The 126,233-nt window shown below is 42.7% G+C and overlaps 1 long non-coding RNA gene across 1 annotated transcript; it reads right to left on the bottom strand.

The window, feature by feature from the left end:
* Positions 1-18,964: 18,964 nt before the first annotated feature.
* Positions 18,965-100,354, bottom strand: LOC134349060 (uncharacterized). Its single transcript, XR_010018575.1, has 3 exons — positions 100,197-100,354; positions 39,886-39,983; positions 18,965-18,977 (listed from the first exon to the last, which is right to left on the bottom strand). It is a non-coding gene; the product is annotated as an uncharacterized LOC134349060 (long non-coding RNA).
* Positions 100,355-126,233: the final 25,879 nt, after the last annotated feature.

Here is a 126,233-nt window from a genome sequence, read left to right as displayed (position 1 = left end):
GGTATAGAGGACCCAGAGGAAACAGGGCAAAGGGAAAAAAGCACATTCCTAAAAGAGCAGCAAGTTATGCAAAAGTTGGCCAAAGGACGGTAAAAGTCATTAATTGACACACCCAATGCTGGAGGAGCTCAGCAGGCCAGACAGCATCTACGGAGAGGAATAAAGAGCCAACATTGTGGGCTGAGACTCTTCATCAGGACTCACAAAGGGACTCAGCCCAAAACGTCAGCTCTTTATTGAGGCTATTTCACTTGGCCAGAATTGGAAGAATGCAGGGGAATTAAAGGTTATGGGGAAAAGGAAGGTAGGTGGAGATGAGTCCATTGCCAGATCGGCCAGGATCTTTTTGAATGGCAGAGCAGGCTCACCGGGCCAGATGGCCGACTCCTGCTCCTATTTCTTACGTTCTTATGAGTTCCTTCAGCATTTTTGTGTATGTGCTACTCTGGATTTCTAGCATCTGCAGAATCTCCTGTGTTTAGAACATTAATCAAGTTGAGAAACATTTATAAGGGATTCAAATGTAACAAAGTTTATGTAAAACCAGAGGTAGGCAATGCTACCAAAGTGGAAGTCCCTCTGTTTTTTCTAAGCTGATGACAACAGTATGGATGTAATTGATTACGTGAAATAGATAGCCTTCGGATAAGGAAGACCCCAAGTAGAGATCCTAAGTGGCATTAGACTCAAAAACCTAGTTACGCCAAGAAAAGTCTTGCCGCAGTTATTTTGTCTGGAACCGAATGGATGAGAATACAATCAAACCAGTGCAGTCCCACCAAGTGGGCAGATATGGTGGAGATGTGGTGGAGGGAAATGATATGATTGCCTTGAAAAGCCATGGACTGCCTGGCCAAGGACCCAGTACTGAAACGTAGTATTAGGTTGCCCTTCCTCATAAATTTTCTCTGAAATTCCATGATTCTTCGTTGCAGGACATGTGGGAATGGATCTGATAGAGATAACATTATTCCACACTCTGCAGGGGAAAGAAAATTGGAAATCAGAAGTAATTAGCAAGCTCTGATTTTACAAAAAAAAGCCTTATAATTATTTGATTTTACCAAGATATTGTTATCCTGACCTATGTTAACAAACATACCTATAGTAACAAATCCTGTTCTATGATAGTGATAAGTGAAAACAGCATCTTCCATTTTCCTACTGCAGTACAAATTTGCTTGAAAAAAGCCTCCAGTGACCTGAATAACTTTATTCTCAACAAAACCAAAACAGAGAGTATTACTTTCATGCTGAAACCTCAATAGACATGTTTACTAACCCAATCAGTAAATTATAAGTTTGTTAAGTTATATTACAACATCTTGCATTTATATGTTTTTATTAGAGAAAATGTCCTAAAATAGTTCAGGGGAGTACTTCTAAAAACAAAATTTGGTGCTGGGCTCCGTAAGATGTTGGGGTAGATGATCAAATATTTATTCCATGGTGGCTGGTTTGAAAGGACATTTGAGGGAGAAGAGCCAAGTGGGAAGACTTAAGGAAGGAATTCCAGTGCTTTGAGCAACATGTTGCTCTGTGGAGGGAAGTGAGGTTGGTGAAGTGACCAGAATTGAAAGAATGCAGACTATCAATGGCTTTAAAATTTTAAAGGCACATTACAACTCCACACTTGATATGAGCTTCACAAACCACACCAAGTTGTTGACTTTATGAAACAACCCAAATTACAGTGTATCACCTTATGGCGACTTTTCCAGCGGACTGCTCGCTACATTTAGGGAAAGTGCCATCTCTCTGCGGCGTGAAGCAAGGAATAAAACTTGCTCCTTGTTCCTCAGCACCTCATGCAATGATCTCACCCGCTGTCACCACTTCCATCACATCAGCATGCAGAACTCCTTGACACTGCAAGCCATCCCGGACAATTCTCTCCTGAAATAGTTTGCTCACCTATCCCCTCCCATCTTGACCTCAATATACCACTGCTTTGCCACTAAATACAATGACATGGGCCCTGATTTTGGAGTGGTCAGGGAGATATTAACGTTCAACAGAAGGGTGAAAGACCACCATGACTTCCTGGTACTGAAGGCCCATTTTCAACCAGAATTCTTTGTCTGTGGAAACAAGCAGAAACTAAAGATGTCCTTACTTTATTAAAAATTGAATTGTTAGAAACATACATATCTAACAGTATATTACTGTCCTCAGCGTAGGTCAGCGGTCCCCAACCTTTTTTATGCCATTGACCTCTACCGTTAACTGAGAGGTCCATGGACTGCAGGTTGTAAACATGTTCTTTATCCACAAGTCAGTCATTAGAAATGTGGCGAAGTGTCAATAGATGACCCCACTATTAGTTCTTCTACACCAATGTGGTCTGAGATGTGAATGCTTTCCTAAAACAACACACACAAAATGCTGGATGAACTCAGCAAGCTGGGCAGCATCTGTGGAGAGAAATAAAGAGTCAATGTTTTGGGCTAAGACCTTTCATCAGAGCTGGAATGGTAGGGGGCAGAAGCAGAATAAGAAAGTGGGGAGAGGGAATGGGAGGGGAAGGAGTTCAAGCTTCCCCCTCACTTACCACCTGCCAGCTTGTACTCCTTCTTATAATGCCTTTCCAGACCAGATTAAAGTCTCGGCCCAAGCTATCAAGTGTTTACCCCCCCCCCCACCACAGATGCTGCCTGAATTCCTGAGTTCCTCCAGCATTGTCTATGTGTGTCGCTCAAGATTTCCAGCATCTGCAGAATCACTTGCATCGCTTTTTAAAACAAAGTCTTTTCTATCATCACACACAAAAAAATGCTGGTGGAACGCAGCACACCAGGCAGCATCTATAGGAAGAAGTACAGTCGATGTTTCGGAAGGGTCCTGGCCCGAAACGTCGACTGCACCTCTTCCTATAGATGCTGCCTGGCCTGCTGCATTTACCAGCACTTTTTGTGTGTGTGTTGCTTGAATTTCCAGCATCTGCAGATTTCCTCGTCTCTGCGTCTTTTCTATCTTGTTCATACATATGAAAGTCAGTGAACAGTAAGAAGAAATTGAATCTGCAGAGGTGACCCTGAGCTTCAAGTTTCCTGACACTTTAATTCTACTGCCTACAGTATTTCCATTCTGACTTACCTGTCCTCAGCCACTTGCACAGTTCCAGTGAACTCTAAAGCAAGCTTAAGGGCAGCTGCTCCTTTTCTGCCGCAGTTTTTCTCCCAGCTGTTAGGCTGCTGAGTAATTCTGCGCTTTCTGTTATTATTGGGGAAATTACAAGCGGACCTGTCAGAAATTGAATGCGCTAAGACGGACAAGATGAATTTCTTATCACTTGTGTGAAGCAAAGCATTAAAGGCAGACCGTCAGGTAGACATTTCCCTTAGACATACATGCATAATCAATCAATCAATCTCTCTCTCTCTCTCACACACACACACAAAATCAGCTTAAAGCAAATGACCGAGGTTCCTTCAATTTCAAATATCAAGATCCACTGATGAAATAAATTTATCAAAATTACCCTCAGCTTCGATTTTAGTTAAACTGAGCACATTGCACAAGCACTAGCAAGGCCTATATTTCTCCCACATAAAGGTTGAATCCGCAGAATAATTGACTGAGCGGCATGTCAGAATTATATTTAATTAGCATAGTTAGCGATAACTGGCTCTCGTGGTAATGAAAAATTCTATTCCGCCAGGACGCGTAGATGTTATATCATTCAGCCAACGAGCCCGCAGTCTGGTGTTCGGCTCGGAACTGGGTTAAAACAAGGCGATGCAGCGGGAAAGGGCGCCGCGCTCTGGAGACAAGAAGAAACTATCTCAGTATTCTGCACCGACCTTGGGTAAACATTGTGTTATGTGGATGGAACAGTAGGGTTGAGAGATGCGATTGGAAAAACCCAGGAATAGACATTTTGCAGTGCATTTTACAGGTGGCACACACTGGAGCCATATTGGGAAGTGAGTAAATGTTTATGGTGCTAGGTGTGGTGCTATGGAATGATAGCTAGTAGGTTAAAAGGTTGATCACACTTTCTATACAGATCCACCAGAATTACCAAAGGGCTTGTGCTTAAAAGAAAAACAAAGAGGCAATGCTAATAGAGACAAAAGAGACTGCCAGTGCCGGCACTAGGAATAAAAACAAACTGTTGGAGGAACACAGCAGCATTCATGGAGGGAAACAGACCATGTTTAGAGTTGAAACCCTCCATGTAGACTGGGTTTCATTTTTTCATCCAGTCCAGATGACCAGAAGACATAACAGCAGAATTCTGGCCTCTTCCTCCTTCCTTTCCAGTCCTGAGGAAGGCTCTCATCCCAAAACAAAGACTATTTGTTCATTTCCAGGGATGCTGACTGACCTGCTGAATTCCTCCAGCATTTTGTGTGTGTTGCATAGGAGCAGAATTAGGCCATTTTGACGCATTACATCTGCCCCACCATTCCATCATGGTTGATTTTATTTATCCCTCACAACTCCATTCTTCTACCTTCTCCCTGTAAGCACTGATACCTTTACTAATCAAGAACTAATCGGCCTCTGCTTTAAGTATACCCAATGAATGGGCCTCCACAGCCATCAGTGTCAATGAATTTCACAGTCTCACTGCCACCTGGTTAAAGAAATTCTCTTCATCTCTGTTCTAAAGGGTCACTCTTGTATTCTGAGGCTATGCCATCTAGTCTTAGACTCTGCCACTAGAGGAAGCATCCTCTCCACATCCACACCCTTTCAGATAAAGGGTCCTAACTCACAATGTCAACTGTCCATTTTTCTCCACAGATGCTGCCTGAGTTCTGTCAGCCATAAACAAGAAAAAATCTGCAGATGTTAGAAATCTGAGCAACACGTACAAAATGCTGGAGGAACTCAGCAGGCCAGGCAACATCTATGGAAAAGAGTACAGTTGACATTTCGGGCCAAAACTCTTCGTCAGGACTCGAAAGCATTTTGTGCGTGTTGCTCTGAGTTCTTTCAGCAGTTTGTTTCTTCGGCATGTTATTGTTATGCAGATCATTGTTTAGACCGCAATTAGAATAGTAAAGTTGATTTAACAATATTACCATACCACAGAGAGGTCCTTGTTGAGATTGGGGAATGGGAAGATCTCAAGTTACTGGAGAAAAATATCTTCCAAGAAGATAATCAGAGGTGGGAAGCTGTGGCCTTGTGCAGAGACACTAGCAACCAAAGGCAGGTTAAGAGCTGGATAAGATCCTCAGCATGTTGAAGAGCTGGTAGAGTTTTGTTCCTATAGATCAATTGCTTGGTAACTATTGTTTCTTAAATTCATCGGGATAAAGAAAGAGGCCAATCGACCCATCAATTCTGTGCTTGCTCCTGGAGACTATTGGGGGTACTAAAGAGGAACTAGATGAATTCTTAAAAGATGAGGGAATCAGGATCTGTGGTACAGAAGAAATAAGACCTGGGGAAGATCAGACCTGATCATATTGAATGGCAGAGCAGGGTTGAGGGGCCAAATGGCCTATCCCTGCACCTATTTTCTTGAGTTCAATGGCATCAATCTCATCCTCCTTACATCACTTTAGACTATCCTTTCTCAAATCTCCATCAACATCCTCTGTCTCCACCTCTCAGCTACATTACTAACAGTTTATGGTAACCAATTAACTTTCAAACCAGCATATCTTTGGGATATTGGAGAAAATTGGAGCACCCTGAAGAAAGCCTCATGTTCACAGGGAGAATTTAGCCAGCTCTACACAGACAGCACAAAAAGTCAGGAAAGAACCTGGGTCACTGTGTCGCTCTGCTACCCTGTGGACATGTTTTAGATAATAAAACACTGCAGACAAAAATCTTAAAAACTGAAAATGCTCGGTCAATAGACTTTTATCAGACTTTTAATGTGAAGGTCCAAGGTTCAAGACCCCGGTGAGGTGTTTCAATCCCAAGGTTTAAAGTTGCATTTAGTTTGCTCGCGACAATTTAGCTGACTTCATTATAGTTTACTTAATGCATAGAATTTTTAGGGAATTGAACTCTGCTGAAGTCACATTGTGATCAATACCGTATGTGGACAGGTAAGTGACCAAGAAAGGTATCTATTATGTGAATTCAGAATCAGAATCAGGTTTAATATCATTGGCATATGTCATGAAATTTGTTATTTTTGCAGCAGCAGTACAATGCAATGCATGGTAAGTCAATTACAGTAAATATATATATATTAAATAGTTAATTTAAAAATAGAACAAAATCAGAAATAATATAAAAAAGTGAGGTAGTGTCCAAGGGTTCGATGTCCATTTAGGAATCCGATGGCAGAGGGGAAGAAGCTGTTCCTGAATCGCTGAGTGTGTGCCTTCAGGCTTCTGTACCTCCTATCTGATGGTTACAGTGAGAAGAGGTAATCATTCATACTAGAATCGGAATCAGAATCAGGGTTATTATCACTGGCATATGTCATGAAATTTGTTGTTTTGCAGCAGCAGTACAATGCAATACATAAAATTTTAAACTATAAGTTACAATATGAAGTATAATAAGTGTGCAAAAAGAGAGGAAAGGAAATAATGAGGTAATGTTCATGGGTTCATCATCCATTCTGAAATCTGATGGCAGAGGGGAAGAAACTATTCCTGAAACATTGAGTGTGTGTCTTCAGGCTCCTGTACCTCCTGCTTTTTGAGACATTGTCTTTTTAAGGTGTCCTCTGTGCTGGGGAGGTTAGGTCCATAATGGATCTGGTTGAGTTTACAACTTTTGGCTGCTTTTTCCAATCCTGTGCAGTAGCCACTCCGTACCAGATGTTAGAATGCTCTCCTCAGTACATCTGTAGAAATTTGCGAATGTGTTTAGTGACATACTAATTCTTCTCACAATCCAAAAGAAATATAGCCACTGTAGTGCCTTCATTGTAATTGCATCAATATGTTGGGCCCAGGATGGATATTCAGAGATGTTTACAACCAGGAAAATGAAACTGCTCACTCTTTCCACTGCTGGTCCCTCGATGAGGACTGGTGTGTGTTCCCTCGACTTCCCCTTCCCGAACTCCACAATCAGTTCCTTGGTCTTACTGACGTTGAGTGCATGATGGTTGTTGTCACACCTCTCAACCAGCTGGTCTACCTCGCCCTTGTACGCCTCCTCAATGCCATATGAAATTCCGCCAACAATAGTTGCATTGTCAGCCAATCTATAGATGGTGTTTGAGTCGTGCCTAGCCACACGGTCATGGATGTAGAGAGAGTAGATCAGTGGCCTAAGCATACATCCTGGAGGTGTGCCAGTGTTGACTGTCAGCTAGGAAGAGATGTTATTTCTGATCGAATCCAGTTGCAGAGGGAGGTACAGAAGCACAGGTTTTGGAGCTTGTTGATTAAAACTGAGGGTATGATTGTGTTGAATACTGAGTCTTAATCAATAAACAGCACCTCGACGTAGGTATTACTGTTGTCCAAGTAATCCAAGGCCAAGTGGAGAACCAGTGAGTTTGCATCTGCTGTAGACTGATAGGCAAATTGCAGCGAGTCCTTGCTTGGGTAGGAGTTAACCCTAGCCATGACTAACCACTCAAAGCACTTCCACCACAGTTTACGTGAGTGTTACTGGACAATAGTTGTTGAGGCAGCTCATCCTACTTTTCCTGGGCACTAGTATGATTGCCGCCCTTTTGAAGTGGGTTGGACTTGACTGCAGCAGTAAGAGATTCAAGATGTTCTTGAATGCTCCTGCCAGTTGGTTGGCACAGGTTTTCAGAGACCCACCAGGTACACCTTCAGGCCTGGCACCCTGCAAGGGTTCACCCTCTTGAAAGAAGCTCTGATGTCACCCCCAAGACAGATCACAGGGTCACCTGATGCTACAGAGATTCACACAAGGGTTGTTTTATTCTCCCTTTCAAAGTGTGTATAAAAGGCATTCAGCTCATCCAGGAGTGAAGTATCATAGCCATTCATGATCACAAATAAGAGAAAAGGGTCTTGGCCCGAAACATTGACTGTACTATTTTCCATAGATGCTTCTTGACCTGCTGAGTTCCTCTAGCATTTTATGTGTGTTGCAGCCATTCACGATGTTAGGTTTCACTTTGTAGGAATAATGGCCTGCAAACCCTGCCAGAGCTAACGTGCATTCGTTCCATCTCTAACCCCAAATGGAGTTGTTTGTTTGCTCTTAAGATAGCCTTCCTTAGATCGTACCTGGTTTTCTTGTATAGATCTGGATCACTACTCTTGAATGCCATAGATCTAGCCCTCAGCAGACCAAATCTCTTGGTTTATCCAAGGCTTTTGGTTTGGGTACATTCAGTATGTTTTCGAAGGCACACATTCATCACACAGGTCTTGATGAAGTAGGTGACTATTGTAGTGTATTCATTCAGATTTGAAGATGAATCCCTGAATATTATCCAGTGCACCAACTCAAAGCAATCCTGTAAGTGGTCCTCTGCCTCCCTTGACCATACATGCTTGGTTCTCTCCACTGGTACTGCGGTCTTTAATCACTGCCTATACGCTGGGATTGGAAGGACAACCAGGTGATCAGACTTTCCAAAGTGTGGGCGTGGGATAGCATGGTAAGCATTCTTGATGGTGGTGTAACAGTGTATTGGTTCCTCTGGTTCTACAAGTGGTACGTTGGTCATTGTTGTTCAGAGACTCCCTCAAGCTAGCCTGGTTGGAATCTCCCACAATGATCGGGGAGGCATCAGGGTGCGCAGTTTCATGCCTGCTGATTACATTGCTCAGTTCCTCCAGTGTCTGCCTGATGTTGGCCTGAGGTGGATGGTATATCACTACCAGGAGGATGGCAAAACACTCCTTCGGCAGATTAAAAACTCCCTTGGATGAAATTTGACCGCTAGATGTTCTAGGTCAGGTGAGCAGGACTGAGGCAGAACCTCCATATTCATGCATCACGATGAATTAATCATAAAGCATACTCCACCTCTTCTGCCTTTAAAAGATTGAACTGCCCTGTCTTTGCAGAGAATGGTGAAACCATCCAACTGCTGCACTGTGTACAAAATTGCAGGTGTGAGCTATGTTTCCATAAAGCAGAGTACACAGCAGTTCCTGATATCCCCCTAGTACAGCAATCATGCTCAGAAGTCTTTAATTTTATTTTCCAGAGACTGAACATTTGCTAGTAGGATTGTCGGAGTGGAAGTCTAAGGCTTTTGCATTTTAATCATACCTGTAGACCACTGCAGGATCCTAATTTCTACTTTCTTAAAAGGAAACTGCACTTGCGACCTGAATCTGCTATCTCGACTATGAGAAGGCCACAAGATTTCACATCAAGTGCTGATGTACACTGATCTCAACAGTAGCCAGTCGTATGCAGGACAGGCAAGTGTGCTAACACTAACACTAATGCCAGCACTAACACTGTAAAGTTGTATACATCACCCTAAATTAAGTTTGAGCTAATTTGGCAGGGTGATGGGAACCGGAGTGATAGTGCTGAGGATGAGGTGGCTGGTTTACAAACAAAGGTAATGTGTAGTGAGGTTCCTAGCAAGGAGAGGCTGATGATAGGGCAAAATTACAGTCAACAGATGAGGTACAATATAAAAGGCGGACAAAATTGAGAAGATTCAATACAGGACTGAAGGTGCTATATTTGAATGTGTGCTGTATAAGATACTGTAGATGTACTTGTGGCACAGTTATAGAGTGGCAGGTACAGCATGATGTTGTAGGTCTCACTGATTCATGGCTGAAAGAAGATTATAGCTGTGAGCATAACGTCCAAGGATTCACTCTGTATCAAAAGGACAGGCAGGTAGGCAGAGTGGATGGCGTGACTCTGTTGGTAAAAAGTGAAATCAAATCGTTAGAAGAAGATGACATAGGGTCTGAAGGTGTTGAATCATTGTGGGCAGAGCTAAGGAACTGCAAAGGTACAAAGACCCTGATGGGAGTTATACACAGACCCCCAAGCGATAGTAAGGATGTGGTCTACAAATTACAACGAGAGATAGAAAACACATGCCAAAAAGGCAATGCTACAGTAGTCATAGGGGATTTCAATATGCACCTAGGTAGGGAAAATCTGCTTAGTGCTCGGTCCCAAGAGGGGGAATTTCTAGAATTTCTATGAGATGGATTTTTAGAGCAGCTCATGGTTGAGCCCACCAGAGGATCAGTTATTCTGGATTGGGTGTTGTGCGATGAACCAGAATTGATTAGAGAGCTTAAGGTAAAAGAACCCTAAGGGGAAAGTGATCATAATATGATCGAATTCACCCTGAAATTTGGGAAGGAGGAGCTAAAGTCAGATGTATCCATATTATAGTTGAGTAAAGGGAATTACAGAGGCATGAGAGAGGAACTGGCAAGAATTGATTGGAAAAGAACACTGGCAGGGATGATGGCAGAGTGGCAGTGGCTGGAATTTCTGAAGACAATTCAGAAGGCAAAGGATATAGACTTCCCAAAGAGGAAGAAGTATTCTAAAGGCAAGATGGTGCAGCCCGACACTGTGTTCCATCTGCCCATACTCCAAATCTGTTCATGTCCTTCTGTAGCCTCTCCACTTCCCCAGAACTACCTGCCCCACTTGCAGCGAAACTTTGTAGCGAAGCCATCCATTCTGTCATCCAAATCATCAACGTATAACGTACGAAGAATTGGTCCCGACCACAGACCCCTGTGGAAACCATTTGTTACCAGCAACCATTCAGAAAAGGCTCTCTTTATTTCTGCAACACTATCGTTCCTATTTCATCCATCTCCCTCTCCTCTTTAAACTGGTACAGGGTTTCGACCTGAAACATTAACACCAAGTAGACATGTCTCAGACAACAAAATTTCCTTCTCCTAGTTGCTGGTGAACGCAGCAGGTCAGGCAGCATCCCTAGAAAGAGGTACAGTCGACGTTTCGGGCCGAGACCCTTCGTCAGGACTAACTGAAGGAAGAGTGAGTAAGAGATTTGAAAGTTGGAGGGGGAGATCCAAAATGATAGGAGAAGACAGGAGGGGGAGGGATGGAGCCAAGAGCTGGACAGGTGATAGGCAAAAGGGATACGAGAGGATCATGGGACAGGAGGTCCGGGAAGAAGGAAAAGGGGGAGGGGAGGAAACCCAGAGGATGGGCAAGGGGTATAGTCAGAGGGACAGAGGGAGAAAAAGGAGAGAGAGAGAAAGAATGTGTGTATATAAATAAATAACGGATGGGGTACGAGGAGGAGGTGGGGCATGAGCGGAAATTAGAGGTCAATCATGCCATCAGGTTGGAGGCTACCCAGGTGGAATATAAGGTGTTGTTCCTCCAACCTGAGTGTGGCTTCATCTTTACGGTAGAGGAGGCCGTGGATAGACATGTCAGAATGGGAATGGGATGTGGAATTAAAATGTGTGGCCACTGGGAGATCCTGCTTTCTTTGGCGGACAGAGTGTAGGTGTTCAGCAAAGCGATTTAGAGAAAGCAGGATCTCCCAGTGCCTTCCAGAATTGCAGCAAAATAACTCAAATCATTGCAAGAATGCAGCTGGCTGAGCAGCATCATTAGGAGAAGGAAATTTTGTTGTCTGAGACATGTCTACTTGGTGTTAATGTTTCAGGTCGAAACCCTGTACCAGTTTAAAGAGGAGAGGGAGATGGATGAAATAGGAACAATAGATACGAAGTAGACTGAGGAGGGGTGAAGGACTATGGACAGAAGGAGCTAGATGCGGGAAGAGGAGGTGTGCGTTTGGGAGACAAGTAAGCAGAAGCCAAGTAGAATGGGGCAAACATTTCAGAGGGAAGTACAGGGGGGCATCAGTAACCTCAGCAATAGGTTTGAGCCACAGATTCAGCAGCTCCCTCGTGGACCCAACCCTCTCCACCATCGAGGACATCTTCAAAAGACAATGCCTCAAGATGGTAGTATCCATCATCAAGGATCCTCACAATCCAGGGCATGGCCATTTCTCCTTACTACCACCTGTGAAGAGGGAAATAAATGTCTGTTGAACAGTCATTGACTTGAAACATCAAGTCTTTCTTTCTCCATAGATGCCGCCTGACCTGCTGGGTATTCCAGAGTTCAGGGAGGTGGCAGGCCGACACTCAGAGTTTTAAGAACAGCTTCTTCCCCTCATCCATCAGATTTTTGAATGGTCCATGAACATTGCCTTGCTATTCCTCATTTGCACAATTTATTTACTTGTTTTTGTACCCGATAGTATGTTTTCATGTCTTGCACTGCACTGCTGTCACAAAACAAGAAATTTAATGACATATGTCAGTGGTAATAAACCCAATTCTGATTTTTTTAGAGGAACAGTTTGCACACAGCAGATCCACACTGGCACCTGTCAGACTTCCAAGGAGAGATATTCAGCAGTTCACATTTGATCTGTGGAGAGGGCAATGTGTATTGAAATGTTATTGACCTGAAACACCAAATCTTTCTTTCTGAACAGATGCCACCTGACCTGCTGGGTATTCTAGTCATTAGGAAAGGGGTGGGGGAGGGGGGTTGAGCTTTTGTTGGGTGGAAGGTTAACTACACTAATGAAAGTTGAAATAATGGTTACCTAAAATCGGTTCAACAGGTTTGTGAAGATGTACTCCCCCATTTTTTAAGAAACAGCCTGCAATCTCTGCACAAGGCCCTGGTGTGAAGACTCATCAATTTCTGTCATGTTAATCTCAGGCTTTTTGACATAACTTTTGTCTTTGGGGGAAGGGAATGATCAACAGCTGAATGTTCAAAACAGGATGTGTGGGTATTAATTGTGGCAAAGGAGAGCCACTGTGGGAGTGTGGAAGTTAACTCCCCAGCTTAGACACCATGACCTAGGACCTACTTTGATATGAACCTCTAACCTATGATGATGCTCGAGCTCACACACACCAACTCATCTGCAAGTCACACAGGCAAGGACAACGGTCAATGTATTGTCCACTGTTAGTCATCAGCCTAATAATGGGAGCCTCTTTGCATTAGGATGTAAGGCTTATGAAGGACCCTGAAAAAAAATTGCAAAATCTGAAAAAAAACAACTCTCTGACCTTACAAAACAAAAAATTCTTAATTTAAAAAAAAACGAGAAAATCTGCAGATGCTGGAAATCCAAGCAGCACACATAAAATGCTAGAGGAACTCAGCAGGTCAGGTAGCATCTATGGAAAAGTGTAATCAACTTTTCAGGCTGAGACTGGAGAAAGAAGATGAGGAGTAGATTTAAAACATGAGGGGGACGGGAGGAAGAAACGCAAGGTGATAGGTGAAACTGAGAGCGGGAGGGGCAAATTAAAGAGCTGGGAAGTTAATTGGTGAAAGAGATACAGAGCTGGAGAATGGGGAATCTAATAAAAGTTGCATTGTACTGCACTATATGAATTTCCAGCCAATATTAATGGGCAACCACTGAAAGTGTTGCAAGTTTAGATTGCCAGCCCAGTCATTGTTAACGATTCATTCAGTAAAAACTATGGTGCTTGATCCAGAAGAAAGAAAGATTAAAGTAGGAAATATGTGTCTGTATCTTTGAGTTGTGATTCACAGAGAAGATGCAGTGCTTATGTCAAAAAAAAAATCCCTCGTGGAATGGGTTTCATGAAGGTGCTCTGGTTTCCTCCCACGTTCCAAAGACATATGGATTAGTATGGGTCACGGGTGTGAATGGACGGTGCAGGCTCCTTTTGACCGGAAGGGCCTGTTACCAGTTATGATTCATACGCTTCTCTCCCATCCTTCTGATTGAACACTTTCATACTATCCTTTACTTTGTCTCAACCAATTCTTCCTGCTGTATATTTCATTGCTTCCCCTCCCCTAACTCCTTGGAAATGACGGATGTCAGAAAGCAGAATGATTATTGCCATCATGGATGACCGAGGGTTCCATAGTTGTGGAAATTAATAGGAATTAATTAATTATGCTTGGGGGTAGAGTGGCTCACTGTTGATACAACTTCACATTTCTTCAACCACGTATTTTTGAAAGCCTTTGAAATATGGGTTATTTGCTAGGTGTCAAGATGGATCAATTCCTATTACTGTTTCCCATTGCAAAGGAGTTGCAATGCTTGTCTGATTTCATTACCGGGTTGGGTTTATTGCACTCTATTCATATTAGTGTGTATTAATCCTTACTTCAAGGTCTTGGATCTGGCATTTTATGTTGTACCTTACTTCAGGGAGATTCAGTTACAGAGGTGAAGGATGTGAAAGGGATCATTAAGAAATAATATAGGTACATATATTTGTTACCTATCTTCTTAGATTGATTCTATATAAAATAACATTTTTGATTTGCATTCTCAGATGTCAACTGCGATACACAACCAAGGAACCAATTTGGACTGGTAACATTCTAAAACTGTATTCTTGGAGTAGGGATCTTTTAATGATATAAAGGGAGGCATGATTTATGTCTTTAATTAACCTACTTATATTTTCTCAGTTATTATGTTATCGCACTGTTACCTTTGATGGAAACATTCAAACTGAATTATTATCACTGCTCTACTGAAATCCATGGCAATTGTTATGTTGCTATCATAACAACCACCACAATGCATAGTTAATATCCCCATGTAAAAAAAATATAAAAACACAAGAGATTCTGCAGGTGCTGGAAACCCAGAGTAAAATGCACAAAATCCTGGAGGAACTCAGCAGGTCAGGCAGCATCTATAGAGAGGAATAAAGAGTTGATATTTCAGGACAAGGCCCTTCATTAGGACTGGATAGGAAAAGGGCAGACTATTCCCCTCCATAGATGCTGCCTGAAATGCTGAGTTTTATATATATATATAAAACACCTGTGTGTATATATTTTCCCCATTCTTCTTTACAAAACTGCTCAAGCACTGGCAAATTGCGAGGAGATTATGAGTGAACAACCCCTTTCAAGTCCAGCCACAAATTCTCAATTGGATTGAGGGTTGGACTCTGCCTCTCCAGGACATTGACTTGGTTGTTTTTAAACCATTCCTGTGTAGCTTTGGCTTTATGCTTGGAATCATTGTCTTGATGGAATACAAATCTTCTCCCAAGTCCCAGTTCTCCTGCAGACTGCATCAGGTTTTCCTCCAGGATTTTCCTGTATTTTGCTGCATTCATTTTACCCTCTACCTTCACAAGCCTTCCAGGACCTGCTGAAGTGAAGTATTCCCACAGCATGATGCAGCCACCAACATGCTTAACGGTGGGGATGGTGTGTTTTTGATGATGCACAGTGTTTAGTCTGATGGCCAAAAAGCTCAAGTTTGGTTTCATCAGACCATAGAACCTTCCTCCAACTGACTTCGGAGTCTCCCATATGCCTTCTGTCAAACTCTAGCCGAGATTTCATGTCACATTTTTTCCAACAGTGGCTTTCTCTTTGCCACTCGCCCATAAAGCTGCAACTGTTGAAGCACCTGAGCTACATTTGTTGTATGTGTGGTCTCTCCCATCTCAGCCAGTGAAGCTCGTAACTCCTCCAGATTTGTCATAGGTCCCTGGGTGGCCTCCCTCACTAGTCCCCTTCTTGCACGGTCACTCAGTTTTTGAGAACGGCCTGCTCTAGGCAGATTTACAGCTGTGCCATATTCTTTCCTTTTCTTGTTGATTGACTTGACTGTTCTCCAAGGGATATCAATGACTTGGAAATTTTCTTGTATCCATCTCCTGACCTGTGCATTTCAATAACTTTATCGCAGAGTTGTTTGGAGTGTTATTTTATCTTCATGGTGTAGTTTTTTCCAGGATACTGACTCACCAGCAATTGAACCTTCCAGATAGAGGTGTATTTTTACTACAATCAATTGAAACACCTTGACTGCACGCAGGTGATCTTCGGTTAACTAATTATGTGACTTCTAAAACCAATTGGGTGCACCAGTGATTGATTTGGTACGTCACATTAAGCCGGGGGTGGGGTGGGGTGAATAGGTTTTATATATATATATATATATATATATATATAATATGTGTGTATGTGTATATATACATATGTGTGTGTCTGTGTATGTATCTGTATATATACATACGTGTGTGTCTGTGTATGTATGTATGTGTGTGTATGTATGTGTATGTGTATATATAAAAATATGTGTGTGTGTGTTTTCTGTAAAAAATGCTTTAAGTTGTTTTGTGCGTGGGAGAGAAGAAAATAAAATATAACATGAACACTTAGAGCATGTTATTGTCCTGGTGTGATTCTTCCAAGTGGGATAATAGCAGTTGCTCCTGATCAATGCCTTTAACATTATTGTAAACTGCTTAATTTATAAGCAACACACATAAAAAGTGCTGGTGAATGCAGCAGGCCAGGCAGCATCTATAGGAAGAGGTACAGTCAACGTTTCGGGCCGAGACCCTTTGTCAGGACTCAATTTATAAGTCTAGCTATTAATCATATGTGAGAGAGAATAGGCACCATGCAGGAAAGATACATGACTGAAATGGTTAATGTGATTTGGAGTAGCTCAAGTTTGTAAAACTGTTAACTTGGTACATTTCCAGAATGGTAATTTCATTCCTATACCTTGTTAACGCTCCAGGGGCTCCAATACTGTTTCTCTGTTAAAATTCACAACTTGATGTATAATTTTAAGAGCACAGCTAATTAGAAAATGTGTTACAGTCTCTGAAAGCTTCCTCTCCCTAATAAGCTTTTATTTTTATTCAATTTGGGTACTCTTACAAAAATAAGTTATGCTAAAATAATTGTTTCCTATCCTTTTCATTACCGTTTATCAGGCTGGGAGCTACTAATACTATACAGGAACAGCAGAAGTGGTGGATGTGGGTTCGACTGCAACTTATGAGAAAAGTTTGGATAAATACATGGATAGGTGGGAAATGGTGGGCGATGCTCCAGGGGCAGATCGATGGAACTGGTCAGATTAACCATTCAGCAGTAGCTAGATGGGCCGAAGGGCCTGTTTCTGTGCTGTAGTGCTCTATAACTCTATGACTCTAAGAAACAGAAACAGGAACAGGCCCCATGTATTTGCCCCAGATCTCTTGCACCAGCAACACTTTTCTCGATTAACGCCCATATCCCTTGGTCCCCTTATTCTCTATAAATATACTGATAACAAAAATCAGAAAGTAATATGCTGAAACAAGATTCTGTTCTTTATTTATTGAAATCATCATCCTTTAGAGCAAATTTCATACTACAATCAAGGCATTTGTAAACGGGAGTGAATAAGTAAAAGAAAATTGTTATCACTGCTAGCATTCTATATACAGTATTTTGATTTTAAAGTGGTGCATGTCAAAAATTAGGGCATCTCTAATGCTAATTAGTTTGCAATAAGGAGTAGGGTAATTGTGTACTATTCATATATGTCTGTGACATGTTATTCTGTCAGAACTACGGTTACCAGAAGTTGTTTATTTTCTACATAATGCAGCCTTTCATGTGTACATCTAAATACAACAGAAGCCAAGGATTGGATTCACTAACATAAAGCCAGAAATGTTCAGGAAGTAGGAAATTCTTGGAAAGTATTAAATTCATTTGATCCAAGAGTTACATTCTACTTTTTAATTAGTCCCATTTTTGCATATATATATATGTTCCGTTCTTAAGTCAAGCTATATATGATCCTCAACAGCAAAATTTTGCAATTGTATGGTACATTTGATATAATAGGCTGGAAATCCATTGTTTCTGAAGGAAAATAGTTTCATGATTGACCAATGATCATTTGTGCACCACCGCAAACTTCAGTAATCCGAAGCCCAAAGCATCATAAGCTAGTGGAGTGGCCATCGCACACATTGCTTAACATGGACAGGCACGCCCTGGATAAGTACAGGAAGGGAGACGAGTATGGAAGTCACAGAGGAGGAGGGACTGGCCTTCAGTCAGGTTTCAGGAGCTAGGGAGGTGGTGCCAAATTGGAGGATGGCATTTGCTAAGTTGTGAAGTTGCAGATAATGTTCATTGGTGATTTGGGTTGGCGTTGATCAAGTAGCCAGGATTGGCTACATGGTTGTCAGCAGGGAGAGGGATTGAAGGTTAGCAGAAGTAAGTAACCTCCAAGAGGACCGCAACCTTGTCGCGGTTTGGAGGCTTGTGTGCCTCCTTGACCCAGAGAGCTATGTTTGCTGGAGTCAGGGCTTTATGCTTTGGTTCTTGGTAGGGTCACCCATGCCAAATAGGTCAAAGGGCAGAGGCCAGACTAGGAGTCGTCCACCAGTCCTCCAGGTTTGGGGGTTCAGCTCAGGCCTAACAACCCCAGCTGGTAAAATAAAATTGTTATGGAAACAGCAAAGAAGAATCCTTCTATATCTGAGTGTGGCAGTATTCCTCTACCTGGGACTTGCGAGACTGACAGTAGTGAAAGCCTGAGAGGAAGCTACTGACATGATGAAGGAAGCCCTGAACACCACCAAAGATGGAGGACCTTCACTGCTGCCCTAGGTGCCAGTGGCGTAATGGGCAGTAAGTGAGAAGTTAGGTAACCTCTTAGAGTGGGATTCCCTTCCCTGGCCAAAACCCATCAGGGGAAAGGTTGGGGAGTTGTTGCAAAACCTTTCTATTTTGAAAGGGATAAACATTTCAGTTTACAGGATCTAATTTCCAGGGAGGCAGAAGGAATACTATGTGGGGAAAGAAATAATTTTGTACACATCTGGCACAGAAAATGCAAATAAACTTTATCATCTGCATATTTCAAAAAAACACAAGGAAGTAGGATGCTATATTGGCACCAGAATGTGTGGCAATACTTGCAGGCTGCCCCAGCACATTCCTCGATGTGTTGGTTATTAACACAAACAATGCATTTCACTGTTTGTTTTGATGTACATGTGATAAATAAGTGAATCTGATCAGGAGTTAGGGAGCACAGCCCCTCAAGTCTGCCCTGCCATTCAATATGATCCTTCTGAGGCCCCGACAGCTACGAAGTAAAAAAGATACCCTGTTTTGGAGCACAAAATGGGCGCTGCTCTTGACTTTGGTTGGCTGGTGGCACAATGGGATCAGTGCCGGACTCCGGAGCGAAGGCTTCCGAGTTCGAATCCAAGTCAGGCCACCCTCGAGCACGCTTTCCATCCATGCCGGGTTGAGCATCGAGCTAGCCACTCAGCCTCGTAAAAAAAAAGAAGGGTTGAGTCAGGAATGTTCATATCGTGATCCGGTTAATCTGAAAGGAGACCAATCCTGACACCACGCGCCAGACAAGAATGGCTGACTGTCTGGTGCGACACGCTAAAAAAAACTCTCGACTTTAATGCCAACTCAACAGTAGAAAGGAACTTGCAATATCAGGACACCTTTGTTTAAAGGACCCTTTATTGCAATTTCCTCCTTTTAAGTGATGTCAAATCTGGTTCATCCTTGGGAGCAATTTCCAAATGCCTGAAGGTACCACGTTCATCTGTACAAACAGTAGTACGCAAGTATAAACACCATGGGACCACGCAGCCGTCATACCGCTCAGGAAGGAGATGCATTCTGTCTCCTAGAGATGAACGTACTTTGGCACGAAAAGTGCAAATCAATCCCAGAACAACAGCAAAGGATGCTGGAGGAAACAGGTAGACAAGTATCTATTTCCACAGTAAAACGAGTCCTATATCAACATAACCTGAAAGGCTGCTCAGTTAGGAAGAAGCCACTGCAAAAAAGCCAGATTACAGTTTGCAAGTGCACATGGGGACAAAGATCCTACTTTTTTGGGAAATGTTATAGAACCATAGAACATCACAGCACAGAAACAGGCCTTTTGGCCCTTCTTAGCTGTGCCGAACCATTTTTCTGCCTAGTCCCACTGACCTGCACCTGGACCATATCCCTCCATACACCTCTCATCCATGTACCTGTCCAAGTTTTTCTTAAATGTTAAAAGTGAGCCCGCATTTACCACTTCATCTGGCAGCTCATTCCACACTCCCACCACTCTCCGTGTGAAGAAGCCCCGCTAATGTTCCCTTTAAACTTTTCCCCCTTCACCTTTAACCCATGTCCTCTGGTTTTTTTCTCCCCTTGCCTCAGTGGAAAAAGCCTGCTTGCATTCACTCCATCTATACCCATCATAATTTTATATACCTCTATCAAATCTCCCCTCATTCTTCTACGCTCCAGGGAATAAAGTCCTAACCTATTCAACCTTTCTCTGTAACTGAGTTTCTCAAGTCCCGGCAACATCCTTGTAAACCTTCTCTGCACTCTTTCAACCTTATTAATATCCTTCCTGTAATTTGGTGACTAAAACCGTACACTATAGTCCAGATTCGGCCTCACCAATGCCTTATACAACCTCACCATAACATTCCAACTCTTATACTCAATACTTTGATTTATAAAGGCCAATGTACCAAAAGCTCTCTTTACAACCCTATCTACCTGTGACGCCACTTTTAGAGAATTTCGTATCTGTATTCCCAGAACCCTCTGTTCTACTGCACTCCTCAGTGCCCTACCATTTACCTTGTATGTTCTACCTTGGTTTGTCCTTCCAAAGTGCAATAACTCACACTTGTCTGTATTAAACTCCATCTGCCATTTTTCAGCCCATTTTTCCAGCTGGTCCAAATCCCTCTGCAAGCTTTGAAAACCTTCCTCACTGTCCATTACACCTCCAATCTTTGTATCATCAGAAAATTTGCTGATCCAATTTACCACATTATCATCCAGATCATTGATCTAGATGACAAATAACAATGGACCCAGCACTGATCCCTGTGGCACACCACTAGTCACAGGCCTCCACTTAGAGAAGCAATCCTCCACTACCACTCTCTGGGTTCTTCCATTGAGCCAATGTCTAATCCAATTTACTACCTCTCCATGTATACCTAGCGACTGAATCTTCCTAACTAACTTGTCAAAGGCCTTACTAAAGTCCATGTAGACAACATCCACTGCCTTCCCTTCATCCACTTTCCTGGTAACCTCCTCGAAAAACTCTAATAGATTGGTTAAACATGACCTACCATGCACAAAGCCATGTTGACTATCCCTAATAAGTCCCTGTCTATCCAAACACTTGTAGATCCTATCTCTCAGTACTCCTTCCAATAATTTACCTACTACCAACATCAAACTTACCAGCCTATAGTTTCCCGGATTACTTTTAGAGCCTTCTTAAAATAACAGATCAACATGAGCTATCTTCCAATCCTCCGGCACCTCACCTGTAGATATCAATATTCTAAATATATCTGCCAGGGCCCCTGCAATTTCAACACCAGTCTCCATCAAGGTCCAAAGGAATGCCCTGTCAGGTCCTGGGGATTTGTCTAATCTGATTTGCCTCAAGATAGCAAGCAGCTCCTCCTCCTCAATCTGTATAGGTTCCATGACCTCACTACTTGTTTGCCTTATTTCCATTGACTCCATGCCAGTTTCCTTAGTAAATACAAACGCAAAAAACCCATTTAATATCTCCCCCATTTCTTTTGGTCCTCTGGTCTGATGAAACAAAAATTGAACTGTTTGGCCATAATGACCATCGTTATGTTTGGAGGAAAAAGGGTGAGGCTTGCAAGCCGAAGAACACCATCCCAACCGTGAAGCATGGGGGTGGCAGCATCATGTTGTGGGGGTGCTTTGCTGCACTTCACAAAATAGATGGCATCATGTGGAAGGAAAATTATGTGGATATATTGAAGCAAAATCTCAAGACATCAGCCAGGAAGTTAAAACTCAGTTGCAAATGGGTCTTCCAAATGGACAATGACCCCAAGCATACCTCCAAAGCTGTGGCAAAATTGCTTAAGGACAACAAAGTCAAGGAATTGGAGTGGCCATCACAAAGCCCCAACCTCAATCTGATAGAAAATTTGTGGGCAGAACTGAAAAAGTATGTGCGAGCAAGGAGGCCTACAAACCTGACTCAGTTACACCAGTTCTGTCTGGAGAAATGGAACAAAATTCCAGCAACTTACTGTGAGAAGCTTGTGGAAGGCTACCCAAGTTAAACAATTTAAAGGCAATGCTACCAAATACTAACAAAGTGTATGTAAACTTCTGACCCACTGGGAAATAAAAGCTGAAATAAATCATTATCTCTACTGTTATTCTGACATTTCACTTTCTTAAAATAAAGTAGTGATCCTAACTGACCTACTACAGGGAATGGTTTCTAGGATTAAATGTCAGGAATTGTGAAAAACTGAGTTTAGATGTATTTGGCTAAGGTGCATGTAAACTTCTGACTTCAACTGTATATGTACTTTGATAATAAATTTACTTTGAACATTGAATGAAACAGCAGATTCTATTCCAATGTTATAAGTCTACTGAATGGATCCCAGTGCAATAAGATGGATCTTGACCTCTCAATGTACCTTATTGTGACCTTGCAGCTTAGTGTCTAACTGCAGTACCCTTTCTCCATATCTTTAAAACTTTATTCTGCACTCTGTTATTGTTTTACTTGTGTACTACCATAGTGCTGTAATGAATTGATCTGTCTGGATTGTATACAAGACAAGTTTTTCGCTTGGTGCATGTGACAATAATAATAATATATATCTACATGTATATAGATAAAGATATTGTTAGAGACGCACCCAATCGCTCCAGTTTCCGGGTTTTAGACGCTCCAACTCTCAGGAGTATGGATTGCTGGTGCACCCCTTTAAGGGTTCAGGACCATCTCACTAATAGGAAATCATGTTTTGGACGCCAAGAATTGAGTATTTAAAGAGCAGCTAAACGGAGCCTCAATGCTCAGTCGTAAGCTCAACTAGCATTTATCGCCTAGCATTTTGCTTTGTGCTCAGTTCTTGTTCCAGTTTCATACCGTGTCTCGATCCTTGCCTCGGATACTCCGGCGCTTGGGTCCTAACCGTCCTTCATCAAGGTCTCTTGTCACAATACGATTGAGCCAAAACACGGATTGAGCAGGGTATCGGAGTCTCTCGGCCGGTCACAGCGAGAGGATTTCCAGACAGAACCTCCAGGCACCGTGTACCAGCAGTCGCAAGGAGGAAGCCAGAGTTGCTCAGGTGGGGCTGTCGGTCGTTCTGTGGAGCCAGTACATCTTGCGACCCCAGAGAGATTCACAGGACACCCGGGTTCTTGCTGCAGCTCCCTCAATCAATGCTCACTGGTGTTCAAACTCCAGCCATCCTAGTTCCCTTTGGAGTGCAGAAAGGTGGCCTTCTTGATCTCTCTCTTGAACAGAAAAGTCCTCGCCTGAGCCACCGCACTTTGGAAACGAAGGTCAGAGATCTGGGTGGATGCTGAAGAATTCATGGCCTCAATGAGAAAGGTATTTTATCATCTCATCGGTGCAAACAGAGTCTCGGACAATCTGATGAAGCTACATCAGGGAGGTCTGTCAGCGGCCGATGACGCTATCGAGTTCCAGATTTTGGCCCAAGAGAGTGGTTGGTGTGTGGAAGCCTTGACCTCTCCAACCACTACAAACTCCTGGATGAACTAATGGATGCGATCGCTTTGGGAGAGCCAGCAAGGGGCTTAGAGGTCCTCATCGATCTGTCCATCCACCTTGACAATCGTCCACCAGATTGTAAGAGGGACTACATCACGAGGCCGAAGAGGGCTAGACAGACTGGCCTCAACCCATTGCGGTTCCACCCCCACCCGCCTCCCAATCTCAGACCACGATCAGCTTGTCCCCTGCTCAGGACTCAGCTGACCCCGTGCAGATCGATTACACTAGGCTGTCTGCTGATGAGAGGTTCCGACGTGCAGGTATTGCAGGTAAACAGGTCACCTGCAGGCTAGGTGTCCAAAGCTGCAGCCTCCTAGGGAACTGCTAAGATTGTTTAGTATCAGGACTATGACTGAAGCAGCCACCATTCCCAACCCAATGTTCTCGAGCATCACGCTGAAGGCAGAAATCTCCTGGGGTAATAACAGAAGACAGGTGAAGGCTTTGGTGGACTCTGGGGCACCTGGACTTGGGGACTTCCCGTTGACTCAACATATCACTGCAAGAGTTGAGCCAGCCCATGTCCGCAACTGTCTTGGACAGCCAACCACATGGTGTTCAGCACTCAGAGTCTTTCAAGACCAACGACCACAAGAGGACAGACTTCAGTGTGAGGTTACCCGAAGACTAAAGGATCCAGCCACCAGGTCCCGACTACAGGAAAGACTCCTAAATTGACCCTTGGAGCCTGTCTCCAGTAGTGTAAGGACCATCAGTAACACATTATTGCTGTTGCCTGAAAATATGAAGGAATCTAGAGATTCCTTCATATCCTCAGACATCGAGCTAGAGATACAGAGGGACACAACATGGAAACAGGGCCCTCTGTTTACTGAGTCCATGCCAGCCAGTGACCACCTACTAATATTAATCCTACAATTAGTCCTTTTACTTCCATTCTTCCCACATTCTCATCATTGCCTCTTAAATTCTCCCATTCGCTTACGTATTATTTTGGTATTGTGAGCAGTTTTGTGTCTCTTATCTAAGAAGGGATGCACTGGTATTGGGTCCAGAGGAGGTTCACAAGAATGATCCCAGGAATGTAAGGGTTAATGTATGAGGAGCATTTGATGGCTCTGGGCCTGTACTTACTGGAATTTTGTAGAATGGGGAGGGGTTCTCATTGAAACTTATTGAATATTGAAAGGCCTTGATGGCATAGGAGAAGGGTGTTTCCTGTGGGGGGGGGGGGAAGTCTAGGACCAAAGAGCACAATCTCTGAATACAAGGACATCCCTTTAGAAAAGAGATGAGGAGGAGGAGGAGGAGGTTCTATAGCCAGAGAGTTGTGAGCCTGTGGAATTTATTGCCATAGATAACTGTGGAGGCCAAGTCTTTCAGTATACAAATCAGAGATTAATAGGTTCTTCATTAACAAGAGTGTCAAAGGCAGGAGACTGGGATTGACAGGGATAATCAGTTGGCCTATAGGGATAGGAGAAGGCCTTGATAGGCTGAATGGCCTAATTATGTCTTATGGACTTATACTAGTGGCAATTTGCTGTGGCAAATTATCTACCAAACACAGTCCTTGGGTGTGTGAAGAAACTAGAGCACGTGGGGGATAAAACCTACACTGTCTCAGGGAGAACGTGCAAGCTTCCCAAAGACAGTGCCCAAGGTCAGAATTGAACCCAGGCCCCTGGTGCTGTGACACCTTTGTGCTGCACTTAGTGAAATGAGATCACTGTGAGAATAAAAGGATCTTTTAACACCTTATTAAATTCTTAATGCAACCTCACTCCATCTTCACTGAAATCATAGATTCATAGAGTTGTAGAGCACAGAAAGGGGCCCTCCATCCCACCCTGTTCATGCTGAACTTTTTGCCGCCTACCCTTTTCCCCATTCTACATTAGGTCTGTGTGCTTTAGTACCTTGGCTATTCAAATTTTTATCTAAATGTCTCTAACACGGTGATTGTACTGAGTTCCAGATATCAACTACTCTGTTTTCCCAGTCAAAAACTCTCACCTTAAGGTCACTAAGCATGAAAACTGATCCTGTTGTCCATACCAACCAAGATGCCCATCTAAGCTGGTCCTATTTGTCCGTGCAGCACACAAAATGTTGGAAGAACCTAGCTCAGGCAGCTTCAATGAAGGGAAGTAGATAGCCAGAGTTTCAGCCCGATACTCTTAATCAGGACTCTATGTTGACAAATTTTGACTACTCTGACACTTCAACTGCCAATTCCCTCCATAGATGTTGCCTGACCTGTTGAGTTCCTCCAGTTTTTTTTAGTGTATTGCTCCAGATTGCCAGCATCAGCATTTGTTCTTGTGTCCCCATTTGCTAGCGTCTGGCTCATAACTTTCTAACCCTTTCCTAATTTGTTGCAATCCAACTGTCCTTTACAAGTTGTTATTGCACTTGCTTCAACCTCTTCCTCTGGCAGTTCATACCAACACATACTACCTCTTGTTAAAAAGATTGCCCCTCTTGATTCCCAACCCTTGGCAAGATATGGCAAAAAGAATGCATACTGCATATTCACCCTAACTATGCCCCTCATGATTTTATGCACAAGATCCGTCCCTTATTTTTGATACCCTTACCATGAGAAAATCGACTCTGACTCTTAATAATTTTATATACCTCTTTCAGGTCACCACTCATCTCCAGGGAAAATAAGCCCAGACTGTCCAATATCTTCTCCTAACTAAAGTCCCCCAGTTCAGGAAACATCCTGATAAATCTCCTTTGCACTCTGTCCAATATAACCAAGTTCTCCAGTAGTGAGATGACCAGAAATGCATACAATACTTGATCTAACCAGTGTTTTCTAAAGTTGCAACATAACACCTCAGCTTTTATATTCTGTGCCCTGACCTATCATGATTACCATTTGTCTTATTCACCCCCCAATTAAACTGTATTGTCACTTTAAGGGGAAAATGGACTTGAATTCCAAGATCCTCAATATTCCTGGACACCTATCACTTAGTCAATATGTCCTACTCACAAAATGCATCATCTGCCATCAGATGTTGCCTCAGACAGATTCAGAGGAGACTTCAAATGGAGAAATCTGGCACGACACAGAAGATACTGGGAGAACTCAGTAAGTCAGGCAATGTCTAGGAAGGAAAGTGGAGTGTAAGTGTTTTGGGATATGTCCCTTCATCTGAACTGAAAGAGAGTTAGTGTAAAAAGGTGAAGGGAAAGGACAGAGCAGATGCATCCAAGCGATATGCGGATCCCGCTGAGGAAGGTGGGTGGCAGATGGAGGAGAGTAGAAATAGTGAAAGAAATTGGGAGGTGACAGAGCTGAAGATGCCAGAGTCTGATAGGAGAGCATATTGGAGCATGGAATCAAAAAGGGGAGGTGAGGAGGGCAGATGGGGACATTGGGGAGGGGAAGCAGTGGAAGGGATGTGTGGCAGAAGGGCAGAGGAGGAGAAAGGAGAGAAAGGGCTGGTGTGAATGTAGGAAGAGCTGGGTAGATATGGAGTAAAGAGGAAAGGGACAGAGATTTGAGAACCTGAAACTAGAGAATTCAATGTTTCCTTCAAATTGGTATTGGTTTATTATTGTCAGATGTACTAAGGGGGGAGGGAACATCGACTCAGACCATGAGAGGCCTACATTGGGCATTTTCATGCCTTACAAGGCGCAAATTGGAAGTCTGTGTGGGTCGCCACTCCTCGCAAAGACTAGAGCAATGTGTGATTAAGTGCCTTGCTCAAGGGAACAAACACGCTGCCTCAGCTGAGGCTCGAACTAGCAACCTTCAGATAACTAGACGAACTCCTTAATCACTTGGCCTCGTGTCTAACAGATGTACTAAGATACAGTGAAAAGCTCGTCGTGCACAAATCATTCCACATGAATTCTGCTAGAATAATGTATAACAATAAAGAATAAAGTGGAAAAGCTACCAAAAAAAGTGCAGGGTAGGTAAATTGTAAAGTGCAGGATCATAACGATGTGGATTGTAAGGCCAAGAGTGCACCTTACTGTACAAGAGTTCCATGAAACGGTCTGATAACAATGGGACAGAAGGTGTCCTTGAGCTTACTGACACATGCTTTCAGGTATCCTGCCCAATGGGAGAGAGGAGAAGAGAGAATATTTAGGTTGTGTGGGGTCTTTGACTATGCTGGCTGCTTTAATGAGGCAGCAAGAAGTATAGACAGAGTCCATGGAGGGGAGGCTGGTTCCTGTGATGTGCTGAGCTGTGTCCACAGCTCTCTGCAGTTTCTTGCCGTCACTTGCAGAATAGCCTGGCAATGCATTATCCAGAGCAAACCTGAGAATTATCTGGATAACAGAAGGTTGATGGCATGCTTGGCCAAACGTCTTGATTTATTTGGAGGGCAGGGAAAGCTTTATGTGTAGTGGCTGCAGGCAAACTGTGGATGCTTGTGAAGGCACATAACACAGAATATTCTTTAACGTAGGGAGTAGACTCTTAAACCAAAAAGCCAGTACACCAGAGACTCAGTAATCATACCACATGCTACACTCAGTTTTTAAAATATGCAACAGTTTTATATTTTTGTATTTTAATCCATTTCCAGGATACCTTTGTAGGTTTTCACGAATAAAATAAAATGAGGTGCTTTATGTTTCATGAAACCCATAACACATTTTATTTAACTCCAAAACCTGAAGTGCACTAAAAATCCTTATGTAAAAACCACAAAAGTGTGCTAGAAGTCCTTACCTAACAACGTCATCACATCAGACCAGCTCTTAAAGTGAAACCCCAACTCAATGTCAGGGGTAGGGGGGGGTGTGCATTATGCACATTTCTCCCAATTACGTTACCCTACACAGCCCCTCCCCACCCTAGAATTCACTAAAACCAGCATTGTGAGCCTGCCTGGGGCTTTGACGAGCTGTCTGGTTCGGGGTCCTGTGTTCCATGGGTGGAGGAACTGCATCATAGTCATGGCATGACGGGAGGGGCATGGCCGTGGAATACTCCAAATCTTGGTGGGCCAGTTTAAAGTGATCTACCAAAATGTGTTCAGGTTTATCCCTCTTATCTATAATTTAAGTCTTTTCTCCCTATTCCAAACTTGGAAATGGCCATCGTAAAGGGGCCTAAGGGAACGCTGCTGAGCATCGTTGCGGACCAAAACAAACAAGGAATGTAGGTCAACAGGAGCCTAAGAGTGCTGTACAGTGATGGGAGGTAGGAATGGTGAAAAGGAATTGAATTTACTGAGGATGGTGGAACTCTGTTGAGGGGCCAAACAAGCAGTCGTGGCTTCAGGAATGAAATCACCTGGCACTCGTTACGGCTGCCTGTATATCAATTCACAGACCTCTGATGTCCCGATGTGCTGGCACTGTCAAAGCTGCAAGGCAGTTGGCACTTCCTAGCCTTTGTACCAAAGCCAGCATCGTAAGAACACAGGCCTGGCGTCGTCCGTTTTTCAGCCGCAGGCATCCTTCTGTTGGGGGTCTTGCTGACCGCACTTATTGAGGTAGAGAAAGGAGGAGGTGTGATGCACCACCACCTGGTTGAGTGTAGACTATGACCCATTTTAGCAAGCTCCCTAAAGTCCATCACGGGTGCATTAGCAAGGGCTGTGAGAACTTCATGAGGCATTTGCTGCATGAAGAGTTCTTTAAAAATTAAGCAAGGATGGTGATTTCCCAGGAGAGACAGTATGTGGTCCATTAGCTCCAAAGGCTTTAGCATCGCCGAGACCAGGTAAAGAGAGCAGCTGTATGGGGCGCTCGGACTCCAATCGTCCAAAAGTCTGTAAAAGATGAGTATTCATCAAAAGGTATTTATCGTGTTCAAGCAGACTCACCACTCTCACAGCTGTGGAACTGCTGAGCAATGCTACCACATAGTAGAATCTGGTGTCGTCAGTGGTGATTTCTCGCAGAGCGAACTGAGCCTCGGCTTTACAAACCAAGCATTTTCCTCCCAAAACTCCAGCAGTTTTGAAGCGACTGCATTGGCCGACGTGGTCAAAAACTCCGAATTGTCCTAGAACATTGGCATCACCAATGCAGGTTTTTGCAAATAGCACAAAGTGAAATGTTACATGTTTGATGAAACCCATAACACATTTTATTGAATTCCAAAACCTAAACACAAAAGTGCACTAAAAATCCTTATGTAATAACGTCATCACGTCAGACCAGCCTCTTAAAGTGAAACCCCCAACTCAATGTCGGTGGTTGTGAATTATGTACATTTTTCCCAATTACCTCACTCTACACCTTGACCTTTATTGGCATGCTTTGGAGTTTTTTCCACTTGCACTTGAACCATTCTACTGCGTGTCACTGAGGTTTTCTCACAATATTAGTCTTTGGAACAGTTTGTACAACTCTGAGCACAGTTAAAATGTGGGATAGAAGTTACAAAAAGACCAAACTATATCAGGATGGTAAGTTTCCTTCTCTGTCAGCCTGTTAGATTTCTGTGCCTGTCAATCAGCTTCATGTTCCCTTTCCCTCTTTATATTTCCAGATTAATTTAAAAACTATTAATTCTGCAAATTAATGTGCTAATTGACTTTGAAAGAATTTATGTCAGAGGCAGGGGCATTAGGCTGGACTTTCAACACTGGAGTGAGCATGAGCTTAAACTTCTGGGCAATATATTTTCTGATCCCTCACAGAGCTTGCTTGCTGGGATATAACATATGTATTCCATCAAAATGCCATTCAATATTTTGGTACCAGTGTGTTAAGATGAGGTAAGTATCTCTCTCCTCTCCTATTCTTCAACCCTTTATGCTGTATATCAATGATTTGGATGATAGAATAGATGGCTTTGTTACCAAGTTTGCAGGTGATACAAAGACTGGTGGAGGGGCAGGTAGTGTTGAGGAAACAGGTAGGCTGCAGAAGGGCCTAGACAGATTAGGAGAATGGGCAAGAGAGTGGCAAATGAAATACAGTGTTGGAAAATGTATGATCATGTACTTGGTTGTAGAAATAAATGTGCAGACAATTTTCTGAACAGGGAGAAAGTTCAAAAATCTGAGACGCAAAGAGACTTGGGAGTCCTTGTGCAGAAAACCCTAAAGGTTAACTAGCAGGTAGAGTCGGTGGTGAGGAAGGCAAATGCCATGTTAGCATTCATTTCAAGAGGTCTAGAATACAAAAACCAGGGATGTGATGCTGACAACACACATAAAAGTTGAAGGGTCTCGGTCTGAAACGTCGACTGCACCTCTTCCTAGAGATGCTGCCTGGCCTGCTGCGTTCACCAGCAACTTTGATGTGTGTTGCTTGAATTTCCAGCATCTGCAGAATTCCTGTTGATGTGATGCTGAGGCTTTTTAAGGCACTGGTGAGGCCTCACCTTGAGTATTGTGAACAGTTTTGGTCTCCTCATCTAAGAAAAGATATGCTGACATTGGAGAGGGTTCAGAGGAGGTTCACAAGGATGATTCCAGGAATGAAAGGGTTATCATACGAGGAACATTTGATAGCTCTGGATCTGTCCTCATTGGAATTTAGAAAGACAAGGGGGAATTTCATTGAAACCTTTCAAATGTTGAAAGACCTATTTGTAGTAGATCTGGAAAGGATGTTTCCCATGGTGGGAGAGTCTAGGACAAGAGGGTAGAGCCTCAGAAGAGAGGAACATCCATTTAAAACAGAGATGTGGAGAAATTACTTTAGCCAGAGGGTGGTGAATTTGTGGAATTTAATCCCACAGGAGGCTGAGGAGGCCAGGTAGTTGAGTGTATTTAAGGCAGAGATTGATGGGTTCTTGATTGGACATGTCAAGTTGCTTTTATTGTCATTTCAACCATAACTGCTGGTACAGTACACAGTAAAAATGAAACAACATTCCTCCAGGACCATGGTGCTACATAAAACAACACAAAACTACACTAGACTATGTGAAACAACACAAAACTACACTAGACTTCAGGCCTACGCAGGACTACATAAAGTGCACAAAACAGGCAAGACAGTATAATAATTAATAAACAAGAGAATAGACACAGTAAAGGACAAATTACAATATAATAATAAATGATGTAGATGTAAACAATGTTTTAGCAGGAATTGATAAAGGCATAGCATCGAAGGTTATGGGGAGAAGGCCTGAGAGTGGGTCTGAGGAGGGGAAGAAAGGATCAGCCATGATTGAATCCCAAAGCAGACTCAATAGGCCAAATGGCCTAATTTTGCTCTCATGTCTTATGGTCTTATGGTCTTTACCTTTTCCACCAATCAACTCCCAGCATCTCACTTCATCTCCCCCTCCCCTACCCACCCACCTTCTCCCTTGCATAGCCAGCTCCAGGACTTCCTTCCCCAGTGGCCACGACAGATGAGCCCAAGGCATGAGGGCCCAGTCTATGCAGCAACCAAGGCCACACAGATCCCCCAGTGTTGGTCTCTGCAATGAACCAGTAAATTAGACTCGCAGTGTTCTACGTTACCAATGTCCAACAGGGCCCTGCGATCACAACAAAACTGTACAAAGGTAAGACCCTGTAGGACCACATACCGCCTCCTACACTTTTCTCCTTGGGTGGGTGAAGCAGGCTGCAACACAGTTCTCATATATACTGTAATGAAGTGCTTTGAGAGGTAGGTTATGGTTATAATTAACTCCTGTCTGAGCAAGGTCCAGGACCCCATGCAATTTGCCTACCACCACAACAGGTTAACAGCTTTGGAGCACCTACCAAACATACATCATGCTGCCGCTTGTCAATTACGGTTCAGTGTTCAATACTATCATTCTCTCTTCTAAACCTGAGCCACTGTACCTCCTCTGCAACTGGATCCTCTTCTGCATTGGGAGACAAATCAGTGTGGATTGGTGATAACATCTCCTGCTGGCTGACAAACAACTTGTTAGGGTGTGTGCCTAGCCCACTGCACTACTCTCTCTACTCTCGTGACGGTGTGGCTAAGAATGGCTCAAACACCATCTATTAATTTGAAGATGACACCACTATTGTTGGTAAGATCTCAGATGGAGTGAGATAGATTGGCTGATCAGGTGGTATTGCCGCAACTACTCAATGTCAGCAAGTCTCAAGAATTGAGGGTTCGGGCAGTTGCTCTCGGAGATGTTATGGAAATTCTGAGATTTATGAATTGGACTGTAGTTCAAACTAACTGAAGTTCATATTGGTCTCCTTCAGTTCAATGGTTTTTGTCATGTTCCTGCCCATTCTTTCTTGTTGCCGATTGGCAGGCTGGGATTTTGGAGGTTTGATGGTCTTGTTGCTGTTTCTCCATGAGGATGATTTGTTTTTGTGTGAGGGAGGTGTTGGCAGAATTGAAGTTTGTGAGTCTCTGTTTCTTTTTTCTTTTCGTATGGTGGGGGGATTGATGTCTTTTCTTTCAACTACTTCTATGGTTTTTCTGTATTTATGGCTATCTGGAGAAGACAAATCTCAGTTGTATCCTGCATTATAAAACTGATAATAAAATGAACCTTTGAACCTTTGATTGGATGTGGACTTCAAGAGGGGGAAGTTGGGGAACATGCAGCGGTCCTCATTGAGAGGGCAACAGTGGAAAGGGTGGTGAATAGCTTCAAATTCCTGGGCATCAGCATCTTGGAGAAATTGTCTGGAGCATAATACGGTGATGCAATCAAAAAGAAAGCGCGCCAGAAGTCCTGCTTCCTGAGGTGTTTGAGGAGATTTGTTATGCCAACAAAGGCTCTTGCAAATTTCTATAGGTGTACAGCAGAGACCATTCTGACTGGCTACATCATAGCTTTGTATGGAGGCTCCAGTGCACAGGATCACAAGTGGCTGCAGATCCACAACTTCTTCCCCTCTACCTTCAGATTTCCGAACGGTCTATGAAAACTACCTTACTATTCCTTTATTTTTTGCAATATTTATTTAATTTGTAACTTATAGTAATTGTATGCCTTTGCACTGGATTGCTGCTACAAAACAGCAAATTTCATGTCATATAACACAGCGATAATAAGCCTGATTCTGTAAGGATGCCTTACAACAAATATTGATGTAACATTGTTTTGGGGTTTTGGAATACTGCATGAACTCCAAAACCCAAGTAAGTAAGTAATCCGCCATTCTTTGAACAGTTCTTCTGAGACTTGGGCCTATTGATCTAATCTCATCAGTTCCTTATAATCAGATGTAGATCTGTACAGCACAGAACAGACCCTTCATTTCACAATGTCTGTACTGATCATGATGCCAAATGAAACTATTCCATCCAGCTGCTCAACTTGTTCATGTGCTTGTTTAAATGTCACTATCATACCTGTTTCCACCACCAGTCCTCACAGTGCATTTCATGCTTGTACAAATACAGTTGCCTCGCACATCTCCCTTAAATTTTCCCCCTTTCATCTTCAAGCTACCTGACATTTCTATGCTGGGAAAGGGACTCTATCTACTCCATCAACGCCTCTCATAATTTTATAAGTCAAACTAAGTTTACCCGTACATTTCAGAAATCAAAGGCCATGGGGACTTTGCAGTTATTACATCAGTCATAAGGATGTAAATTTTGCTTTGAGTCTGCAGATCTTAAATCTCCACACTGTCCAGATGTTACTATTTTAGCTCAGTTGCATCAATGTGATGAGATTCTAAAATGGAACAACGAGAAATAATAGCAGGTGTTCAGCACGTAACCTGCTGTAACAAAATGGTAATGATCTCCCTCAAGGATGTTACTCTTCTGCCAGCAAATACACGAGCAAACTGAGTCAGAAGTGTTGCATCAATTACATGCCTTTTATGACTGAATGGAACTTCTATTATTATACATTATATTCGTCGTTCTGTTGATGTCTCCAATCACTGTCCTCGTAGGTCACAGATAAAGAACACAGATTTCCCTTTATAGCTTTAGGAGTGAGGCACACATGAATATTGAAATAGGAGCCGGTCCTCTCACTTACTCCACAACTTAATTTTATCATAACCCATTGGTGTCCCTCAGCTCCATTTATTCACTGTCATTTTATACTTTATTCTAACAAAAACCTTTTAAACTCAGTCTTGAAAATTTCTGTTGATCCAGTATTCACAGGTCAGAATACATTGACTACTATTCCAAGTGTTTGAAATGTTCATAATATGTTAAAGTATAGACCCACTTTATCAACTCGGAGTCGTTGGGTGGTGGTGGTATGAATTCGGGATTCAGAGAGGAATGCTGTGTTTTCTGCTTCACTGGTGGTGAGAATCGGTGGAGGAAGCCTTTACCCCATCTGGCATGTAACTGAGTTATTTAGGTAATGAAGTGCTAAGTTCGATTCTTATAATTGTGTCACTATCAAACAAAGGAACATGGAACAGTGACCAAGGGGACCTAATGTTTGGATCTTACAGGTGAATTGCTTTCAGGTAAATGAAGACAAAATCTAATTATGGAAATGTATTCTGTCAAAGTCTGTTTATTTGTCTTGTGGGCTTCTCGTATCATTTGGGAGTCTCCCTTCAAACCAATGTCTTGTTTGAGAAATTTTCCTCAGAACTGGGAACAGGGTGAAAATATGGGAGAGGGTCCAGAAAAAGTTTACAAGAATGATCCCAGAATGAAAAGATTAACATATGAAGTGTATTTAATGTGTCTGAGCCTGTACTCACTAGTGTTTAGAAGAATGATGGGCGTCGCATTCAAACCTACTGTCAAAACTTCCTAGAGATGCTGCCTGACCTGCTGCGTTCACCAGCAACTTTGATGTGTGTTGCTTGAATTTCCAGCATCTGCAGAATTCCTGTTGTTGTCAAAACTTTCCATTGGATTTGCAATAGGGAGACCCTAACTGCAAGTCCTCACCAATCATTTTGGAACCGGTTAGTGAAGACAGTTTCATCAGAGGATCTGCTGAAATTAGGGGCGATGAGCATAGCTTTGTCATTTTGATGAAGTTCTATCCACAGGAGGGGTTGAATAGTCATCTTCTGTGCTTTCAATTCTATGATTTCAATCACAGACGTGGTTGGGAGACACCTTTATAATTGTGGACTCAGAAATACGGAGTGAACTGGCTGTATTGAATGTTAAACATATTTGCAATTTTTATAGACCTCATTTACATTTCATGTTTATAAATTGAACTACAAAAGCAAGAAATTTGATGAATAATTAATCTAAAAGCAAGAGGAAGGGAAACAACAATAACAACCCCTCACTCTGTAGTAAAATGCGAAATATTTTTAGCTTTTGCTTCATTGTTCAAGTAATCTTGAGCAAAGATTGAAATATTCCCCGTGTTACATTAAATGGCATAAAGTCTAGTTCATAAATATGATTTTGTCATAATCTTCCATGCTATAGCTGACAGGAAAATATGGATTCATGGCTTTTTTCCTCTACTCTATTCTGCCCCCTGCTGACAACAACAAGCTACAAGTAAGCTACAACCTACTGTTCTCTTTCGGTGAATGGAGTGATTAAGTAAAGCCAATCATGTCGCTTCCTCAGAAAGTATAGATTTTTTTTTCGCAGAGATTTACCCTGATGTAGGGTAGACATTTGTAGAATTGATTCCCTCAGGCCAGTGAGCTTAGAAACCCTAGTATTCAGACAAAGGCCTCAACCCACTGTGGTAGCCCTTGTTCTTTCATCACCCAATACAATTAGTCCTATTTGCAGGAGGGTGAATTAATTGTGGTATCACTTCCATTGAGCCAAGTTAAGTAAAGACCATTAGAACCAGAATCAGGTTTATTATCACTGATATGCAGGATGTCATGAGATTTGCTGTTTTGCAGCAGCAGTAGAGTGCAATACATTAAAAATTACGATGTTACAATAGGAAATAAAAAAATAGATAAGCAGTGCATAAAGAAAGTGAGGTAATATTCACGGTCTGTTCAGAAATTTGATGGTGAAAGGGAAGAAGATGTTCCTTAGACGTTGAGTGTGTGTCTTCAGTCTTCTGTGCACACTCAGCTCAATTCAATGTTGCGTCAGGTTCTATTAGCAGAAGCCTTAAAACTCCATTCCCTTCCCCTCCCCTCTCCAACCAGCTAAGCTAGCTAGTAATAAGGCAGCAGTCACTGCTATTGCATGGAGTTTAGTCACATGAATTCATCAAAGCCTCATGGAATTGAGGAAAATCATTCTTCGCCAGATCAGTAATCAATTGTATTTTGAAACGTACACGGTCACTCATTTCCAGAAAACCTAAGCATGACTTTCATTGCAAACTCAACATATTTTAAATTTGATTCAACCATCATAGAATTTGATTAGATCAAAAGTTGTTGCTTTCATATCCAACATAATTTTACTGTATTTTCTAATGTAGTCTTAAATCTGAAATATTAATTCTACTTGCACTGATGCAATGCATCCACTGAGTCCATTGTTTTTATTTCAGATTTCCAGCACCTGCACTTTTCTCATTTTGACTTTTGATGTAGCTGATTTAAGGGGATGTAAAAAGGTCAGACAGGTTCCTATACAGCAGCTCAAATTAAAACAGTCACCAATGACATGTTCTTCTGCTACTGTAGAGTAAGAGGCCAGGTTGGGTGAGGTTTATTTTTAGATAATAAGAAAAGAACACCATTGAGAGACTCACTGAAGCTTGGTGCAAAGGTGTAATACCATGGTATAGGGTTCTTCTGCTGCTGGACAGGGAGGTGTCAGCATGGACGAGGAATCCCCTCAATCATTGTGGTAGTATACCATCCCAGGTAGCTACATGAGTAGCAACAATGATCATTTCGGATCTCCCCCTCCCCCTCCCACTTTCAAATCCCTTACTAGCTTTTCTTTCAGTTAGTCCTGACGAAGGGTCTCAGCCCGAAATGTTGACTGTACTTCTTCCTAGAGATGCTGCCTGGCCTGCTGCGTTCACCAGCAACTTTTATGTGTGTTGCTAGCAACAGTGCTATTGGTTCCAAGAAATGTAATTGAATACTACTTAACACATCGTCTGTGAATTTAAGAATTGCATGATTAATTCTTGAAAATTAATTTTTTACTATGAATAAAGCTTATTTTGGTTAAAAAAAAATCACCAGTAACATTATGCACAAGTAACAATGCTAAATAGGATCATTATAGCACAGAAGAAGGACACTCATCCCTACAACCCAGTGTTGGCATTTTGTGTGAACAACCCATTTGATCCCCTTCAATGCATATTTTCCCATAGCTGTACACTTTTTATTCTCCTCATGTCCTTGTCCATTTCCCTTCAGAAAACCATAATTCAATCCCCTGCCATCTTTCTTTCAGGCAGTGAGTCCCAGATCATAATTCTTTCATGACCAAAAATGTTTTTCCTCATGTTGACTTTACTATTTTTCCCTGATGCTTCTCTTTTTTGTTGACCCTGTTACCTCTTTAGGTTATCAACTGGCCAGTTGAACAAAACAATTCCCAAACTAAGGTTGAGTACATGTTAACTTTATTTGTGCTCCAATTACTTAAACATGTCAGCATTCCAATTATTTTAATTGATCTGTTATTCTAACATGTCACTCATAACATTAAACCACAAGATCCATGGTCTGGAATTAAAAACTACCAATGCGAGATGAAGTGGCCAGGCTCATTCCGATGGAGCTAGTCTTCCTTGAGTTTTGAACTCAGGGTCTTCCTTTTGTAATGAGTCTTTCCAAGGATGTTCACTTCCAGTCTCCTTGGTGCCCGTCATTCATGCAGTTTGTTCTAGTCTTCCAGAAGGTTTTCTGATGCACTCCTGCCTGGGATGCTCATGGTCTCATTCACTCCATAGTCAGGCAGGCAGAATACATCTGTTCTATTGTACCCTTTTAAATCCTTAACTTTAGCAACGTGAGTCCTCATTGAGATTGAGCAGCCCTTACAATTGGCTGCGGTTGTCATGTCCCACTCTTTGTACCAGGCTAAAGAGTTCATGTAAAGCTGACTTCTATTTTCAGAGCCCATATGAAGTTGACTTTTTTCCCCCATCATGCTCAGAAAAGGTTTATTTATTAGCCATGCCACTACATTTTAAATTTCTTTTGAAATATGAATTAACAGCAAAAGGTGCTGGAAGGAGAAACAAGATTAAAATTTCAGGATGAAAATCAGTGCTGATGAACTATTCCTTCCCTTCTACAGAGGCTGCTCGGCCCACTGTGTTCCTTCAGCAGATTGTTTGTTGCTCCAGTTTCCACACAGTCTCTTGTTAATAGTATTTCAGGTCAGGCTTTTCATTAGAATTTCAAGGACATCTTAAGTGTATGTCTATTATTTCTCAGTTCTTATGCCAGTGGAACAGATTTTGTTTATTCACTTTGACTAGCCTGCTGCTTTTAACAAATCACCCCTCAGCTTTCTCTGCTCGAAGGAATACTTCTCCTTTTGTCTTACTGAAGGTCCTTGTTATGTTCTGTAACTCCAAATCCAAAACATAAAACTGATTGGGAAAAAAAAAATACATGGAGCCAGGAGATGTGTGACCTAGTTTCAATTTTACTTTTAGTGAGGTGCACAGTTATGATGTGGTGGCATGATGCGTATGCTATTTACATGCTTTTGCATATAACCAACAATGCATTATGTAAACAATAAAGAACGCTTAATCAAATATATTTGCATTATTATTCAAATATTACTGAAATATTAAATACACAATAGTTCTTATCCCTGGAACCATTCCAGTAAGTGTTTCTGTAGCTTCCCTAAAGATTTCACATACTGCCCATAAATGCTCAGAAATGGGGACAGAATTCCACTTGTGGCCACAGCAAAAGCTTATTGAGAGCTTCAGCATAACGTATTGGATTCTACACTGATTAATGCAGAACCTGCAACCACCTGTGCTTCACACTGACCATTTGGTCAGTGTACACGACTGGGAATGTACAGTATAGTGCAGCTCTGTCTCAATCCCAAAGTGACTCCATTGCAGTGAGTTCAGGGAGGGGAGGGGAGTCTTTTTAGTCAGACAGGAAGTGGGGAGCAGGGTAGGCGCTGCATACAGAGGAGTAAAATATTGCTGGCTAGGCTAAGCTGGCTGTCAAAGCTGCTCAAAACTTTAAATAATTCATTCAAAATCATTCAGAAACATTCAGAATTTGTTAATTAAAAGATAAGGCAGAAAAGCCTAGGAAGAACTGTTCTCCAATGTTTCTAAAGTATCTAAATTGACCAACGTTAATTCAATCCCTTGCTGCCATTCTTTTTCACACTGTCAATAGAGAAGTAGTCCCTGTGTCAATACTGGTATTTGTATGGATTCCCCAATAAAAATGAAAGTGATAAAAACAGAAAAGTCAGGACATACTCAGCAGGTCAGGCTGCATCTTTAGAAGGAGTAAGTTTCAGGTCAAAGGTCCTTCCTGAGAACTGAGTGAGGGAGAAATTATAGAGAGTGAGGGGAGGGATGAATAGGACAAAAGTAACATACAGTATCTAATGGGTTAACGTCAAAGTCACTTCGGTGACAAACTCAGGATGTCATTATCTAATTGGCAGGTCAATATGAGCAGTTGAGGTGGTAAGAGTGTGTTCAAAGGAATGCAAGAGTTGGTGGCTTCAGAGGGAGAAAACAAACTAAAGAATGTAAAAGCTGCAAAAAGGAGAGCTGGTGAAAATGCTTAAGAGGCCAGACCATACTAGAGGAGAGAGGAAAACCTGAACAAATATTATAACTGTGTGATTTACAGCAGAACTGACCAGTGTTGATACAAATGAGAAGTGACTTACACCATTTGTAGTTAAAGTTGTAGAATTTGGTATGGAGTCCAGTAAGTTGCAACATACCCACAAGGAAAATGAGGTGTTGTTTGTTAAGCTTGCATTGAACCTGGTTATAACAAAGCAAGAAGTAGTTAGGTCAGGGTGGGAATGTGGTGGGGAATTAAAGTGGCAGGAAACAAAAAAGTTAGATGTAATCCTGTGGGCTGAACACATGAGCTCTTCAAAGCTGTCCCCCAATTTGCACTTAGTTTCTCTCTTGCCCAGTTCTAATGAAGGGTTTTTTGTTCTGATAAATTTCCCGTGTGTCTCCTTCAATAATTGCCAACTGACTTGCTGGCTATTTCTGTTGTGTATTTAATATTTCAGTAATGTTGCAAGCATATTGTTTCATTAAGCATTCTAGTTCCTGTAAATAATTCATTGAGGGTTACACTCTATGTAAAAGTACGGAAATGGCATACGTCATCCTGCCGCTGCCTGTACATTCTTCCTGCGGCTGCATGGGTTTCCTCCAGTGCTCAAGTTTCCTCTCCCAGTCTAAAGGTGGGTAGGTTAAGTGATCATTGTAAATTGTCCTGTGATTAGGCTAAGGTTAAATCGGGGGTTGAAGGGGGACACAGTTTGAAGGATCAGAAGGGCCCATTCCACACTATATCTCAATAAATGAGTCACGCCACCATGTCATAGCATGCACCTCACTTAAAGTAAAAAAAATACAAAGTTAGACTCAAATTCCTGGCTCTCTTGTTTTGCTTTCAATTAGTTTTTATGTTTTGGAGTTATAAAATATAGCAGTTTACAGCACTTTTATTTCAACCAGTATCTGCAGTTTTGACAAGGAGCAGAGAATTGCAGCCATGTCTGAAGGAGATGTCCAGTGCAGAGCATGACTGGAAGGACAGCTGTATTGACAACTGAAAACAGCTGATCTCAACATCAGCACTTCCTCTAACCCATTGAGGAATTTACAGTTTACACCATATTACCATTTGCATTCTTCCAGCAGTTACTAATGGTTACACCACTACTGCATTCAGCTGAAATCATCTATAAAATTGTTCTTGTTTCCATGGGCTGGGGCCATTCCGGACAAATGTCATCACAAAGAAGGTATGACAGCACCTCTACTTTCTTAGAAGTTTGCATAGATTTGGCATGTCACCAGAATTTTGACAAACCTCTATCAAGGCAGAGTGGAGCGTAACCTAACTGGTTGCATCACAGCCTGGTATGGAAGCACCAATGCCCAAAAACAGTAGAGGCTCCAGAAAGTGGTGGACACAGCCTAGTTCATCACAGGCAATGCTCCCCCTCCAACCCCACCTTTGATTACATTACAAGGAAGCTGCATCCATTATCAAGTACCCCTGCCATCCAGGCCAAGCTCTCTCCTAATTTCTATTACCATTCAGCAGGTGGTACAGAAGCCTTAAGACCCACTCGCTAAGTTCAGGAACCATTATTACCCTACAACCATCAGGCTCCTGAACTGGTGTGGATAATTTTTTTCACCACCAGTCTGAACTGATTCTATGACCTACGGACTCCTTTACACAGACTCATTGTGGCTCATGTTCTCAGTATTATTTTCATTTGCACAGTTTTCCTCCTTTTGCAACATTTAGTGTCTGTCAATCTTTGTTTATATGCAGCTTATTGTAAAATTCCACTGCATTTCTAATTTTCCTGTAAATGCCTGCAAGAAATTTGTTGTGTATGTGGCCAGGTTACACAACAAAGCTATAAATAAAAACACTGGAGACGGGAGCTACGTTAACAGGGTTCTTTACTGACTGAAACCAAACTGAACACACACATACAGATCAATACGTGCCTAATAGCAGTCCCATAATATACAGTAGGCTATATAGTACACTCCTCCCCTTTTATTTTAATAGTGTATCAACTTTTTTTTCTGGGGCACTACGCTAAACAAATATGTGTACCCTTAACATAGAAATGCCTACCAATTGTTTACTTAGCAACTTAATAATATCAAATTATGACAAAGTAACATAATAATAATTATTATTTTAGTAATTATAACTCAAGTCTCTGGGGAGGTCTTCTCTCCAGGTAACGTCTGCCCTGAAACGTTTGTTTTGGGGAAATAGTCTCCACAGGTACATCAGGTGGGTCCTCAGCACTGATGACGGGCTTATCTGTGGATGAGGCTGATGGGGTCACATCAGGAGTGTTTGCTTCTATATCCGGGGAATTCAGGGTAAGGTGTTGTTGTGCTTTCCACCTGAGCATTCAGGATTTGATTCATGGCGTGCTTCATCACTGATCACAAAACTTGGAATTCTTCGGAGACAAATTGTTGTCCATTGTCTGTGCAGATTGTTCTGGTATGCCATCCCTGGCGAACATGGTCCTCAGAACCGTAATGGTCTTTTCCGATGTGGTTGTTTTCATTTTGATGACCTCTGGCCATTTGGAATGTACATCAACAGCAATTAAAAAGATAGAGTCCGTGAATGATCCAGCAAAGTCAATGTGCACTCGTTGCCATGGGGATGAGGGTCACTCCCATGGATGGAGAGGGGCTTGTGATGGTGTGTTCTGAATCTTTTGACATCCAGAGCAGTTCTTGGTCAAGTCCTCAATCTGTTTATCGATGCCTGGCCACCACACATAGGCACAGGCAAGACTTTTCATCTTCACGGTACCCAGGTGCCCCTCGTACAGTTCCTTCAGCACTCTGGTACGTAGCTTGGGAGGAATCACAACTCATGAGCCACACATTACTGTTCCCTGACACACTGACAACTGCTCCTTCCTCGCTGAGAAGGCTGGAAACAGTGCGTTACCACACGCTGGCCATCCCTTTACCGTGATGTCATACGCTTTTGACAACGTAAGATCATTGTGTGTTTCCCTTTCAATGAGGCTGTTTATTTTACTGGTAATTGTTCAGCTATTGTTGTGTGAAAGACCTCTGCTGAATCCATTTGCGTAGTTACCTCAGAAGTGGGCAGTGGTAAACGTGACAAACCATCTGCGTTGCCGTGTTGCTTGGTCCCCTTGTGTTCAATGTCGTACCTGTGACCTCCTAAGAAAAGGGACCATCGCTGCAGCCTTTGTGCTGTCATCACTGGAACGCCTTTTCTTAGATTGATGATTGACACAAGAGGCTGATGGTCAGTCAACAGGGTAAACTTTTGGCCATACAGGTAGTGACTGAATTTCTTGACTCCCCACACGAGGCTTAGGGCCTCTCTGTCAATCTGTGCATAGTTGCGTTCAGCTGAAGTTAGTGTTCTTGAGGCAAAGACTATTGGTCTTTCGGAGCCATCTGGAAACTTGTGTGATAACACAGCTCCTATCCCATGGGGCGAGGCATGACAAACTAGTCGGATAGGTAAGGAGGGGTCAAAGTGCGCGAGCACCCCTTCTGAAGTTAGGAGTCTTTTTGGTTTCTTGAAATGCTTTCTCGCAGCTCTCAGTCCACTTCCATTGTGTCCCTGTCTGTAATAGTGCATTTAGTGGGTGTAGGACTGTGGATAGGTTAGGCAAGAACTTGTGATAGTAGTTCACTAGACCAAGATATGTTCTCACTGAGACACATTTTCAGGTGGTGGTGCCTTAAGCACCGCTTCTATACATCACAACCTGGTATGGAAGTTGTCCTGTCCAAGTCCGGAAGAAGCTGCAGAAGATCGTGAACACGGCGCAGCACATCACACAAACCAATCTTCCGTTCTTGAACTCACTTTACACCGCATGCTGTCGGAGCAGTGCTGCCAGGATAATCAAGGACACGACCCACCCAGTCACACTTTTCGTCCCTCTTCCCTCTGGGAGAAGGTTCAGGAGCTTGAAGACTCGTACGGCCAGATTTGGGAACAGCTTCTTTCCAACTGTGATAAGACTGCTGAACGGATCCTGACCCGGATCTGGGCCTTACCCTCCAAATACCCGGATCTGTATCTCAGTTTTTTTGCACTGTCTTACTTTCCATTTTTCTATTTTCTATTTATGATTTAAAATTTAAATTTTTAATATTTACTATCGATTTGTAATCCAGGGAGCGGGAAGCGCAGAATCAAATATCGCTATGATGACTGTACGTTCTAGTATCAATTGTTTGGCGACAATAAAGTATAAAGTATCTTGTCTTGAGTAATGTGTAAGCCATCCTTGTTGATCACACGCCCACAGTATGAGATTTCCTTTTTGAAAAACTCAATTTCTGTCGATTAGCTCTGAGCCTATATTCTCGTAACCTGGTGAGCACTTGTTTTAGGTTAGAAAGATGTTTGTCGTCATCTTTGCCGGTGATAATGATGTCATCCAGGTAACACTGAGTCCCTGGAATCCCCTGCAGGACCTGGTCCATCGCCCTTTGCCAGATTGCAGGAGCTGATGCTAACCCAAACACCAACCTGTTGCACTGGTAAAGTCCTTTGTGTGTATTTATTGTAAGGTATCTCTTGGATGGCTGGCTGGTGGCGTAGTGGCATCAGCACCGGCCTTCGGAGCGAAGGCTCCCGAGTTCGAATCCAGCCGGCTCCCTGGCACGCTTTCCATCTGTGCTGGGTTGAGCGTCGAGCTAGCAACTCGACCTCATAAAAAAATTGCCTGCTACAGAAACATCAACAGCAAAAAAAAGTTGATGGCCTATGCTGTCTCGTGAGATTAAAAGGCAATTTCCTTTTTTTATTTCTTGGATGCTTCATCGATTTCCATTTGGAAGTAAGCCTGGGTCAAATCGATTTTTGTGAAATGTTCCCCTCCTGACAGGGAAGTAAAAGTGTCCTCAATGTGGGGTAGGGGATACTGTACTGTGCGGAGAACTGGGTTAACAGTCACATTAAAGTCACCACATATGCACAACTTGTTTGGTTTTCCTGGATTTGAGCTGGAGGTTTTCTTCATCACTGGAACAATAGGCGTGGCCCATTCACTCCAATCCACCTTTGACAGGACCCCAAACTGCTCCAGATTTTTCAGCTCTGCCTCTACCGTGGGATGGATTGCATATGGCACTGGTCTGGCTTCGTGAAATTTTGGACATGCATTTTCCTTAATCTCAATCTTTGCCTTCATGCCCTGAAGTGTTCCTATTCCTTTCATGAACACTTCCTCAGGGTCAGCAAGTATTTGTGACAGTCTCTCAGATGTAGCCTTGCTGCCCTCCTTTGCTGACACATCTAGTACCTTGATGGTTTGCCAATCCAACTGGATTTTCCTGAGCCATTCACGTCCCAGCAATGGTGGTCCTCCATTTTTCAGTAAATAGAGGTTCAGCTGCTGTGTTTTGTCTCCGTAGGTCACTGTCACTTTAATTTTACCTTTGGGACACACTTTCTGTCCTGTGTAAGTCTTTAGCAGTAGTTTAGTTTGTTTCAGAGGTATGTGAGAAAATAGTCGTTTGTAGTTGTGTACAGAGATCAGGTATGTTATGTCGGACAAGATGTTAATATCCCTTATTCGCACTGCTGAGACAGGCTGCCTAGACTCTGTGGGGTGGCCAAGTGAGCAATGGCATCTTCTGGGTTATCAAGTGGGCGCCCTCTTTCCTCAGGGTTTCGCTGATAGGCCCACGACACCTCCGGAGGGTTCAGCGGTGAATCCCAGCGTCCCGGGCTTACCCCCTAGATGCCTTTCACTCACTTGGGGGCCCAGATGGAATCCTTTCTCTTCATCCAGAGCCACTGACTACCCTCTTCAGCAGCTCTGGAGAGGGCTTTGACTGCTTGTCGGTGTGTCTTCCCTCGCACTCCCAACTCCCAGAGAATCCTTGATGTTGATGTGGCTACAAATCCTCTGCAGCCTACTTCGACCGGTCGGACTCTTGCTCTCCAGCCACGTTGTTGCTCATCGGCTGCAAACTCAGCGTACCTCAGCTTCTTGCGCTCGTAGGCCTCCTCCACTGCATCCTCCCAGGGCACTATAAGCTCAGTGATGTAAACAAGATGGAGTGAGGTCGACCATAGCACCAGGTCTGGTCTGAGGTTGGTTTCTGCGATTTCAGTTGGGAAGCAGAGCCTTGCCCAACTCCTTTTTCAGTCTCTCACCTGCCACTTGTGGAGTGATCCATATTACTTTTCAATCATCTGTCTGAGGAGGGAGGAGAAGATGGTGACGCGACGCAGCGCGCACGGCCGTTCCGAATGATATCGATTATATGTAACGAGGGGCCGTGCACAATCCGGATTTGATGGAGACAGCCGTGAGAAGCACGGAGGAACACCTGGAGTAACTTCTGAAATGCCTGCTTCACTGCCGCTGCTACTGCACGATCGAGAATCTCTGGAGATGAAGGCCCCAAATCCTCGGCTTTGCCTATAGCCTGTTGCTGGGGCTGGGGTCGGAACGCTCGGCAGAGATGGTGCTCGGTGCTCGGTGTCGGAGAGGTGGTCGGAGGCTCGGAGTTTTCGAACAGACTCGGAGTCGGACTGTGGTCGGATGCTTCCAGTATGCTGCATTGGCAAGTTGGCAGCGCCAACTTGGAGGTTTACCGTCTGCGTGAGATGATGGAACTTTCGGAGAGACCTTGAGACTATTATCATGCCATGGTCTGTTCTTATCAAATTACGGTATTGTTTGCACTGTTGTAACTATATGTTATAATTATGTGGTTTTTGTTAGTTTTTAAGTCGGTTTGTCGTGTGTTTCCGTGATATCATTCTGGAAAAACATTGTATCGTTTCTTAATGCATGCTTTACTAAATGACAATAAAAGGGGACTGTGTGTCCTCATAATTTAATCTAATCTTTCACACTGTGAAGTTGCAGACAAGACAATTCACTTTCGTCTGAGTCGTTTTCATCAAAATTGTTTTCCTCCATTTTGTGCACATTGTTGTATTTTCCTTTCTGGGGTTTCTTGTTTCTCTGTATTTTGTCCTTTTTCTGCTGTTTACTAGCTTTGCAGACTCTGCCAATGTGGCCCTGTTTGCCACAGTTTCTGCATTCTTTGTCTTTAAACCAACAGTCATCAGGGTCACATGACATGTTCCCACAAAGGTAACATTTCTTTCCTTCATTTCTGTTCAGTGACATTTTATTTATGGCATATTCCAGAGATTTTTGTAGCATCTCAGAAGCACCTCGTGCGGCTGTTTCTAATGATACTGAGATGTTTAGCGCTTTCTCGAATGTAAAGTCTTTTTCACACAGGAGCTTCTTCTGTGTGGTTTCACAGTGCATGCCACACACTAACCTGTCCCTCAATGCATCCGATAGACCAGCTCCAAACTGACAATGTTCTGATAATTTGCGCAATTCAGCACCATATTCAGAAATGCTTTCATTTTGCTCTGATTCTGTTTGTGAAATTTAAATCTTTCAGCAATCACCATTTGTTTGGGGTTTAAGTGCTGTTGGAGGGTGTCCACTATTTGCTTGAACGTTTTGTCAGCTGGCTTTTCAGGGGTTAACAAGCTCTGTAGCAGCCCGTATGTTTTTGCTCCCATAATACTGAGTAAGACGCTGGCTTTCTTTTCATCGTTAACACCATTAGCCTCACAATATAACTCCACTCTTTCAATGTAAGTTGCCCAGTTTTCAATGCCACTATCAAATGCTGTAATAGTTCCAATCATCGCCATCTTTGTTATGTTAATTAAGCCCCGTTCTCCCCTTATTTTCCTTTTTGACTCACGTGTCCTTTTTGCTAGCACCACGAGTCCACTCCATCTGGACGTGTGTGTCGCTCCTTTTTATCTCCCTTTTGGGGCAGGCAGACCCTCAGCCCCTGGGACCAGTGCTGGCTGTGGTCTCGGCTGGATGTGCTGCGGCTCCGACTGTGTCTCTTGGTCTCCCGACGTTCCCGACCTGCAGCTGTGCTTCTGTTTCCTTTCGGACTCGCGGCCTCGCTCTGCCTTGACTCATACCTTGCGCTCTTCTTCCAAGTGTTGTTATCAATTAAAACACGGCGTTCCGATACGATGTAGGTTCATTAACCTCATCGCCAATTTGTTGTGTATGTGGCCTGGTTACACAACAATGTTATAAATAAAAACGCTGGTGACGGGAGCTAAGTTAACAGGGTTCTTTACTGACTGAAACCGAACTGAAAACATGTCCAGATCAATACCTGCCTAATAGCACATGCAGCGATGTGTTGCTACAACATAAAGAAGTCCCATAATATACAGTAGGCTATATGGTACAAAAATGAAACTTGAGGCAGTATAGGGTAATATATACATACTTTGATAATAAATTTACTTCGAACTTTGAGCATACAAATTGAGACCAGACCAAAGCAAGGTCCAACCAACATACAACAAAGTTGCTGGTGAACGCAGCAGGCCAAGCAGCATCTATAGGAAGAGGCGCAGTCGACGTTTCAGGCCGAGACCCTTCGTCAGGACTAACTGAAGGAAGAGTGAGTAAGGGATTTGAAAGTGGGAGGGAGAGGGGGAGATCCAAAATCATAGGAGAAGACAGGAGGGGGAGGGATAGAGCCGAGAGCTGGACAGGTGATAGGCAAAAGGGGATACGAGAGGATCATGGGACAGGAGGTCCGGGAAGAAAGACGGGGGGGGGAACCCAGAGGATGGGCAAGAGGTATATTCAGAGGGACAGAGGGAGAAAAAGGAGAGTGAGAGAAAGAATGTGTGCATAAAAATGAGTAACAGATGGGGTATGAGGGGGAGGTGGGGCCTTAGCGGAAGTTAGAGAAGTCGATGTTCATGCCATCAGGTTGGAGGCTACCCAGACGGAATATAAGGTGTTGTTCCTCCAACCTGAGTGTGGCTTCATCTTTACAGTAGAGGAGGCCGTGGATAGACATGTCAGAATGGGAATGGGATGTGGAATTAAAATGTGTGGCCACTGGGAGATCCTGCTTTCTTTGGCGGACAGAGTGTAGATGTTCAGCAAAGCGGTCTCCCAGTCTGCGTCGGGTCTCACCAATATATAAAAGGCCACATCGGGAGCACCGGACGCAGTATATCACCCCAGTCGACTCACAGGTGAAGTGATGCCTCACCTGGAAGGACTGTTTGGGGCCCTGAATGGTGGTAAGGGAGGAAGTGTAAGGGCATGTGTAGCACTTGTTCCGCTTACACGGATAAGTGCCAGGAGGGAGATCAGTGGGGAGGGATGGGGGGGACGAATGGACAAGGGAGTTGTGTAGGGAGCGATCCCTGCGGAATGCAGAGGGGGGGGGAGGGAAAGATGTGCTTAGTGGTGGGATCCCGTTGGAGGTGGCGGAAGTTACGGAGAATAATATGTTGGACCCGGAGGCTGGTGGGGTGGTAGGTGAGGACCAGGGGAACCCTATTCCTAGTGGGGTGGTGGGAGGATGGAGTGAGAGCAGATGTACGTGAAATGGGGAGATGCGTTTAAGAGCAGAATTGATAGTGGAGGAAGGGAAGCCCCTTTCTTTAAAAAATGAAGACATCTCCCTCATCCTAGAATGAAAAGCCTCATCCTGAGAGCAGATGCGGCGGAGACGGAGGAATTGCGAGAAGGGGATGGCGTTTTTGCAAGAGACAGGGTGAGAAGAGGAATAGTCCAGATAGCCGTGAGAGTCAGTAGGCTTATAGTAGACATCAGTGGATAAACTGTCTCCAGAGACAGAGACAGAAAGATCTAGAAAGGGGAGGGAGGTGTCGGAAATGGACCAGGCAAACTTGAGGGCAGGGTGAAAGTTGGAGGCAAAGTTAATAAAGGTCCAGTTCACTGACACAGCCTCTAACAGTTCTCCCCATCTCGTTGGCGTAATAAATTAATTTTGTTATTTAATACTTGGTAATGACCAAGCAGGATAGAGTAATTGTCTTTAACTTGAGACTATCTCCTCACACAAACACAAGATGGCAGTGTTTTCATTTTACAACGTGGCCTAGTTAAACACAGCTGCCAGTAAAGATTATTTTGTCAATTTGACAGGCTTGCTTGCAAATAGTTAAATTCAACTACTTTGCAAGATGTAGCCCAATACAGAATTCGCTGAAGAATTTGACGGCTAAAAATATTACCACTAAAAGACTTGACTGTGCTACTCCTGCTCTTTTGAATGCTTCTGTGTTACCAGGGCCACAATCCTAAACACATTGAGAACTACCTCCCCAAATGCTGCCCCACAAAGCATTTGGTGATATGATTGTTCATGTAGCAGCTATTGTTTTCCATCCCGTTACAATGGTGAATCGAAACAGGAAAGGTAGCCATTTTCCCCATCAGAAAGAACCTGCATTTAAACAAGCGCTTTGACCTAAGGACAGCCCACAGCTCTTTATACCCAAAGAAGTAATTTGTAAATTACAGAATCTGCAACAGTGAGCAAAATTCAGGGGCCAATCAGAGTCAAAAACCAACAATCTGCCAATGACCAGGTCACCGTTTTTTAATGCTGTTTGAATGGGGCATAAATAGTGATCAAAGCTCCAGAGAGAGCTTAATGCTCGGAGAAATAGAGGCATGGAATCTTTGCATCTGCCTGACAGGACTCTTAACATTGTCATACTCCCTCACTATGGTACAACAAATGCCAAACTCGCTCAATGCCCAGGAGTGGGCCAGGGCTTCCACCTTAAAATGCCAGGAATACAATTAAAGATAGCTGTTGATTTATTGTATCAACTGGCCCTATAACTTTACACTCAGTGGCCATTTTATTAGGTACCTCCTGCACACCACTGTAGTAACGTGTGGTTATTTGAGTTACTGTCACCTTCCCGTCAGTTTGAACCATTCTCCTCTGACCTCTCTCATTAACAAAGCATTTTTGCCCATCCCACTTAAAGGGTGTTTTTTGTTTCTCATACCATTCTCTGTAAACTCTAGAGCAGGGGTTCCCAACCTTTTTATGCCACGGAGCCTTATCATTAACGAAGAGGTCCATGGACCCCAGGTTAGGAACCCCTGCTCTAGAGATTGATCTGCATGAAAATCCCAGGAGACCAGACCATCCCATCTGGCACCAATAATCATTTGATGGTCAAAGTCACCTAGAACACATTTTAGACCATAAGACATTTCTTTCCCATTCTGATGTTTGGTCTGATCAACAACTGAACCTCTTGACCATGTCTGCATGCTTTTATGCATTGAGTTACTGCTACATGATTGGTTGATTAGATATTTACATTAACAAGCAGGTGTATGGGTGTACCTAATAAAGTGGCCACTGAATGCACTTTTGTAACAGGAGCAAGTATCCTGCAACAGGACAACCACGGATCAAAGTCCAGGGATACAGACAACAGCCACACATGAATGGGAAGACCCCAAAATCCAGGCCTGTGTTACGTTAAACATGATACGTGATCAGAAAATATGTGTCATATTTTTGGAATTAACACCTGTTGTGTATTACTCTCTGGGTGAGTCAGCATATGTTGCTAATTCTGTTTGAAAGGGATTGTCAGAAATACATCTATGATGAAATTCCTCAGAGCTTCACCCATTCCCAAGTGCATTACTTTGGAAAGAAAAGCATTGGTATTTTTTTCTTTTTGGACTTAATCTGGCGCCTGCCAGCTTTCCAGTGAAATAAGGTTGGTGCAGTGAACGTTGAAGGAGCTTTTCCAACCTAACAAATCAGCTCCAGTCAGTTGCAATTTAACTGATGTGTTTTTTAATGGAATATTTTAGAGAAGTGGTTTTTCCAAACCATATCTGTGTCCTGCCCCCACCAACAGCCCCTGAGTCAGGTGAAGCTAGCAGAAGCCATGCTGGTTTTGACATTGACTCTGCTCCACATTTCATCATGGCTGATCCATTTTTCCTCCCAGCCCCAATGTCCGGCCTTCCCCCCATATCTCTTCATACCCTGACCAATCAAGAAACTTTCAACCTCTGCCTTAAATATACATAAAGAATTGGCCTCCACAGCTGTCTGTGAAAGAATTCTATAGATTCACCACTCTCTGGCTAGTGAAATTTCTCCTCATTTCCATCCCAAAAGGATGCCCCTATATTCTGAGGTTGTGTTCTCTGGTCTTAGACTCTCCCACCATGAGAAACACCTTCTCTACGTGCACTCTATCAAGGCCTTTCACCATTCGATAGATTTCACTGAGGTTCTGAATTCCTTCTTCTGACTTCCAGTGAATACAGAGCCAGAGCCATCAAATGCTCTTCATATGACAAGCCATTCAATCCCAGAATCATTTTTGTGAACCTCCTTTGAATCTTCTCCAGTTTCATCACATCATTTCTAAGATAAGGGGCCCAATACTGCACACAACACTCCAAGTGAAGCCTCTGCAGTGCTTTATATTACATCCGTGTTTTTATATTCTGGTCTTCTTGAAATGAATGCGAACATTGCATTTGCCTTCCTCACCATGGACTCAATCTGCAAATTAACCTTTAGGGAACCCTGCGCAAGGACTCCCAGATCCCTTTGCACCTCAGATTTTTGCATTTTCTCTCCACTTAGAAAATAGTTAACCCTTTCATTTCTTCTACCAAAGTGCATGACCATACACTTCCCGAGACTGTATTCCATCTGCCACTTCCTTGCCGATTCTTCTAATCTAAGTCCTTCCGTAGCCTCTCTACTTCCTCAAAACTACCTCCCTCTTCACCTGTCTTCATATCATCTGCAAACTTCATAATAAACCCATCAATCCCATCATCCAAATCACTGACATATAATGTAAAAAGAATCGGTCCCAACACAGAGCCCTGTGGAACACCACTAGTCACTGGAAGCCAACCAGAAAAGGCTCTCCTTATTCCCACGCTTTGCCTCCTGCCAATCAACCACTGCTTTATCCATGCTAGAATCTTTCCTGTAATTCCATGGGCTTGTAACTTGTTAAGCAGCCACGTGTGTGTCACCTTGTCAAAGGCCTTCTGAAAATCCAAGTACACAACATCAACCAATTCTCCTTTGTCTATCCTGCTTGTTATTTTTTCAAAGAATTCTAACACTGTGTCCATCAGACCTGGAGAGTGCTATTGAACATATCTCTAGAGACCTATAACACAGATCCATTTTCAATAGTCTTCTGGCAGCTATCACCTCGCAAGGTGGGTGACCTGTAGGATTGGAGATTCAAACCTGGGTCTCCCTTCTTCCTTCCACCCCAACCTCCAAAGCCCGTTATCCAACCAGGAGGGGAGGAGATGGGAGGTGGGCACTGGGTCCCTGATGAAGGAACTCAACTCGGAATGATGGCCCTTTATTCCTCTCCATCTATGCTGCCTGACCTGCTGTGTTCTGCCAGCATTTTGTGTGTGAAAAGCTAGCAAGCAAATATTATTGCGTTCGAATAACCAAGGACAAAAAAATGGTTGAATACATTTTGAAATCAAAATCAGAAAATCACCAGGTCATATTACTAACAACATATTTAGTACACTGTTTAAAATATTACATTCTGTACCATTACAAACTCTGAAGGTAGAGAAAAGTGAATATTTGCCTTCACTGGCCAAGATATAGCATACAACTTCAGGGGTGGGGATGGGGTCATGCCAAAACTGCATAAAGTTAGGCCATGATGAGTGTATTGTATACAGCTCTGGTCTATGCACTACAGGAGTGAGACAAAAGACATGCCGTCCTGACCACACCCAGTGTGGTCTTCTGCTGCTTCAAGGTTCAATATGTGTTCAGAGATGTTCTTCTGCACACCACTGCTGCCACGTATGGTTACTTCAGTTACCGTCACCTTCCTGTCAGCTTGAACCAGTCTGGCCATTCTCCTCTGACTTCTCTCAATAATAAGGCACTTTTGCCCACAGAACTGTCATTTTATTTTGTTCTTCACAGCATTTTCTGTAAATCCTAGTGGCTTCTGTGCGTGAAAATCCCAGGAGATCAGCCATTTCTGAGATACTCAGACCACCCAGTTTGGCAACAAGAATCACTCCATGGTCAAAGTCACATTTCTTCCCCATTCTGATGTTTGATCTGAACCTCTTGACCATGTCTGTGTGCTTTTATGCATTGAGTGCTGCCACAGGGTTAGCTGATTAGATACTTGTATTAACAAGCAAGTGTACCTAATAAAGTGGCCACTGCATGTATATGGCTGGAAAATTCTAGTGATAAGAGCAAAGAATAGTGGCTAAAGTGTACCCAACATTGCACTTACCCTGAGGACCACATCTGTGTGTAGCTGCATCAGGCTGTGTGTGAAACCAGAGTAAATAGGCACAACGTGTCACTGCATGCTGAGGTTCTACTGACCTTGGCAACTTTGATTTAGGCAAGATTGTAGTGCCAGATACTGATGCGAGTAGTGATAACCAGTATCTGTCAGGAAGAGAGATCATGCAAACATAAGAGATTGCCTCTAATTACAGTTAGATCAGGGGGAAAAATAAAAAAAGGTTTTTCATCTGAACACACATTGGATTCATGAAACAACAGGTGAATTAATTGTACAATAGAAAAGAGGCTCTCCATTGGTTGAGGTCTACCATGGTTGTTGCATTGTAGTTGTTATAGCCAATACACAAACCTGGGCAGTGCGATATAGAGAGCCAGCTGTTGCCCGTGCAGCAGACTCTCCCTCTCTGTACAGCTGATGAATCCAAAGGGAAGGCAGAGACGGATACAGTTTAGCACCAGGAATTGCAGGTCAGTGTTCAACTCAAAGTAGAACTGCCTTAGAGACTCCAGCTCTCCAGCTCTGTAGCTTTCCTCGGGGTTTGCTCCTGAAGCCTTCCCCATGAGTGGGTAGAACCGCAAGGCAGCGGAGGTTTGAGATCAGAGTTTTCCTTTTCCTAGATGAGCTGCCAATCACAGCTGACGAGCCCCATCTGCCCAAACTGACAGTGTTTAAGGCACCAAATAATCTGCCTTTCCCCCTTCTCCGGTCAGTAGAAATGGTTCCACCAGGCTTACTAGCTAAACCACATGTGAAGGCCAGGAGCTGTACTTGGTTGTCAGAGGCTATCGTGGCGCATGCTATTGGGAGCATTTAATAGGTAGAGGGATTTTATCCCCACTACCACCCCCACCACAGTTCCCCACTCTGCTATGACTATCTTAAGGAATCCAAATAGAAATAAATTCGTATAATCCATAAGCATTACAAAGTGATGTTTGCAAAGTGACCATGGTTGGGAATTAAATATTTCAGAATAGATATCTTTTTTAGCGGAATCAAAGGTTATGGGGATAAGGCAGGAACTGGATACTGATTGTGGATGATCAGCCATGATCACAGTGAATGGTGGTGCTGGCTCGAAGGGCCGAATGGCCCACTCCTTCACCTATTGTCTATTGTCTAAAAGGTGAGGCAGCCCTGCTGTTGAAGTATTAAACATAGTCATTTTATGCCTTTTTCCTACATGACTATGAAAGATTAGGGAACTGCACTGAAAATTATCACAGTAATGAGCAACATCTAACACTTAAGAATTAGTACGTAGTTTACAACAAATATATACACACACTATTGGGGCAGTAAAACCTGTAGGTAAATGGTCTGCAAGAAAAGTTAAGGATAGTGTTAGATCATAGGGAAGGCGTAATTTTATCAAAGGAGAAGAATGTAAGCATAATGATTGGGAAGATTTCGGAATCAGCGGAAGACTATTAAAATTGAAACAAAATGTAGAATTCTAGAATGGGCGAGCAAACACATGAAAATGATGTGTAAAAGCTTCTATCAAAAATAAAAGATTAACATATTCAGCTTTCAGACAGACAAGAGATGTTATAGTGGGGGGATAAGGAAAGACAGAGCAACTTGAATGCTTTGTGTTATATCCCCACAGAAGAAAAGACAAAATTCCTCCAGAGAGCAGCTCTAGAATGAATGACAGCCTCCAGTTGAGGCCTAACCAATGGTTAATGATACCTCTCTGGTGTTATATTCTTTCCCCCAGCTAATAATGTCTAATACCCTGTGCACTTTCTTCACTATCTGTGGGATGCTGGAGAATACGGGAGCCCTCAGGGGAAATCAGGAGACACACTCAGCACTAGAGGTCAGAATTGAACCTAGGTCACAGAAGCTGTGAGAAAACTGTACTCCCTGTAATGCATTCCACCACCCTTTGTGGCAAGAACATATGTATTTTATGTCCTTTTGTCTGCCATGTCTTAGCAATTTCCTTGATAAGGAAAAAATCACATCTGATTACTATTGTGCTTCAATACAATACAGTAACCTAGCAGTTAGCAGCACTATTACAGTACCAGCGACACGGCTTCCATTTTCCACCTCTGTCTGTAAGAGGTTTTTATGTTCTCCCTGTACATTGTGTGGGTTTCCTCCAGGTGCTCTGGTTTCCTCCCACACTTCAAAGACATACGGCTCTGGGCCTGTAGTCACTAGAATTCAGAAGAATGAGGGGTGACCTCATTGAAACATGTCGAATAGTGGAAGGCCTTGAGAGAGCAGATGTGGAGGGAATGTTTCCCATGGTGAGAGTGCCTAAGACCAGAGGACTCCACCTCAGAATAGAGAGGTGTCCTTTTAGAATGGAGCTGAGGAAGAATTTCTTTAGCCAGAGAGTGGTGAGTCTGTGGAATTTGTTGCCACGGGAAGCTGTGGAGGCCAAGTCTTTATGTATATTTAAGGCAGAGATTGATAGTCTTGATTGGTCAGGGTATGAAGGGATACACAGGGGAAGGCAGGAGATTAAGGCTGAGAGGAAAAATGGATCAGCCATGATGAAATGGCGGAGCAGACTTAATGGGCTAAATGGCCTAATTCTGCTCCTGTATCTAATGGATTAGTAGGTTAATTTGTCACATGGGTGTAATTGGCTCATTGGGTCAGGAGGAAATGTTACGGTGCTGTTTCTCTAATTAGAATTTTAAATAAATACGGGATCTGAAGCACTTGGAGACATTTTCCTCTTTATCACTGACAAGGTGAGAGGCAGGGTGTGTGCTGTTACACTCCACAGTGATTGACTATAAAATGAAACTATCACAATCCTGCTGAGTGAGAGTAGATAAAAGAAATCAGATGCTGTAATATTAGTGGGTCAGCGTTGAATCCCCACTTCAAGAGTAAGCAATGTGATACCACTTCAAATACTACGCACAGTTCTGGTCACAGAGCACAGCAACTTCACAGCTACGGAGGATAATAAGACTCAGATTTACTCAGTCGACTGATGTGTGGGCCACATGGCCAACACCAGACAGGCATTCCACACTCCAACGCCACGAGAGATTTCCAGAACAGAGCAAGTCTTCTCATGGTCTCTCTGAAGATATTGGTGACACAGACAGCTCGATGGCACAGCCATTAGAGTGCAGGTTCAATCCTGACCTCGGGTGCCATCTGTGTGGAGTCTGCATAGGCTTCTGGTCACCTGGAGTAACACACACAAAATGCTGGCGGAACTCAGCAGGTCTGGCAGTATCTATGGAGAGGAATAAAGAGTCGACATTTTGGGCTGAGACCCTCCGCCAGTCCTAAGAAAGGGCCTCAGATGGGTGTATAAAATTACTCAGGTGTACCATGTCATAAGGAAATAAATGGAAATGTAACCATTTTATCAACTCACAGGAATCCTTGGCCGGTGCCTGATCAAAATTGAAAGGTAGACCTGCAAAGCCACAGAGAACTTTCATGCTCTTTGGTGGTTCCATGCAGAAGCCATAGCCATGCCTGTGTCTCCATCTCAGAAGACCAATTTACCACTGACACGTTCCACAAACCCACTGCTACCTCAACTACTCCTCCTCCCACCTGCCTCCTTCTCCATGCCCACTGCATGTGTTCCCATATGAGGACTTCTGTTCTATGCTTCTGAAGTGTCTCTCTTATTATGGAAACAGCTTCCTCTCTGCCGTCATTAATGAAACTCACATACATTTCCTCCTGACATCTGTTCTCCACCCACCCCCCTTCTCCCCAGACAGAACAGCAATAGAGTTCCTTTGGGCCTCATCTTTCACTTAACTGTCCTCCATTTACAACATGTTATTCTTCGATATTTCCACTAGCTCCCACATGATCTCACATCTCTCCACATTTTCCCTTCTCCCCAATTTTCTGGCTTCTATAAAGACCATTCTCCTCATGACTCCCTTGTCCACTCATCCTTCCCTGCTCTGTGGCACCTTGTCCTGCAAGGGTCAGAGGAGCAACTTCCTCCCTCACCACCAGCCAGGTACCTAAAAAGTCCTTCCAGGTGACTTAGAACACACCTGCACCTCTTCCAACCTGGTTGATTCAGTGCTCGCAATGTTGCCTTCTCTACAATGGAGAATACAAGCACATATTAAGTGAGAAATTTGCGGAGCACCAGGATCCTGTCTGAAATGAACACGTCAGGCCTCCAATAGCATACAAGTTTAACTCACCTTCTCACTCCCACACTTGTCTGTCTGTCCTTAGCCTTCTCCATTGATATGGTGAGGCCAAATGCAAATTGAAAGTAGTAAATCTTGCATTCCACTTTACAGAAACTAATAATAACTAAATTCTGTTTTATTGCATGGTATCATTGAGAATGACATCACAATATCCAGACACCACAGCATACTCCCCTTAATGTTGCTCAGATTACCTTTAAATTATGCCGGCTAGTTCTAAACCATGCTGTCTAGATTTATGTAGTGAAGGTTTACAATGGCTTTATGATTTAAGAAGTGGAAGTTTATGATGGCTTTATGATCATATGAGCAGAATTAGGCCATTCAGCCCATTGAGTCTGCTTGGCTGTTTGGCTGATCTATTTCCTCCTCAACCCATTATCCTGCATTCTCCCTGTAACCTTTCACAACCTGACTAATCAAGAATCTATCAACCTCTGCCTTAAATACATGCAATATCCTGGCCTCCACAGCTGCCTGTGGCAAGGAATCCCAAAGGTTCACCATGTAGACTAACTTTAAGCAGTGCAACTGGCTCTAAACAATTCCGGCTGGTTTTAAGCCATGTTTCCTGGTTTAAAGTCATGCCGGCTTGTGTTAAGCTGTGCGGATTGGTGTTAAGCTGTGCAGACTGGCATTAAGCCATGTCATCTACTTTCAAACCACACTGCCTGGCTTTAATCGTTCTAGCACGTTTGCGCATCTTACTGCTGAGTGGAGCCAATCCGTCAGCACGCAGAGACATGTGCATGACAGTCACCAGGAAGATACAACATGGCCAAGATCACGTCAAATGGACAGAGTATAATTATGCCTTATGCCTTTATTTCTAACTTTTACTCCTGTAAAGTCATAGGAAGATGACAGCAGGAAAACATAGAAAGTAATTAAAGGACACAATGAGTAATGGATAAGTACACTCAGTGAACGCTATTAGTTACCTCTTGTACATAATAAAGCGGCCACTGAGTGTATGTTCGTGGTCTTCTGCAGCCATAGCCCAGCCACTTCAAGGTTTGATCTGTTATGCATTCAGAAATGCCCTTCTGCACGCCACTGTTGTAAGGCATGACTGCCTGAGTAACTGTTGCCTTCCTGCTTGAACCAGTCTGGGCCTTCTCCTCTGACCTCTCTTATTAACAAGGCTCACTGAATGCTTTCTTTTTGTTTTTTTGCACCATTCTCAGTTACCTCTAGAGATGTTTGTGCATGAAAATCCTAGGAGATCAGCAGCTTCTGAGATACTCACACCACCCCGTCTGGCACAGACAATCATTCCATGGTCAAGGTCACTTAGATCACACTTCTTCCACCATTCTGATGTTTGGTCTGATCAACAACTGAACCTCTTGACCTACATCACAAACAAGAGAAATCTGCAGATGCTGGAAATCCAAGCAACACACACAAAATGCTGGAGGAACTCAGCAGGCCAGGCAGCATCTATGGAAAAGAGTACAGTTGACGTTTTGGGTGACCTGCCAAAGGGTTTCAGCCCTAAACTTCAAATGTACTCTTTTCCATAGATCCTGCCTAGCATGCTGAGCTCCTCCAGCATTTGCTGAGTGTTGCTCTTGACCGATGTAATTTTATACATTGAGTTGCTGCCACATGATTGGCTGATTAGATGTTTGCATTAACGAGCAGGTGGGCAGGTGTACCTAATAAAATGGCCACTGAGTGTACAACAGATTAAGTAAAAAGGAGAAGAAAAAATTAGAAGGCAAAGTGGCATAAATATGGAGACATCATTGCTTAGCTGGGAAAGGGAACATAAAGGACAGTGTCACCTTCAGCATTCTCTAAAATATTCACTGTCAGGAGCTCACCATCACATCATAGCCAGGAATATGTCTGACCATAGCTTCAGAGAGAGAGAGGTGAGTACACAGCGCTTGTATCTGTGCTGATGGCTAAACAAAATCCTTGAGAGATAATTGCCGTATCTTAAGTAACAAACTAGTGCCAGCTCAACCCAGGTCAGGCATGGAACATAGCATTTCACTCTACTCACTACCCATTAGTGAAACCACAGGAGGCCCAGTATTTACCTTCATCCTTTACTGCATCATATGACCAGAGCTGGTGGTTTCTAAGTGCCTGGTATATTATTTTTCGCGGAGATAAGAGCTAAAGGTAGGATTCTTTTAACAGATGGGAAGATCTCCTGCACTCATTATTTATGAGCCTCTCCCAGTGATGAAACGGTAATAACAGCACAGGATCTCTGCTCTATCATTACCATTCAAGTGGGAAAGTAAAAAAGCATACAATTTTTACAGTAACAGGACAAATCTAATGCAGACCCCTGCTGACAGGAATTTTTTTCTGTATGTATTTGGCTATCACTCAGGATTAAAAGGAATGGGTGTAGACAGTTATCTTTTCAGATTGCTACTCACCATTAATTTTACTACAGGAAAATGATTCATAGAAATGTTCACTTGAAAGCATCAGATTTATCTTTCATTCTAACTCTGAAGCTTTTTTTCAAGGGGGTAACAGATGGCAACATGTTTTAGCCTCTCCCACTATGTCTGAATTTTCCCCACTCTCCTCAGTGGGAAGTCTTATCCACATGTGAAAATTGCAGCCATCTACTCAAATGGATGGATTAAAAAAAACCCAGAATGCTGGCAGAACTCAACGAGTCAAGCAGCATCTGAGGGGACCCTGAATCACGAAGAGTCAGCATGGCAGCGTAACAGTTACCATAGCACTTTACGGAGCACTGCAATGGTGGTTCATTTCACACTGCTGTCTGAAAGGAGATAATACATTGTCCCCACGGTCACATGGGTTTCCTCCAGGTACTCCAGTTTCTTCCCATATTATATATATGTATGGGTTAGTAAGTTGTGGCATGCTATGTTGACGTTGGAAGCATAGCAAAACTTGGAGCTGCCCCCAGTACAGCTTTGGTTATTGATTCAGATGACTCATTTCATTGTATGCTTTGACTTTTTGATGTACATTGTGACAAATACAGTTAATTTTTATACAGTTAATCTTTATAAAGTTAATCTTTAAGAGGAAAGATTTCTGGTATTCAGCAGTGTGAGGGACGCATGAAGCAGAGGCTCGGAGGTGATAGGTGGATCAAAATGAAGTGGAGAGATGGGAATTGATGAGCAAGTGGATAGTGAGATAGTGAAGGAAGGTGGGAGGGGATGGGAATGTGAACAAAGGTGGAAGAAACCTAGAAGGGCAGGTGAGTGTGAGTGTGAGAGAGAGAAAGAGAAAAAAGAGAGGGATTATGTGTGTGTGAGATAGAGAGAGTAAGGGATTGTGTGTTCTGAATGATGGAGGCGCGGATTATCTGAAATTCAAAAACTCAGTGTTCGCACCATTGGGTTGTTAGTTCTCCCGCGTAAGTAGAAGTGTGGTGCATTTTCTTGGCAGTTGTGTCTATGTGGTTGGACCAGGTTAGCTACTGGTAATATTTTTGAAGCTCTCAACCATCTCGACCTCAGCACCATTGATGTAAACAGAGTGTGTGTGCTTCACCCCATTTCTTGAAATCAATGACTAGCTCTTTTGTTTTGCTGTCATTGATGGAAGGTTTGTAGTCACAACACATGTCACTAGACTCTCTGTCCCTTTCCTGTACTCCAGCTCAATGTTATTCAACAATGGTGCCTGACCGTGAAAGACACCAATCTCCTAGGTTTTCAGATCCCAGAGATCTTGGAGGAAGAGATGGGGAGGAGGCTTCACAAGTCAGGAGCTAAAATGTGCTGCTTACAGATCAGATAACCTAATGCCTGCCATTGAAAAGATTCTAGAATCAATTGAAAAATGCATAATCTGATCAAGCAAAGTCAGTGTAGCTTCACAAAGAGGAAATCATGTCTGATAACTGTATCAGAGCTCTTTGAGAAAGGATCAGTCAGAGTAGATGGAAGGAACACAACAGATGCAATTTAGATACATACAAACAGGAACTTTTGGCACAATTGGTCCATAATACCCATCAAGGCGAATCCCAGTTCACTGCATTTTATCCATATCCTTCTAAACCTTTCCTGTTCATGTACCTGTTCAAATACTGTTACTGTACCTGCGTCAGCCACTTCCTCTAGTAGCTCCAACACTACCCTCAGGTCCCTTTTAAATCTTTATCCTTAAACCACTACCTTCTAATTTTTGATTCCTTGTTCCTGAAAGACTGTGTGCATTCACCATATCTATGTCCCTTGACAAGATCACCCCGATGCTATTTAATTATATTGGAAAACATGTTCAGATTTTCAAAAAGGAATTTGGCAAGTTGCCACAGAAACGGTCACTTTGGAAATTGAGAGCTCATGGCATTAAAGTTGATAGATCAGCAGGGACAGAGGAAGTAAGAACAGTAGTAGAGCTGGTAGTAGCAGTAGTAATAGAAATAATGGTAGTAGTGGTGATGGTGGTAGTAGTAGTATTAGTACCAGAGGTGATTGATAAGTTTGTGGCCTAAAGTAGAAAGAGTCAATTTTAGAAAACCTAGCACATTTATTTTCCAACATAGTCCTCTCCTACATTGACACACTTAGTCCAGCGGTCATGGACCATGTGGATCTTGGACCTCCAGAACGTGCCCACAGCAGGGGTGATTGATAAGTTTGTGGCCTAAGGTAGAAGGAGATGAGTTATACAGGAAACTGTTGAGGCCAGTTCATTGGCTATGTGTAAGAGGGAGTTAGATATGGCCCTTGTGGCTACAGGGGTCATGGGGTATGGAGGGAAGGCTGGGGCGGGGTTCTGAGTTGGATGATCAGCCATGATCATAATAAATGGCGGTGCAGGCTCGAAGGGCCGAATGGCCTACTCCTGCACCTATTTTCTATGTTTCTATACAGCTCTCGTTACATGCATGTGCAGTTCAACTCTTTGAGTGATTATGCAGAAAGTTTGAGGTTAATACCTCATCAGTTAATAACTCATCAGGGTTGATTGATAAGTTTGTAGCCTAAGGTAGGAGGAGGTGAGTTATCACCTTCAAACTTTCTGCATAATCACTCAAAGAGTTGACCTGCATGTGCATGTAACGAGAGCTGTATAACTCATCTCCTTCTACCTTAGGCCATGAACTTATCAATCAACCCTGCTGTGGACACTTTCTGGAGGTCCCAGATCTGTATGCTCCACGACCGCTGGACTAAGTGTGTAAATGTAGGAGGGGACTATGTTGAAAAATAAATGTGCTAGGTTTTCTAAAATTGACTCCTTCTACCTTAGACCACAAACTTATCAATCACCCCTCGTAGTAGTGTAGTGGTAGTAACAGTGATAATAGTAGTGATAGTGGTGGTGCAATCGGTCAAGTCAAATATGACGATCTCAGGTTGTCTATTCATTAGTCTTCAGATGGCTGTAGAGGCCAGTCTAGGATCCACATATTCTGGCGCAGATTCCCTTAATGGAGAATGCCTGGGTGTGATTTTGTTTAATGTTGGAGACGGATGCCATCACATGGTCCTTGAAAGATCAGGGGTGCAGTGATATCCAAGATGACTGGGTCGCTTCACTGCTGCAGGCTTCCTCTGCCTTCACTGCGAATGAAATGAGTCATCACCTTCCGCCAGCCACACCTTTCAGGTCTTGGTTCGATCACTCTTTGTCTGGAAGCTCCCCCTCAGGCTTCCCACCATGGGTGATCACACCAGGAGATAAGCACCATATGGTTAAACCCCAGACAGCATCGCTCTCGGGAACTTAGGAACTCACAAGCCTTTCCAGCAGGACAAGGTGACAATCCTTGGAAAAGATAGAGGAAGTTATGAATAGAGACAAGGGGTTAGTTTTCAGGCTAACAACATGCAGTTGGGTCAGTGCTACAAGGTTCAGTGCTTGGACCTTAGCTTTTTATTTTCATTCATGATCCAGGAGAGGGCCACAAATGTGCTCTGACCAGATTTACAGATGATACAGAACTGAGAGAGGAAGCAAGCTACACAGGAAATGCTGATAGTTTACAGAGAGATATTGGCAGGTTCAGTGAGTGGGAGAGGAATAAGCAAAGGAAGTACTGTGTGGTAAAATGAGAAGTTGTTCACTTTGGAAGAGAAAAAGTAAAACAGATTATTATTTAAACAGGTTACGACTGCAGAAAGCTGCAGCACAAGGGATTTGGTGGGGAAGGGTTCCTCGTCCATGAAACCCAGCAAACAGGTGCAGCAAGTAATTAAGACAGCTGAAACACGATAGCATAGCAGTCACTGTAACTATTACAGCGTGGAGCATCGGAATTTCGCAGTTCAATTCCGATGCCGTCTGTACATCCTCTCTGTGGAATGCATGCGTTTCCTCTGGGTGCTCTGGCTTCCGCCCACAGTCCAAAGAAGTACCGGTTAGTGGATTAATTGGTCACTGTGAATGATCCTGTGATTAGAAGGCCCAATTCTGTGCTGTATCTCAATAAATAAGCAAGTTAGTTAGTTAATTGCTGGCCGGTGTGGCTGATTGGGCCGGAGGGCCTGTTCCACGCTGTATCTCTAAATACAACAAAATAAAACAATGTTGATTCTTATATCAATGGGTTAGAGTATAAAAATAGGAAAGTCTGGCACCAACTATACACAACACCAATGAGGCCACACCTAAAATCAACAGACACAAAATGCTAGAGGAACTCAGCAGGTCAGGCAGCATCTGTGGAGAGAAATGAACAGTTAATGTTTATGGCTGAGACTCTTCATCAGGACTTGAAAGGAAGGGGGAAGAAGCCGAAATAAGAAGGTGAGAAGAGGGGAAGGAGGGGAAGCAGGTGATAAGTGAAACCAGGTGAGGGGGGAGGTGGGTGGGGGAGGGATATGAAGTGAGAGGCTGTGAGGTGTTTGGTAGAAGAGGCAAGGCTAAGGTAAAGCAAGCTGATAGGAGAGGTTAGAGGCTACCCTGTTGGAATAGGAGGTGTTGACCCTCCAGCCTGAGGGTGACCTCTGTAGAGGCGGCCATGGACCCACATGTCAGAATGGGAATGGGACTTGGAATTGAAACGGGTGGGCACCGAGACATTCTGCCTTCTGTGCTCAACAAATCTACACCAACTCTCCCCAATGTAGAGGAGGCCACTCCAGAAGCAAAGGATACAGTAGGTGATCTTAACAGGTGAGCAGGTGAAATGCTTATGATGAAGTTACAAAACTACAGGCCATTTGTTAAGCCTACTGTATATTCCACCAATATATTTTATCGAACATCTGTATTGTTATTTCTGCAGACAATTTGCTTTGTATTTTTTTTACATCATGTATTTAAATTGAAACTATTTCTGCAATATATCTATTGTGCTTCAACGCAATTACTTGAGCAGACCTGTTTGAAAGGGACCCTCTCTCTCAGCTACTTCACTACTGTATTTATTCACTTCCTCTCAGTTTATACCGAATATTACTAAAGTGCCACAGCTCAGCTTGTATTTCATCAGGTATTGGGTCCTAATCACTTTTCCCTTGACTTGCTGTTGTAGCTTCCCATTTAGCTCTACATTAGCTCTCCAATATAACTCTGACAACTTCTCTAACTTTGTAAGACGCTACCTTGCCAGAAATAATGCTACCATACTACCATGCCATCCTGATCCTGATTAGATTGGGCTTTTGAATAGATTTGGGCTTTATTTTTTCCCTCTTTTCAATGAGTTTGCCTGATTTTGATTAGCCCTTTGGATGTGAGTGACTCTGGCGAAGGCCTAGCTGCCTTGATACAAATATCTTATTTAGCCACTTCAGAGAGTGTGGCACTCTCATGCAGTGTGGCATCTGTCACAAGCTACAGGCTGTAAAGGGGTGGCAGACCAGTACCCTGTCCTGAAGGACCTAGTCAGGTGTTTGGAATAATCCAGCAATTCCTTGATCCTTTCTGACTGCAGCACAAGAGTGGTGAAATTAATTGAATTTAATTTCCAAATTGCTATGATGGGATTAGAATTCATACCAGAACCATCCCTCAACCGGACGCAGCACAGTGTCACTGTGGTTTTCAGAATGTTATCCAGGTTTGAATGAAGAGGAAGTAAGTTTTTAGATTGGTAACCATGTTTTTATTGCTGGCTATCCTCTGAGAATTCACTTCAGAGGATCAGACAGTTTTTATGCTTTTGAATTTTGGTGTTTCATAATACTCTAACAGTATTTTCTCACACCCACCTCCAGGCTTGTGTAAGTATCGTAACACATCAGGATAACAAACAGAGCATTGTTTTATCATTGATGACTCAATTACCTCTTCTAAGTTTCTTGATTTAAAAAGAGGTACCACACCCAGAGATGGGTGTTCAACTTCAACTCCTTGTCAAACTCATTGACCAGAACAATCTATTATTAGAAACATAAGCAAGTATAATGAACAAGTATAATGATTTTTGTATTATTTTATTTCATTGGGTTCTCTTTATCTAGTTTTAGGACTTGCATGAAGATCTGATCACATTTTAGATCATATAGAAACATAGAAGAAACATAGAAAACCTACAGCACAATACAGGCCCTTCGGCCCACAAAGTTGTGCCAAACATGTCCCTACCTTAGAAATTACTAGGGTTACCCATAGCCCTCTATTTTTCTAAGCTCCATGTACCTACCCAAAAGTTTCTTAAAGGACCCTATCATATCCGCCTCCACCACCGTTACCAGCAGCCCATTCCACGCACTCACCACTCTGTGTAAAAAACTTACCCCTGACATCTCCTCTGTACCTACTCCCCAGCACCTTAAACCTGTGTCCTCTTGTAGCAACCATTTCAGCCCTGGGAAAAGGCCTCTGACTATCCACACGATCAATGCCTCTCATCATCTTATACACCTCTATCAGGTCACCTTTCATCCTCTGTCACTCCAAGGAGAAAAGGCCGAGTTCACTCAACCTAGTCTCATAAGGCATGCTCCCCAATCCAGGCAACATCCTTGTAAATCTCCTCTGCACCTTTTCCATGGTTTCCACATCCTTCCTGTAGTGAGGCGACCAGAACTGAGCACAGTACTCCAAATGGGGTCTGACCAGGGTCCTATATACCTGCAACATTACCTCTTGGCTCCTAAATTCAATTCCACGATTGATGAAGGACAATACACTGTATGCCTTCTTAACCACAGAGTCAACCTGCACAGCTGCTTTGAGCGTCCTATGGACTCGGACCCCAAGATCCCTCTGATCCTCCACACTGCCAAGAGTCTTACCATTAATACTATATTCTGCCATCATATTTGACCTACCAAAATATTTATGCAGAAATAGAGAAAATTCTACAGGGTTCACAAACTTTCTAGCATCACTGTATGTTAATTCTTCACATTGTGGAAAATAGTAACTATTTACAACTAATTTTAAAATAACGTAGCTTAACATCGTTTTCTTTTCTTTTGCACTCAACTCCAGAAGTTGTCTGGCTTATTTTTACAACTAATTTTAAAATAACGTAGCTTAACATCGTTTTCTTTTCTTTTGCACTCAACTCCAGAAGTTGTCTGGCTTTGAGGCTCCAAACGTCACATAATGTTTCAAAAATATCTGTGAATTAAATAATCCTGTTATAATAACCAGAATAAAGCTGAAGTTGAATTCCAAACAATGGCAACGAAACAAATTCCTTAACAAATTGTACCAAGCAAAGTGATGTTGTTCATCCTTAAAGCAGCTACCTGTCAACCAACCAAATAATAACATTACACTGAGTTAAGCTATGACTCTTGTTTATTTAATATTTCAGTAATGTTTGAGTAATGTTGTAAATATATTATTTGATTTAGTATTTTTGTGCATATGGGTTATATGCAAAAGTACCTGAATGGCATACATCATTATGCCACCATGTCATATGCGTGCAGCTTGCAAAAGTAAAAATGAAAATAAGACACATATTTCCCTGCTCCTTGTTTTTTCTATCAATTACTTTTATGTTTTGGAGTTACATATAAAAGGCAGAAAACGGACAAGTTCACAGGGTTCATAAGCAGTGATAATCGCATGACAGTAATCATAAATTTTAAAAAGGCTGAAATGGCTGGCTACATCAGAAAGATAGGCACATTCAATTGCACAAAAAACTGGATATTATACACTGAGCGAATTGAGCAGTATTTTGAAGCAAATGAAATAGCCAATGAAAGGCAAGTGCCAGTTTTGCTGAGTGCATTGGGTGGAAGAGCACACAGTTTATTTAGAAGTTTGACTGCCCCAACCAAACCACCCGAAATGAGCTTTGCTAACATTGTGAAAATAATGCAGGAACACTTAGAACTGAAACTACTGTTGATTGTAGAATGCTTTAAGTTTCATAAGCAGAATCAAAATGAAGGGGAGTTCATTTCAACGTATGTAGCTGAATTGAAGAAATTGAGTGTTGTAATTTCAGTAATAGACTTAATGATGCACTGAGACATGGCTTTGTTTGTGGAATCTTACAATAAAACATTCAAAAACTGCCTCTAATTGAAGCACAACTCACATTTAAAAGAGCAGTTGAAATTGCTGTATCAATGGAAACAGCGGCCAGAGACGCAATTGAATTGTAGTCAGTAATGAAACAAAATTGCTACATCTAAACAGAAGCCAGCCATCTGAATAAATTATATTACAGTTATGGAAGGGGCCAGATCAATGTTAGCTTAAAGGCAAAACTTGCAGTAAATGCAACCAAGTAAGGCACGTACAGAGGGAAGAGAAAAAGATAAAATTCAAATGGATGTTTCAAAAACAGCACTAATCTACAGGTTGTTGATGAAAATTCTGATAATGAGAAACTGTGAAATCAGAGACAGACACAGGTTGGGGTAGCCTTTAGATTTAAAATGTGAAAACTAACAATAGACAAGCAATATGACTTACAACTTACACCAGAAGTGAATGGCAAATTAATTAAAATGGAATTGGACATTGGCTCAGCTATTTCAGTCAATCCACAAAATGAGTTTAAACAGCAGTTAAGTGATACTGAACTGGAGCCTACATATATCTGACTAAGAACTTATACTGAAGAAAAGATAATTCTAATGGGAACTAAATTAGTTAAAGTGAAATACAACAACCAACAAGCCATGTTGTGCTTGTATGTGGTAGAAACAGGAGGGTCAGCTTTGTGGGGCCATGATTAGCTGAGACAACCACAACTTATTTGGAAATCCTTCCACCATTTGTATGCCACATCACCAGCAACCTAATCAATTGAAAGCGAATTACAAAAGGTACTGGCTGATGCCATGGCAATGTTCAAGGATGGCACTGGAATGCTTAAACACATCAAGGGTAAAATAATGTTAAATAAAAATGCCACACCCAAGTTTTACAAATCCCATCCAGTTCCCTATACCATCTGTGATAAAGTAGTCGGTGAGCTAGATCGCATGGAGGCTGAAGGAATTCTTTCCAAGGTTGTGTGGATCCCATGGACAATGCTGGTGGTCCTATAGCCAAGAAGAATAGATCTGTCAGGATCTGTGCTGTTTTTAAGGTCACCGTCAACCCAGTACTGAAAGTGGATCAATACACTCTGCCCAGGATAGATGACATCTTTGCAATGCTTTCCAGAGGAAAACACTTCAGCAAAACGGACTTAGCTGTGGTCTACCTACAGATGGAGATGGAAGAAGAATCCAAAGTGTTCCTCACCATAAACACTCACAAAGGGCTTTATTGCTATTGTAAGGGGTTTCTTCTTTTATATTAACTGCGTAGGCTAATTAAAATGGCTTCTTTGTTATGTTATAATTAAACTGGCTTCTTTGTTATGTTAAATGCTGAGAAAGTCCTCCCGTTAGCAGTTTGTTTTGGATTATCTATTGATAAGAGGACGAATGAACCAATTGGGATAGTTGTTATGCTTTCTGTGTGTCTGTAAGATATTGTGATGCATGGGTTTTTGGGCAGAAGGTAGGAGAGAGAGACAGAGGATGGACCAGGTGCTGTGAGTCCGCTAACGGGGTCAGACCCCAAGCAGGGGTCCGCAGTCCAGGGTGTTAGGCAAAGAGGAGACGGAGACGGACTCGTGTGGAGCGTCTGGTCAACCACTGTTGTTGGTCCCAGGCGGCAGGTCGAGGTGGTCCGAGGAGTCGCAGGGTGAAGAAGGAGGGTCCTGAGCTCCAACTCTTTGTGCACGAAGAAATGAACTTTGATGAGTGTGGTGCCTTTTATTTCCCTTTTATATTTTATTCTCTACTAATTATATAGTTCCAGTAATATCTATAAACTGTAAATCATTTAATCGTCTCTGGTGTATTGTTTGTTATTTGGGTGGGGTGGGGTACATCACACAGCATCCACACAAACTATTACCCAGTTTGGCAGGGCCGAGGGCTGTTTCCCTAGACGACAGTGAGCTGAGAGACCCTGAGGCTGGCCAGGGGGCTACACTATAACAGGTTTATCTTTGTAGAAGCATCTGCACCTGCAGTCTGGCAGCAAGTTATGAACTAGGTGCTACAAAGCTGTCCAGCCACTCAGTGTTCCTGGGTCATATGATGTTAACAGTAAGGATGACAAGAAACATCTCCAAAATCTCAAGCGATGTTAAAAAGATTAGAAGATTATGGGCTCAGACACGATGCCACAAGTGTGAATTCTTTAAACCAAGCATCGCCAACAGTGCTCACACTGTTGACGTATAAAAATTACACAAGTGTGCTGAGAAAATTCAAGCAGTGGTGGATGCCCCAAGGCCAAAGGGTGTGTCACAGTTATAGGACATTAGGATTTGTCAGTTACTATAACAGGTTCCTGCCAAACCTGGCTACTGTGGTCCACCTGTGAACTCATTACTACGAATGGGAAGAAATGGAAATGAACAATGCAATGTGAGGTGGCTTTCAAAAAGATAAAGGAAGTGGTGATGTCAGACACTGCATTCACACATTATGATCCACATCATGCAGTGAAGCTTGCCTGTATCTCCTCGTCTTGTGGGATAGGCGCACTCATGTCACACATTATGTCAGAAGTGAACATCCCATATCCCCTTTGAAATTCAGATTGGTACATGGATGGGAAGGGTATGGAGGGCTATGGTCCATTTGCAGGTTGATGGAATTAGGCAGATTAATAGTTTGGCATGGACTAAATGGACCAAAGGGTCTGTTTCTATGCTGTAGTGTTCTATGGCTTCCATTCAAACATCAGGCTACTGACCCAGCATGGATAACTTCACTCACCAAAACACTGAAATGATCACTGAACACAACCTATGGATTCACATTCAAGGACTCTGTCTATATCTATCTATCTAGATATCTATCTAGCTTGCTGCTTCCTACCAGACAGGGTGGGCGGGCATCAGTTGTCCTCATCCATCTCCTAAATCTCTCACGTGTTGGCTCTAAGCGCCATACCCCGGAAAACAAATTCAGCTGGCGGGCTGAACCACGTGAGGGGGTGGTGTTAACACGGCACCACTGGGCAAATGACTTCCGTGATGAAGTCACCGGCCAGGGCAGAAAGGTTCTCGGATGAACTATAGCGGCCGTGTGTTCACGACCAAGGCGAGCCACCGAGTTGGAGGGAATTGACTGTGGTCAAACCTGGAGAGGGATGGGCTCCGCCAGGTTTCAGATGCCCAAGACACGCCACATGATAAGCACACCAGACTGGTGCAAAGCTTGTCATGACGGCACCCCGACGACTCCACCAGGAGTTAAGGGCGCAAGAAGAAGAAGACTTTAACAGTAACAGTCTCCTCTCACTGTTAAAGGGGACACCTCTTTTTCCCTTTATTAGGGAGAGAGAGAGAGAGTCTGTGCATTTTGAATTTTTGAGTGAACGATTAGTTTTTGTTGTACTGCAGATTGTGGTCTTTATTGGGGGCCTTGTCATGGCATGCTTGGTGGGTGGAGGGTGTTAATGTTTCTTTGCAGAAATGGGTGGGAGTGGGGTAGGTTTGTTGCTTTGCTGCTGCTTGTGTGCGGAAAGGGGAGAAGGGAGTAGGGGGGCTCTGGGGTTCTAATGTTTTAACTGTCGCTCATTCTTTAGGCCACTCTTCTGTTTTCATGGATGTCTAGAAAAAAAAGAATTTCAGGATGGTACATCTCTCCGATATTAAATGGAGCTATTGAACTACGTGTTTTGTAATTGCATAGTTTGTCTTCTTTTGCATAGTGATTGTTTGTCAGTCTTGTCTGTGGCTTTTTAGTGGTTCTGTTGTATTTCTTTGTTCTATTGTGAATGCCTGCAGGAAAATGAATCTCGGTGTAGTATAAGCTGATATATATGTATCAGTGGACTAGGCAGAAAATGGTTCGGCACAGCCAAGAAGGGCCAAAAGGCTTGTTTCTGTGCTGTAGTTTTTCTATGGTTTCTATATATACACTTTGATAATAAACTTACTTTCAACTTTGAACATCAAACTTCAAGAGCTATCGTTTTGCATCCTCGCTGCCTGACACCCTCTGTCACTTCTCGAGGCATCCACACAGAGTGCTGCACCCAGCAAGAGCACCATCTGCAAACTTATGTACAGAACTTTCAGTTTCTTTATGAGTCGTTGCTTTATGTGGTATATACTACGTGCATGCCATCAGGATCATGAATTTTAATTCTGGTAATTTTGTCTTACCCAGAACTTTGTTGAGTTATCATTTACAGGAATCAGAATCAGAATTAGAATCAGGTTTATTATCACTGACATAGAAAATGTAGAAGCTGGAACAGTACAGAACCGTAGTAGTAGTAGTACAATCACTTGAACTGAGTATGCTGTAGTCCCAAGGAGTTATTGCTTAATGGACAATGGCTGTGCATAATTTTTTTTTAACATGAGGAGGCTGATACATGGGCAGCCTTATGGTCCTTGACAGACCAGGGTTAGGATTCAGTAGCTTGGCCTCCAAGACGACTGGTGACCCATCACTGCTGCAGCCTTCCTCCGCCTTCGCGGCCATTGTGATGTGCCATCATCTTCCACCAGCTCCATCGAGAGTTGGGCCTCTCTTTGTCTGGATCTTCCCCCTTGCCCTTACCACCACAGGAGACCCTATCAGCAGCTAAGCCCCAAACAGTATCCCTCTTGGGATCTCATGAACCCACAAGCCTCTCCACCATGACAAGTGACAATCCTTGGAAAAAGACCAGCTCGGTATAGGTCCTTCAGCCTACGATCTTTTGCCAGCCCACTAATTTTCTCCAAGATCATTGTAACCCATTCCTCCCAGATAGTCCTCCATTTTTATCATCCATGTGCTTATCTAAGAGTCTCTTAAATGCCCATAATGTATCTGCCTCTACTAACACCCCTAACAGTACATTTCACACTCCAACCACTCTTTGTGTAAAAGACCTACAGGTGACACATTATTCCCAACTACACTTTTCTCCCAACACTTTGAAGTTATCCCCGTAGTATTAGCTATTTCCACTTCGGGAAAAATTATCTGGCTATCCACTCTATCAATGTCTCTACACCTCTATCAAGGCACCTCTCATCCTCCTACTTTCCTAAGAGAAAAGCCCTAGCTCACTCAGCCTATCTTTATAAGACATGTTACTAATGCACGTCATGACATTTATTAGTTTGTGGCGGCCGTGTGGTGCAAGGCATAAAATATTACTATAAGTCGCAATAAAAAATATAAAATCAACAGTGCAAAAGAGGAATGGCAAGGTCTTTATTGCTCATCCTTAAATGGCATTGACTGAGTAACATACGTGGCCATTTCTGCCGTCTGGGGTCCCACGTAGACCAGACCAGTAAGAGCAATTCATAAACACGAGGAAGTCTGTAGATACTGGAAAACAATAGTTTTCCTTCTCTGAAGGCATCAATGAGCCATAAGGGTTTTCACCACCAAATGATTGTAGACCTATTATAGATATTAGATTGATATTTCCAGGTTATTTAATCTAAATTCCCCCTGTTGTGCTGGGACTCGAACTCCTGTTTCCAGATCATTACTTCAGGGCTCTTTAGTATTAGCTCAGTAATGTAACCACCAAGTGTCTGCTTCCATTCCAGCTTCATCATTGATCATCCCTGCTGATCCATAGGATATATCAAGAGGTTTATGTGATGTCTATATCCATCTGTGGGTGGCGGGGTGCAGATACGTCTCTGCCAAAGGTGGTGTAAGGTGTTCCTTATCTCTGCTAGCCTGCAGGTCACCCTTGGCCAGGTGTAGCACCTGCTTAGTCCCCCTGATCAGGGTCACGTGAAGCCATGGGAGCAGGTACTTGAGATTGTATGAGCAGCTGGCGTCTATCACAAGTGACCACTGATGCCAGGCAGACAATCTCCGAAGAGTATTGATAATGGCTGGGGTCACCCACTTTATGAAGACACTGCCCAGAAGAAGGCAATGGCAAACCATTTCTGTTGAAAAATTTGCCAAAAACAATCATGTTGCTTGATCACAGCACATAATGAGGATGACATCTATCTGAAATTGAAGTAATCACAGAAGTAGGTGAATTGCAGTTCTTTGTCACAGAGAGAAACATACATAGAACATAGAAATCTACAGCACATTACAGGCCCTTCAGCCCACAATGTTATACCAACCGTGTAACCTACTCTAAAAACTGCCTAGAATTTCCCTACTGCATTGCCCTCTATTTTTCTAAGCTCCATGTATCATGTTATGCTTTTCTTCAGTTCACTAAATGCAACTGAAGTGTTAGCTCTTGGTTAGTTTCTGACTCCTGAAATAGTGCACAGTGTCATCTCCACACCTCAGCCATCACATCTTAACACCGTTACGGTGAGTTAATATAAAATCCCAGGCTAATTCATTTTACAAAGTTAACAAAAGGCAGCTTAAAGATCTTGTCCTGGTGAATCAGAATTCTACAATTAACAACTATAATTGCCGCTTTAGCCCTCACAATAATGTGCATTATATAGTCTCTCAAAGATTGTACAATGATGTGTTATAGGGTATGCCCAGAAAAGGTTGACACCAAGGTAAAAGAAGGCAGCAGTAGGGCAAGAGGGCAATAGTTCAATTAAAGAGATAGCCCTTATGGAATGAAGAGACAGAGGTTTGGGAAGGGAATTCCAGAGCTAGGGACCAAAAAGTCATCATTAGTGAGGTTGAGGTCAGAGTTGAGGGAGGGTTATTAGCCTGGAGGACATTACACAGACAAGAGAAAATAGGACAATGTAGAGATCTGCTCGTGAATCCGAGCCATAGAGAGACCAGGAGTTAATGTAGGTCAGTGAGCAAAAGGATGATGGATTTTAAGGGCTAGGTAGGCCTTGCCTTTCATTCCAGATCACTTGACGTTAAACAGCCTGTCATCTGTTCTAACAAGAACACAGACTTTTATGTCTGATTGAACAGTTATTATCTTAAGAATGGCTTGAAGGAATGTCTAAACAAGTTTAGTGCTTCACTTGTGATCAAGAACAGGTCAGTAACATTGCCATTGGCAAGTACTTTGCCCAGAAATTGAAAGAGGCCACTTACCTAATAGCTCTCTCATAAAATCATGTGAGGCTTGAACTTATTGTCTTTGCTATGACAACAGTTCTAATTTAAGAAAGTCTAGCATTCTGATTTGGAACTGAGCAGGATTTTCAATTCTTCAGGATTTAAGGATGAGAAGGAGAACATTTCTAGCCCGCGACTGGCTGCTCAGTAAAGCTTTCCAATCAGGTCACATTTCCCTATAATTATATTTATTTCAGCTTTTCCACCAGTTTTTCAATGTTATATTTTAATTTTCTTTTATAAGTGATAAATCTCCCATTTTATTTCCAATTGTTTCATGTTTTAGAATTCTTTTTTGACACCGAAGATTTGGAAAAATGTTCTGTTTAAACATTAAATTTGCAAGCAAAGTACTTTGAGACAGCATTGAGGTGAAAGGTGATAAATACAAACAAGCTTTGGTTTCCCTGAAGGCTGAAGACAATAAACAATTCATTAGTTGCCTTAGCGACTGATTAATACATCACACCCACTCCTTTGGGAAATCCTTAGACCCAAGTGTTTGGCAAGGTTATGAAAACAAGAAGATAAAAATAGCAGAAATACAAATTTAGAAACATCCATATGGCATTGTTGTAATGTTTTATAATTCAGCCATTTTTGTAATCTGAAACAATGTAACTCAGGTCCAATAAAAAGTTTACACTGATTCATCTTTACCACTTTGCATTTGTATTTCTTGTATTTTACATGCTTTTGTACTTTACATACCATTGAACAAGAAGTGGACCCACGAGAGCCATCTCTAACCAAAGACAGATATTAATGAAGAAATTCAGCCTTCAGCTGACTGAAGCAAGACTAATTGAAGAGCTCAAACCTAGCACAAAATGCAGTCTACCAAGCTACAGTGATCCCTAATCTCAAGTGTCTCTGAGACATGGATTGCAACAGGAACCTCAAGGCCCTTGAAAGATACCACGAATACTTTCTCTACAAATTGCTCTAAGATATGCCAGAGCCCTCTCCCAGGCCAACATTTGGCTCAAATGACATCAGTTTGTCTCAGTGAGCCAGGCATATTGAACACCTGTCTGACACCAGAATCCAGTAAGAAATATTATTATCTGAGGTCCATCGCGGGTAGGTTTCTAGGCAAACTGAAGGAAAGTGTCCTTGAAAACTGCAATAATGTTCCAGGGACTTTTGGTGCATTACCACTCAACCTTTGAGAACTTCCAGTCTGTGTTTCAGTAGATCACAGAAACCTATATTAACGGCGAATACAGCACACCAGCTCACAAACGGTCTCCTGTCCATCACTTCAGGTATCTCTATCCCATCTTTGTTAAAGTGTGGAGTTCCCGGTTGGTCTCACTAGTTACCAGAGAATGGAAAGCTGGAAAGGAAATGAGTCATTCTCAGTCCTGAGGAGCTACCTAAAAAAGGAGAAAAGTTCCTCTATAAGATTTAAATTCCAGTTTATCTGTGTTAATTTATTTTGCTAAAACCTGCATTTAAACTTTTTGGATGACTGGTGAAGCTTTTCAACCTCCTTTCAATTTTGAACACCACATATTCATGCATATTGTTGGCAACCTCCCCCCCAACCCCTACCAATCACCCTATATTTACTGCCAAGTTCTTATCCAACCATCTTCCCCAGTTTATCAGCTACTACTGCCCTTGTAAACCTTCTTCTTTTGTTACATCTATTTGGAGATCTATTCTTCAACATTCTTTCCCTCCTCTCCACTCTATACTGGCTGAAACCAGAAACACATTACACTATCTACAGCTCCAACTCGCTTATATGAATATCCTGGCTTTCCTCAGTCTTCTCTTCCAAAATTTCCAAATTTGTGATATTGCTCCAGTGTTCCTCCATCAGATTTGTCATCCATCCAACCATTTTTAATATTGTTTCTTTCCATGGATTTCACAGAACATTACAGCATTGTACAGGCCCTTTGGTCCACAATGTTGTACCCATCTTTGAAACTACTCTAAGAAAATCTAACTCTTCCCTCCTACATAGCCCCCCATTTTTCTATCATCCTTGTGCCTATCTAAAACTTTCTTAAATGCCTCTAATGTATCCACCTCTACTACCATCCCTGGCAGGGTGTGCCACACGCCCACCACTCTCTAAGTAAAGAATTTACCTCAGACAGTCGCCTATACTTTCCTCCAATCATCTTAAAATGATGCCCCCTTGTATGAGTCATTTCTGCTCTGGGAAAAAGTCTCTGACTATCTGCTCTATCTATGCCTCTTAACATCTTATACACGTATATCAAGTCACTTCTCATCCTATCCTCATAAGATGTAAGATATGCTCTCTAATCCAGGCATCATCCTGGTAAGTCTACTCTGCAACCACTCTAATGCTTCAGCATCCCTCCTATAATGAGGTGAACTGAACACAATATTCCAAGTATGGTTTTACCGGGGTTTTATAGGGCTGCAACATTACCTCTCAGCTCTTGAACTCAGTCTCCCAAGTACTGAAGGCCAACACACCAGACGCATTCTTGACAACCCTATTATCTTGCACATCATAGGAGTGCAAAGGAAATCTCTGGCTGGCAGGCAAACCAACCATGTTTGAATTGACAATTTCCAAGACATCCAAGAAAGATTCTGTAAGGAGTTCAGCAATCATGGGATAGCTTTCTGCAGGGAAGAATTAAAGTTCAATCTCCTTTTACGCCTTTGCTCGGTGAGCAGTGAAGAACCACATCTAACTCCTGGTAAACATTATTTAAGGGAATTACAAAGCTGCTAGGTTCTCTTTGATGACTTTCCAAGTTGGGAGTGAGCAAGAAAGTGTCTTCAGATCATTGAATGGACTATATAATTTTATTCTGTTTGACGAAACAGCTGGCTCCTGTGAGATAGAAGAATTTGTGTGTGGTGGGTCTCAAGCATTAGAAGCCAAATTTGCTTGCTCTGATCTTTTCAGTAGTATGCCTGTCAGAAGTGTCTGGACATGCTTATCGTTTGTTTCCAAAAGCAGAGGATACTGAGTAAAAGGAACAAGTCCTGCGAAAAAAAATTCTTTCTGCTTAATTGAAAGGTTAAGCAATTTGATTGCCTTCAAAGTGACATTAGCACTCACAGCGGTTTCAATGTGACCTACTGCTTTAGCTGTAGCAAAATATTACCTTAATATGTCATAATTCCTTTGGTGCTTTTCAACATTGGCTCAGATTTCAAGTTGCTAGGCATGCAAACCTACCTGTAATAGCTCGTGCAAAAGAGTTGGGACCACATTACATGGGTGGAATAAGCCAAAGGGTATAATATTAAAAAGAAATGTTAGGTGAAAAGTGATAAATTATTAACAACATATTGTACATGCACATCAGATTCTGAAATGTTTCAGAACATAAATGGCCCTGTTTTCTTCAAGGGAAAGCTGCTTATATTGCACGTAGCATGAAAGAATTTGGGCCTGAGAAGTTGGACAAAATTGGGCAAATTTGTCTCTTTTATGTGAGTAACTTTCTTTCTTTTCTCCTCTGTTCAGACCACATGCTGGGATATAGCTTTTCAGCTACCAGCAGCCTTCCAGCTTTGCCTTCAAGCAAGCAGTTCATATCACAACTGAGACCGGGAATTTTCCCATTCAAACGAAGAAACTGAATCTCATGCAGGTTTCTTTTCATGTCAGATGCCAATCCAAAACTGTGGGCGTCACGGTAGCATAACGTCCAGCATAATGAATCACAGCACCAGCAATTAGGTTCAATTCCTGCCACTGTCTGTAAGGAATTTGTATGTTTTCCACATGACCACATGGATTCCCTCCCACATTCCAAAGACGTGCGGATTAGTTATGCATATTCTGTGTTGGCATGGGAAGCTTGGTGGTACTTGTGGGGTGCCTCCAGCACATACTTGGACTATGTTGTTCATTGATACAAAAGCGATACCTTTCACCATGTGCTTCAATGTTTCGATGTACCTGCGATAAATAAAGCTAGTTTTACTTTAAAATTGATTTTACCCAAAGTTCATTGCATTACCATTCATTTCGCCCATCTCTCTCTACCATATGTTCACACAACACTCCCTCCTATCCTTCTCCACCCCAATTCTAATGTTGACTTTCACGGTCACTCAATGTCCTTCATTTCCTCCACGTTAAGTAAGGACTATAAGACATAGGAGTATAATCAGGCCATTTGGCCCATCAACCCTGTTTCACCATTCCATCATGGCTGATTTATTATCACTCTCAATCCCATTCTCCTGCCTTCTCCCCTTAACCTTAGATGCCCCAACTAATCGTGCACTTGATTTTACATAAACTCAATGACTTTGTCTCCATGGCAGTCCATGGCAATGAATTCCACAGTTTCATCGCCCTCTGGCTAAAGGAGTTCCTTCTCATCTCCATTCTAGATAGACATCGCTCTATTCTGAGGCTGTGCCCTCTGATCCTAGACTTGCATAAGATAGGAAACATTCTCTCCACATCCACTCTATCTAGGCCTTTCAATATGTAATATGTTTCAATGTGATACCCCCTTATTCTTCTAAATTTCAGTGAATACAGGCCCAAATGGTCCTCATACATTAACCCTTTCATTCCCAGAATCATTCTTGTGAACATCCTCTGGATTCTCTCCCATATCAGGACATCTTTTCTTAGATAAGGGGCCCAAGTTGCTCACAATACTCCAAGTGCAGTCTGACCAATGCCTTATAAAACCTTAGCATTACATCCTTGCTCTTGTATTCTAGTCATCTCAAAATGAATGCTAACTTTGAACTTTCTCCACATTTAGAAAATAGTCTAGGCCTGTATTCCTTCTACCAAAGTGCATGGCCATACACTTCCCAACACACTGTATTCCATCTGCCGCCTCTTTACCCATTCTCCCAATCTGTCCAAGTCCTTCTGCAAACCCTTTGCTTCCACAACACTAGCTGTCCCTCCACCTATCTTCGTATCTTCCACAAACTTGGCCACAAAGTCATCAATTCCGTCATCCAAACCGTTGACATATAATGTGAAAAGAAGTGGTCCCAACACTGACCCCTGCGGAACACCATTTGTCACCTGCGCCAAATAGAAAAGGCTCCCTTTATTCCCACTCTTTGCCTCCTGCCACTCAGCCAATCTTCTATCCATGCTAGTATCTTTCCTGTAATACCCCAGGCTCTTATCTTGTTTAGGCAGCCTCATGTGCTGCACCTTGTCCAAGGCCTTCAGAAAATCCAGGTTAATAACCACCACTATCTCTCCTGTTATTTCCTCAAATAATTATAACAGATTTGTCAGGCAAGATTTCCCCTTAAAACATACTGATTTTGGCCTACTTTATCAGGCACCTCCAAGTACCCTGAAACCTCATCTTTAATAATGGACTCTTACGTCTTCCCAACCATTGAAGTCCATCTTCCTCCTCAAAGAGGGAAAGGAGTCAAACTGGCACAAACCTCTTTTTTTAGCAGGCTATGAGCAAAGCCTCCTGTTTCCCTCTCTGGAACACCACAAAACAAAGCAGGAGAGACTCAGGGTTCGTAATATTGCTACCTACTCAACAATCAAGTGATTCTTCTCCTTGCTTCATTATTCTGTCTCTATCTTGTTTTACGGCGGTTGGCATCCAGCTTAAAGGTGCATTACCGCCACCCTCTGCTCCAGAATGTGCACTAGACATACATTCTAAATCCCTTCACCCAATCGCGCACACACACACATATATATACAAACCTACACTTCACCCTCACATCTTTGACCATCCTAGCATCCTATTCCTGTTTATTCGTCATATTCTATAAAAAAAACCCCTGTACCCCTTAAAAATGCTAAAAATACCCAGACTTGTGCTTTCTCACCCATTGCTTCATTATTACTGGGTAAACAGCAATAAGTGGATCAGGGGTTCATGCAATGATATACTGATCTCCTGTGGAATGATTCTATCCTGGTCATGAGTTGCCCTAATTTTAATAATTGTTGCTTGGTTACATGTGATTAATACTCAAATACCAGGCATCATCTACTGCACATGTGCAGAGAGAGAGAGAGAGAGACTGTGTGTGTGTAATAGTACTTTGCTGTGGTTTTCTTTTACCTTTACCTATGATTTTTCAATATTTCTGCACTTTCTCAAGGAAAAAAAAGTACTGAACTATAAAGTACAATAGAACATTTTGATTCAAAATGGTTGTCTATCTATTTCTAAATTTGTAGCAGTACAGTGAGAGAAGCTGTTTTGAGACTGACTAGCCTCTGTTTGTGACCTGGATTCAGTGTCATTTGATTAAATAGATTCAATTTCCTTTGTGTGGACATTTTGTATGCTCTCCCTTGACAACACGTCTCTGCTTGATTACATGTGACCAGCCTGACACATGCCTGGCAGCCAGTCTACAGAAGCAGAATAAAATTGCTGGCGGATTGTTCAATTCCTCTATCTTTGAAGGATCAAAGCATTAAAATTGCTTCTCTCCAAAGGGAGGCACATGGAAGCAACAAACAGGTGTTCAGAGGCAAATGATGAATTAAATTCAGATTATATGGTAGTCTATGAATAAAAATCTTAAAAGTGCCTCTGAACTGCAATGTTACAACACCTTCTTGGCTACTTAATGTTGGGAAAAATCTACACATAATATGCTTTTTCAACATTATTATTTTACAACTCCAGTGAAAATAACCGATGTTACGATGCTCAGTAGTATTCCAGTATTTCCTGTTAAAACTTCCAAAATGAGGGAGCCTAGGGAATTTCCCCAAATAGCCCCATTTGCAATGCCCCTACGGTGGAAGGTTGTTCAATACTTTGTTACATGGCTAGTGCAGTGCAGAGTATCCCGAATGGTTGCATTACGGCCTAGTATGGAAATACCAATGCCCAAGAGCAGAAAAGCCTCCTAAAAGTGGTGGATACTCCCCCGTCCATCACAGGAAAAACCCTCCTCAAATTTGAGCACACCTACAAGGAGCACTGCCACATGAAAGCAGCATTCATCATCAAGGACCCCCACCATCCTGCCCTTGCTCTCTTCTTACTGCTGCCATTGGGAAGGAGGAACAGGAGCTATCCCTCAGCCATTCTGCTCCTGAACTGGGTGGATAACTTCTCTGACCACAACTCCGACATGATTCCACAACCTATGGACTCACTTTCAAAGACTCTACAACTCATGTTCTCAATATTATTCAGATACTACTTATTTAATATTATTATTATTTGATTTTTTTTTCCTATTCGCACAGTTTGTTTTCTTTTGAACATTGGTCATTTGTTAGTCTTGGGGTGCAGTTTTCATTGACTGGATTGTGTTTCTTTGTTCTACTGTGAATGCTCGCAAGAAAATGAATTTCAAGGTCGTACATGGTGACATATATGTACTTTGATAACAAATCTGCTTTGAACATTGGTGCAGTACCATGATCTTCTGCCTCTGTTGCCACAGGGAAGTCTGGATAGCAATGGAGACCATATGAAATTAAGACAAAACCCAATCAGCCATGAAGACCTAAATATAAACACCTAGATTCTCCCCCTTGACCTTACCATCATGGGTGACCCGACCTGGAGCTAAACGCCACACGGCATTGCTCTTGGCATCTCAGGAACTCAAAGCTTCTCCGCCATGACCAGTTAACAATCGTCAGAGACAGATCAGCAGATTACAAGGTTTGAATCAATTTTGTCTAAGGCAAAGAGAAACTTTTTAAAATAGTGGTGTGTAAATGTTGCCTATTTGGAATATCTGACGTTTCGTTGAAGCAGGCTGTGGCTCAGCTTGTTGAAACATTGCCTCATAGCACCAGAGAACTGTGTTCTTTCCTAACCTCTCATGCTGACTGTGAGGAGTCTGTAAGTTCCCTCTGTGACTTGCATGGGTCTCCAGGTGCTCCAGGTTCCTCCCATCTCACAAGGATGTGTGGGTTACTAGGTTACTTAGTAAGTCGCCCCTGGGGTGCAGGTGAGTGATAGAATCTAGGGGTGGGGGGAGATGCTGATGAGACTGGGAGGAATAAAAAATGAGATTAATTACAGATTAGTGCAAATGAATGGTTGTTGAAGAGTCTGTGAGTTTAAGAGCCTGTTTCTACATAATGACTCTGATGACATGAGACAGTGTAGCACCCCTCAGCACTGCACTGTATAGATTATATAGTAATTAACCACAACCATTCCCCAATGGACTAAGTACCAGTTGGAGGTGTCAAGGGTGAACTTTTTATTCAGAGAGTGGTGAATGCGTGAAATGGGCTGCCAGTGACTGTGGTGGAGGCAGATACGACAGGGTATTTTAAGAGGCTTCTGGATAGGTACATGGAGCTTAGAAAAATCGAGGGCTATGGGTAAACCTAGGTAATTTCTAAGGTAAGGATATATTCGGTACAGTTTTGTGGACCAAAGGGCCTGTATTGTGCTGTAGGTTTTCTATGTTTCTATGTTTCATTACCAATTTTTATTTGTGTGGCAGTAATTTTATGGCAAGGTGATATCACAGTCAGGTCTGAATCTTCATTTATAACATTTCAATCAAGCTGCTATGGGCCTGGTGTTTATTTCACTGTTGTTGTGTGGGTTTCTCTGCTGGGGCAAACCAGACAGGGAAGTAAAACAGGGAACTGTCGTGGCTTTTAATGGATTCCTTGTCAGCCAAATAACAGGAGGTTGAATATCCAACCCCTTAAGGGAGGCTTTAGCTTCAAAACAACAGATTGTGACTTTTCCTCACTGCTCCCAAAGCTTGAACACCCTCCCAACCCCAATCTCCAGTCTGCATTGTGATTGGATGCCTTCACGTTCCAAAGTGATACCTCCACTCTGCGCTCTGATTAGATACAACAAGACAAATTAACTCCTCTCGGACGGCCGAGAATGAAGTTAAAATGTAACCCAATTAACCACAATAAAACAATCTACAGAAACACCTTACATTTCCAAAGCATCTGTTATTGCATGTGATATCCCAGCTCACTGCAAAGACTATGAAGCAACTAAGATCTGCTGGAGGAACACAGTAGGTCAAGCAGCACCTGTGGGAGGACAGAAAGTGTCACTGATTCGGATTGGAACCCTGTAGTCCCAGCTGTAAACCTTGCATCAGCACATCTCCTTCATCCCACAGATGCTACTCAACCCCCAGAGCTCCTTCAGATTCCAACATCCGCACTCTCTTGTGCAACACACAAAGTACTGGAGGAGCTCGGCAAATCAGGCAGCCTCTCTGGAGAGGAATAAACAGCTGGTATTTCCTACCAGGAGCCTTCATCAGAGTTGGAAAGGGAGGGGCAAGGAACCAGAATAAGAACGTTGCAGGGAGTGGAAGGAGTAAACTGGCAGGTGATAGGTGGCACCAGGTAGAGACAAGGTAAGCGGGTGGGCGTTGGGGAGGGGGGCTAAGCGAGAAGATGGGAGGTGCTAGGTGGGAAAAGTATAGGGTCGAAGGAGAAGTAATCTGTTAGGAGAGGAGAGTGGCTGCTTACAGACCATGAAATCCTTTTGATCACTCTCAGCAATACGAGAAAAACAGACAACTTGGACACTGCTCAAGGAAAGGGTCTTGCATTGAAATGCTAAACAGTTACTTGGGTTTAACTGAGGGACAAACATAGGTCAGAAAGCAGGGAAAACATCCTCATCCCATTGTAAAATAATAACCTGGGAACATTATGTCTGCCTTCTTCCCTTCAATACATAACGTGCTGGCTGCATCTGATTTTCTGATTTTCAAACTAGTGTATATTCAAGACATTGCTGTGCCCTTTGCAAGTATTGTTTTATGATAAACTGACTCATTCCAGATTCCCTACAAATCCCCAGACAGAAGTGGTTTTAAGTGCTTCTGTTTGCTATTTTTAGCCTACCCTTCAATGTACTGTATTTGCAAAATTCCTGACTAGATTATTTAAACAGACATTCTGCAATAACAGAGAGAGAACTCAATCCAAAAGTAATGGTAACAGAGACAAAAAAATTGTTTTTTTAACAAGTCTGCTGATTAAAAATAATTGGGATAATAATGGAGATGAGGCTGTGTCACTGGTCTTGTGCTGGGAGGAAAGGCGAAGGGAAGGGAGTAGGTAGGACGTGCTTCTCACAATAAACTTGCTGGTTTGGTGCCCAACTTCACTTATCTAAACATGCCAGAGGAATCAGGCTGCTGAACCATTGCAATCACATGCAGTGGCCATTTTAGGAGACAACGAGGAATGGAGATAGAATATACTGTTGAAATAATTAAATAGCTACAAACGTTTTGTGAAAAAAAAGTTTCAAGTGAAACATACTCTGTGTTCACTTTATTAGCTACACCTGTACACTTGCTCATTAATGCAAATATCTATTCAGTCAATCATGTGGCAGCAACTCAATGCATAAAAGCATGCTGACATGGTCAAGAGACCCGGCTGTTGTTCAGACAAGTTCAAGTTCTAATTTATTGTCATTCAACTGTACATACGTGTATATACAATTAAACAAAACATCGTTCCTTCGAACTATGGTTCATCCACAAAATATACATCACACACAGCACATAAACCAAAATAGTACCATAAATAAGTTAATAAAATATAATTTAAAATGCATGTAGTAAACAGTTCACTCTCCTTGTGACAAGACCTTGATGGTGGAATGGTATTCATTTGTCTCACAGCCTGGGGGAAAGAAGCTGTTACCCCATCTGGCAGTCCTAGTCCTGATGCTTCTGTACCTTCTTCTTGACAGTAGTGGGTCAAAGAGATTGTGGGTGGGATGGGTGGTTACCGTATGAGGGATGTCTGGTAGCTCTTGGGCTGTATTCCCTGGAGTTCAGGAGAATGGTGGGGGGGATCTCATAGGAACATTCTGAATGTTAAAAAGTCTGAGCAGATTAGATATGGCAAAGTAGTTTCCCATGGTAGGGGAGTCTAGGACCAGAGGGCATGACTTCAGGATTGAAGGATGTCCATTTAGAACAGAGATGTGGAGAAATTACTTTAGTCAGAGGGTGGTAAATCTGTGGAATTTGTTGCCATGAGCGGCTGTGGAAGCCAAGTCACTGGTGTATTTAAGGCAGAAATAGATAGGTTCTTGATTAGCCAGGGCATCAAAGGGTATAGGAAGAATGCAGAGGAGTGGGGATGACTGGAAGAATTGGATCAGCCCATGGTTGAAAGGCGGAGCAGACTCAATGGATAAAATGGCCTACTTCTGCTCTGATATCTTATGGATCCCTAACAATGCTTTGAACCTTTTGCCTACAATGCTGGCAGTAAATGTCAAAGATGGGGCGGGGGGAGGGTGGTGTGGAAGGGGACCCAGTGATCCTCCCGGTGGTTTTTACTATTCTCTGTAGGGTCTTACGGTCTGACTGCCTTGCAGCTTCCACACCACACACTGATGCAGCCAGATAAAACACTCTTGATTGTGTTCTGTAGAAAGTTGTTTGAATAGTTTGGGAAACCACAAACACAAGAAAATTTGCAGATGGTGGCAATCCAAGGAACGCACACTAAACGCGAGAGGAACCCAGCAGGCCAGGCAGCATCTATGGAAAAGAGTAAACAGTCGACGTTTCAGGCCAAGACTCTTTATCAGCTCTGGTGAATAGGCTGGGGGCCCCTGCACTCTTCAATCTCCTCAGGAAGTATAGACGCTGCTGTGCTTTTCTTGAATGAAGAGGTGTTTTGAATCCGGGTAAGTTCACTGGTATGTGCACGTCAAGGAACTTTGTGCTCTTCACTCTCTCCACAATAGAGTCATTGATGTGCGATGGAGAGTGGACGACTTGCACCTTCCTGAAATCCATTTCTTTTGTCTTGTCCACGTTGAGACTCAGGCTGTTGCTCTCACACGATTTGACAAGCCTCTCTACCTCCTCTCTGTTTGTTGACTCATTGCTTCTGATGGGGACAAGCACTGTTGTACCATCAGCGTTTCTTGTTGATGCTGTTTGAGGTGGATCTGGCAATGCAGTCGTGAGTCAGCATCATGAGCAGCATTGGGCTGAGCACACAGCCCTGGTAGGCCCCAGTGCTCAGCATGGTGGAGCTTGAGATGCTGCTGCTATGTCAGGAAACGTAGAGGAGGCTTGATCCAAGCACAGAGCAGCGAAGACGATTTAGCAGTAAACAATATTTTACTCTTAAACTGCAAAATAACAGGGCACGATGGGCCACAAAACAAGCGAGAACAGATACTTGACAGGACAAGGCGACAAGGTAACTGAAGGTTAGGAGCAACTGGTTGAGGCTGGCTGGTTCGAATGAGTGAATGAGGATTGAGGGTGAGAGCTGGGTTTACGTGGCAAGCTGAAGTCAATTAACAATATCCTGGCATATGAGGCATCATTTTCCAGGTGGCACAGGACGGAGTGGAGGGCCAAGGCTATGGCATCATCAGTGGACTGGCTTAAGTGATAGGTGAACTTGATAAGGGTGCATTGTAGCTGAAAGGTGGGATTTTATACAATCCATCACTGACCACTCAGAGCACTTGATGATTATTGAAGTCAGAGCCACTGGGCAGTAATCATATAGGCCTCACACGAGGAAATATGCAGATGCTGGAATTTCAAGCAACACACATAAAAGTTGCTGGTGAATGCAGCAGGCCAGGCAGCATCTCTAGGAGGAGGTACAGTTGACGTTTCTGGCCGAGACCCTTCGTCAGAACTAGTCAGGATCATTTAGGCCTGTTACTGTTTCTCTCTTGGATACCAGAATGATGGTGATTGCCTTGAAGCCTGCAAGAGTAGTGGACTGTTTCAAAGAGGTAGTAAAGAAGTCCATTAGGATCTCAGTTAGCTGGGCCATACAGTCCCTCAGTACTTGACCAGGTATGTTATCTGGACCCGCAGTTCTGCAGACCTAACACCAGAATGGGGAAGAAAGGTGAACTAAGTGATGGTGACTGTGCAGTGATTGTTGGTGCCAGATGCCTAGTTTGACTACTTCAGAAACTGCTGATCTCCCAGGACTTTCACACACAACAATCTAGAGGGATCTAGGAATAATGGTGCATATTTCCCTGAAGGTGGAATCTCATGCGGATAGGGTGGTGAAGAAAGCTTTTGGTATGCTGGCATTTATAAATCAGAGCATTGAGTATAGGAGTTGGGATGTAATGTTAAAATTGTACAAGGCATTGGTAAGGCCAAATTTGGAGTATTGTGTACAGAGCTGTTCACCGGATTATAGGAAAGATGTCAACAAAATTGAGAGAGTACAGAAAAGATTTACTAGAATGTTACCCGGGTTTCAGCACCTAAGTTACAGAGAAACAAATTGGGTCTTTATTCTTTGGAGCATAGAAGGTTGAGGGAGGACTTGATAGGGGTATTTAAAATTATGAGGGGGATAGATAGAGTTGACGTGGATAGGCTTTTTCCATTGAGAGTAGGGGAGATTCAAACGAGAGGACAAGAGTTGAGAGTTAGGGGGCAAAAGTTTAGGGGTAACACGAGGGGGAACTTCTTTACTCAGAGAGTGGTAGCTGTGTGGAACGAGCTTCCAGTAGAAGCGGTAGAGGCAGGCTCAATTTTGTCATCTAAAGTAAAATTTGAAAGCTATATGGACAGGAAAGGAATGGAGGGTTATGGGCCGAGTGCAGGTCGGTGGGACTAGATGAGAGTAAGCACTCAGCACGGACTAGAAGGGCCGAGATGGCCTGTTTCCGTGCTGTTGTTGTTATATGGTTATATGGTTATACAGCTTACAATGAATGGTGTGATTAACAAAAAATATCCACTGTGGCAGTTCTGTGGGTGGGAACACCTTGTTAATGAGAGAGGTCAGAGGAGAATGGCCAGACTGGTTCAAGCTAACAGAAATGCAACACTGACTCTAATAACCTCGCGTTACGACAGTGGTGTGCAGAAGAGTATCTCTGAACGCACAACACGTTAAACCTTGAAGTGGAGGTGTGACAGCAGCAGAAGACACAAACATTCACTCGTGGCCACGTTATTAAATACAGGAGTTATCATGCATTAATCTGGCATTACACAGAGGAATAGTCTCTGATTTTCATTTAAGTGAAACCTTCATGTTTGGAGTGAACACAAAATAGGGAAGTGAGGTGAGAAGATGGTAACAGAGGACCCAGTGGAAGTCCGCCTAGATACACCCTAAACCACCCACAATCCCGACCCAACGCAGACTGGGAGACCGCTTTGCTGAACACCTACGCTCTGTCCGCCAGAGAAAGCAGGATCTCCCAGTGGCCACACATTTTAATTCCACGTCCCATTCCCATTCTGATGTGTCTATCCACGGCCTCCTCTACTGTAAAGATGAAGTCACACTCAGGTTGGAGGAACAACACCTTATATTCCGTCTGGGTAGCCTCCAACCTGATGTCATGAACACTGACTTCTCTAACTTCCACTAATGCCCCACCTCCCCCTCATACCCCATCCGTTATTTATTTACTTATATACACACTTTCTTTTTCTCTCTCTGTCCCTCTCACTATACCCCTTGCCCATCCTTTGGGTTCCCCCCTCCCCCTTTCCTTTCTCCCTAGGCCTCCTGTCCCATGATCCTCTCATATCCCTTTTGCCAATCACCTGTCCAGCTCTTGGCTCCATCCCTCCCCCTCCTGTCTTCTCCTATCATTTCTGATCTCCCCCTCCCCCTCCCACTTTCAAATCTCTTACTGTCTCTTCTTTCAGTTAGTCCTGACGAAGGGTCTCGGCCTGAAACGTCGACTGTACCTCTTCCTAGAGATGCTGCCTGGCCTGCTGCGTTCACCAGCAACTTTGATGTGTGTTGCTCCCAATCCCTTATCACCCAGTTTCTTTCCCTTTTTCATTGAACCCATTTGCTCATCACCCACACAATCATCCCACTGGGCCCCCTCCTTCCTGCTCACTGTTCCCACCTACCACTCCACCCTCCACCTCCCGTATTTGGTTCTACACTCCACTTCCATCATCTACAGCACTTTGTTGCATCTACCTATCACCTCCTGGCCTCTGTCACTATTTCCACTGTTCCATCTGCCAGTCATGGCTTCCACCTATCGCTTGCCAGTTCTTAGTCCCATCCTTCCTCTTCACCTCTTTACACTGCCTACATCCCCTCTATTCCTTCAGTCCAGATGAAGGAATTCAACGCAAAATGTCAACAGTCCATTTGCTTCCACAGAGGCTGCCTGACCTGCCAAGTTCCTCCGGCAGGTTGTTTTTTTTTGCTCTTAGAGCCAACAGCCAAGGCTAATACTGAGCAACGGGAAAACATCCAGCACACACTGGTAAAGGAATTCTACGGCAGATCACCAGAAGTTCAATAATTCACCTCAAATTTTAAGAATCTTATTATTTTATTCAGGATTCAAGTATCACCAGTTAAGGTGCAGAGGTGCAGGAAGATAGACAAAATAAAAACTATTGGAAACTTTCAATGATGTGTGTTTCCCAAATTACTTTTATTGATTTGGTCCACAGGAAATATGAAACAATTTTGTTCCAGTTGGCAAAGTACTCTGCTTTTATTGTCTGAAAACTCTGGTTCACAGATCAGCAGACTGGTATTTCTCATTCTTGTCTGTATGCCAATAGCCTTTGGCCAGATTGGCCGACAATAATATTTTGGCTTAGTCTCTGTTCTTTTCACTTCCAATGCAAGACTGGCGCCACATAGTGAAAGATTATTTTATTTTGCACCTTCATAAATTCAGCTTTAATCATGTATTCTGCTTAATCTTTGTCACATCCGAGTATAGCCTGTTTCTGACCAAAGTGCATCAACTTCCTGAGGGTGACAATATTTGAGGGAGGAATTCTATGTGTTCAAACAAGTGATTCCTAACCTCAACTAAGTTAGTAGTGAAAGAACATTCATAGAATGATAGAGGGGAAGAAGGGAGTTGGACGAAATAAATCTCTGACACTTCAGTGAAATATTGCTGGAAGTTGAGGGTTTGTGGTTTTTCAGATTTAGATGTTAATGACTGGACTACACCTCTTAAAGCACAAACACAAAGAAATCTGCAGATGCTGGAATTTCAAGCAACACACATAAAAGTTCCTGGTGAACGCAGCAGGCCAGGCAGCACCTATAGGAAGAGGTACAGTCGACGTTTCGGGCCGAGACCCTTAATCAGGACTAACTGAAAGAAGAGCTAGTAAGATATATATATATTATATATTCTTTTTCTCTCTCTCCTTTTTCTCCCTCTGTCCCTCTCACTATACTCCTTGCCCATCCTCTGGGCTTCACCCCTCCCCCTTTCTTTCTCTCTAGGCCTCCCGTCCCATGATCCTCTCATATCCCCTTTGGCAATCACCTGTCCAGCTCTTGGCTCCATCCCTCCCCCTCCTGTCTTCTCCTATCATTTTGGATCTCCCCCTCCCCCTCCCACTTTCAAATCTCTTACTAGCTCTTCTTTCAGTTAGTCCTGACGAAGGGACTCGGCCTGAAACATCGACTGTACCTCTTCCTATAGATGCTGCCTGGCCTGCTGCGTTCACCAGCAACTTTTATGTGTGTTCATAGTCATAGTCATACTTTATTGATCCCAGAGGGAAATTGTTACCTCTTAAAGCAATTGGATTTATTTTACTAACAGTATTCTATTTTGGCAATTTTTATTGCAATGTTAACCATGTACTTTCCTTTTAGAATTCAGCTTTCAAAATGCTGTATTTTGTGAAAACTATTGAACAATCAGTTTGGAGACATAATGGGTTCTACTCAGTGGTGACATGGCTGGGGAATTCATATGAAGAGAAAAAAACAAAGGAAATACGGGTGGCAATGGATAACTTTGAACCTGCAGGTGTTTTCTCTGTCTTTGCCAACTCAGTTGTAATTTGCTATAGAAACTGAAAGTTCATGCATTTTGTTGTGAAGCTTTTGTTAAGAGTTAAAAATAACTTATTTTACCCAACAGCCATAACTGAATAAGTGTGCTGACTTGAAGCCCTACAGGTACAGGTGGCTGGCCCAGTGGAGGGGCACAGTTTTTTAGAGGTAAAAATGAAAATTTTAACTGTGCCAGAGTTCATGGACCAATGGTAGGTGTTAAGTACTGGGAGCGAGGAGTGAAGGGGTAGGGTGGGAGTTATGAACAATTGGCACTTACTGTAGATCTAATATTCCAGCTAACAAAAGCAAACCAGTCCAGGATGCCAAACATACTACAGAGTAACATTAACCCAAGGTACTCTGTCTCCAAAATTTAATCTGATTGTGGCGTGAATTACGGAGACAGAGTAAAATACGCTGCCACTACTACATGTTACATTCAATGCTTTGGGCCATCTTTAGGCAAATGGGCCTTAAATTTAATAGTGTCCCAATAATGGGCATGTAATGACCAGCATATTAAACTGACATGTCAGAATTGACAGACCCGAGTTCCATTCTAAGTTCATTCTGGGTACATTTAGAGTAAATTTATTGATTGTTCCATCCCTTTCAGCTCAGCCCAGCCCCCAGCTCACTTGACATTGATGGGGAATTTGATAAGAGTGTTACTATAACCTCTTTGGCAAAGAGATACCAAGTTTCTATATCAAACCATCATTTTTAACGCAAAGGTGAAAATCAAAGGAACTGCACATGTTGGTAAACTATAATAAATACAGGAAATTCTGTAAATATTCAGCAGGAGAGGCTGCAGTGGAGGGAGGAAAAACAGAGTCAATGCTACAGTTTGAATATATACTCAAACTACCCATAATGCAAAGAGAGGACAAACCTCAGTTATAGCAACTAGACCTCAGCAAATTCAGCCTTTTCATTGGGAGCTATGTAAGCCTCATCAAAAAAGATCACCAATCTATTGGACTGAGACTGGCCAACACTTCAGAAGTTCAGCAGACAGCAAGTCACAAAGCAGAGGATGTCCTCACCTTTACCTTCTGAATGGACCGATAGCCACTGCACCCGGTCAACTCTCAGGTTTTTTTTCCTTCCACTCCATCGCCAAGCATATTTTACAGACTGGTGATGTGGGCCTGGTACGGAAATGCCAATGTAAAGGAGAGCAACATGCTGTAGAGAGTGGTGAATTTGGCCAGTTCCTTCACAGGCAGCTCCCCCCACTATAGAGGAAAGCTATAACAGGCAATGTTTCAGCAAAGCAGCACTCATCGTTAGGGACCTCGCAATCCAGGCCACGCCCTCTTCTTGATGATGTCATTGAGAGAGGACATGCAGGAGCCTGAGGAAACGCACCTCAAGCTTCTTTCCTACTGCCATCAGGTTCTTAAGCCAAGACACATGAGACTGCAGATGTTGGAATCTGAAGAAACTCAGCAGGTCAAGCAGCAGCGATACAGGGAAATGCACAGTCAATGTTTTGGGTTGAGACCCTTCATCTGGACTGGGAGACAGTTAAACTGACATGAAAAACCTTAACACTTTGAACTATACTTTCTTTCTCTTTTGACCTTGCACTAGTCACTTTATGGTTATTTTATTGTTTATTTTGCACAGGCGTAAAATAAACTCAGTTAAGTTTTTTGACGGGGTGATGAAGGCGATTGATGAAGTTAGAGCTGTGGATGTTGTATACAGAACATTGTTTTTAGTGAAGTGTTTGACAAGGTCTTTCATGGGAGGCTCATCCAGAAGATTAAGATGCTTGGGATCCATGGTGAATTGGCCATTTGGTTTGCCCATAGAAGACTGAGGGGAGTGATCGAAGAGACTTATTCTAGTTAGAGGTCTGTCATTAGTGGTTGGAGTTCTGCAGGGACCTGTACTGCAATCTCTACTGTTCGTGATGTATATAAATGACCTGGATGAAAATGTAGATGAGTGGGTTAGTAAGCTTTCAAGTGATATGAAGATTGGTGGTGTTGTGGATAGTGTAAAAGACTAGCCAAAGAATACAGCGTGATATAGATCAGTTGCAGGATATGGGCAGAGAAATGGCAGCTGGAGTTTAACCCAGACATATGTGATAATAAATGTACGTTAAATGTTGAACGTTGGTAGGTCAAATATAAAAAGGCAGTACACTGTAAAGAGCAAGACCTTCAACAGTGTTGATGAGCAGAGCGATGTTGAGATCCAAGTTCATAGCTCCCTGAAGGTGGCTGCACAGGTTGATAGGGTGGTTAAGAAGATATATGGTATGCTTGCCTTTATTATTCAAGGCATTGGGTTCAAAGGTCAGGAAGTTATGTTGCAGTCTTATAAAACTCTAGTTAGGCTGCATGTGGAGTATTACATACAGTCCTGGTCGCCTCATTATAGGAAGGATGTTGAGACTCTGGAGAGGGTGCAGAAGAAGTCTACAAGGATGTTAACTGTATCAGAAGCCATGTGCCATAATGAGAGGTTGGACAAACCTGGGTTGTTTTCTATGTTACAGCTAAGGGGAGATCCGATAGAGGCTTATAAGATTATGAGAGGTATAGACTAAACAGACAGTATCTTTTTCCCAGGGTTGAAATGTCCAATATGAGAGAGCAATCGTTTAAGATGAGAGGGGTAATTTCAAAGGAGGTGTGGGGGCAAGTTTCTTTCCTGCAGAGGGAGTGGTGGGTGCCTGGAAAGCACTGCCTGTAGTAACGGCAGATACATTAGAGACTTTCAAGAGACGTTTAGGTAGGCACGTGAACGTGAGAAAAATGACTGTGTAGGGAGAGGACATTAGTTGGGTTGCCCATTTTATTACTAATTTAATTGGATCAGCAGAACATTGTAGCTGAAGGGCTTGTTCCTGTATTGTATTGTTCTAAATTCTATGTGTAAATTAAATATAAATTATGAATAATTTAAGTTTAGGTTAAGTTATGTTTGTCCTCGTCTTGTACTGTGCAGCTACTAGAAGCTAATAGTCATGGCTTTTATACCTTATGTATGCATACTTATGACAACAATAATCTTGAACTTGAACTGGGATAAGACTGACTCTGTCTCTCTCCTTTTAACTATTGATCCTGATTTTTATTCCTGATGCCTATTCTTATGACATTGAAAGAGACCACTGAGTGACTTTGCTCAGAGATTTATCCCTGGTCAAAACATACGATGCAGTGTCCATGCAGGGAGGGCATTCAGATTCCACACAGACTTTGTTAGAGTTCAGGATGGAACCCGTGCTGTAGGATGTGTGAGGCTACAGCTCTTCGTGATGTGCTATGATGGTGGACAACTCCTAGCCCAACGAGTGTAGAAAATGGATCATGTCCAAGTCAGGGGGCACAGCTAAAGAAGCACAAATGGCAAAGTTGTAAGGATTGGTCAGCATGACTCACTTCCCAACAGACAGCAAGCAGCAGAGCTCACAAAGACCCCATCCAAGGGGCCAGTGTGGACATGGTGGAGGATTACAAATACCTGGGGATACGAATTGACAATAAGCTGGACTGGTCTAAGAACACTGAGGTTGTCTGCTACAAGGGTCAGAGCCGTCTCTATTTCCTGAGGAGACTGAGGTCCTTTAACATCTGCCGGACGATGCTGAGGATGTTCTACGAGTCTGTGGTGGCCAGTGCTATCATGTTTGCTGTTGTGGGCTGGGACAGCAGGCTGAGGGTAGCAGACACCAACAAAATCAACAAACTCATTCGTAAGGCCAGTAATGTTGTGGGGATGGAACTGGGCTCTCTCACAGTGGTGTCTGAAAAGAGGATGCTGTCCAAGTTGCATGCCATCTTGCTCAATGTCTCCCATCCACTACATAATGTACTGGTTGGGCGCAGGAGTACATTCAGCCAGAGACTCATTCCTCCGAGATGCAGCACAGAGCGTCATAGGAAGTCATTCCTGCCTGTGGCCATCGAACTTTACAACTCCTCCCTTGGAGGGTCAGACACCCTGAGCCAATAGGCTGGTCCTGGATTTATTTCATAATTTACTGGCATAATTTAAATATTACTATTTAACTATTTATGGTTCTATTACTACTTATTATTTATGGTGCAACTGTAATGAAAACCAATTTCCCCCGGGATCAATAAAGTATGACTATGACTATGATTATGAAATGAGAGCTCTCCTTATTCTGCTTTCTCCCCCACCCCCTTCCTTTCCAGTCCTGTTGAAAGGTCCCACCCTGAAACGTCAACTATTCATTCCTCTCCATGAATGCTGCCTAACTTGCTGGGTTCCTCCAACATTTTGTGTGTGTTGCAATTGGCAGTTTATCTTTGTTGGAGAAGGAGGCGAGCGGCGACGGAGGACCAGGGTAGGTGGTGTTAGATGGCCAGATGACAGAGTAACCACAGAAAGTTCCTTTGCATCCAAAAGCAGCTTATGGAGTTGTTCTAAGGTAGAAATGGTTCTACAAGAAAGCAACAGTGCGGGTCTAATATATTAAATTTAATGGTGACGTCCAAAGGCTGCTTTCAATTCTAAATGCCCCCAGGCAGCTGAATTGCTTCTCACAGTTTACTGACATTGACCTGCTCAAACCCATTCATTCTTTTGTCTAAAAAGTGATTGTTCAGACCGCTTTTGTCTGGAACTGTTTCTGATTAATTGTCATTTCATGACAAATCAATGAGATACCTGAACTGCTGCTGTCTGAACTTTCAGAACACAAGAAGTCCTCTGAAACCAACATAAGATCACGTCATTTATTTTAAAACAACGATACTGTAGCTGGGTCTTTCTAGTGCACACATTGTTCGGATGCAGCACCTCTAATGGACTCAAGAACAACCACTGTCAAACTCACTTTGACCCTAATCATTTACTTGTTTAGTGCTTTAACTAAGCAGGTCCATGCAGCTTAATCTTACTCCCTAATAATTCATATGTCCCAATCAGTAATATACAGTACAGTATTTGTTTTGGCATCCCAATTTATTTAGCTGCACAGGTTGCTCTCCAAGTCACAAGCCAACCTAATTTGGAAAAGTATTTCATCTTCCCTGTGTCTAAATCATGGAACAAAAGAACCAAACACCCAGATGGGAATAACTGCATCAGAAGACCGCAGAGTTTTGAGAAGGCAGCTCACTGTCTCCTTCCCAAGTAAATTAGGGATGGACAATAAATTCTGGCCTTGGCAGTAATGCATGAATGTCAAAATCTGAATAAATGAAGAGAATTGCATTTTTATAGTATTTCACACATGCCAAAATGTTTTACTGCCAATTATTAATTAAACACTATTACTTCTTAATATTGGAAGCACCGCAACAAAATTTCACTCAGCAGGTTTCCAAGGACGGTAATGAAGAGAATGGCCAGATTAATTTTATTAAACATGAAGGATTAACTTTACTTGTCGCATGTACATCGAAACATACAGAGAAATGCATCATTTGCATCGACGATCATGTGCGGGGGGCAGCCGGCGAAATGCTGCCACACTTCTGGAACCAACGTAGCATGTCAACAACATACTAGCCCTTTCTAAGCCACGTGTCTTTTGGAATCTGGGAGGAAAGCAGAGCAGCTGGAGGAAACCCACATTGTCACAATCACATAAACATACAAGCTCCTTACAGACAGAGGTGGGAATTGAACCCCACCCGCTGATGCTGTAGCCCCTACGCTACTGTGCTGCCTTTATCTATCTCACTCCTGTACGCCTCCTCACCACCATCCGCAATTCTACCAATAATTCTTAGAGCAAAGGGAAGGAGGAGAAGATGGCGGCGCAACGCAGCGCGCGCAGCCGTTCGGAATGATATCGTATCTGTGAAGTAGGATGCCGTGCACAATCCTGATTTGATAGAGACAGACGTGAAGAAGCACGGAGGAACATCTGGAGAAGCTTCTGAAATGCCTGCTTCGCTGCTGCTGCTACTGTGCGATCAAGAATCTCCGGAGGGAATGCCCCAAATCCTCGGCTTTGCTTATTGCCTGTTGCCGGGCTCGAAGCGCTCGGTGCATCGGTGTCGGAGAGCTGATTGGAGGATCGAAGTTTTCGGACGGACTCGAAGTCGGACTGTGGTCGGATGCTTCCGGGATGCTGCATCGGCAAGTTTGCAGTGCTGGAGGTTCACCATCTGCGTGAGATGATGGGACTTTCAAGAGACTTTGAGACTTTACCATGCCATGGTCTCTTCTTATCAAATTACGGTATTGCTTTGCACTGTTGTAACTATATGTTATAATTATGTGGTTTTTGTCAGTTTTTCAGTCTTGGTTTGTCATGTGTTTCTGTGATAACATTCTGGAAAAACATTGTATAATTTCTTAATGCATGCATTACTAAATGACTATAAAAGAGGACTGCATGTTCTCATAATCTAATCTAATAGTTGTGTCACCAGCAAATTCATAGGCGGCATTTGAGCTGCGCGTAACCACACAGTCACGGGTGTAGCGAGTGTAGTGAGCTAATCACGCATCCTTGAGGTGTGCCAATGTTGATTGTCAGTGTTGATTATTTCTGATTCACGCAGGCTGTGTCTCTTGGTGAGGAAGTCAAGGATCCAGTTGCAAATGGAGGTACCGAGGCCCGGGTTTTGGAACTTGTTGATTAGAACTGAGAGTATGATGGTGTTGAATGCTGAGCTGTAGCTGAGCGTCTGTTCTGGGGGTTACAAACAAACTGCTGGGAGGAAATCAACAGGTCAAGCAGCATCTGTGGATGGAAAGGAGTTGCTGACATTTCAGATCAGAAATCTGCATCAGGACTGTCAATAGAGAAGGAACATAGCCAGTGCCGAAAGAAGAAATAGTATGGTGAGACAAAGGCCAGTGGGTGACTGATAAAGGGTGAAGGATAATGGGTGATCAAGTCAGGTAGGGGAGAGAGCATCTGAAGTCTCTTGAGTTTCTAGAGTTGAGAGATAAATGTTGGTCATGATACCATGACAACTTTTTCACTTTTCTGCAAAAATTGTGGGCTTTGCTACATTCAATAGAGGATGCATCATTAAGGACCTTCACCATCTGAGGTACAGAAGCCCGAAGACACACATTCAACATTTTAGAAACAGCATCTTCCCCGCTACTATTTGATTTCTGAACGGTTCATGAAGCCATGTCTTCTCACTCTTCCTTTTCTGCATTATTTACTTATTTTATTGTAACTTATAGTAATTTATTATGCATGCACTGTACTGTGCCACAAAACAAAAAAATTGCAACCAATATCAGTGGCAATAATTCTGATTTTAATTCTGATCCTGAAAGCAAATCAATGGTGTTTAATGCCTTATCCAATAGTTTGCAAATTCAAGTCCAACATTTCCCAGATCAAAACACCAGTGTGGCTGTGAAAATAAAAGAAACTGCAAATGCTGGATATCTGAAATAAAAACTGCTGATAAAACCCATGCTCAAATCCTGAAGTGAAGTAATTAAATCTGTTTCCAATGCTGCCTGATCAACTGAACACTTTAGCTTTTTCTGTTTTGTGCTGAAATTAATTGCTGAGATTCTCCTTGTACATCATTTTAATGCGTGTTGTGATGTACTGAAAGGTCAGTAACTGTAAATTCCATGGTGTTAATCATTTTGGAGGAGCCATTAGAATGAAGGCACGGCTGCACCTCTACTTGCTTAGAAGTCTGCCAGATTCAGCATGCCATCTAAGATGCTGGCAAACGCCTATAGATGTGTGGTGCAGAGCACCCTGACCGATTGTACACAGACTGGTATGGAAACGCCAATGCCCAAGAATGGAAAATCCTACAAAGATTGGTGAATACAGCCCAGTCCATCACGGGAAAAGCCCTCCCCACCATTGAGCACATCTACAAGGAGAGTTGTTACAAGAAAGCATATCCATCATCAAGGACCCCCATCATCCAGGTCAAGCTCTCATCTAACCACTGCCATTGGGAAGAAGGTACAGGAGCCTTAGGTCCCACACCAGCAGGCTCAGAAAGAGTTATTACCCTTCCACCATCAGGCTCCTGAACCAGCGTGAACAACCTCACTCACCTGAACACTGGAATGATTCCACAACCTATGCAAACTCGGCAGCTCATGTCCTCACTGTTAGTTAGTTAGATAGTTTGGGGTTTTTTTTGCATTTGCACTGTTTGTCTTCTTTAGCACATTGGTTGTTTGTCAGTCTTTGTGTGCAGTTTTTCATTATTCTATTGTAATTCTTCGTTCTGCTGTGAAATCCTGTAAGACAGTGAATCTCCAAGTAATACATAGTGACACACAGTGTACATATTTTGTTAATAAATTTACTTTGAGCTTTGAATTTTGAAAATACATCCATTTGTTTCCTGCACAGTGCTGAAGCTTCAACAGAATTTTTAAACATTTGAATACTCACAGTTATATAATACATACGATGTTAATCTATATTATTTTTGAAAGGTAAATTGCTCTGGTTATTTTTATATCCATTTTGCATTCAGGAAGGGTGAAGTATACCTCCATTCTATATATTTGCCTTAGATGCTTGAGGGGGAGGGCAAACGTGTCATGCTAAAAATAGTCACAGTAATCTGACTCCATTGGTTAGAACACAGACAGCATACTAATGTAACTCACACAAAATGCTGGAGGAGCTCAGCAGGTCGGGCAGCATCTGTGAAAATGAATAAACCGTCGACATTTCAGATCAAGAGCGTTCATCAGGATTGGAAAAGAAGGGGGGAGACGCCAGAATAGAAAGATGGAGGGGGTGGGGGGAGAGAAAGGAGGACAAGCTGGAAGGTGATAGTGAAGCCAGGTGGGTGGGAAAGGTGAAGGGCTGGAGAAGGAATCTGATAAGCGAGGAGAGTGGACCGTGAGAGAAAGAAGGAGGAGCATCAGAGGGAGGAGATAGACAGCTAAAGAAAAGAGGTGAGAGTAGGGAATAGAAGAAGAGGGAAAGGGGAGTGGAAAATAAAATAAGAGAAAAAAATACCAGAAGGAGAGATCAATTTTCATGCCATCAGTTTGGAGGCTACTTTGATGGAATATGAGGAGAATACTAATGTCACCCCAAGGACAATCTTCTAAGGACTAGAATTAGGAGCTGCAGGAAGTTCAATGTTAACACAAGAGTGATCTAAGTCCAGTGATACATAGCCAAATGCCCGATCAACTGATCAGTATCCCCAGCGGTGCTCAATTTTCTATAGTCCTACCACCTACCTGCTAATGGACACGGTCCGTCAGCTTGTCTGTAACCCACTGCATCCCCTGTTAATAAGTTCCTTTTGTTTATGATGTGGCATGCAATCATTTTAGAAAATTAGCTTGGAATGTTTATTCTGCAGCACGTTTTTGCGTTGCGTCCAGCGGATGTTAGGTTAATCAGCAATGGCCTGGAAAGAAGAAGGCTCTAAACTTTCTTTGCCACTTATGTTGACAGCATCACGTAATGCATTTAGTATTGCTTGAGGTATATCTGCAGGAGGAGGCAGATTTTAGTGAGCGTGAACTGAGTAAGCCATTGATCTCTTGTGCCTTGTTCCTTACCAAGTTTCAAATAAGAAAACTGTTGCCCAGTTCCCTTTGGGTGGATTACATCTTCCTGCTAAGACCCTTGCTCCCTTCCCTGCTCCATTGCCCTAAAACTTGTCCTGCTTTGTCTGCACTCATTCCCCAGTCACTCTGTATGCCAAGGAGGAGATGGTTTGTGCAGGCAGCTGCAAGTCTGCAACCAGCTGCCACACTGCTCTCTGGAGACTTTTACAACTTGGAACACTTGTAGAATCATAACAACAATCATCTGTGGTTGCTTATTCTTTTAAATACAACTGTAGTAGGTTCCTTTTTGCAGTTAAATGTTAGCAAGCAATGAAAGTCTAACAGAAGGCAATTATGAAGAGTTATGCTCTTCTAAGTGGCAGGGCTGGGGACAAATCACTATTGTGCCTTGATTGACTTTATAATCTGTCTGCTCTGCACACTGCCAGCTGATGTTCACTGTACCCTCATCAACGCAGCATCCTGTGTGATTCTCCCACAAAAGTACCACATTTATCATTTTGAAGTTCAAAGACCATCTGGTGGTGGCATCCGTTAGTCTCGTGAGACCATGGATCTGCGCCTGGAAAGTCTGTGTCCTCTCCAGGGCGCAGGCCTGGGCAAGGTCGTATGGAAGACCAGCAGTTGCCCATGCAGCAAGTCTCCCCTCTCCACGACACCGATGTTGTCCAAGGGAAGGGCAAGGGTTGATACAGCTTGGCAACAGTGTCGTCGCAGGAGTTGCCAGAACGAGGTTGAAGCCAACGTTGGACTGCCATAGGGACTCCAGCTCCGGATTTGTCCTCGGGGTTTACTCCTGAAGCCTTTCCCATGAGTGGGTATGGTCGCAAGGCAGCAGAGGTTTGAAATCAGAGTTTTCCCTAAGTTGGGTCTTTATTCTTTGGAGCGTAGAAGGTTGAGGGGGGACTTGATAGAGGTATTTAAAACTATGAGGGGGATAGATAGAGTTGACGTGGATAGGCTTTTTCCAGTGAGAGTAGGGGAGATTCAAACAAGAGGACATGAGTTGAGAGTTAAAGGGCAAAAGTTTAGGGGTAACATGAGGGGAACTTCTTTACTCAGAGAGTGGTAGCTGTGTGGAACGAGCTTCCAGCAGAAGTGGTTGAGGCAGGTTCGATGTTGTCATTTAAAGTTAAATTGGATAGATATATAGACAGGAAAGGAATGAAGGGTTATGGGCTGAGTGCAGGTTGGTGGGACTAGGTGAGAGCAAGTGTTCGGCACGGACTAGAAGGGCCGAGATGGCCTGTTTCTGTGCTGTAATTGTTATATGATTATATGGTTATAGATGGACTGCCTTCCCAGGCTGACGAGCTCCATCTACCTGAAAGACTATTTGCAGACCCCAATAAATGAATGCCAGCAACCCCAATTTCCTGGATACATTAGAGGCATTTAAAAGACTCTTAGATATGCATCTAGATTGATCTTAGAACAGGGTAAAAATTCAAAACAACATTGTGGCCCAAAGGGCCTTACTCTGCCGAGATGTTCTACGTTTTATGTTCTCAATGCATTGGTCCAGGAAACGCACCCAAATCAGAATCTAATCCTCGTGATCACACCAAAGGAGGCAAGTGGCAGGAGAGTTAGTTGTGGGTTAGTGGGATTAGAGGTGGGGTGAGGCTGGGATGGAATGTGGAGGCCAATCAAAGACCAGCAATGGCCCTGAAGACCAGAAGAACGTTCCTACTCTGCCACTCCACAATGATGTGGCGTCAAATAATCACTTCTCAATAGCAATCTAATGTTGCAGAAATGCTGAGCAAATTGATGCTTCCTGGGTCGGTGTGACAGACCATTAGAGAAACAATTTTAAGTCGAGATGCTAATACAGATTCTACAGAATATTTTGCCGCCAATATGTGAGCTGTTGAATCACTACTTACACTCAGAGTAATAGCAGTGATGAACAATTAATGTGCAATTAAACAGCACTAATCCAAGAAACTGTGTGGTTGATGGATTGTCTGCCATTGGGAAATGGATTAGATTTGAGGACTTTGACTTCCAGGAATCAAATATTAACAACTTTTAAAAGTCTGTATAGGTTTGATTTTTCAACTGCACGAGGAGGGACCTTTGGCCAAAATGCTAAGTTTGTCTTGATTTAGACCACCCAAACTTTCCTATACATTATTCTGAATGTTTAAAACAGTGCATTATGGTGCTGGAATGTGACCGCTTGTCCTTGGTAATACAAAGTGACTGTAGTTTAACATATGCTAGTCATTCCCGTTTAATGTTATACTAAATCATCAGACTATAGCTTGTGCAATGTCCAAAACAGCCTCTAAAATCTGATTAATATTTAACAGCAGAGTTGCATCACTCTTGACCCTATGTACACCAGGATTTTGTTTATTTGGATAACTTCAGGCCAGAGCACTGTTCAGGTCTATATCTGTTTGTGATCTGATTATCTGGTAGCTATTGACTGATATGCTAGTCATGTCTCCCGCAGACTAAACTGTAATAAGAACAGAGAGGATTTGAACAGATGTGACATGTGACACTGAATGAGAGAGTCTCACCAGGAATGCATTGGAAGAGTCAAGACTAAAAGTTTCAAAATCATGGATGAGAGTTTCTGCAGCAATGAGCGACATTAAATGTGTTGGCAGACATTTGTAGCCAGAAGATCAGACACACTTACAAGGGTACAAGCAGTCTCTTACGGCTAAGATGGGGAGATAAAGCTAATAAACATAGTTGATGGAGTTTGGTGGGTTTGGAGATACTGTAACAGCATTCCTCTTTAGAGCAGAAATCTTCTCCAGCATCAAGTGTTACACATGCAATGACGAGGAAATCTGCAGACGCTGGAAATTCAAGCAACACACACAAAATGCTGGTGGAATGCAGCAGGCCAGGCAGCATCTATAGGAAGAAGTACAGTCAACTTTTCGGGCCGAGATCTTTCGTCAGGACTTCTTCTTCCTCTATCCTTTCTGAGATATGGGCCCAAAACTGTTGACAATACTCCAAGTGCAGCCTGACTAGTGTCTTATAAAGGCTCAGCATTATCTCCTTGCTTTTATATTCAATTTCCCTTGAAATAAATGCCAACATTGAATTTGCCTTCTTTACCACAGACTCAACTTGTAAATTAACGTTCTGGAGGTCCGGCATGAGGACTCCTATGTCTCTCTGCACCTCTGATATTTGAACCTTCTCTCCATTTAGATAATAGCTAGTATTATTGTTCCTTTTACCAAAATGTATTATCATACATTTCCCAACACTGTATTCCATCTGCCACTTTTTTGCCCATTCTTCCAATTTGTTTAAGTCCTGCTACAATCATATTGCTTTGTCAGCACTACCTACCCCTCCACCTATCTTCGTATCATCCGCAAACTTTGCCACAAAGTCATCAATTCCATTATCTAAATCATTGCCAAACAATGTAAAAAGCTGCGGTCCCAATACTGACCCCTGAGAAATAGCACTAGTCCCCGGCAGCCAACCGGAAAAGGTCCTCTTTATTCCCATTCGCTGCCTCCTGCCTATCAGCCATTCCGCTATCCATGCCAGTGACTCTCCTGTAATGCCACAGCATTTTATCTTGGTAAGCTGCCTTATGAGTGGCTTCTTATCAAACGCCTTCTGAAAATCCAAGTAAATGACGTCCACTGCCTCTCCTTTGTCCACCCTGCTTGTTACTTTCTCAAAGAACTCTAACAGATTTGTCAGGCAAGACTGGCTTTTACAGAAACCATGCTGACTTTGACTTATTTTATCATTAATCTCCAAAGTACCTCGAAACCTCATCCTTAATAATAAACTCCAACACTTTTCCAACTACTGAGGTTAGACTAACTGGCCTATAATTTCCTCCTTTTTTTGCCTTCCTCCCTTCTTAAACAGTGGAGTGACATTTGCAAGCTCCCAGTCATCTGGGACCATGCCAGAATCAAGTGACTCTTGAAAGATACTTCAAGAGTATCCATTGAAAGATACTTCAAGAGTATCCATTGAAAATGGATCCATTATCTCTTCAGCAACCTCTCTCAGGACTCTGGGATGCAGTCCATCTGGTCCAGGTGACTTATCCACCTTTAGACCTTTGAGTTTGCCTAGCACCTTTTCATTTGTAATAGCAATGGCACTCACTCCTGCTCCCTGACACTCATTGGATGTTTTTTTTTGTTCTTCACACCATGTCTGTAAACTCGGGAGACTGTTGTGCATGAAAGTCCCAGGAGATCAGCAGTTTCTGATCTCATCTGGCACCAACAATTATTCCACAGTCAAAGTCACTTAGATCACATTTCTTCCCCATTCTGATGTTTGGTCTGAACAACAACTGAACCTTTTGACCTTAAAGAGTGGAGTTCTTAAATATGGTCAAGAGGTTTAGTTGTTGTACAGACCAAACATCAGAATGGGGAAGAAATGTGACCTAAGTGACTTTGACCGTGGAATGATTGTTGGTGCCGGACGGGATGGTTTGACTATCTCAGAAACTGCTGATCTCCTGGGATTTCCATACACAACAGTCTCCAGAGTTTACAGACAATAGTGTGAAAAACAAAAAAAAAATATCCAGCGAATGCCATTTCTGTGAGCAAAAACCACCCTGTTAATGAGAGAAATCAGACTGGTTCAATCTGACAGGAAGGCGACAGTAAGTCAAATAACCACACTTTACAATAGTGGTACACAGAAGAGCATCTTTGAGTGCACAACACAATGAACTTTGAAGTGGATGGCTACAGCCGCAGAAGATCATAATCGTACACTCATTGTCCACCTTGTTAGGTACAGGAGATATGAGTGTATGCTGCACAAGCAAAACAACAATCTAGGGGGTGAAGGAGTGAAAACCAACATATTTTGGAAAATAAGAGTGTGTCTAGCAGATGCACAAAGGGCACTGCAGATAACAGTGAGATAACCTTCCCAGATTGATCTCCAAGGAAGTTACAGTGTCACAGAACCATTACAAGTGCACAGGTATACAAATATTAAAAGAGAAGTAGAAAATGCTTTTAAAAGTTCCCTTAAAAACAAAATGTACAAGATTTACAAGTCAAAGATTACAATATTTACAAGATTGCCATGTTCACAGTATAAGAATGTAGTGCAACAATTACTGTAATATTATACATTAACGGGTGCACTTTCACACCCTCCACTTAAGAAGTGACGTTAGTAATGCACAGAATTGCACAGGGTATCTGCGAAGGCAGGGCATGGTAAAGAGAGCTCTGGTAAACAGAGGTTAATAATAGTCTGACTGGAAGGGGTTATCAGTTCCCTGGCTATAGGTTGACTCATTATAGAGCCGAACGGCTGAGGGTAAATGTTGTGTCTGTGCACAACTACATATTGATTAAGTAAAAGCAAGGACGCTGGAGATGACTTTAACTAGTGTATTCACATTGCAACGAGAGCAAGAAGGAGAACATTTCATGTGTGTAGACAACAGATCATAAAAAATCTGGAGGGGAGGTTATTGCTCCAAAATAAATAGATTCATATGTTACACTTCCTCCCCCTTTAGATTAATACAACATAAAACTGTATATGTACAAAACATTCAGTTTCCCTTTCAAAAACACATATCCCAAATAAACATGCTTTCACAATAACAGTCCATGACTAACTTCACAGTTCTAAAGGTTCAGTCTTTTGGGTGGCGCTCTGTTTCTTTTAGGATAGAGCCTCTGGCCTTTTGGGGTGGTGTCAGGTTTGGCAGGTGTTTTGCCAATGATAACGTATTTGTTGAGCCTCTGGGCCTGCTGAGTGTCATCAGGTTTGGTAGGTATCTCGTCTAAGACAACGTTCTCGGTTTCCGGTGTCACGTTGGTGTCAGTGACGTGATCATCACTGAGAAGTAAGTTCAGAGACTATAATGTGTCTGTCTTGTTGGATGCAATCGACCAAGGTATGTTCTGTGATTGAGCATCCAGTATCTGGTCCACGTGATGTCTTCATGTCTGATCGTCAACATCCACTGTGTACATCAGTAGTCCAGTTCTTGTAGCTATCCTCCTGGGTGTCCACCTGTCTTGACGGTAATCATGCACTAGGACTTCCTGTCCAATCCTGAATCTCCTTGCTGCTTCACTTGGCAACTGGCTGAACTGTTTATTCTGCACTTCCCTCCATAGGTCTGGTTTCAGGAGGTCTATGCAAGATCTCAGATTCCTCCTCATGAACAGCATTGCAGGTGTTTGATTTGTTGTCACATGAACAGGGTTCTGATACACAGGAAGGAAGTTCTCCACCTTGTGCTGTAGAGAAATGTCCTCCTTGTCCATAGCTTTAATGGACTTCTTGACAGCTTGGATAAACCTTTCAGCTAACCCATTCATTGCTGGGCGGTGAGGAGCTGACTTGAAATGTCAGGTGCCATTTTTCTTCATGAACAGGTGGAATTCTTCTGACGTGTATTGTGCTCCGTTGTCACTCACAATTTGTTCTGGTAAGCCGTTTCTGGCAAAGATAGTCTTCTGACGAAGACAGTCTTTGCTGAGGTGGTTGACTTCACTGGTATAACCTCCGGCCACTTTGAATGAGCATCCACAGCAAATGGAAACATGGAGTTGATGAATCATGCAGCAAAGTCAATATATACTCTTTGCCATGGTGACGACGGCCATTCCCATGGGTGTAACCGTCCCTGTGGGGGTGAATTTTGAAATTTTTGGCATCCCAAACAGCTTTTGGGCACATTTTCAATCTATTTATCTATTTCCTTCTCATACACCTTCTCGTTAGCATTAAGCAGCTGTACCAGTCTCTGGTTAGTGCTACCACTTGGACTGCCATTGCGTGTTGATGCCTCACTGAGAGCTTTGATTGAGTGCCAGTACAGTTGGATTTTTCTCAACCACTCATGTCCAAAAAGTGCTGGCCCTCCACTTTTCAATACCTAAAGATCTAACTGTTGTGTTTGGCCTCTATATGTCACATCTACATTCAGTTTGCCTTTGGGAGACACATTTTCACCTGCTGAGGTCTTCTCTAATGGTATCTTGGAAAACAGTCTGTTGTAGTCAACCTCTGGAATTATGGACAAAGCTGACCCTGTATCCAACTCCATTTTCAGTTTTACACCAGACATATAGAAACATAGAAAATAAGTGCAGGGGTAGGCCATTTGGCCCTTCGAGCCTACACCGCCATTCAGTATGATAATGGCTGATCATTCAACTCAGAACCCTGTACCTGCCTTCTCTCCATACCCCCTGATCCCTTTAGCCACAAGGGCCATATCTAACTCTCTCTTAAATATAGCCAATGAACTGGCCTCAACTGTTTCCTGTGGCAGAGAATTCCACAGATTCACCACTCTCTGTGTGAAGAAGTTTTTCCTCATCTCGGTTCTAAAAGGCTTCCCCTTTATCCTTAAACTGTGACCCCTCATTCTGGACTTCTCCAACATCGGGAACAATCTTCCTACATCTAGCCTGTCCAATCCCTTTAGAATTTTATACATTTCAATAAGATCCCCCCTCAATCTTCTAAATTCCAGAGAGTATAAGCCTAGTCGATCCAGTCTTTCATCATATGAAAGTCCTGCCATCCCAGGAATCAATCTGGTGAACCTTCTTTGTACTCCCTCTATGGCAAGAATGTCTTTCCTCAGATTAGGGGACCAAAACTGCATGCATATCTATTGTGATCCAAAGGATTTTGTGATCTGTTTCAGTTATACTATGCAGTTCTAGGTATGACAATTCACCTTTGTCAGACTCTATGTTGTCTGATTCTGTTTTACATTTGGTAACTTTATACATTTGTTTAGTTTAATGTTTGAGACTTTTCACTCAGTTGTGCTTTTTGTCTGCCTTGCACATTCTCTTTTGACTGTGACACTTCCTGCAGACTTTTTCCTTGAACCAACAGTCATTTGCATCATGGGAGGATCTGCCACATCGATAACATCTTTAGCTTTTTGTACCATTCAGGGACAATTCGTGCATTTCACATTCTAACCTACTCTTCTGTAGTTCTGATGCATCCTTTGCTGCAGTCTCTAACAATATTGCAATGGTCAATGCCCATTCTAAGGTTAGGTTTCTTTCAGATAATAGCCTCTTTTGAGTGCTTTGACTATGCATGCCACATACAAGCCTGTCTTTTAATGCATCATAAAGCTCATCTCTAAAGTCACGGTATTGGGAAAGTTGGTGCGGTTCTGCACTGTATTCAGAAAGGCTTTTATCTTTTGACTGGTTCATTTTGTAAAATCTAAATCTCTCAGCTATTACCAGAAGTTTAGGGTTCAAACGATGTGGTAAAATTGTAACAATTTCATTGACGGTCTTGCTTGCTGGCTTTTCAGGGGTTACTAGATTGTGTAAGAGACTGTATGTTCTTGGGCCCATTAAGCTAAGAAGTGTTAGGGCTTTCTTTTGCTCCTCCACGTTGTTCATGTTACAATACAGTTCAACCCTCTCAATATATGACTCCCAGCCTTCGTAAGCACTATCAAATTCATCAACTTTCCCAACTGAAGCCATCGCCACATTATTTTCACTTTAAATTCAGTGTGTCTTTCAATGTTCCTATGCATTGTACTCATGTGTTTGTTAGCACCTGTGGCAGCCTTCTCTTGCCAGTTAACTCTCGCTGTTTGTCCCATAACTGTCGGTGCAGTTGGTAATATTTGCTGACATTCAGGTTCATGCTCATCGCCAGTTTGTTGTGTCTGTGCACCACTGCATATCGATTAAATAAAAGCACGCACGCGGGAGATTGCCTTAACTGGTGTATTGACATTGCTGCGAGAGAGAGAGAGAGAGAGAGAGAGAGAGAGAGAGAACAATGCACGGTCATAGACAACAGTGCATGCACAGACAACAGATCAATACATAGTGTGAAGTGGGGGGAGGATAACAGGTCAATAGATCCATACATTACAGCATGAATAACCTCATATCGCGCTCTTTGGAGCAGCGCATTTGTCTTAATCTATTACTGAAAGTGCTCCTCTGTTCAGCCAAGGTGGCATGCAGAGGGTGAGAAGCATTATCTAGAATTGCCAGGACTTTCTGGAGAGTCCTTTGTTCTACCACAGCCTCCAGTATGACCAGTTTGACTCCTATAACAGAGCCAACCTTTTTAATCAGTTTATTGAGCCTGTTGGCATCACCTGTGTTGATGCCATTGTCCCAGCACACCACTATGTAGAAGATTGTGGTGGCAACATCAGACTGGTAGAACATGTGAAGGAGAGGCCTGCATACTCCAAAGGACCTCAGTCTCCTCAGGAAGTAGAGGCAACTCTAATCCTGCTTGTGCACAGCCTCCTTGTTGGTGCTCCACTCAAGCCTATCATCCAGGTGCACCCTCAGGTACCTGTAGGTCCTCACCACATCCAACAGGGAGCAATGCAAACCTGTTCTTCCTACAGTCGTTCTCCATCTCCTTCGTCTTACTGATGTTGAGCTGCAGATGATCAGTATGCATCATTTGACAAAGTCCTCCACCAGGGCCCTGTATTCATCCTCCTGTCCTCCCTTTATAACCCAACTTTTGCTAAGTCATCAGAGAATTTCTGCAGATGTCATGACTCAGTGTTGTATCTAATGTCTGAGGTATACAGGGTCAACAGGAAGGGAGCCAATACAGTCCCCTGTGTGGCCCCAGTGCTGCTTATATCAATGTGTGACACACAGCTCTGAAGCTGCACAAACTGTGGTCTGCCAGTCAGGTAGTCTATTACCCAGGACACAATGGAAGTGCCAACCTGCATTGAACAGAGCTTCCCCCCCCACCCCACCCCCAGCAATGAGAGCTGTATGGTATGGAAAGCACTTGAGAAATCAAAAATCATGATCCTCACGGTACTGCTCTGCTTATCCAAATGGGAGTAGGCTCTGTTCAGCAGTTAGATGACAGCATCGTCGACTCCAATGTGCTCCTGGTAGACAAACTGCAGGGGATTGAGGGCTTATCTGACCAGGGGTTGGAGTTGAGCCAGGACCAGCCTCCCTAGGGTCTTCATGATGTGTGAGGTCAAGGACACTGGATGGTAGTCATGTAAGACTTTCGGTCGGCCCTTCTTGGGTACTGGGAGCACACGTGATGTTTTCCACACAGTCAGGACCCTTTCCAGACTGAGACTCAGATTGAAAATGTGCTGGAGAACTCCACACTGCTGCTCAGCACCTTGGGGTTCACACCATCCGGTCCCGATGCTTTGCTCTGTCTGAGTTTCCCCAGAGACCTCCTCAAGGTGATGGAGGAGGATGAAGTATTCAAGTCAAAGATCAGGATGAATGAAGGCAAATGAATTACTTTGTCAGAATACTATAGGATATCATAACAGACTTTGTTAACAACTATTAGTACTGTGACTGAAGGGATCCAGGCAAAATCAAAAGCTGTATAGCATGTCTGTTCAGCTCATCATATCTCTGCTGACCAGAGAAAGGTGGGTGTGAATTTGTTTGAGGACTTTAAAGTAGAAACCCAAGATCACCATTTTGTCAAAGATAATACATTATGACGATTCCTCTTTCTGTTCTGCTGGGAACAAAGCTAGCAATACTGCAATTCAGAAGAGAGCAGGGTGTCCCCAGTGTTCTAGCTCAATATATTTCCTTTGATCAGCACCAAAAAGAATGTGTGATTTTTATGTCCAATTTGTGGGATCCTGCTTGGGATGATTGATCACCACATTTGCTTACCTTAAGTGGTCATTAATGGTGAAGCACTTCGTTGCATCCAAAGCACATATAAGTGACATATATGTAAGTAAGTGAATAGCTTTGAAGATCAGTATACCAAATGGTATGACTCGATACACTCCAGCTAAGAATCACTTACTTCAGAAAAGGATAAAACGTTGATAATTTGACCTCTATTATTTGCTTATGCAAGCAACAACACAAGAGAGCCTACAGATACTGCAATAAGATATGATATGAATGTGAGCTTTTGCTCTCAATGAGGTATCGATTTTGAAATAGCTGCAGCTGTAAAATACCACTTAAACTACGATATCTGGTACTCTTGGGACTTTGGTGGTGCTAGACTAGCAGTTTTTCCAGACTATTGGATAAGAAATCAAACATACTATTATCTCACATTTTTTAAAGATGTTGTACTGTAATGTAATTTTTTTTATATCAGTAAACCCAGTGAGTTCAAAAGGAACAAGACATGTGCAAGCACTCCCTGGGTCCAGTCACAAGCATACCAACACACTGATATTAGCATTCAGTATTCCGAACTGCTACATTTTGCAGCTTCAAAACGCTAAACTGATTCAAAGGAAAGCAAGAAGGTCAGGAGATGTGAATCGTAAGTTTGTTCTTTACTTTAAGCAGGGCGTGCACGTATCATGTGGTAGCGTGATGATGTATGCAATTCATGTACGTATGCATTTTGCCCATAACAAATGACTTAAATGAACAAGAAAGTATAATCAACCAATATATAGATATACAAGATTACTCAAGTATTACTGAAATATTAAATACACAACACGAGCGGCACACCCAGCCCACAGTCTGGACAATGGCTGGGTGCGTGGTTTCAGGAACGAAATACAATGCTTTCTTTACATCTGTGGAGTCATCCAGTCTATGCATTCAAATTGTTGTTAAGACTATACCTTTGTAGCGCTGCAAAAATTCTATTTGCAAAGCACCAATACCACTCAACAAACAACCTGCTGGAAGAACTCAGCAACCCAAGCAGCATCAGAGAAGGGAAAGGAACGCTGGCATTTCAGGTTGAAACTCTGCATCAGGACCCTGAATGGTTTAGGTCCCCAACAGATGCTTCTCAGTCTGTTTGTCTGTTGCTCCAGATTCCAGTGGCGGCAGTCCCCTGAGTCACCAATATCAGTCATGTGGCCTTTTAGTCATGTGCTCTTCAAGTACTCGTAGAGCTGTGATACAGGTCGCAAAGCCTCAGTCTCCACTGGCGGCAAGACTTTAGTCTGTAGTCCTTCACCACAAAGCCCTTCTGTTGACTTCCCAAGCTCCAGTGCAGCCTGGAATGTGCCTGGTGCTGGGTTTTATTTTGAGTAATAGGCAGCCATCGATCCCAGGGAATCATGGGAGTGTTGTCTCCAGGCCGCAAGCCTGGGCAGGAAGATTTGAAGAACCGGATGTTGGCCATGCAGTGGGCTCCCCCTCTCCACGTCACTGATGTAGTCCAAGGGAAGGGCAAGCACCGATACAGCTTGGCACCAGTGTCGTCGCAGAGGTTTCCAGAGTGAAGCTGTAAACAACATCAAACTGCCTCAGGGACACCGGCTTCAGATTTCTTCCTCGGGGTTTACTCCCGAAACCTCTCCCATGGGTGGGTACGGCTGCAAGGCAACCAAGGTTTAAAATCAGAGTTTACTTTCTCCTTATTTTGAGACTATATGTTGTTCAGGCCAAGTGTATTCTTTTTAAAAATTATCTGTGAGTGTTCAGCCTGGAGACCAGGAGTAACATAACAAATGAGCTCTCAGCACAATAATGCTAGGTGGGGTAGCAGTGTGATAATAAATCTCCCACAGATTTCTGAATTTCACTGATATTTGTGTTGTCTAAAATAGAGATGAATACATCTGATTTCTGCTGATAGACACTAAGTAATTAGAGCAAAACCGAATGTTTGAAAGAAAGGTGCCATAGCTGAGCGAAGGAAAGTGTTAGAATGTATTGGAAGATTAATTGACAATTAACCTCACTGCCAAGTGCCAATTTTGCAAACTTGGTGGGAAATACAGCCAGATGATTCGCAAAAAAAACCGGCTATTTCCAGAACCATTTGTCATTGCCAATATTCAGCCAAAATGATGCCTACAGAGCAGAGATACCATCCTCTATCATGAAAATTCTCAGCCTATATGTACTTTGCAATATTAGAAGTACCTCAAAACTGAAGGGAAATTTAATTGATATTTGGCAATTACAATACTGTGCAAAGGTCTTGGGCACATGTAAAAAAAATTTCTGTAAAGTGAAGATGCTTTCAAAAATAATGAAATGAAAAGTTTGCAAATATTTTTTAAAATTTAAAGAGCATAAACAGTAAAAAAGCAAAATCAAATCAATATTCGGTGTGACTACCCTTTGCCTTTGAAACTGCATCAGTTCTCTTAGGTACACTGTTGTGTAGCTTTGTAAGAAAATCGGCTGGTAGGTTGTTGATCTTGGAGAACTTGCCACAGTTCTTCTGCAGACTTTGGCTGTCTCGCTTGCTTCTTTCTCTCCAGGTAATCCCAGACAGCCTCAAGTTTAGGGCACTGTTGAGGCCATATCATCTGAAACCATATAAAAAACCAAGATGTTTGCACAGTTCTGCATATAATCATAGCTGTTTAACTGTTAGCATGTTCATGGAGAACTCATTTGAAGATATATATATATATATGAATCTTGAAACTAATATGCATGGTTATATATAATGTTGAAAAAGCCAATTAAGATTCTGCTATTTGCTGCCTGCAAAAATTCTTTGAAGTCTGCTCAGTCACCCTTCTGGCATCATAGTCAGCAAACACCAGGATTCCTTTGAACTGCCCCTTGATAGCAACAGGTGCTGGAAAAGCAGAGATCATGAACCCTTTCTGAAGAGATTCTCCAAAGTTAATGATGATCTTATTGCGTATTGCTTGTTTGAAAATTCAAGGCCATTAACTAGCCATCTTTTTTCATGGTAGGAGTTTTCTTTCCTATTTCAATTGCAGCCATATCTATTCCATGAAAGAAAGTTGGAGAATGTGTCACTGTTTTTGATTATTTTAATAATTATGCTGTTTCTGAATTTTTAAACAATTCACGTGAATGGATTCAGAGAAGTGTGTATGATGTACATTGGTATAAATGACATTAGCCAATTCATAACTATATCTTTCTTCTTTCTTTCCTTCACTATGCAACTACCACCAAGGGTCAGCATGGTAGCATGGCTAGTAGAGTTGCTGCCTCATAGTGCCAAAGACCTGGGTTCAGTCCTGATCCCGGGTGTTGTGCGCAGTTTGCACATTCCCGCTGTGATTACACAGGTTTCTTCTCGGTGTTCCAGTTGCCTTCGACATCCCAAAGTCATGCGGGTTCATAGGTCAATTGGCTACTGTAGATTGCACCTAGATTGTAAATTAATGATAGTTTCTCAGAGAATGAGAATATGGGGAGAAGAAAAAAATGTAGGACTAATGTAAGATATATGTAATCCCTTGAACAGAAATTTCTACAGAAAGTGGTAGATATGGCCCAGTCGATCACAGGAAAAGTCCTCCCCACCATTGAGCACACCTAAATGCAGCATCCACCATCCGGGCTATGTTCTCTTCTAGCTGTTGCCATCAGATAGCAGATACAGAAGCCTCAGGTCCCACACCACCAGGTTCAGGAACAGTTATTCCCCTTCAACCATCAGGCCCCTGAACCAGCATGGCTAACTTCACTCACCTCAACACTGAACTAATCACTGAACGCAATCTATGTATTCACGCATAAGGACTCTACAACTCATGTGCTCAATATTATTTATTTACTTACATATTTATTATTACTAATTTTTTGTATTTGCACAGTTGATCTTAATTTGTACATTGTTTGTTTGTCAGTCTTTGTGTGTAGCTTTTCATTGATTCTATTGTATTTCTTTGTTCCACTGTGAATGCCTGTAAGAAAATGAATCTTAGGGTCATATATGATGTTGGCGCATGGCCAAGTGGTTAAGGTGTTTGTCTAGTGATCTGAAGGTCACTAGTTCGAGCCTTGGCTGAGGCAGCGTGTGTGTCCTTGAGCAAGGCACTTAATCACACATTGCTCTGCGATGCCAAGCTGTATGGCTCCTAATGCCCTTCCCTTGGACAACATTGGTGTCGTGGAGAGGGGAGACCTGCAGCGTGGGCAACTGCTGGTCTTCCATACAACCTTGCTCAGGCCTGCGCCCTGGAAACCTTCCAAGGCGCAAATCCATGGTCTCATGAGACTAATGGGTGCCTATAAAACAGATACTTTGATATTAAATTTACTTTGAGCTTTGAATTTTGATATGCAAATAAGTGGTTAGTGGTTATCACAAATCTTGTAGTCTGCAAGGCCGGTTTGTGCTGAATCACTCTGATCCCCTTTCTCATATATGACCCCATAGACGGTGCTACCAAAGGCACGCAACAGCTTACTGGTAGCTCAAAAGCAAAAGAATTCAATTAAAAACATTATTACCAAGACTTTTATTGAAGTAAGTTAGGGTAAACTATCACCACAAACAATGAAGAGGTGAGTGAGGGCAAAACGAAATCAAGAGGTGTGCCCTGCTGGTGTGCTGCAAATTTTGACGCACTTGGAGATGGGGCTGTGGTGGTTGGAGTGAGCAATTCAGAGAAGACAAGACAGAGGAGTTCTGATGCCTGTCCAACTAACCTGGGTGTGAGGGTGGATCATTCAATGCACCGAGCCGATTTAGAGAGGTTGAGAACAGCTTCTCCAGCAGCGAAATCCAGGTCCGAAGCGAATCGCTGGGCAGCGTGTTCTAGGCCTGGAGTGATTCCCCACAACGAGGCCCAGGTCCTAATGCAAAGCACAATACGCTGTTTGGACAATTTAAACGCTGGCCCAAATAGACTGGAAGGCAGGGTGTCAAGAGTTGGGCGAGGTTGGATCATTCTGGGTGCCAAGCCGATTTGGAGAGGTCAAGAATGGCTTCTTTGGCAGAAAAATCTAGACCCAGAATGATTTGTTGTGGTGGGGCCCAGGTCCTAGTGCAAGTTTCAGACAGTTTAAACACTGGCCCAGATAGACTGGAGGCTCCTCTCTCCACGATGCTAAGTCTACGAGACTGTGTTTCATGTCTGCAAACTTTGCATCCATTTGCCCCACAAATATGATAAAGATGAACTGAATACCGAATCTTTGGGCCTACTCCGGACTGCTCCAGATTTGGATCTAAGTGCTCAATTTGGTTTGGAATGCTGTTGTTGCTGTTGCTTGCTTCTATTGTTTGCAGGATTTCTTTTCTTTTCTCCGTGGGCACTGGGGTTTGGTCGTTTTTAAAATTGGTTTCTTTTGGGTTCCTTTCTTTGCGGCTCCCTGTGAGCAGACAAATCTCAAGGTTGTATACATTCTTTGATAAAAATACACTTTGAATCTTTGAATCTTGTTAATTTAATAGAGTGCCAATGCATTTGCCAGAAGAGAATTAGAAAGAAATGCAGGAGTAGGTCAAATAGTCCTAATGGACTCCCCAACTCTTCAATAAGATTATGGCTGATCTTAATTTGGGCCTCTCCACTTTCCTGCCCATTTCCAGTAATTCTGCTCCCTGCTGTGATCCAGAAATCCACCAGATTGATCATCAAACATCAAAAGGTCACAAACAAAAAAAAAGATTAAGTTTTATTTCTGTTCCTCCCAGATTTCCTGTTGGCCAACATTCTCCTCAGTATTTTGGAAACAAATTTAATGACACAAAAGCAGGCTTGGTTCAGAAAGTTTTAGTTTTATGTTTCTCTTTTGTCAAAAATGGTGCAAACAAAAATAGCAGGAAGAACAAAGGGGAAATAAACATTTTCTGTTTTATAGAACTTAAGTACTGTGGAGCTGGCTACTGGAGATATTAAAGTCAAGTAGACAGGTGGCACTGAGATTAAATGGATTATTCAATCTGTGATGTTTTCATTCAGTAGAACTTTTAATATACTAATTAACAAGTTGCAGTTACCTCATTTCTTGGAAGATGTAGGCATATCAAAGAAGAGGTCAGTTATTGTTTACTTTGCTTGCTCATTCTTGACCAACCCCTCTTCCCATCAAACATAACTTCTCAGGCAATGTTCAACAATTACTTCAGAGAATATTGTCAGAAAAAGTAACAGTTCCAGTAAAGTGTCCCTGTCACACCCTGAAAGTGGACATGTGGATATAGTCACAGGGCAGAAAGATGACTGTTTTCACGCTGGATTTTTGAACACAATGCACAGCTCCCGTTGAAGGAATATTCAAGAGGGAGACACGAGAGGCCACAGAGGTTGAAATCTGGAGCAACACCCAAAGCATTGAAAGAGCTCAGTGCGTCAGTCAGCACTTATGGAGGGAGGTGGTCAGTTGGTGTTTCGGGCTGCCCCCTTCATCTGGACATCTGGAGAGGAACTGTCAAAGCAACAATTGGTAAGAACTTTCTTCCAACATGTTGCTACAAATAACGAGGACGATGTGTAAAAAAAAACACACACGTTCTATTTACAACTGCAGCCTGTTTGGCAAACTGGAAAGAGGGGGCTGATCATGACGGCAATGGGATGCACGCAGGAGCTACGTATTGCGGGATAAGTCCCTCGTACTGATGTGGGTGGAAGAGATAAAAATAGGAGAAGGTGAATCTTAACTGAAATTTCCGGAAATAAAAAAAATTCCACTATCACTTCATAATCCAGCGTTTTTACAGATCCCAACAGCCCTCATATTTTCCTCTCATGACATAATAGTGGGAAGAGACATCATTGCCATTTATTATTCAGCAGTGCTCGGATGAGCAAATGAGAACTTAAGTGAAGTCAAATTGATGATGGTTGATCATGGAGATGAAGCACAGGGATAGGAGAATGTAGTCACCCCTGTTTCCATAGTACCATAAGACCACAAGATATAGGAGCAGAATTAGGCAATTTGGCCCATCAAGTCTGCTCCTCCATTTTATCATGCTGTCTAAGGAAATTCCTCCTCTTCTCCATCCTAAAAGACCTGTCCTTCTATTCTGAGGCAGTGTCCTCTGGTCCCTGACTCTCCCATCACAGGAAACATCCTCTCCACGTCCACTCTATCAAGGCATTTCGCCATTCAATAAGCTTCAATTAGGTCACCCCTCATTCTTCTGAATTTTAGTGAATATAGGCCCAGAGCCATCAAACACTCTTCATATGACAAGCCCTTCAATCCTGGAATCATTTTTGTGAACCTCTTTGAACCCTCTCCTGTTTCAGCACATCCTTTCGAAGATAAGGGGCCCAAAACTGCTCACAATACTCCAAGTGAGGCCTCACCAGGGCTTTAGACAGTCTCAATATTACATCCTCATTTTTATATTCTAGTCCTCTTGAAATTAATGCTAACATCATATTTGCCTTCCTCACCACAGACTCAACCTGCAAATTAACATTTAGGGAATCCTGCACAAACACTCCCACGTCCCTTTGTGCTTCAGATTTTTGTATTTTCTCTCCATTCAGAAAACAATCAACCCTCTCATTTGTTCTTCCAAAGTGCATGAGCATACACTTCCCACACCGTATTCCATCTGCCACTGCTTTGCCCATTCTCCAAATTCTAAGTCCTTCTGTAGCCTTCTGCTTCTCAAATCTACTTGCCCCTCCATCTATCTTCGTATCATCTGCAAACTTTGCAACAAAGCCAACAATTCCATCATCCAAATCATTGGCATATATATAGCTAGAGTGCCTAAGACTTTTGCGCATTGTATTTGTCAACGTGGAGCAGATAGCAAGTTAGTAAATCTGGCGGGTGCAAAGGATGTTGGGAATGGCGAGGGTGGAGCGCCACGAAAGGTGTGTGAGACAGGTGGCAGAGAAGGAGTGCCAAGGGTGGGGGCTGGCACAGGTACAGACACACCTGGCCCTGAGACACCAGGCGAGGTCATTTGATTCCAAAAACTGGTTTATGGTTTATTACAGAATGTCTCTCTGGTGTTTCCTGCTCCCTCACCCTTCCCTTTTCCAACCACTTTTGCACAGTACTGTCTGAGGAAGCCTAATACTCTCTATTCACTGTCAATGACAAAGGGCATGAATGTCTCTGATTTGGTCCAACTAGTCTGGCAAGAAAGTGAATGATAGATTGAAGCAATTCAAAGGAGTTGCAGATACAACAAACATAGATCTAGGAGGTAATTTTCATCCTGGGAATAAAAGGGTTAACTTATGAGGCGTGCTTGCCGGCTCTGGGCCTGTACCTGCTGAAGCTCAAAAGAATGAGGTGAGGGGGGTGGGGGTGGGCTCTAATTGAAACCTGTTGAATATTGAAAGGCCTGGATAGAGTGGATGCAGGGAGGATGTTTCCGATAACGACCAGATTCTAGGACCAGAGAGCACAGCCTCGGAATACAAGGACGTCCCTTTAGAATAGAGATGAGGAGGAACTTCTTTAGCCAGAGAATGGTGAATCCGTGGAATTAATTGCCGCAGATGACTGTGGAGGCCAAACCATTGGGTATATTTAAAATGGAGATTAATAGGTTCTTGATTAGTCAGAGCATCAAAGGTTATGGGGAGAAGGCAGGAGAATGGGGTTAAGAGGGATAGTAAATCAGCCATGCTGGAATGGAAGAGCACATTCAAGGGGCTGAATGGCTTAATTCAGCTCCTGTATCTCATGGTCTTATAGTCTTATGGCGACATTAATGAAGCTTTGAAATGAAAGGGAATTGTGGATGGGATTCTAAATATCCACTATAGCAAAAATGACTGTCTAATCTTTAAAATAAGATTAATGGTGACAAGATAGGAAACGATCTTTGTTGAGCAACTCATAAGAGGTTAAGCATGGGCTCCAACAAAAAGAAATTGAATTGATAGAGCCTGTAGAGGAATAATATTGGTGACGTAAGATGGTATATGGAAGTAACAACAGTGTAAAACATTTCTTTTTGACATTGGGCAGAGACATGGAGAAGATCCAATACCCTTATTAAAAAGGAATGATCATTGCGCAGCTCCCCATGATGTCGGATGGTGGAGGCCAAGTCACTGTGTATATTTAAAGTGGAGGTTGATTAATTCTAGATTACTGACAGTGTTAAAGATCATGGGGAGAAGGCAGGAGAATGGGGTTGAAAGGGATAATAAATCAGCCGCAATCAAATGGCAAAGCAGACTCAATGAGCTGAATGGTCTTATTCTGTTCCTATGTCTTATGATTTTATTTTACGTGCCTAATGTAGATCACAATATTTATGTTAAATATGTGCCTAATTTAGATCACAATAAGATAGTGGACCACGGTACTAAGTGTTTAATTTGCAAATGTAGCCCTCACAAGATATTAAATACCTGAGTACTTTGGAGACTTGGGACTGACTCACGGTGGATTTCGAAGAGGCTCCTGTTATTCACTTCCACTCTATACTGCTGTTGAACTGTCTTCCTTACTTGCAAGAACATTTTTCCTTGTACCTCAACCAGCTATGTAAATAGTCTCAAAATACAAGTATATTCTGTGTTGAAGAGCTGACATTATCTGAGTAAACTGAGTTCAATAGGAATCTTGGAAGTAAACACTCAGGGTGCTTTGCATTTTTAGCACTGCAGATCTCAGAAGCAGGCCTTATTTGTACAGAATTGCAGCGGTTTATTATTCTGAAAGTAACTGCATCAGCAGGTATTTTCCGGAAATAATATTTGAGCAAACAGCTGTGGCAGTTGTAATGAAAGTGGAAAAGGTAGAAATATAATTTAACTGCCATAATTTACCTGGTGTGCGGAGGTGCAAATATGCCTACGCGTACTAAATGGCAAAAGCATCACCATGGTAACTATAAATCTTTGACATTTAAGCAAGTGCTGGTGATAAGATACATGACAGACTTGTGGCCCATTTTGCAGTAGAGTTACATTTTTGATTCCTTTTTTTCCTGACTTGATTGATATTTACTTTGGCTTCATTCCACTTTGCAAAGTTTTATTCCAAATCTTTATTTCTATACCAGAGACAGATTTAAAAAAAAGATGTAATTTGCCTTTAGAAAATGCAGTTAATGCTGTTAAATTTAGGTGTAATTAAATAAGGTTGAGTACTCCATGGAAGTCTCACTCCACTATGGTGTACATGATGCTTTTATACCAGAACTGGGCTTTGATAATTAATTTTATTTGACATATTCCATTCTGCTTCTCCCAAGTTCCATCTGATTAAAAATGCAGAACATCAGATCTAAACTAAAGCTTGTCTGGAAAGAAAAGCAGTGTGAAAATTCAGCCCACTCTCTATATCGTACAACCTTTTCTCAATGAATGAAACCTATATCCGCTAAAGGCTGTTTTCCTTTTTAGGTAAAAGACTTAGCCACACATAAAAGTCAGGTCCACTTTATTAGGTACCTACTGTACCTCCTGTACCTAATAAAATGGCTGCTGAGGGTATGTTTGTGGTCTTCTGCTGCTGTAGCCCATCCACTTCAAGGATCAACGTGTTGTATATTCAGAGATGGTCTTCTGCACGTCCTTGTTGTAAAGTGGTTACTTGAGTTACTGTTGCCTTCCTGTCAGCTTGAACTAGTCTGGCCATTCTCTTCTGACCTTTTTAATTAACAAGGCATTTTCAGCCACAGAACTGCTGCTCACTAGATTTTTTTTTGGTTTTTTGCCCAGTTCTCTGCAAACACTAGAGATTGCTGTGTGTGAAAATTCCAAAGATCAGCAGTTTCTGAGATACTCAAATCATAGAAACATAGAAAATAGGTGCAGGAGTAGGCCATTCAGCCCTTCGAGCCTGCACCGCCATTCAGTATGATCATGGCTGATCATCCAACTCAGAACCCTGTACCTGCCTTCTCTCCATACCCCCTGATCCCTTTAGCCACAAGGGCCATATCTAACTCCCTCTTAAATATAACCAAATCATCTCTTCTGGCAACAGCAATCAGTCCACGGACAAAGTCACTTCGATCATATTTCTTCCCCATTCTGATCTTTGGTCTGAACAACAACTGAACCTTTTGACCATGTCTGTATGCCTTTGTGTATTGAGTTGCATGATGTTTGGTATGGGTCCCCAAATCCTAAGGACTTTCTACAGGGGCACAATTGAGAGCATCCTGACTGGCTGCATCACTGCCTGATATGGGAACTGTACTTCCCTCAGTCGCAGGATTCTGCAGAGAGTGGTGCAGACAGCCCAGTGCATCTGTAGAAGTGAACTTCCCACTATTCAGGCACAGGTGTGTAAAAAGGGCTCGAAGGATCACTGGGGACCCAAGTCACCCCAACCACAGACTGCTCCAGCTACTACCATCCGGGAAACGGTACCACAGCATGAAATTCAGAATCAACAGGCTCCGGGACAACTTCTTCCACCAGGCCATCAGACTGATTAATTCACACTGATGCACTTGTATTTCTATGCTATATCGACTATCCTGTTGGACATACTATTTATTACAAAATACTATAAATTGCACATTGCACATTTAGACGGAGAAGTAACATAAAGTTTTTTACTCCACATGCATATGAAGGATGTAAGAAATAAAGTCAATTCAATTCAATTCAATTGCTGCCGCGTGATTGGCTGATCAGATATTTGTATTTGCAAGCGAGTGTACAGGTGTACCCAATAAAGTGGTTATTGAGTGTATATTGTACAGCCTTTTCTCAATGAATAAAATTTGCATTCCCCACACTGCTTTTCTTTTTTAGGTAAAAAAAACTTAGCCATACATATTTATCAGCAAGAGCTTCTGAAATTCCTTAGGGTTCCACTGGAGCCTGCTTTGAATCAAAGCAGTCCTCTTCCAACAACAGAGACCTAATTACTATGTGTCAGCAGCATTTGCAGTTTCTTTATTATCTTGTGAATGGCAGAACTTCCTTTCCTTTCTTCTTACTCTGTGGTTCCAAAAGGGCATTAACATCGGTGACGATGGAAAAATAAATAAATGAAAATGCTCCATTTATTTCAAAAATCGTACAGTAAGTACTAGAGAGCACGCACTTAAGACAAGAGCAGGTAAGTTCAAAGGAGAAAAGGAGACGTACAGGGCAAGTTTTTTTACACATGGGGTGGTGGGTGCCCGACATACACCGCCAGGGGTAGTAGTAGAGACAAATACAATAGAGGCATTTCAGAGGCTCTCAGGTAGCACTTGAATGTATATAGAATGAAGTGATACGAACATTGTGTCGGCAGAAGGGAGTAGTTTAGTTAGGCACTTAACTAAATTATTTTGGCAGAACATTATGGGCCATAGGGCCTGTTCCTATGCAGTACTGTTCTGTGCTCTATAGTAGTTAGAAGTCACTAAAAATCACACAGTCTGCATTTGACTTCACCGATATTGAGGAGAACACATTGCAGCACCAAATGCACAGAACTTGATCAGAAAAAGTGCAAGTGATCTACTGCCTCACCTGGGAAAGTGAAAGAAGAGTTGTTGTAAATCCTGCCTTGCTTGGATGAGTGCAAGGAAATGGTTGGTAGGTAGTATATGATGAAAATAAAATTAATATGATAAAATAGGCCCAAGTCAGCATAGCTTCCTTAATGGGAAATCTTGCCTGCCAAAACTGTTGGAATTCTTTGAGGAAATAACAGGCAGGATAGACAAAGGAGAGTCAGTGGATTTTATTTACTTGGAATTTCAGAAAACCTTTGAAAAGGTGCAGTACATTAGGCTGCCTAAAAAGATAGTGCCCATGGTATTACAGGAAAGATACTTGCATGGATAGAAGATTGGCTGACTGGCAGGATGCAGAGTGGGAATAAGGGGGGCTTTTCAGATTGGCTGCCAGTGATTAGTGGTCAGGGTTAGGACCACTTCTTTTAATGTTGTATGTCAATGACTTGGATGATGAAATTAATGGCTTTGTGGACGAGTTTGCAAATGATACGAAGATAGGTGGAGGGCAGGTAGATGGTATTGGACCAATTGGGAGAAAGGGAGAAGCAGTGGCGGATGGAATACAGTGTGTTGGGAAGTGTATGGCCATGCACTTTGGTAGAAGGAATACAGGCCTAGACTATTTTCCAAACAGGGAGAAAATCAAAAATCCAAGATGCAAAGGGACTTGGGAGCCATCTAAAAGTTAATTTGCAGGTTAAATTGCTGGTGAGGAAGACAAATGCAATGTTAGCATTCATTTTTCTTCCCAGTTGGCAGGCTTCAGGATGTCTTGACTTGAGTCCTCAGCATTCTTAAGTGGAAGGGTGAACAGCAAGAGACTGTGCTCCATGTAGGTACCGATGACATAAGTAGGAAGAGTGACGCGTTTCTGCAAATTGAGTTCAGGGAGTTGGGTGCGAATCCATGCAGGACCTCCAGGGTTGCAATCTCAGGATTGCTACCCATACCACATGCTAACGAGGCCAAAAGTAGAAAGATTATACAGTTTAATACATGGCTAAGGAGTTGGTATAGGAGGGAGGGCATAAGATTTTTGAATCACTGGGCTCTCTTTCAAGGACAATGGGACCTATACAGAAGAAATGGTTTGCACCTGAACTGGAGGGGGACTAATATCCTAGCAAGAAGGTTTGCTACTGCTGCATGGGGAGTGGGGGGGGGGGCGATTTAACCTGGATTTGCAGTGGGAAGGGAACCAGAGTGCAAGAAGAGATAGTGAAGAGGTTGTGGAGACAGATGCTGTTTAGACCTCAGCCAATGTCGGGAATCAAATGGTTGAGCATGGTACAACTAATGTCCTGATCTGCATATATCTCAATGCAAGAAGTATCGTAGGAAAGGCAGATGAGCTCAGGACGTGGATCAACACATGGGATTATGATATTGTAGCCATTAGTGAGACTTGGTTGCAGGAGGGACAGGACTGGCAGCTCAATGTTTCAGGGTTCTGTTGTTTTAGACACAACAGAGCAGGAGAGATTAAAGGAGGAGGGTTAG

The sequence above is a fragment of the Mobula hypostoma genome, chromosome 7 (genome assembly GCF_963921235.1).
Source record: "Mobula hypostoma chromosome 7, sMobHyp1.1, whole genome shotgun sequence".
NCBI classification, from domain to species: domain Eukaryota; kingdom Metazoa; phylum Chordata; class Chondrichthyes; order Myliobatiformes; family Myliobatidae; genus Mobula; species Mobula hypostoma.
The sequence above is the reverse complement of the archived record's forward strand: the minus strand, read 5'-3'. Positions and strand labels throughout refer to the sequence as shown.